The sequence below is a fragment of the Paramormyrops kingsleyae genome, chromosome 5, assembly GCF_048594095.1.
Source record: "Paramormyrops kingsleyae isolate MSU_618 chromosome 5, PKINGS_0.4, whole genome shotgun sequence".
Lineage (NCBI taxonomy): Eukaryota > Metazoa > Chordata > Actinopteri > Osteoglossiformes > Mormyridae > Paramormyrops > Paramormyrops kingsleyae.
In genome coordinates, this window is record NC_132801.1 from 34966663 (window position 1) to 35078216 (window position 111554).

Here is a 111554-nt window from a genome sequence, read left to right on the forward strand (position 1 = left end):
ATTTTACACTGTACTTTTACAGACTAGTTGCCTGTAATTTCCCCCAAAATACTTCACTCCCAGTGTTCTATATCAGTACCTATCAGTATTACTTCCTCAAGCTTGCTGTGACTTTTAATTAATTTGGTCAAATTAAAAAGCCACCTTTGTTCCACTTCTGCAAATAAGGGGTATTCATTTCAGGGTATATCTGGACTGCTACTTCTCTTCTTGCAGAAACTTGAGTGTCAGTCACTTGGCCATAGTGGATTCTTCTGTGCATGTCTGAGTTCTGAAAGATTACTACATCAGACATCTGGTGTATAAAACAAGGACTACACATTTCAGCTTCTTCTTGCAGTCGGGATCTGTTTGTTGAGCTGTGTCAAAACTCCCTTTTCAAATGCCTATGGGCAGTGTTTAAAATATAACCCCCCTATTCCTCTTAACAGTGTGTGTGCTCAAAAGGAAGCTGCCCTAGATTCTCAAAGACAATCCATTTCTGCTGTGGTCTCAGTCGTTAGCCCAATTTTACTCTCCTTCTGCTTTTAATGGAGACACTAATCAAAACAGTGCAGAAGAGCCCTGGTGTTGTTTTATTCAGGTGCTACAGATGACGTGGAACTGTGTTTTTACTCTTTATTGTGATTATTTTTGTCCATGATGCCATTTTCACAGAAATAACTATTTGACATCAAGGGATACAAGTCTAGTTCACACTATCTTAGCATAATATCTATGACTATGAAAACTATATATGCATTTCTGTATTTTTTATTCAATCTCTTTATTATTTAATAATAATGAAAACAACTTCGCAAATCGGTCCATGTCTCTGCTGACCCCCAGTCATGTCGCTGCTGACTCCCAATCACGGTGAGTAAACACCCACAATAGAATTTTATATTTTCGCTGATACAGAGGACCTTTCAAAATGCAATAGTTCACGAGGTCTTGACATACGTCTGTTTATTATTTATGCTTATGCGACATCTCAGATGATGACGCCGATTAATATTGATTAGTTATTTCTGAATTTTTTTCACGTCTTTAGATAAGTCGTCCTGCTTACAGTCTAATGGTTTTTTGCCGTCTTCAGCTTACCTTCTGGTAGTTTAGTATATAAATAACAGTAATTTCGCAGTTAAAATGCAATTACAATACGCATTCACTTTTATGAGATGCAGCTGATGACAGACACTGCATAATCCAGGCAGCGTCGTCGAGCGCTATCCGATTATAATATCGGTGTGAATTACGTTTTCATGTTCGATTTATTCTGCATCGTGTACTTTTAATACTGGTGCGTGGTTATAAGGCAATGCAATGCTTTGTTTTTAGATTTCTAGCTCTTATTTGATGGTCACTTTGTTGCATGCTGCCAGTCCTGGTGGGTGTGCTGTGTCTCAGTGTCGCTCAGCGGCTCAGCGACGGCGGCGGCGAGAAGCTGCAGTTTATGTTCAAGCGACTCTTTTTATCTTTTTTTTTCTCCTCCGACAGCGTTCGCATCTTCTTCACACACGTCTTTTGCTATCGTTTGTGGATATATTGCTGTTTTATTTGTCACCTTAGTTTGCATTCGGAGGGAGGTGGAAAAAACCGGCACGTCTTTTTTCGCATCATCCTTGTTCTTATCATCTATAGATTACTTATTTGACCGGTCCGTTTTCACGATGCCTTTTTCCGATACAGCGGACGACGAGAAAAAGCCCTGTGGTCCATGCATTGCCGTAGAGTAGATCAATCTGAGAGCGAGAGAGGACGGAAAACTAAAGAGTGCGACTTAGAAAGCGAGGGAGAGGAGACATTAACTTCACGTCGCTTTCGTTGAAGGAAAAGACGGGGGAAAGAGGTAGGATAAATAGGAGATGGCGACAGACAATAAGAGCTACGTCTTAATTTGTACAATGGCCTGCATGTTGACGGTAACAATGCAGTTTGCTCATTAGCAAAATACATACGAAATCAATACATGATTACTTACAGTGTATCCTCATTAATTAGATTGCAGTATGTATTCATGTGCGGGCATCAATCATTATAACAAATTTAATGCGGCATCCTGTGATGTGTAAACGTGTTGATGTATCTAATGAATATTTGTCAATGCTGTACACGGTCGTCTTAACATATGAGGGTAACCTTTAAAAAGGGCAAAAAATCTCTTCTCTAAAGATGCACATACGCAAAGAGAAATGCATTTAGTAGAAATTATGGGAATTAGAATATATGTAGGCTATATATACCCTATTTAAACCCACGCAGCTATGTATATGATCATTATTATATGACATTTAAAAAATTCGCAGTTAGGTTTTATAGCGACCAAGTCAACCATAACTTAAATGTATTTCTGCGCTGGTGGTGTGTGTAGGCTATACATAGTGTGCTATCACCGTTGTTCATTATGTGACAAAATGCTCCAAGCTACCACAACACATGTGTTCTGGAGGAAGCCTATTCTTCCATATTCTGGTGAAGTTACCAGCGATGGTTACTTCTTGGCTGCTTTATTGCGTTGTGTCTGCAGAACACCGGTTTAATACTTTATGGTGGAAGAATGTGGGAGAATTTAAAAGCATGCATATTTATACGCACACAAAGGACGGCGCCGGCAGCCTGCGCCAGTGTGCGGCGGTCAGCACCATTGCTTTGGCTTGTTTAGGTATTTGATCTAATTGGAAACGACGCATCCTGCCTCCACCGCCGAAATGCGGAGAAACGACATAAGCATCGCGGCCTGCACCCATCTCTTAAAGCGCAAAACTCAGTTTCCAGAGTTGACGGAGAAGGAGGTGGTCGTTTTTAGTTAGGTCATAAAAAAACATCTTTCATTTTTCGTCCTCAATCCAAAAAATATATTCTATGTTGAACACACCGTCATTTATCTCACTATAGCACACATTTAGCATGTTGAAGAACCGGCACATGCTATGCATTGCAAAATGGTGCATTTTTCATCAAGGGCTTCGAGTCGTTTCTTCTTGACGTTACACAATTTATGGGAAGTTATGAAAGAATTTTAATCAGAAAGGCATGTGCCTGTTTGATGCATATGGAAATGTACCATGTTTCTTGGGTGGACATTGTGGTTGCGCCCGTTATGGATGGCATACTCATCGTGGTTATTTTATTATAATCTTATGATCTGATGTGAGTAGTAGGCTACTATTGGATTTGAACATGATTAAAATGAGATTGTTCATCTGGTCGGTTAAGATAAAGTTGAAGGATGTAGGTAAGCACTGAATAGGTGACGCTGCATGGCAGATAACGGCTACGAGACTGATGCCTCGTTGTAATGTTAAGCTGGAAATCCAGCAGGTGATCACCAGTCTTGATAGCGTACTGCTTAAGCATACGATCATACGTGTTAATAATGTCACTGGCTGTTTTTAAAATAGCTGCATACTTTTGCGGTTCACAAGTATTTTTAGATCACTGACAAACTTTAACGAGCCTTGACGTTTTAACACTATATTATGTTATTGTGTCTATAAGGCAAGAGAAGTTCATTAACGTTTTATGTGTCCGTGTGTGTGAATATATCAATGTTAAAAAGCACTTAAATGCAATGCGCTGATATACCGAAATGAAAATTGTTACAGTACTCTCAGTTCTCTCTGCTATAATGACTGATATGAAAAATTAATCCTTATCTTGCTGTAGTTTAAAAGTACTTTGTAATGATAATTTATTGCTTATATTTTGGGAAGGCATCCATGAATTTTAAATCTAAATAAATTAACGGCTTTGAAATTTATTTGGCAGTTCAGCATTGATGCTAATAAACATTTGTGCAATAAATGAATCATTTGTAATAGAATAAACAGGCACAACAGGATCTGACCATTTTTTGAGAGCTAGTTTCGTATAATTTTATTTAAATACCTATTCTTGTAACCAGATATTTTCAGGTATTTGGAGTATGAAATCCTGCTTCATGCTTTGTAAAAATCACATTAGGTGAGATCCTTTCCAAAGACACATGGAAAGGTTAATATGGAATGTAATGTAGTCTAAACAATTTTATTTATCGAATGTGGCCAGAGGTCAACAGATCTCCAAAGTATTTAAATAGACTTATTCAAATATAATGATGAAAAAAGCTATATATATACAGTATATATATATATATATATATACACACACACACACACACACACACACACACACACACATTTGGCATGATGACACAAGGTACCCGTTAAATGCATTTACTGTAACTTTAGTGTGTCTGTGATTCTTGGTATGGGATCTTTGAATTATTATAATAATAAGAAGAGTAAGAATAATAGTAATAATATCAACACCAATAATGGAACACAAATGCTCTCTCAGAATTGATCATGTACATTACTGTGTGTAATTGCCATCAGTTGTCCAAAGCTCAACAAATGCAGCATTCACTTGTTACCAATGTAGATTCATAGCTCTTTGTCTTTATGAGTTACTTGTCCTTTGAATTAGTGCTGGTGAAATGACATTAATATTCAGCCCTTAACTGAAATGTCACTCTGTATCTCAGCTGTCTGGAGTCGTGTGCTGGTGACTGGGAATCAGTGTAGACTGGATATACGTATCTGCCTTATTTGGATACCTGCCATGCTTCTCATGAAATGGGAAGTTCTTTAAGGTTGCATACTTAATAAATAGCATCTTCATACTGCTTGACTTATTTTACACTATATTCTCATGTAAATATTTGTTATTAGTATATTAGCAGGATTTATTTGGGCATATTTTGCGTAACAGTAAGTTTGCGTAAGTTACAGACATCTTATTTTAATCAGTCGGTTCAACTAACATGTAGAACTTGACTATAAGGCCCATACCGTAATATTTTTACAGTGTATACAGAACTGACATATTCAACAAATAGATGGCACAATACTAGTGGTGTCATTGCATCAGAAAAGTAGCACCAGACATATCTTGTGGCATTTTTTCAGCTTTGTGGTATTCTAAGTGGATTATGATATGCATTGAATGCTTCCTTCTTTAACCATCAATGGGTCAAATGCCCCCCCTCCCCCCATTCAGTCATTGCCTGATGCACAGATTTTAAAATTTGTTTCCCCATACAAATAAACTGTAAAATCAATCACAGGGAAGTTAGCTAACTGAAATATTATACATCATTGTTATTAGAAAGCATTACTTCTTTCACGGTAGTAAGTAATGGTAAATCAGCATAGTAGTATTCATAGCATATAATTTTGAATTCCAGAATTCTTGCATAGAGCAGTAATTTACAGTCTCTGAAACCTCCTTGCACAGTTACATGGCCCAAAAGTGACCTAAAAGCTGAATGTAAGCTGATCATCTCGAGCACAGGAGAGCTGATTTCTGCTTCTGACATTCTTTACTGTAAGCGGCCTGCTGACATCAACGGACACCTGAGATGCCTGAAGGAGCTTGTGTGAAGACAAATTAAGCTGTCTGAAGGCAATGCAATGTGCATGGGAAGCCATTTCTCAAAATTTAATGTGACTGTTTTGTTTGTGCTGTTTTAACCTTAAAGGAACTTTGCTGATCTAGAAATGTCATTGTTGTACTCTTATGCTTTGGGGCAAGATGTATTCATAATCTCTCCTCTTGAGTCTTGAGCTGAATACATGTGTTATTCATCTGGATGCTGGATTTTAGTTTAAGCTTTAATCCACTGCTTGAAACATTAGATGAAAATGTGTGCAACACAATGCCATCCATAGTAAGGCTTGCAAAGAAACACAGGCTCTCTTCACAGCAGAAAAGCTAAATTTGGCAAAAAAGAGATTGCTCCTTAGTAATCTAAATCTAGCAAGTGTGTATACACACACACATGCACGCACAGGGAGAAGCGTATGTTAAAAAGATTCTTTTCAGGAAAAAAGTGTAAGGAATCAAGAAGAATCAGACTCTGGAGAAGAAAACAAAGTTTTAGTTTGTCATGTCATGTATGTCACCAAATATATTTTTGTAATGCAGTCACAAACAGCCTTCAGATTACATATGGGTGTATGCACTTTGATTTGCTTCAATTTGCGCTAGCAGAACAACCTAAAATAGAGTAGAGAGGTATATGAAGAGGATGTGAGATCCTGGTATGAAAAACTTTGCAAGGGTAAGGAAATTTCTGGGCAGCTATTTTGCAACCTCTTGGCTAGTTAATGAGCGAGTGTGGGTGTCAGCCGAAGAAGTGTGAAAAGTTCTGTTTCCTACATTAAGACTTGGAAGCAAATTAAGACAGGAATTATATTTGATCAAGTGGATGATTGCTCTAATCATTTCCAAACGACAGCTTTTAGCTCTCGACCAAGTTGGAAAACAAAACTTATTTTCTGGTAGTGTTGGATGTGTTTTGTTCAGTTCGCACATTCTCTCATACGTTGCCTTTGCCATGGTACATGGTGAAGATCCAACATTAGACTGGTACAAGGACACTTGGTAGCTTTTCAGAAGAGGGGGATAGTATAGGGATCCTAGATCCACGCGAAGAAAAGAAGGAACCGGAGCGGTAGACTGTTATAGCCCTAGTGTATACTCTGAAGGCTGCTTATGTATGTTGGAAGGGCTAGAGGAATGTACTTCAGGTAAAAATGGGGAGTTTGGCTGTTTCTATAATTTTGAGCACTGAGACAGTTCTTTTTCAGCTGCAGTCAAAACACGTTGGTCTCGACAGGCTTAAAATGGAATAGTGCAGAACCGGTAAGCTGAAGAAGAGTGTGCCTTGTTAAAAAGAAAGTGAGGACAAGGAAGGAGGATAGACTTGTGAGTCAGGTCTGTAGTGAAGAATGGTTCTCACGGTATTCATTAAAGGTGACCTTATTAAGAGGGAGGTTGAGGTAGGCCAGTATTTAGTTGTAAAAATGATTTGCATATATGGTGGGGTGCAAACCGGTGTATTGTGTGTATTCTTTGGTATTCTTTGGAGAGTGCAGCGGAGAGGTTGGCGTGTTGGGGAGCAGAGTGGCCAGCCAAAAAAATAAAAATAATCACCTTCATGAATAAATTAAACTACCACTAACCCACATTTATATGAGATATTTCTTGGCCATAATGTTCTTTTTTTTTCCCAATGATAAACAATCAAGTTGGGGTGGCATGGTGACTCAGTGGGCGGCGCTGTCGCCTAACACCTCCAGGGTTGGGGTTCAGACCTCGTATACTCAGTTCTGGGCATCTTCTGAATGCTCTCCCTGTGTCACATAGGTTTCCACCTGCAGTTAGGTGAATTGGTGTCTCTGCATTGCCTGTAGAGTATGACTGTGGGTGCCCGGTGATGGACTGGCATCCTGTCCAGCGTGTTCTCCAGCCCTGTGCCCAGTGCTGCCTGGGACACGCTCCAGACCTTGCAACCCTGATCAGCACAAGAGAATAGATAAACAACCAAAAGCTATATATATATTCAGATAGCAATCATCTGATAATAACGCTTATGCTGAATTTATTCTTTTAAGTTTCTGACCAATCAACAATGAATGCATCTCTCTCTGCTATCTTCTTTACTGACAAAGTAGGTCTCAGCCTAATTCTTTTTGTATGGCTGCATATAATGTCAAGTAATTGTGAGGTGTGCAGAACAGGTTAATGAGAAAGGGAAAGGACTTCCAGGAAAGGGTCACGGTTATGCAGTATCCATATTAAGGCTCATTAGGTGGCCGATTGAGCCTGCAGAATGTTATAAATCCCGAAGAATGAAACAAGAGTAGACAGAAGCTGGATGTGCACTATGCACCAGTCTCTGGGCGTTACTGCAGCCAGTGCTGTCCCTGCTTAACACCAATAAATTATATCTTGTTGAAGTACCACACTTGAGTAACGTCATCATGTTTTACTTTATTTACTTATTGCCCCCATGGGGAAAATGGGTTATTACCAGGCATGGAAGCAACAGATAACGAGTGATCAAAGTGAGACGACTGGGCTCTGGAACTTAATTAGCTCTATGGAAGCTGTCACTAAATTATAAGTCTTTAATACTGATTATGACACATCTAGCTACTTGATTAGCAACTCGATGTTAATCTTGATTTGTGCTGCTCTCTAGTGTAGGTCACTCACCCGTCTGTCCATTTTCCACGCAGCACTTATGCAATGAGGGGTCAAGCCGAGAGCCTGTGCCAGGAATCACTGGGCAGCGTGTACCCGAGCAAGGATGCCAGATCATTCGAGGGCACGGGCGCAGCGGGCAATTCGAACGCACCAGTTCACCTAAACTGCCTATCTTTGGACTGTGGGAGGCAACCCACACAAGCACATGTAGAACATAGCATGGCGCCAAGGCAAGAATCAAACACCTAACTATGGAGGGGTTAGGCCTCAGTGCTAACCACTTAGCCTCCACACTACATTGTAGTACTGCTGAAATTTAAATTTAATATATATGCAGGGATGGAAACGCAAATACGCATTCACCTTTAAAAACGATACGTGCAACAATCAATTGTGGTAACAGAGTAAATGCATACTTATTTTATGTGCATTTGCACTGATATGAAAACAAAATGTAATGGATTTTAATCTTTATATGCTAACTCAACTTCATTTGCGGTATACGGGTTAAAATGCAAGGTATTTTCTTGTCATAGCAGCGCAAATGCACATAAAATAAATACGCATTTGAGCTTTTACATACAATCGATTGTCACGCATATTGTTTTTAAAGGTGAATGCCTGGTGTGTGTTTGTGGATTAGGTTAAAAAAAACCCTGTTTTTGACATTGTGGGGACCACTTTTCAGGTCCCCACAAAGATCTGTGAACGCAATCAAAAAACTATATTGTTAAAGTCCCATATTTTGTTTGGTTACATATGGTTAAGGTTAGGGCTGGGTAGGGGTTAAGGTTGTCATGTTACGATTAGAATTTTCCCCATAGAAATGAATGGAGAGTCCCCACAAAGATAATTATAAATGTGTGTGTGTGTGTGTGTGTGTGTGCGTGTGTGTGTGAGCGGGTTTACCTATCCTTATGGGGACACAATGTCCCCATAACGTGATAAATATCCGTTTTTTTCCCTTATGGGGACCGGTTTCCTGGTCCCCATAAGAGAAAACTCTGTTTTATAAAAATCGGTGACTGCTATGAAAAAACAAAAAATGCAAAAACTCTTGCATTTTGTTTGGTTACTTATGGTTATGATTAGGGCAGGGTAGGGGTTAAGGTTGTCATAGTTAGCGTTAGCATTTTTCCCATTGAAATGAATGAGCGGTCCCCATAAGGATATGTTTACCCTACATGTGTGTGTGTGTGTGTGTGTGCAAAACCCAAAGGAAAACATATTTCAAACTATTTATTCTTGGAATAAGAATATATTTGAAATTCCAGTTTTCTCTAACTACTTATTAAGTATCTGTTGGATGACTATAAGAACACAGCTTTGGTTCCCAGATCTCTCCTCTGAGGCACCCCAGCCATTCCAGATTTCACCTCCACCTCGCTTAATGAGTGAACTTAATTAGTAAATTAACTTCATGACATGCTGGTTATGCAAACAAGGTGTGCCAGTAGGCGAGTTAAACAAATACATACACATATCGAATGGTTACTGCAAATAGTGAGGTTCATTTAGGCTTTGAAATGGCTAACATGCTTCTACAGACATATAATCATAGATTACACCAGCATAAACATAATTTCAACATAATGTCCTTTTGCTGCCTAAGATTTTTTCATAGTACTGTGTATGTACATATAGATAGTTTTTAGTATTTAAATAGTAATAATAATTTAAGCTTTTAACACAAATACAGGCACTGTATGTAGTATGTGCCCTATTAGTGCACCCACCTTACAGTGCTTCTAACAGTTTATGTTTACAGCTAGTCATCCAGTTTGTGTTTACAGTGGTCATTCATTCTGCGAAAACAATAGGTGGTAAATCAGGAAGTGAGAGGGAACATAGTGTTCTTGCTCTCGTTAGCAGCACACCGTGCTTTTCCACGGAAGAACAAAGAATGCTGATCAATCTGCATCTTACTAGTGTATACATTCGCTCATTTGTCTGAGATAGCAACATGGTTCACGAGGTCAAACGGAAGGCTGTACAATTAATATTAAACGCCTGACCGAGTGCCCGGTTCCAAATAGCTAGTCAGGTATTAGCGTCTAACCCCCTGCCATGGGAGCTCGTCATTTCTTGTTATCTCGTTAAGGCCTCTAGTCCTGCCGCATATCTGATGGTTCTCACGCTCATTTTAACTGACAAGCCTCAGTACTGAGAGGGTAGGCTGAGTAAATTCAATTACGGACACAATTAAGGTTATTAAGTGCTCAGGTGCTCAGACTGATCACAAAAAACGACAGCTACCATTGCCCCCAGGATCAAAGTGGGACACTAATACAGCATTATTTATTCATTTTTTAGGCTATACTCAGCCTCTCAATAATGTATCTTGTTGCCCAATATTTAATTCATTAGAACAACAGCTACAAAAGACAATTCTCCAACCTTTTAATGCATGTAGTCTTAATTGTATCTATTTATTTTTCAGTTTATTTTAAATAAGAATTAGGATTAGCGTGGCTTGAGAACATGAATTCTTTTTTTTTTTGGTCTTATTATTGTTGCTTTTTTATGCTTTACTGCTGCAGGCAAGCTGGTCAAAGTTGTTAATTAATAACAATAAGGAATAGAACAGTAATATTTGATTACATTCGGTCTGGTCAAACTAACTATTATACATTTGATTCTTTGGTGCTGAAAGTTTCACCGGGTGGTACAGTATGTGTATCAGAAAGACTCAGGAAAATCTTTTTTTTTTTAATAGTAATTCCAAGTTTTATTTGTATTGATTGACTAAAATCTAAAAACAATGCATAGTGCCCTTGCATTTTATATGCTCCTAAAAGTGAAATCTCTACAGCAAATGAAACGTGAAATCCGATTATGGCTGGGGGTTGAAAATAAAATCAACCCTTCTGCACCAGCAACCACTGGAACATAAAGCCTCTTTATTTGTTGTTGAGTTTTTTGTGCAGCTATTCTTCCACCAAGCTGTGTATAATATTCTCTGGTTAGAGTGTCATTGCATTGAAAATCTAACTATTTCTGGTTAGAATCCATGCATTTTAAGTGTAGAACCTGAAGGCTGATGGATGTGGAACAAGAACCACTATCACTATTCTTCCTGCTACAGAAACACAGCTCAGTGTCATACAAAAGAAAGTTTATTTTTCAAGAAGCAATTTTTGATAAATAGTATGTTTTTGATATACAACAAATATGAAAGTCAGCAAAAATATTTTCCTGAAAGCAGGGAATTTTGTTTTCTCTACACATTCATGGACAATGCCAGCTGAACATGATAAATGATTTACCTGCTTGTCTAGCTTGTTGAATTTGAGCGGAATATTTTGCCATCATTCCGCTGCATTTGATAACGAATTACCGTAAATTACCTGTAAATGAAACACAAGATGAAATTACAGTGCTATTAGTCATGGTTCTCACGGTGTGAAAACTCTGCCATTGTGCGTTCATCGAGCGATTTTTCTGAAGAAGACGGGGGCCTCGGGGGCTGAGCATTTTGCTTATTATCTCACTCTCACAGTGAATGCTAAGCTTTGTCCGGAGAAGCCGCGAGGAAGGTCCCAAACCATGCAGCGTACGTCCTTTGTTGCTCATCTGATTTCGCAATGCCCAGAAGCCCACAGAAGAAGCGCTGTCCAGCCTGCATGTTGTTTTCAACGTCACTTCACCGGTGAGAGGAGTAAAGCATCAACACAGCTAGCATTGGCATCAACACGTCCAATGATGCCAACTAAGGCTAATAGCCCCTTAGCTTATTTTTTGTTTTACGATTGACCAAACTCTGCCTGTCTGTACGAATGTGTGACCTTTGTTCACTATTCCTTCGTGGTCCACTAAAGGTAAAGGCACCGTATTTTTGTTAAGAAGGATGGGAGGAGGGTGGCAGTGTGGGAGGGATGCAGTTAGAGGCAGAGAGTTTGGCGTAAATGTAGCCATGGTAACTGTCTTAGCAAAGATTTACATAGGGGAAAGTGAGAGGGAACTATGAAGATCACAGTGTGGTAGAAATATACGAGAACATTATTTATTTAGCCAGTGTTCATCTGCAATTTGTCACCAGACAGATCAATCTATTTGTTATTTATGTAATGCCGTATGGAACAGGCAGGCTGTCTCACTGAGTATTCACTTAGAGAAATTGAGGCTGTGTAACACTATCATTTTTTAACTGTATATAATAACCACCACTTGTAAATACAGCATACATCATGTCGGGTTTCTTTGTGTTAAGATCAGTGATCCGGCCGGAAGGATGCCACATAGAGACCACAAGATCTCATTATGTGGGTTTTATCTTCTTAAGAATTGTTTGGCTATTTTTGCTTCTCCACTAATGTTTTTTGGCCCCATTTGAGGGTGAACGTTGTGAAAAAGCAGGTGCCCATTTACAAACTGCCACACATGTGCCGGAAGCTGCCGCATGTGAGGCAAATTGCGCCCCTCCCCCTTTAGGCAGATGTTCATTAAGTTAATGCAATTTAAAGTTGTGCCGTTTGATTGGTTATTAAGTATGTTTGAGTCCTGTAGCATTTTTTTAATTACACATGTGGTGGTGGAGTTGATTGCCTTCATAATTTCAGTCCCCTCTTTCTCACTTTGGTCTGAAGTTGGTGCCCTGTGAATTAAACATAAGGAGCCAGAATGAAAAGAAGTGGTGCAGGTATATGTAAGAGGAAGGGAAGGGCTTTATGTTCGTCTCGCCGTTACGCAAAGCAGGTGGCTGTACCCATGGGGGGAATGAAAACTCTGCATCTGCGGCAGGCTGGGGAGAAAGCTGAGGTTCTGGAACAATAAGCACATCACCTAGATTTGGGAAATATCCATTACGGTAATGTAATACTACAACATCCATTTAATAAGCATTATTTAGTGCACAGTGGCTCAGTGGGTAGCGCTGTCACCTCCCACATCTGGACCTGTGGGTTTGAATTTGTTATTCTTTCCATTTTTGTGCAAGTTTCTATATGTGCACTGGTTTCCACCTGCATTCAAAGACAGGCACATTGGTGTCTTGATACATTACTGGGCTACTTCTCAATATGCTGCACAGTGTTACGGCACATTTTCTTTGCTACAATTAATCCGCCAAATATCGCAGCCAAACTAGACCACACTCCTATGCCTTGCAGTCACGTTTCCCTTCACACCTGGAGCCACTGCTTTTATAAACATGACGTTGGGGTTAAAACACAGCTGATGTCCTGCCCCTGGTAAGCTGTCATTAGCCAAAGAGCTGGGTGACTCACGAGGCTGGAGGTCAGTGCTGGTGTGCCGAAGGGCCCTGGTTCATGCCAGGTCAGTGCTTTGGGTGGTGTTTGCCTCTGCAGGTTGGGTCTCTGTGGCCGTGATTGGAAGGTCGCTGCTTTTAATCCCATGCTCAGCAGAGTGTTACCACTGCTGGGCTCTTAAGTAAGACCCATCACCCCAATTGCCTTAAGGGCACTGCCAGGCACTGGGCTCTGACCCCAGACTTGCTCTCACCTGTCTGTGCATTGAATCAAGAGCACGAGTGGATAGGTGGAAAGGCAATTTTCCCATAGGGATGATCTAAGGTGACATTCGGTCTTGTTCACGGTAATATTTGTACATGAATTTAATTTGTGAGTTAAATTGCGAAACCTCTTAGCCCATTTCTGAACCATTTGGAATAAAGGTAACACTTGTTTGCTGAATATATGCTTTTTTTAAATCAGGCATCTAAGTTTAGAGAAAACCACCAATATCCAACAATATCTGGCATCAGCAATGATGCATAGCCATGTAAATGATATCATGCTAACTGTGCTTATTGTCAGGCTTGTAGAATGGTCTAAAATGGGTACCTTTTACAATCGAAATAATGTGAAAATGATGCTAGCAATTAGAAAATGAGATACATAAAGGCAGAATAAGCCCCTGATACAACTAGAGATTTTGTTAGCTTTTAGCGTGTGGCTAAGCGTTGCTCACTTCCTCTTTTATGTAATGTGCTAATGTAAAGGTCACCATATGCATCGGTCACTCTTATCTGTGCTGCTGTTTAGCTGCTTTGCAGGGGAAAAGACATTTTTGATCACAATGTCATCGAGCATTAACTAAAATCTGTTAAATTGGCCTTTTGTGTATATATTCAGGAATTAATAGTTTAGTTCTAATTTTAAAGTGTTTCATAGATGCTACCAGTCTCTGAGGCATCATGTAAGGCATATCAATCCCACTACTAAATAACATAACCAAAACTAATACCAGATATTAACTATGCATAAGATACATGTAAACATATTGTCTCTGTGCTGAGAAGTGAACGAAACTAAATATAAAGTCAGATCCTTCTTCATGGAACAAGAATTCTTAAGACTTCTGATCATTACAGGAAAACTAAGTACAGTCGTCCATTGACTTATGTCCTGTCCAGTAATGTCCAATCGTACCTACGTCCTGTCCAGTAACGTCCAATTGTACTTACAGTATGTCCTGTCCAGTAACATCCAATCGTACCTACGTCCTGTCCAGTAACGTCCAATCGTACTTACAGTACGTCCTGACCAGTAACATCCAATTGTACCTACGTCCTGTCCAGTAACGTCCAATTGTACTTACAGTACGTCCTGACCAGTAACATCCAATTGTACCTACGTCCTGTCCAGTAACGTCCAATTGTACTTACAGTACGTCCTGACCAGTAACATCCAATTGTACCTACGTCCTGTCCAGTAACGTCCAATTGTACTTACAGTACGTCCTGACCAGTAACATCCAATTGTACCTACGTCCTGTCCAGTAACGTCCAATTGTACTTACGTTCCATAAGAGCTTTTATAAAATTTATATCCTAAGTAGACATGGTGGACTATAGGGGACGTATTTTACCGTGTGTGGTGTACACTAAGGAACAAAACAAGCCAATTGTGCTGCCACTATAGGGGTTTAGTTAAATGTATGTGGTGTTGTATCTTATTGTTATTCAGTATCTTTGACCTTTTCCTTGTAATGATGGAGATATGTCCAGATTGACGTACGTCCTCATTTTTGGGATGAAATCTGGACATAGACCTGTGCTTGAAACTTGTACTGCTTGCTGCAAAGCATACACATTTTAATAGGGAGAGTAATATAAGTACACTGTATTCCTTAACATTGTATCATATTGCTTTCTATTGCATCAATATAGCTGCTGTTTAACTTCTAATAACTACTGAATGTTACTCGGTTGTTTCTCACCCTTCTCTTCTACATAACCTTCCTTGACATTTTTATTAAACATGCAGCCTTCCTTTGCGATTTATCAGCATAACACAAACCTCCAAATGCAGCCGTTACCTGTTATCGCAGCTCTCCTGTGTGAAAGATTTGAAGGCTTTTGTCTTGGCCTCCCTTAATGTATCGGGCACTCTCCAGATTTCTTTGTTAATCTAAGAGTGTTATCCAGCCTCGACTGTCCCTGGAGTTGTTTCTGTTCCTTGTCCGTTCTTTTTATAGCATCATTGTCAATGCATGAGGTGACCAATCAGTCACCGTGTCAGTATTTTATTAGTGGCTATAATGTAGTAATAATGGTTGATGCCCATGTCAATGATTAATTCACTATAAATAATCTGGAACCAAATTCTTCACTTAGTTTTGTGTTAATCTCCATCATTGTTCATGCTCTGCAGTGCCCAGTCTGCCAGTCAGCAGATAACAATAGATTTTGCTTGTCACAGAAAAATATGCTGTAGTGTCTGTATTTTGTGTGTATAGACTAGCCCCTGTCTCCTCTTTTTACAGTGTCAAGTCGTATTCAGGAACGCTTTCCCCAAATACCGACGAAGGAAGACATTCAACAAATACAGCAGCTATCAATACGCATTCTTTGAATGTGTAACATACAAGTAATTTTAACGGAGCAATGAACATTTCTTGCTGAAGGAAGACATCTAAGGACATTGGGAACCAAAAAGGGAACGTTTTGCGACGTAAAAAACGAAGATACAATGAAGCTTTTTAAAAGGAAACATTAGGAAATACATAAAAACCAACTGCTTTAACGTTTCCGGGACAGAAGAAGGAGGCGAGTTTATGACTTAATAAAGAGTGGAGAGAAAGAAATATCTACCGCCTGGAGTTGGCCAGTCATCACAGTGAGCAAAGGGGAGGGTCATGACCAAGTTGCCATGCGTGTCGCCACGGTGACCAACATTTGCAGCCCCTCCCCCCTCCTTCTTGTGCTAGTCCAGCTGCTCTTGCAGCTCCTCCCTCCTGGACCGGAGCTGGCTGTAGCCAGCTCTTCCTGTCCTGCTCCCTGCAGCTGTTCCAATCAGGCCAGCCGAGTGATCTGTACAAGGAGGAATTTGGAGGAGGTGCCTGAAAGTATATCTGTCAACACGCGATACCTCAACCTACAGGAGAACTCAATACAGGTAAATGCCATGTTTGTGTTGCTGCAACTGTGTGCATCAATCCATTTTTGGTTGTTTTTGAGATAGACCACCGTTGACCTAAAGTCAGACTTCTCTATCATATGTTACAGTACTGGGAACCAAAACTCACTCAGTCTTCATGCAGTCCAAAGTTCTTTCCTCAAAACCCATGAAAATGGTAATTACAAACCGGACTGAGTGAATTTTGGAATTTTCCTCTTTGGTTTAAATTTGCAGGTTGTCCATGACTATTCTGCTTAATTGTTGGGAGTTCATGTGAAAATATAAGAATCTTTCAACAGTTGAAAGTCCAGTTAGCTGGAATCGAAAGCTGACCATAAATGAATATGATGCTGATTACATATTGATGATACACATTTCAATAGGAGACTAAATCTGAAACATAGGAATGCATGGTCAGGTTTGTAGGGGTATGGCAATGGGACAATGGGGCCTTTAGATGTGTTGGACCTCTGTAGGCGTGTGTGGGTTGCCAGTGAGTCCAACACTCTGTGGCATAGTGTGGATACTGTGTGTTTATGTTGTACTGGGATACTGTAATGTTTTGACATCATAAAGAGGCAATTAGTGGCTACATTTTTAATCAAGCTTAAAAAAGCTAATTTATGGCAACTTAGAGTGATGATCATGTTAAGAGATAATTTAAAATTTCAGTACATTTTATAAGTGCGTCAGTATAAATAATCTCTATGCACAACTCGACTAAGTCCAAAGTCAAGGAAGAGATAATCCACCAAAGAAGACTTCAGTAATTGAAAAAAAGGAACAAATATATTTATAAATATATTCATTTAAATATCATTTGAACACTGTATTAAAAGTGTACATCACATTCTGATTGTTACCCCAGCACCTGTGGTTTTATAGTTTATAGGTATAATTTGAGAGGATGAAATTTGCTGGTAAATATCCTCCAGCTGTATATATGTATATACTTTAAATTCTAAGGTCTCAAAAAAAATCATGCTCTGCATAACGTCGTTTCAATCAATGATGGACCACATATATGACAGTGGTCCCGTAGGATTATAATGGAGCTAAAAAATTCCTATCGCCTGGTGACACTGTAGCACAGCGCCTTTCTCACGTGTTTGTGGTGATGCTGGTGTAAACAAACCCACTGCTGTCAGTCATGTAAAAGTATAGCACATATTAAATAAATATTACATTAAGTGCATGATACTTGATAATGATAAACATGTTACTTGTATATTTTCTATACTCCACTATTTATTGTTATTTTAAAGTGTACACTTATGCTTGTAATCTGCTTATATATATACAGTGGTACCTCAGAACTCGAAATTAATCCGTTCAGAACTCCGGACCAAATCCTAAAAAGTTTGAGTTCTGATCGAATTTTCCCCATAAGAAATAATGGAAAACCAATGAATTGGTTCCCGGCCCCAAAAAATTACACCGAAATGTTTTTTTTTTTTAGCATTTAAACAGAAAATGAACCGGACAAAACAAGAAAAGCATATACTGTACTAAAGACATCTAAGCACATTTATCAAAACAGTAATTTGTAAAGTAAGAAAATAAATGTATCCAAACAATGTGTCATGCCCCGATCATCCGCTCCTTCCGTGTGCCACACCCCCTCGTTAACCCCGTGTGGAATCCCCAAGTGATCAGCTGTTTCTGGTTGTTGTCATTAGTCCTCTGTATTTCGTCCGCGTTTCAGTTTGTTTCCCTAGTCCGGTCATTGTATTGTCCATCTGTGTTTTGCCTGCCTTACCTGTAATTAAACCCCGTATTCCCCGATACCCTGACGTCTGCGCCTTTGTCTCCGTTCCGTCCCCGCTCGGCACAACAATATTATTATAATTAAATGTATTAATGGTTTATTATTAATATTAAAATTATTAATAAGAAATCTTTATTTTTAAATTTATTTTATTATATAATAATAATTACTGTTACTGTCTATCATTGTCTAAATGTATTTTTACTGTCTAAATATATGTATTCAGCTAGTGTAAACATGCAGGATGCTATCACAGCTAATGCGAGGCTGAGGCTGAAGCTTTACCCTTTGTTTCCGCTGAGAGACGTGCCGCGTGACTCATTTCCCCACGCATACAAGTTATCTGAGGTCGGCGTTCACGGTTTGACTTCTGAGATTCAGATTGAGTTCTAGGTACACTTTTTTCTAACTGGTTGGTTCGACTTTTAAGGAATTCGAGTTCTAATGAGTTCGAGAACTGAGGTACCACTGTGTGTGTGTGTGTGTGTGTGTGTGTGTATATATATATATATATATATATATATATTTATTATCATTTATTTTTTATTTGTATTTTCTTACTTTAGTCTAGGTGTATACTAGGCTCTGCCATCTAGTCATCTAGGTTTGTGCAAGTATGCTGCATGAAGTTTGCACGACAACAAAATCACCCAACGACGCATTTCTTAAAATGTATCCCCGTCATTAAGCAACGCATGACTGTAAAGAGGGTGTTTTAACTGAGAGAATATCCCCTCTTAGAGTAACAATAATCTTGCTAATGTCAATAATTATTTTTATTCAGATATTTGGAGGTTGGACTAAAAATGTGACACACTATTATTATTGCAGGACACTTTCTGAACTGCCAGTTTACTGTATTGTTTCATGGTCTTGGAATATTTATCATATATCACAACTGTCAAACTTGAAGAATATATGAGTAATAAAGGGAGGATTCGGTTGCGGAAGCACAAGGTTTAAGTCGTAGTCCTGGAGTGGTGATCTGAGACACAGGTACCATATTGTGGAACAGGTAATATGAAGGAAAACCAAATGCCCAGTCCAAATCATTAACCAAAAATCCATAGTCAAACACAGGCAGGAGGCTGTAGTTCTGCTCTGAGCTAAACAGGGAAAGTTACCAAATAAAAGATGCAAAACCGAGAACAAGAAGATCAAGGTGATCAGGGTGGAAGTTACACACACAAACAGGGTAGAGAAGAAATGAATGCTCAGGATGGTGGAGACATGCAATACCTTGCAAAGAATTGAGTAAAAACAAGGTCCTAAAATACCCCACCAGTAAACGAGTTCATGAGCCGCAAGTGCAGCAAAACTCTGGAGGCGGAGTGTGGCAAAGCAGAGGTTTGGTTGGGTGCGCAACTCTTCATAAAAGGGCTCATTTGGTCCACTGTATTTCTAGAAAATTAGGTATACCTATAAAGTGAAGACCAAAATGCCTCTCCATTTGTTTACTGTCGATAGATACACATTTACTGTAGGTACAGATGAATTTTATTTATTTTGTGGAGAATGATGCATGTATTCATTTATATGTGCATTATAACAAATTATAGACGATGATCTTCCATAGCACAATTTCCATATTGAAAAAGATGTTGGTAAGCATATTGTTGAACAGGCATATGTACTTCACATAAATGTAAATGATGCATATTTAAGGTCAGATTTATTGCATCCAGAAGAAATAATTGTCATACTGCGAATAATGTAAGAGAGCCTTAAGGGGATTGTGATTAGCTGGCTTATTTAGCAGAATGCCCTGTGAGTATCCTCTGCATAAATGTCACTCTCCTGTGCCTGTTATTCCCCAGTCTTGCTTATTCATGCCTTTGGGGTGTTATTTGATGTGTTAGGTCAAGTCAGCCACAGTGAAGTTCTCATTCATCAATGACCAATCAGGGTCATTTGGCCAGAAGGTAGTGTGGCACGACGTGGGTGAAATTATATGTTGCTTGCTAAACATTATCTAATATAGTTAAAAAATAATGGTAATGGTGTTATGAGATTCCTAAACAGCTGTGGATGTAATTGAAGCATGGATTAAATTCATTTATATTAAAATGCTATATACTGCACACTGCCCAGGTAGAGTTTCGAGGTCAACAGCAAATACAACAGCTTGTGTTGCATTGTAAAGCTCAAAGACAGAAATGGTGATCAAACAGGATGGAAAAAATACATTGTGCCATAGTGACAACATAGGAGTCAGAATCTTTAGAGAGGAATGTTGTGTAATTTTTCCATGAGAGATTGCTTCAGTGGTGATTTACTGAGCGAGAAAAGTCTGGTGAAATGGCTCTGCAGAAGAGACATCCCAGCAATTCTGCAAGGGATTCACATCCAGCGATCAAAGCAGTCAGAGAAACCGGGCAACCTTCTGTTTTTGCTTCTTAAGCAGCCCAGTGACAACATGCACTTTTAGGATCAAGGATCCTTACCCGAGAATTTCTCATCAGGGGCGAAATGCTGCATAATGATATGCAAATGATCAGTTATCATGCGCCTGCAACACACTGCATGCAGCCCTGAGCTGAAACGAGCCCAGCCGTGGCTGTATATGGAAAAATGGATTTCACATCATTATGAAACAGCCTCGGCACACCTGCACACATCCCTCTTTGCATGCACAGGGTAAGATGATGTGTCAGATCGCACCACATTCTTCCTCTGTGACATCCCAAGCTACAGATTCATGGCAATAAAAGTGCACAGTCCCTATTGCTGTCCTGTTAGAGGTTAATGTACTGCCTCTTAAATATTCTCCCAGTGAATATTGAAATTGGTCGTTTTTTCTTCTTTTCCCATCTTGACAAAGCCTGTGCCAGAGATTTTTATAACCATTGTGACTAAATGCCCACTAAATGTGCAGTAACAATGACATGCTGCTCAGAATTATTGAAGCCTTATTATGTGTCATCTCTGTCCTATTTTTTAGAGTTAAGATATTGACATCAGGATTCCTACATCATAGTAGAAATGTGCTTACACTCTTGCTGAAACAAATTTATAAGTATAAACCACGCAGCTAAAGGTTGATCTGACATTGACAACAAATGTAAAGGAAAGATAGTACTTTTCTGGCTATCCACTTTAAAAACAAATCTACAGATCATTGATGAATGCAAGAAGTAGTTTTCTGGCTCAATATCTAAGTGCCCAATTATATTTATATCAAAATCTCGCATGTGTTTGCAAAAAAAATGTTTTAATTTAATAAATGTTATAAAGCCAGTCAAGCTGAATAATGACCATATGGTAAAAATATGGTAGAAGACACATTCAAGTCAAAATTGATCGCACATCAGTCTAGAGAACGAAACAAAAGTAAAAAGAGTCTATCCAAGTAATTCGTAGCATGTCTGAATGTGAACTTATGGAATAAAAGACATAAAAAATTAATAGATTCATAAAAGGGAGGTCATGCCCTTAACATAGATTTCCCTTACGATAATGAATTTCTGTTCTTATTCCAGTGAGTAAAAGGAGTACATACTAGGTACCTAACTGATCATAGATTGCCAGCAAGGCTTTGAATTTCAATTGGTAGGAACCAACACATAAATCCAAAATAATACTATGTAGATTCTGCTGCATGTCGTCCAAGCTTTTTAAGAGATCTTTATATGCTTACAAATGTTTTTGTCTGCTTATGTAGTTATGATTTAACAAACATTGTAGAATTTTTTTTAATTGAATTAGAATTTTTGAAATCCTTGCTTAAAATTTTAATGCTATTTATAACATTGGTAGAACTACAAAATACAGTAGCGAGATGTATATATGGTACATAAACGTCTCATTTAAGTACTATTTCAGTGTAGTGTACAAAGGTGCGCCTTAGATAAAGTAGTGTGTTAATGGATACGGTATACGAGTATGTTGTAACATCCACTCTTTGCCTTTTTGTTTGTTTTTACAGGTGATAAAGTCTGACACGTTCAAGCACCTGCGGCATCTGGAGATTCTGCAGCTCTCTAAAAACCAGATACGTCAAATTGAGGTAGGGGCCTTCAATGGCCTCCCTAACCTCAACACTCTTGAGCTGTTTGACAACCGCCTCACGCTAGTCCCCTCCCAGGCATTTGAGTACCTCAGCAAGCTGAGGGAACTGTGGCTGCGGAATAATCCCATTGAGACCCTGCCTGCGTATGCGTTCCACCGCGTGCCCTCCTTGAGGCGGCTGGACTTAGGGGAACTGAAAAAGTTGGACTACATCTCCGAAGCTGCCTTTGAGGGACTCATCAACCTGCGTTACCTGAATCTGGGCATGTGTGGACTTAAGGACATACCTAACCTCACACCATTGGAGCGCCTTGAGGAGCTGGAGCTTTCGGGGAACCGGCTGGAAATCATCCGGCCAGGTTCCTTCCAAGGGCTCGTGTCACTGCGCAAGCTTTGGCTCATGCACTCTCAAGTGTCGGTCATCGAGCGGAATGCCTTTGACGACCTCAAAAACCTCGAAGAGTTGAATCTTTCTCACAATTCTCTTCACTCTCTTCCCCATGACCTCTTCACCCCACTTCACCAACTGGAACGGGTGCATCTTAATCACAACCCCTGGGTTTGCAACTGTGACGTTCTATGGTTGAGCTGGTGGCTGAAGGAGACGGTACCCAGCAACACTACCTGTTGTGCCCGCTGTCATGCTCCACCAGGGCTAAAGGGCAGGTATATTGGGGAGCTAGACCAAAGCCACTTCACCTGCTACGCCCCTGTTATTGTTGAGCCCCCGACAGACCTGAATGTCACTGAGGGGATGGCAGCGGAGTTGAAGTGCAGAACCGGTACATCCATGACCTCAGTCAACTGGCTTACCCCCAACGGCACCCTCATGACCCATGGGTCTTACAGGGTTCGAATCTCAGTGCTGCATGATGGCACATTGAATTTCACCAACGTCACAGTCCAAGATACAGGCCAATACACTTGCATGGTGACCAACTCTGCGGGCAACACCACAGCAACAGCGGTGCTAAACGTGTCCGCCTCAGACGCCAGCAACAGTTACAGTTATTTCACCACTGTCACAGTGGAAACGACGGAGAACGGTCAAGAGGAACATTCCGCCCGCCAGTACATCAACGAAACCTTTGTTGGAATTCCTGGTCCCACAATGCCAGGGGAAGTTTGGGGTATGACCACAACCCTATCCACCACCTCTTCTGTTTCGTCGCCCTCGAGGTCCTCATCCCAAGCCACCGTGTCAACCGAAAAGGCTTTTACAGTGCCAATAACTGATGTCACTCATATATCTGGTCTGGATGATGTGATGAAGACCACAAAAATCATCATCGGCTGTTTTGTTGCCATTACGTTCATGGCAGCGGTCATGTTGGTCGTCTTCTACAAGCTGAGAAAGCAGCACCAGCTTCACAAACACCACGGGCCTGCACGGGCCATTGAGATTATCAATGTCGAGGATGAAATTGCAACCGGAGGAGGAAACGGAGTTGGTGCTGGCAGTGGGATTTCCGGGGGCTCTACTGTACATGGAGGTGGTGGAAGCAGTGGAGGAGGGCAGAGTTTAAGATTGCACCATCCAGAAATTGTCAACCTTCCCAATTTAGTGAGAGCAGAGCATCTTAACCATTACTACAAGGCACATCATTTTAACAATAATGTCATGGGAATGGGAATTGGGACAGGGACTGGTGGCGGAGTTTCTGGGCCTGTGGGAATTCTCAACAATAATAACAATCCTCCGTCTCTTTCTTTGCCTTCTCAGACCCCAATTTCCTGTACACAAGTCCCGATCTCCTCAGCTAATTTGCAGACCACATCTGGGAGCAACATTAACCCTAATTCCAACACCATATCATCCCCCCTCCCTCTGCCCCTCTCCCTTCCACCTTTGAGTTTACATGCATCTCTAAAGGGTTTAATGGGTCAGAGCCAAAACCCGCAAATTGAACCACTTCTGTTTAAGAATAGCTCCAAGGAAAATGTACAAGAGACTCAAATATGAGTAGTATGTGCAGAAAGAGAGAAAGGATTTTAAGGGCCGTGTTTGTTTTAAACCCTAGGTTGCATTCTGAAAAACAGAAAGCACACACAAATGATTAGACAACATTGTCAATTACATTTAATTACATGATACTAAGAATAAGACAGTTGTCAAGGGAAAAAAAACTACAAAGGGGAGTGAACAAAGGATGCAGACATTAAGTGGACAGTTCCATACACATTAAACTGTACCAAGCCAAGAATTATCACAGATACACTTAATGTATTAAGTGTTTCTGTTTTGATTAATGGCAATGGAAGTGAAGTGAAGTATGTAATGGGAACTGCTACAGCAAAATCTGTGCCAAAGCAAAACCTTCCTTTCATTAATTTTGTATGGATATCCAAACATACAGATTATAGATATTGATATTAAGTTTACTCCACTGTGTTTTTGCCACAGTTAAGATGTGCAGAGTACACAACAGTAGTACCAATACAGTATTTATTTTCTTAACTGATGCAGGAGCAAATAAGAATTTACAAAGCAATTGAAGGTTACTTTTCTCAAGTGCATAATAGCAGGCCCTCTCCTGGGATTTACACAGTGTAGGGTTTTGGGGTTACATTTGTTGTAGGATCCCAGCATCTTAAAGGCTATACAAACTGCGGGCCAGCATCATTAAGAGCCATGGTTTGGCACTGCTATACAGTGCAGGTATTGTATAATCTAGAAATCTTATTGTACAGTGCAAATAAAAACTGTGCAGTGAGACTATAGATATCTTTCATATTTTTCGAGGGAAGATTTGCTTCAAGTGTAACATCTCCCTTTTTTTTTCATGAAGGACAGATGGAAAAAATAAGCGAAACAGTAGAGGATCTTATGAAAATACATAAGATGTATAATATATTTTATTTGTAGGAAGAATTTGATAATACAGTGCAATCACTGAATGATGTTAGATACACTATGTTTAGTTAATATTATTATGGTCATGATGGACAGAAACAGAATCTTGACAAATTTCTCTTTATTGTTGTTGTTGGGACAACAGATGAGAGATGGGGAAGTTGACTGGACCATGGGGGGCAAAGGAATCATATACAGGAAAAAGAAAAAATATTCAAGTTATGTTGACTTTAATACAGGGCATTTGTTAACAGTGGTCAGTCATTACCCAGTTCCCTAACATAACAGCCAACAGTATTTATATTTGGGGCCATTGCATTGGAGTTGGCAGTGTGAACATGCTGCTTAGTTGTTCTCCTCTGAATTCTACAAGTTTTAAAGTAGCCATCTACCTATATACAATTTGTGCATTTGTAATAATAATAATAATAATAATAATAATAATTGTCATCATCATCGGCAATGCTTTTTATTATTGTCTTTGTGACATACTAATATGTTTGACTTGCCACTCCCTTGAGCTTGTATGTGCATGTCATTACAAGCTATCCATTGTGGACCTGCTGGAGCTCATATTTTACAATTGATTTAAATAATTACACTTGCAGTAATTCTGTGAGAATCGCAGATAAACTTACATGAAGTGCAGTGAGTATATTTAAATCATCCTATGCATCAATAGCTTGACAGTAACTACACAGTTGCTTTCATGTCACCAGTATCCATTAGATGGTCCATGGGTTTTGTTTTATTTTTTTAATAAAACATTCTGTGTTAACCATCCAACTAACATTATATATTTTTAAAAGCAAAAAATTATATTTGTACCTTAAATGATTGGTCTGTACATTTTCTCAGATCATAAAAGTCTGATGTTAGGTTCACATTTGCATTTTATTTCAAACAATGATGCAAATATTATTATTTTTTGCTTCATGTACTTATATTGTGCAATATGCTTATGTATTGTCTATGTTGCAATTATGATTGTATATTAATATGTTTAGCTTTGGTTATGAATAATAATATCCACAGCAGTTCTGTGCATTATTTTCCATCTGACAGACACTTTGAGCCTCTACTTGAGCCGGTTATAAGGGCTACCTCTCTCACCACCTATTCCATTAAAACTTTGTTTGATTAATATATCCACTAATTAGCTAACCATTATGAAATTCAGGAGATATACTTCATTTTGTGAAAACCTGTTTTCATATTAATTCTCTATTGATTCTTTAGTATTTTGCTTCTGTCTGCAACAAATTACAAAGAACAGTGCATCAACACTGCATATACGTACACAGGCCTATTTCCCCCCGAAAGCCTTTTGTGAACTTCGTTTAGTAGCTGGAACTCTTATATACCATCACCGACATCACTGATCCACACATTACACATGCAGATTGAAAACAGTCTGCATTATTATTATTATTATTATTATTATTATTACTATTATTATAATTATTATTATTATTATTATTATATAAAATGCCCTAAACTAACTTTTGTAGTTGAATAAGGTGGAAATGTGTGTTTAAATGAATATTAAGACAAAACACAGCAGAAATGGCATAACATCTGATGTGTCATATATGTCAACAACAGAAAAGTGAAAAAAAAAACAAGATTGACAGAAGCTACAATGAAAGCAAGAAGAATCATCAAACGGAGGAAAAGGTCCTTGTATTGACAGGAAGGAAATGGAGCGTGCTATCAAAACGGACACCCCCTCCTTGTACGTCCCTCCCCTGTTTTGTACGACACAGAACTCAGCCTGTCAAGACACTTTTCCTGCTTGTTTAAAACAAAATAAACTTGATGGATTATAGTGGATTATGACAAAACTTTAATGCCACGTTAGTATGAAAGACGCCGTGAACAGAAAAAGGGGGACAGCTTTTTCACATTTTAAAAGGTAAGCGAATCCATTTAATAGAAGAGACAGAGACTGGATTAAAATGATGTTTGTTGAGTTTTTTAATGAAAAAGGACAAATAAATGAAAAATCTAGAAAGTTATAGATAAAATAAGTGTTTCTTTGTGTTTATTCAGTTTTATTTTTTCCTTTTTTAAAATCAAGTGTTGTTATCTCAATTGTAATATTGTTAATGTTATTATTATAATTATGGTTATTGTTACAAAAATGTTCTGTTAGCAGAAGTCACGTCAAAATTAAAAACTTGGCACATAAAATGGTGAGCGTACTCTAAAACAAGTGGCAATTAGATTTTTTTTTTCTTTTTCTGAATTAATGTTGAGCTTGACACTGTGTACTGTGTATGTGTGGATATGCGTGTGTGTCCAATGACCAAACACAATCCTACAAAGATCATGACATTCAATCAAGCTATAATTCTCTTCCACTTCCAACCGTCTCATTTCTTAATGTTACAGCTCTGTTCCTTAAGTGGCACCACAATGTCAACATCATTGCCCTGTTTCCATGGAAATATCTTGCCCAAATATTTCAACATCTAGCACTGAATAATCCAGTGTCAACCGATGAAAATCCAGTCTAGCGCCTTCCAAAAAGCCCAATCAATTTATGTCAATACAAATATACAACATAAAATGAAAAAGGAACCTTGGTCTTTAGTCAAACATATGTGTTGGCTTTATTCTGTCTGTTTTAAACAAGCCTAATACTTAATACATAATTAATGTTACTGTGCAAATGGCTTGTTTTTTTGTGAGTAGTTGAGGGAAGTGACAGACAACAATCAAAACAATCAAATAATCAGATAATTTAGTGAACTTCTTGCTCAACAACCTCACGAACTTTTATTGTTGCTACTGTAATTTGAATTATTTATAAATGTACTAATACATAAATCCAGCCAGTTGTACTGTACTGTAAAAACATATCCATACTCATTAATTAAAGCACCCGTGGAATAGTGTTCAGTCATGCAGAAATAAAGAGAAAGAAACACATGGGTTTTATTTAAATTATGACTTTGAAGGATACAAAAATCCTCAAAAAAAAACTGTTATTTTTCTGCACAAATATTATCAGTTGCATTTTGCAATCTATAAGACTTTTACAGATGATACAAGACAAAAGTAGGAGCCTCTGTAGATGATATGCTAGTTTTGTGCCAGTTTATTATGGCCCTTTTTAAAATAAAACTAAAGAAATCATTTTTAGTTTGACCTGTCACCCATTTGAGCTCAGAATGTACTCTTAGGCAATTTTTTTCAGTATAATATATGTGCCTCAACTTAAACATGTTCTTTTGGGTATTCCTATATTGCCTTTTATTGTTTAATGGTAGAATCAACTATTACAAATTAATTTAATTACCAGAGTAATAAGAGTTTACAAAAGTGGCAAACGTGCATTTTTGCTTAAGATTTGGTAAATTATTTATTTGTAAAAAATGTGTCATATTGTAATGATTATATGGGGATATAAGTGCAGGAGCAACAGCTTTAGTTCTGGAATCTTACAAAAAAAAGCAAATGAAATCTGATCGTTTGCCAAATCTGCAGTCCAAGCAAAGCCAGACAGTCACAAAATAGTTCCAAACCACAAGATGAACAGCAAGAAGATCAGGAGGGCAAGAGGAAGTCAAAGTCAAACACCGGAAAACAAAGCAAACACTCAGAATGGCAGGACACTCGATTCTTTGGAAGGTATTAAACTCAGGCCTTTTAATCCATGCCAATTAACCAGGTTGATGAGCTTCAGGTGAGCCTGGTATTCAGGTAAGGCAGAGCTGCAACCAACTACTGTAGGTGTGGCCAGATGGACGTTCTGCTGGGTGCTCGCATGTTACAGTTTGTCTTTTGCCAATAGCTGCTGATGCGCTGTAGCATGTTCCTAAGCATTATAGTTATTTTAAAAATCCACATATCTTTGATCAGATAGGCAATAAAACAAAAGGAAAATGTGCTGCTCTAAATTGACTGAGTCACCCCAGGCAGAGTACCTCACTTAAAGTAAAATTTGAATTAGAATAAAATCGCATAATTCTGATTTGGTTATCAGTAGAGAGTGATTTAAGTGCATAACTGATGTTCTCTTGATCTACTGATTCCTCCTGAATCCATGAGCTTTGAGGCATATCCTCCTTTGCTCAGTGTTGTGTTAACTTAACTTGTTGTTAAAATCCTTACAAATAATAAATTATCAATGGTAAATTATTCTGTAATCTTCTCCAGGTAAATAACTGAATGAATAACATATCTGCAGATCAGTTACATGAAGAAGTGGGTAAATGCATAGCATGTTAACCAAAGATATATTCTTAGAATGATGAACAAATCACGTTTTCCCCACTGTTTACCATTATGCAATGAACCCAAGTTCAAATGTTATAAAGAACTACAAACACATGAGTTAAGGACATTGGTTGTGGTCATTTATGTCTTTCACAGGTCTGGGAAATTGTGCGGCAATGAGAAAACTATATACAATGCAATTATCTATCTTGTTATATTATTCCTTTGTTTTTCCATATTCTAAAAATATTCAAATATCTGTAAAAATGTTGAGTTCTTGGTATCATCATTACACTGTTGCAGAAATCCTCCAAACTGGTTTTCCATGCATGTGACATCAACTATTAGGAATAATGGATTATATTAAGAATATTCAGCCAAACACAATCCTTAACAATGAACAATTATGGAAAACATAAAAGGCAGTTCTTGTTTCAACATTGAACATATCTTTAAAAAAAACCCTCTTTGCTGAAATGAAAGCACAGAATTGCTAAATCTGAATAAAATGGATCTACCATTACAGTAATTACCTGTATGAGGTAACTGGAAAGTGAACAAATGCAGTAAAATCTAAAGGTGAGGGCCGAACTGCATTATAACTTCATTAGTTAAAAGAAAATACACTGCCAACATGGCGAAACAGTAATAAGACACATTAGCCCATGTTTTATCTTTAAATATAATGATATGTTTCAGCAATTTTACATTTGCTACATTGTATAATATGTGGGGTGACCATTGATATATGATACACTCTGTCCCTTAAGTGCTCCATTCCTTGAGACTCCTCAGCCTCTTTCATGTATCGCTCTTCACTTACTGTCACACTCTTCTTGCCATTAGCACCCTGTTCACCTAGTTAACAGAGTGCACAATGGCGCTGTCTGTTCAGACTCTAACAGGGTGCATGCTCTATTTGACGCCTGCTTTGTGGGTCTGCCAAGACGAGAATGGCCCCAGCACAGAGTATCTCACAGTCTGCAAACGTTAGATAGTAGAACTTTAGATGAAGAAAGGATCCGGGAAGCTTAATCAGCCCCCCGTGTATATAACAGTTCTGTGACCAGGCACAGCACTGCCTGTGGAATTTACTTGCATTTGTTTCCGGGCATTTTAAAATTAATTGCTAATAGCAAATTTTGGCTCCTAATCTTCATTCATTTTTTTGCCCCTCCTCTGTATTTGGTAATGTACATATGCTAAAAATGTATATTATTTGAATGGAATTAATTAATAAGTAACTGATTCGCAGAGGGGAAGAAGAGGGTAGAACTGAGATAAAATAATTCTTTTTTTCATTTCATACTGAAGAGAAACATTTTGATTTATATTTTTAGAATAAAGACTATATTTGTATATTAAAGTAGCCCAATATATATAGAAAGTATATGTATAAATCATCTATTTAGAGAGAAATGTAAGTATATTGTTATATAGTACTTTTGTTGAGTTTTAGCCAGTATAAGATGCATTTACATTTCTCTACACATATATGATTATATTGTTTCTGTATCTATTCAGCTCATTTAAATTGCCTTCTTTCTAAAATATATTCCAGTATTAGGTATATAATCTATGTGTTTTCCCCCAGCTTAAGTTTGAAGACATATAATGGTGGAACAAACGTGTTGTTGCCCTTCAGAGTTCCATGTGCTGTTCTTCTTGGTCGTTAGCATCCACCTAATTGCATGACGCTCCCCGGATCATTACCTCCATCTGCTGCTTTAAGGTATTTGTTTGCAATGATTTAAAAAACTGCTGTTACTGTAACTGGGTTTCAAATGAATGTTAATGTTAATATGCGTATATATGTATATGCTTATACATATATATTTGTATAAATCAGAAGCCGAAGGACATGTGCCAATTTTTTGATAACCAAATTTGTTCTGATAATGAGCTGTCTGGGATAATAAAAACATTCAAAAAGGTGTCTGTTTCTACATAACAGTCCTGTGTTTTCCTAAATATAAAAACGGTGTAAGCATATGTCTACTGGAAGAAGCACTAATCCCAAAACCAGCCTTCTGGGTCTTAAATAACCCAATCAGCCTAATAATTCTGCACCTACAGTATAATATGCAGCCAGAAACGGTGGTGGTGGGAGAATGAATCCATTTAATTAATCTTGTGCCAGGCTTTTCTCAGAGCACCGTGACAGCCCAGAAATTGTTAACATGAAGACTTTGAGAGAAGAGAAATGATGCTGACCATTAGTCATATAGAATGCGTATACACAGTCAACATAGATTTCATTGTTTTGCTCCATAGGGTGAATGTTTTGCCTGTGGTCGAAATTTCACCATGCGAGTGTGTGTGGGTTATCCCCCAGTTGCAAAAGTGTCAGTTTCTCTTTCTTCTGTTTCCTCTGACTGTGTATGCTTGAAATTGTATTTGTATATGCATTTCAGAACCACACAGTGAATTAAAACTGACAATTTATGCTATTCAACTAATATGTGCAGTACTGTGCAATGAAAAAAGTCTATCTATCTATCTATCTATCTATCTATCTATCTATCTAATAATTCCTAGACACGAATGGCAAGACAGATCTGGAATAAAAAGAGGACAGTAAGAGATCTGTCATCCTATTTCACTGTACAGTACTATATCATGTTCCACTGTAGTTACACTGTAATTATGTGGTTGTCACTAATCAGTGACTCTAGTTCAGTCCCCAATCCGATCCATCTTTCAGTATCATTTAATGTTGATGTGCAGTGATGTCACCATTCATGCCTTCCTGCTCGGCTGTGATTCAGTCATTAAGAATAACCGTTGACCTGGGGGTTAATCAATCACCTCGTAATAATGCTCTTAGACTCCACTCACTCTCTCCTACCTTCTCCTCTGTTCTTACACTCCATTTACACCTCCTTTCTCACCTTTGTCCTCATATTTCTTTCTGTTCGGAAGAAAGGCATTTGTTTTCCTTAGGAGGAAAAAGCAAAGTGACATTATGAGATGAGCTATTGATCTCAAAGCTGAGAAAATGGCAGATTGTGATGACCTGCATATTCCTAAACACACGGCATTGGCCAATTTATTAATATGTTTGCTTGAAAAGATGACAGTTGTCCACACTTTTAACCAACGTGTTACCGCAATGAGTAAAGTATCGCAATCGAGAACGTTTGATGTCTTCTGTCTTTTGCTGTTGTTGATGTGATCAGTGTGGGTTTCAAAGCAATCAGAAAAAAATGGGTATCCTTCATCATTGTGTCTTCATAAATGATGATTTTGTAAAAATGCTCACAAAATATAATTTTTGGAAAACACACTCTGGAATGTGCCTTTGGTGTTTGTAGAAAGCTAGATTTTTTAGTTCCTTATTACACGATTTTATCAGAGGGTGCTGCATGATTGCAAAGTCCCTTCATTTATAACAATTAGTAGCCATTAATTCAAATGAATTTTTTACTAAGGCAATTCAGGTCAAGCCCTTGCCAAAGAACTTTTGAAAGATAACTAGGCATTTCCTGGTAAATGAACCTGTGCCCATTTTGACTGTAAATCCAGTTCAACATAAATCAGCTCAGACTACAATATCTCACGTTCTGAGTTTGATGTACCACATTATTCCAAAGTCGACATTCCAAGCTGTATAACTAGATGAATATACCATGTGAGATAGACACAATTTCATTGGGTGGGGCCCAATTAATAAAGGCTACATCTGCAATACATGAATTCATTACTTCACATGGAAAACACAAATGCAGGTAGTCAAGGCGATATCAAAATGTGTCACAGCGCTGCATGATTGAAACTAAATTACAAGTTAACTGCTGTCATCCACTAGGTGGTGATGTGAGCTATGAAAAAAGATGTTTAAACATTGCAAAATGTTTCATTGCTCTACTAAAAAAAACTGAAAATAGAAAATCTAATTAGCTGTGCAAACTCAAATGTAACCTCGCTAAAAATGTAAGTTCAAGAATAAAGGTCTGCCACAGAAAGATCAAACAGCAGTGAGATAAATAGTCCAGCAACAGCCTAAATAAACAATTGATGATGTTTGGTGAGTGACATTAGCATTGTTCACAGATCCCTTTGCTTCCTCCCCCACCCCCTTTTGCTTGTGCCCTGCTTCTTACTGAAGCATTGCCATGGCGACTGAGAAATGTGGGAATACCTCTGTCCTTCAGAAAGCGAGAGAAGGAGGCAACTAATGGTGATAATTAAAATACATAGGCCGACTTACTGACTCAAAAAAGCACTATGACATTTCAGCTGTGACACTGCATTGAAGGAAAGTATTTATATATTGAATATGCAGACAAAAAATGTTATCAATCACACCAAGATGAGAATAGGTATCATTTGCCAGTCAGAATAGTTATATATGTATGAATTCTAGTAATTGGTTTATTAGTCTATCAATGTGTTTTCAGAATTTCCAATCTGTAGACAGACTGCAGTCACCATGACAACCTGCAGCTTAAAATAGCCCTCACTCTTCTTGCCTCTCTCCTTCCTTTGCCCAATATTTTCACTCAATCCCCTTATCACCTACACCCAAAAGTAGCGCAGTGGATGTGTGCTGTTATGTTCAATTACTCTGTGTTTCCACAAGTACTCTCTACCCTGTTCCTCCATGTAAAAATTATGTTCAAATATATTTCATTGGTTGCTTGTGTTTCCATGGAAACCATCTTGAAACCATGGCAACTGTTTGAACTGAGCCAAACGTTTTCTCTAAACTGCTGCATTCATCCTCTCTCCCCCCCTTGTTTTTTCTCATTGCAGTGTTGGTGTAAGACTACGGACTGTCTGCGGCTCTGTCCACGTGCTCGCCAATTGATAGGAGTTCCCCCTTCTAGAATGAAACATTTGGAAAATATAGTGATACCTACACCTGTTCATTTGTCGATGTTAGTGCCAGAGATGTGACTGTGCTTTCTGCTGTTGTATCACGGTTGTTCCTCTATTGCCAGTAACGGTATTGAAATACAACTGCAGTTGGTAATCCTTCGACAAAAATTGCACTATGTATGCATAAGAATCACAGCAACTGTGGGAAGAAAAAAATAAAAGGAAAAAAGGTTTTGTAAGCTGGCAGTAAAGCGAAATAAAAAAACACAGAAATTGTCAAATTAACAATTAATGTGGTAAAGGGCCTTGTTAAATAAGGTAAAAATTTCACTGTCTGCAGTGTGAAAAGTACCTTTGTTTTTCACAGGTGCTTTGTGATCAACTTACCTAACTGTTAGGCCTATTTATAATGTAAGATGCTTTATTTTAGCTTACCTACAACTTCAGGACACTGATAGCTGAACCTGCATATTCTCATTCTGAATTAATAAGGATCTTGAATCTATAGAACAGAAAATCATGTTATAAGTAACCATTTACACCTTTTCCAAACGGGCTCACAATGGTTTATCTGTAAAAGTGGGAATATCGGCGAGCAACTAACTATATTTTTGTATTAAAGAAATTCAGATCATTTCACAGAGGATTTTTTACCCTGTTAAGTAGAAAGAATAGCATGCTAATGTCTAGCCTCAGGTTAGAGGGCAAATTATTTCCATGGCCAAATAGTTAGGGCTAGCAAACTTTTTTGTAACACAGAGATATAAAAGATTGTTATCTGAAAATGCCCAATCCTCACACACCCAGAATCCAGACAGGGTTAGTTATGTGACAGACACAAACAAGCTAAGGTCAAGCACAATTTGAAGCTTATTTTAAATCTGATGTCATCCAAACACAGTAATGTAATTCATACTTGTTTCATGTTTTTCTTTTTCCTTCAGATGTCGAATATTCATTACACAGGTTCTCTCAAAGTCCCTTGCTACAAACAGCACTCTAACTGTTCTTAAAAAGCACTATAATTGCCAGAAAAGGTAATAAGCGTTTGTGATACGCAGGTGATGAAAGGCGGGATCTTCAGGTAAATGTGATATAAGGCAGTATCTGCAGTACAGGATTTAGCACTGTGTCACAGAAAAAGAGACTGCAGAGGTGCATTTGTGGTACACAAAGTGTTTAAAGGTAAATGCGCTTAAAGGGATGGGATAAGGGAGATACAGTAGAAGGACTCATCAATTTAGTAGAAAAGTTAATAAAGCAGGAAGGCTATTGAATTTATTTTTTCTGTTTTTCTATTTATTTATTTAACCAAACTGAGTACAAATGTTAGATTTTAGAATTTATTCAGATCAGCAAAAATAATTTGGGTCGAAAAACAAAGGTAGATGATAATTCAAGTCATATATGTATTTTTAAGTACATTAAAGTTCAATGGTAGACTTGCATATCACCTGAATGAGAACTAAAAAATAACTAATTATTGTACAGTAGGTGACATTGAATAATGGGGTAATTTTCAAGACAATGGTCACCTCAACGCATTCATTTGGTTACAAAGGAAGGACATTGATCACTTATTGTAATCATTTCCTATACCCTGTCGATAGAGACAGAAAGCAGACAGGAATGTGGAGCTGTCTCTGGTGTCTGGGATGCATCTTCGTCCTCTCCTGGGCCTCCTCGGAATCTCGTGTCTTAAAGTTTGTGGCAGTTGTAAGTCTGCAAACAGTCTCTGTTGGCACACTGGTTCCTGACACACTGTGAGTCAGTATTAATGTGCGCCTTTTTCCAGGTGTTTCGCCACGGGGATCGCTCTCCTATTGAGTCATTTCCCAGCGATCCTCACAAAGAGGAAATATGGGCACAAGGATTCGGGCAGCTGACAGAGGTACAGCCTGGGTCACTGACTCTGACTGAAGCTCTATGCGGGAAGTAATCAATGTAAAATCTGAGCATCGTTTAATCTCAAAAACTGTACATTCACTCTCTGTAGAACGCACATTCCTATAATGGTATGCTGTCATGCATTTGTTTGCTCAACAAAATGCATTGTATTATAGTACTCAGAAAAATAATAGACTTTTCACTGAGTGCATTAAAAACAGAAAGGAAGGCGGGGGGAGCTTGCAAATAATCACACATTTACATTGAGTAACTGTTGTGAATTTGTAAAGCAGCCCGGAGGCTTTTTATACCTCCCCTAAAATGAGAAAGCAATAATGGAATCATGCTTTACCCTATATTTTAAATGGCTTTTAAAATAGAAAATAAAGAAATAGAACTTCTTTCCGAAAATGCAGAGCTATATTTATCTGCAAACTTTACAAAATGGAAAAACTAGTTTTCCTAAGAGGTTCCAGACAAATTAGGTTGGTCACATAATCATTTGAATCACCAGCCCACCTTAAAAAAAAGTCTGTTCTGTGTCATTTTTTGTTAAGGCCTGTTATTGCCCATGACGCTATACAATGACATGATGCATTTCTATTTACAGTTAGGCATGAGGCAGCAGTATGAACTAGGGCGGTTTTTAAGGAAGCGCTACGCCGGCTTCCTTGGCGACGACTATGACGCCCGAGAGGTGAGTGTGCGCACCCCTGACAGATGTTCTTGTGAGTGACGGTGTCTGTGGCCAGAATTACATGTCATGTATGATGACACTTTGGCCCTCCTCACTGTGTCCCACAAGGTGTCTATACTATAATTACACAGATCAGATTCTGCACACTGTCTCTGACCTCTCTGTTCTCTTTCTGCGAAGCAACATGTAATTACCACTGTAATTATAATTCTCTCCATCCCACTGTTGCTGACACTCTGTCTCTGTCTCTTTAACTCCGTATTTGTCTCTTTCTATGGTTTCTCCTCCTCACTCCTTGTCTCCCTCCTCCCTTCCCGTGTTTTTTTTTTTACTGTACTGTCTAAACATTCTCTGTCCTCCACTTATCCTTCACTCTTTTCCTGCTCCACTTTTAATTTTGATTGTAAGAATAGAAAAATTAAATTTGATGAGCAGTCTGCATGCCGGCAAGATGTTTGTCAGAATTCCCATTGATGTTGGTACAGTAGGTTGCAAGTGATCTAGCAGGAGGTCTGGTTCTGTCCTGAGCCCGGCCGGTAGATGACACTAATCCTCCTCCTCTTAGGTCTATGTACAAAGCACCGACTACGACCGTACTTTGATGAGCGCCCAAGCTAACCTGGCCGGGCTCTTCCCCCCAAATCGGCACCCCCCCCCCATTAGCCCCCAACTGCCTTGGCGCCCCATTCCTGTGCACACCACTCCCAAGTCCCAGGACAAGGTGAGGGGCACCGGGACTCTAAGTGGAATTATAGCATCTTCTCGGACTGTCCAGCCAGCCATGGCAGGCTGATAATTATGTAATTCCTGGCAAAACTGGTTGTGTTGGTGTCTGTAGGGAACTTTGGGTCGTTTTTATAAGAATGCTGAGTGTGTGATGTCTGGTCCTACATGCTGGAATGTAAGAAATCCTCCTCTTTTTTGTCACCGTGGGAATATTTAGTTATTTTAATGAGCAATATTTACATGCAAACCTAGAATTTGTGTTTTATCTTTAAGGCCTATGCATTCCCACAACCCTTACAAATTAGCAACATTTAATCACATCTTTCCAGTTTATCCTTCAGTAGTACCATTACCTTGAGTGCTCATCACGTTCACTGCAGTTTTCACACAGGCACAGAAAGTCAGCATGTGTTCACCATTCCAGCCTCACCCTCCTCATAAGGCTCCAACAAACAGTGCTGCACGAAGTAATAGGCATTTTCATGGAATCTTCTCCTACAAAACACATTTGCTAAATCTGTGGTATAAATTTGTGGCCTGGGTAAACATACTAATGCAGACAGTCCCCAGGTTATGAACGAGATCCGTTCCCTAAGTCGGTCTTTAAGTTGAATTTGTAGGTAAGTCGGAAAAAGAATAATACAGCATAATAATAATAATTATAGGGTAATAATAAAAGTGACTACATACAGTACTGTACTGTGCCTGGAGCTGACAAACCGCTGAAGCTGCACAATGTGTTCACGAGCGTCACAAAGTAGTGCGTGCATTCATTATTACCAACCATTGTGTCTAACTTGGATTTTTAATGTAATGGGCTTTATGGCAGTCTGTTCTTTCTGTAAGTATGTGTTGCCTTAAACTCGTTCTTAAACTCGGCACTGCCTGTAGGTCTATATAAAAATTGTTTGGATTGTTAGATTATTTTAAGGATGTCGTCCATTCTTTGAAACCCTCCGTGATAGGGTATAAATGCTGGTGCACTATTAATTTTTAATGAGTGCAAATATTCATTTGGAAGTTGAAAATTGGTAAAGATGGGTGAATACTCTTTTATTACAACTGGCAGACTTTCATTGTGTCAAGTTAACTTAAACCATGTTTTACAATTGTGTTCAAGTAAACTATATTTAGCCATTTGACAGAACCTGGACAGGAACTGTAATATTTATAAAAAATCTTAATTATCCTGTCGCTCTACTGAAGCCTTTTAGCAATCATTTCAAGAACAATTAATTCATAAGACATTAACATACAGTCTGCTTTTCTCTCAGCTGTTAAAAACACCTGCCAAACATTGTCCCAGATTCAGAGAGCTGATGACAGAAACATTTTCCAGTGCAGAGTATCAGAGAGCACTGAAGACTTATAAGGTCGGCAAAGAAACCTTCAAATGTTATTCTTGTTCCTTTGAGTCTGTCACTTGACCTAATGTCCCTTTCCTTTCCTTTATGTCTGTGTCAGACTTTGTTATTCTGTTTCCTTACCGGTTTGTTTCTGTCATTCTGTCCCAAATTTTCCGCTGCTATTATTGATATTTTCTTTTGCCAAAATTAATTTTAAATTCTTACCTTCTTTTATATTTAAAATTAAACAAGAGATTAAATTACAGGGAAAAAATTAATGTGAAAAACTTTAATTAAACAGACTATCATGAGTCTCATTAAACAAGTAAATGGATTCTTGAGAGCCCTGTACCTCAATCAGATAGATTCTGTGAAAGTCATTGCCCTCTTGTGGCAGATCTGAAAAATTGCAGTTTTAATACCTCCGTGTCACATCTTCACTGTGCTGTGTTGCTCATGATTGTCCGTTCCCTATGTTCTTATACTGTAATAAGTTAGACTAAGTTTGGAAAGAGTTAAAAATGCCCAGCGTCCTGCAGTGTAACCTTTCTGTTCAGCAATTAACTTAGAGCTAAACCAGCTTAGTTAATTTGAATTGCTTCCGAGTGATATGTGTACAAACTTGTACAATTGGAAAGTGTGAAGCTGAAACCCGTTTAACATGCATTGTGTGAAAGACTCGCCGAAGTATCTGAATATTAAGTAGCTATTTATACTGTATAGTTCAGCTAACATCGGTATTATCTTCCCTGTATAATTTCAGTGTAATGGGTGGTATTTTCTAAAGGCTCTTCTGATTCTTTCCTCTCTTTTGCATAAATGCATTCTGTAACAGGACTTCATCCAGGAAATTTCAAATCACACTGGTTACCCGGTAGACAGGCTGGTTATGCGGAAAATCTGGAGGGTGTATGACACACTGAACTGTCAGGTAATTACTTTTAAATGGGAGAGGCATACAAATTGTTAAATTAAATTCTAATTTAGAATGCAATCATTTAAAATTTAATTGATAACTGATTTCATTGACTAATACATAATGCTTATTAAATTAACTGCACATCGACCTAACAAATTAAATAACAAAAAAAAGCTGTAATGACTTATAATGCATTAGCAATCAGATGCTTTAATTATGATTGAAAAAACTGAAATAAGTTAATGTACCTCAGCAACATTGCTACTTAAAGTGTTACTCCAATATCCCAATTGCAATGAATTAATGTATTTTTATTTATTTATTACATAGAGAATTCATAACCTCACCCTGCCCGGCTGGGCAACCCAGCACGTGTTTAATACCTTGGAGGAAATCGCTTCTTTTGAGGTCATGTACAGTGTGTTCACCTACAAGCGGAAAGACAAGGCCAGACTGGCTGGGGGTGAGTTGCCAGTCACAGCGGACGACTCCTTTCTTTCCATCTTTCTGTTATTGCTGCAGATTTTGATTTTGTTCTGACACAGCTGCTGACTGACTCTACTTAGTGTTTTATACTTTCTAATTGCACTCTTATCAGCGCAAATCCTCTGTGCTCTACCATGTTTGTAAATAGAAAATACAGCCAAAAATAGGTAATACATCAGCAATGTAGCCAAAGGCCTTGTACTTGTTGGTGGATTGGTTGATTCTGAATTATAAAGTGATGATCCCCAAAGATTCAGCCATGACCATGTTACTCAAACAAAATGAATGAAAATAAACCAAAATGCATTAAACTTCTGATAGCTAAGGTGCATTGCAGTTGCAAGTTCTTTCTGAGGAGTAAGACTCTGTTTTTAAGGAGTATGGCACATGGTGACTATGACTGAAAGTGTTCGCTGAACACAGTTGGAATGATACGCTCGTGTAATGTTAAGGGATTTAATAAGCTTGGGCTCCAACGGGGTAGATCGAGTCTTGGTGATGTTGTGGAACCGAGGTTCCACAATTAAACGAATGGGAAAATTTAAAAAGCCTTATATTTTAGCATTATAGCTTGTATCTTATTTGCATAGTAGCAACCATTAAGCAAAGGCATACACTTTCGGCTTACACTTTTGTAGCAAATTCAATTTGCAAATCCAAGCGCAGGGGAGTCTTCTGTTTGCTGCTACTTTTGCGTGAATCGGAGCCTGCTCTCGAAAATGTATGAACAAGTTTTAAATGTGACCCGGCACCTTTTCAGACTGAAACCAAAGCCTTCACATGAAGGTTGCTAAATCACACCATTTTTTCTTGGCAATCAAGCATATATAAAGTATGCTGTTTGTCCTCTGGCACAAGTAGGCGAAGATTGGTGTAAGGTAAGAGATACACAGACACCTCTTGTGTGTGAATCAAGGGAAAAGCATCTTGGAATCAGGTGCGTCTTTAAGCAGGTAAAAATGAGGCTGAACAGCATCTCATGTTAGATTACGAATAAGTGTACTACTGTTATTCAAAATTAAGTTTTTTTAAAAAGTATTTTCAAGCTTCTTCTACGAATATAGATTTTTAAACAAATTGTTGATTTCAGGGTTTATTGTTTATTTAATCAGTAAGTATGATAAATTCATAAAAACTACAAATTACAGTTTTAAAATTATTATTATATTTTATTTTTCACCACATGTGTTTCGTTTTTCCTGAGAAACACATTTGGTTTAAAATGATCATGACCTTACAAGACATCTTTAGAAAATTAATGGAATTTAAACCATGTGGCTCATGTAATCAACAGTTCAATCAATGTTATGTAATTAAGGGTTTATTTGGAATATAAAACAGTGTACACAGGAGTTCACAGGAATTACAGGGGGAGCTGAGTGTTTTAACGCAATGTTCTTAAGGGTTATGCAACAATTAAATGGACTTAAGCAACCTAATATTCACATCTAAGAAAAATGAACATTTTTGTTCACTTTCTGTATATTAACTAAATATTTGGCTCCCTTTCCTCATATGAAATCACAGTTTCAAGGCAGCAATGTCTCATCATGAAAGATTCTGCTAAACTCAAATTTCATATGTATATCATTCTAACATGTTATTTCTGTTTGACTTCTAATTTACAGTCTCAGGACTTTGAAAGGTCAAAGGTACAAGCTTACTGGGAGATGGTTGCTTTTCTTAATTTAATTAAAATGTTAAAGTGCTCATTAGAATATAAGTTTTACATTCGGGAGATGAAAGTGTCTAAAGCAAATTTCATTCTTGTTTTATTTTCTGATTGGAAAATTCTGATTTGAGGCATTAGACAATTTTTATCACTCTTTTCAGAAGTAATACGTTTTATGAAGCCTGACATACATACAGCAAGATACAGTCGGCAACACATAAAAAGATTATGTTTGTATATGGTTAAAATGGAAGAGTACTGCAAAGGTTATCGTTATGTTTCATATTATTCAATTGATTGCCCAGACAAAAGTTGCCATAACCCAGGGCACAGGGTTTGAGTGTCACGATGTTTCTGGAGATGCAGTCGTCGCTGCCTCGTTACAGGGAAGCCTGGCCCTGCAGACTTCATTGCGACTGCATGTCCATGGGAAGCAGTAACAATGCAACAATGCTCACACTTAATTCCCTTCTAAGCCCTAAAGTCTTGCTGTCTTTGGCTCCTGATCCTTGCCTGTTCCCTTTCTGCCATGTAGAAGTATGATTCTGACTTGCTTGTCTTACTAACCACGGCTGCATGTCCTTGATGTCGAATCCTGGTTCCCTTGCTTGTTCCCTGCTCCTCCAGGTCCTGATTCCTGGTTCCTTAACTTGTCAGACTGGCCCTTCACTTTTTCTCCTAATGTCCTTCTCAGAACACAGATAAGACAATCCTGGGAGGCAGACCGTCCTCTATAGCAAAGCTGCAGTGCCCATTAAGCACTTTGGTGTTTGTCCAAACAGAAGGCTAAGCTTCAGCAACAATTACAGAATTACCAATTAGATTACAACATTTTCATAATTTTACAACAATAACAGTTTTACAGTTTTAATATTACATAACTGGAAGCCAAAAGGGGTGTTTGTTTGAACGAGGGGTGAATCCAACTAAATACACTCATCGTGGAAACCACTCAAAAATGTAAAATTAAGCATTTAAAATGACATTTAACAAGAATAATGCATCATTAATTTCAGGAGTATTGTTGAATGCCATCCTTGGGAACTTCACGAGCGCTGTGAAGAGGGACAACGAATTGAAGCTTGTTATGTATTCTGCGGTAGGTGGAGCCTGTCTCCCAATGCTAACGTGCTAATGTGCCTGGTGCCGTTAGCCAGCTTGCCTGCTGATGGTTCCCTTTCTGCCCTTCAGCATGACTCCACGCTCATCACCCTCCAGGCTGCCCTCGACATCTACAGCGGCCGCCTGCCGCCTTACGCTGCCTGTCAGCTCTTTGAGTTTTACCAGGAGAAAAATGGGTTCGTAACGTCGCAAGAAAACATAAATACAGTACTGGAGTTATGGGTGCATGTGTAGCTTTATTATTTAATACATTATCCATCAATCCTCTGTAACCACTTATCCAGTACAGGGTTGTCTTGAGCTTAGTGCCAACGTTGGGCAATTTAGAACGTGGGACAGAAACACTTTATATTACCTGCTATGTTTTATCAGTCTCTGTTTCAGTGTATTTCGGGAAACTTTCTACTCGCTCTTCACACAAAGCTTGTGGTATTGTGCAATCACTGCAAACCACATAGCTGCTCATGGTATCACAGTGTGGCTCGCTTTAGAACTCCATCTCAGCCTTTGCTTACGTGATGCTGGTGGAGGAAAACGTTTCCTGACTCGCTCTTGCAAAATATCCCAAAGTGGCTCAATAATATTCAGATCTGGTGACCGTGCAGACTCTGGGAGATGTTCAACTTGAATTTCATATTCATCATACTACTCTGTCACCAGGTAAGCTGTGTTTATTGGTGCATTGTCATCGTCATACATGGCAACACCTTCGGGGTACAATGTTTGAACCATTGGGTGAACATGGTCCACCAGAATGGTTCGGTAGCCCTTTGTAGTGTCTATCTAGAAGAATTATTTGGCCTCGGAAATGCCATGATATTGCAGCCCATACCATCACTGATCCATGTCTTTGCTGCACACTGGTTACACACCAGTCCAGTTGGTAAGCAATTCTGGGGCATCCCCACACCATAACTCTCACTGATATGGGAAAGACAGTGAAGGTGGACTCATCAGAGAACAATGTGTGCTTCACATTGTCCACAACCCAAGATTTGCACTGCTGGCACTATTGAAATGAACGTTTAGCACTGGCACGAGTGACCAAAGTTTTGGCTATAGCAGCCCGACCATGCACTTTGAGCCTGTGGAGCTCCCGACGAACAGTTTTGGTGGAAACAGGAGAGTAGAGGAGCGCATTTAATTCTGCAATGAATTAATTTGATTTTATGTTTCTTGGATACAATCCGGGTTAATACCCGGACGTCCCTTTCAGACAGCTTCCTCTTGCTTCCACAGTTACTCCTGTTGGATGTGGTCCGTCCTTTGTAGTGGTATGCTGACATTACCCTGGATACCGTAGCTCTTTATACACCAGAAAGACTTGCTGATCACAGTTGCACCAGTGAGATGCACACCAACAATTTGTCCTCTTTTTAACTGTTATGCTGTATGGATTGTAATACTTTATGTACAGCTCTGTTATTGCTCTGCTAATTCAACTTTCACACTTTGCTCTTACTGATGGAATGTGCAACTGGTGCAGATTCGCCACCAAGCTGCGCATATATAGGTGTGAAACCTCAAACACCAGTTTGGCCATTGTCTCAGTTTAATTGTCCAACCCCTATATTTGTTGCATTTTTACAAAATACCTACTGTGTCTCCTCTGTTACTAGGATGTATTCCATCTCCTTGTTTTACCGAAATGACTCAGCCCATGACCCCTACCCAACCCCTGTGCCCGGCTGTCCTGTAAACCCATGTCCGCTCATCAGCTTCACTGAGGTTACCAACGATGTCATTGCCCCAGACTGGGATGCAGAATGTGGACTGAAACAGACTGATTCTCACTCCGGTGAGACATAAATTGTGAATAACGTTTTAAGTAAACAGAGTTACATTAATATCTATTGTGTTTTTTTTTTTTTTTTTTTTTAACAAAGGTGGCTTTATTTCAAACACTCACAAATATAATTTTTTTTTCAGGAATTCTTGCAGTTCTGTCAGCTGTGGTGGCTGTCCTCATCATGGCACTGCTAGCTACCATAGTTTTTTCTATCTACAGGAGAAGATGTTGAGGTTCTAAGTGATCAGCTACCAACTGGTATCTTCTTTTGTGTTGCCATAACACTGTAACTTTTGATTGTATCATTACAGATTAAAGGCAATGTTGTGCAAATAATTCTGCTGACCAATACCATCCGATTGTGAGCTATTAGTGGAGGAATGAGCCAGGGTCAGGGAAAAAAATAGATGTTATCACTGTGAATGTAGAGTCTTCTGTACTACTTATAATCAGAAATTTAACATTGAGGTGTGACTTGATTTTGCACCCCTTTATCCATATATATATATATATATATATATATATATATATATATATATATATATATATATATATATATATATATCTTGCTTACATAAGAAAACTGTTTGCTACACATTTAGCAACAAAAACCTTATTGTTAAGAGAACGTTTTAGACAAATGGTGCTTATGAGACTTCATTTTAATGAACGTGTTACACAAGACAAAAAGAAAGGTACATGCTCAGCGATGGTCAACCTGCCCTTGTGTTCATGGCAAGATGTTCCGATTGAGGAAAGAAAATGATGCCCGCTACTTTTTTAAAATACCACGTGTAGTAAAAATTGCATTTTGATCAAAATGTCCATCAGGTTGTACCATGGGCTTGATCCCTGTCCAGGCTTTGGGAATCAGTGGGTTCTACTTTGTGATACATGGTTGCTTATATCACTAATACATAGGTATATGTGATTTATTTAGACCAGTGTTTCTCAATCTGGTTCTCGGGGACCAGCAAAAATGTGGACTGTATGGCAGGGAGCTGGGAGGGAGGAAAAACGTGGTCTGTGGGGCCCCCAGGACTGGATTAGGAAACACTGCCTCAGTCTATTTTATTGCTATTAACCAATCTGACCTCATGTGAAAAAAATAAGATGTTAATGGTTGCTGCTTGTTTAACCTGACTTATTTGCTTAAACAGGAATTTAAGTCAGAAAAAACCTTTGCAGTGATTATATTTTCTGGAAATAAGTAACAACATTTTTATTGCTCCTACAGTCCAGACTCATATTTACTTCTCACCCTCCATAGCACTGCCTTCTGTGTCACTTTGATACTTAAACACTTGATTCAGTTATTTATACCAGCTGAAGATATAGTATATAGTGTATAGTATAGTGTAGGGCTGGGCAATATGGCCAAAATTAGGTCACCGTATCAATATTCGATATGTATCGATATTATTAAAATATCTCTAAAATACTTTTTAAAAGTCAGGACAGAAAGTCAGAATGAATTATGGTTTTATTTATTCACAGCAATGTTTCCCAACTAAAAAACATAAGAAGTACAAAACAATATCACATAAGAAAAAAACTCTTAATTCTTAGAAAAAAATCAAATTGTCTAAATACCCAAGGTGCCTATAATGTACGCAAATTCACTCAGTGACAAAAAAAGTGGAGCGCCCAGAAGTAATGGTCCGATTTGGATGTAATTTGGTACACGTGCAGACCAGCAATGGCTATGTAAATGATTCGATTTGCAAGGAGCTAACAGGTCTAGTCACCAGACACAGAGGACGCCTCATAGACGCATTAGACAGCATTACCAGCACTTGACGGAGTTTGAAAGGGGTCACATTGTGGGTTTGCGTGAGGCCGGGTGGTCGTAACGTGCAATTGCCCGGCATGTGGGGCATGCAGATGTCACAGTCGGCTGATGTTGGAACCAATGAACATGTGAGGGCACCCACATACATCGTGAAGGTTATGGTCACCCAAGACAGACCACATCAAGGGAGGAATGTGGATATTGTGCGCCAAGCATTACAGAACCCCATGACATCTGCGCCTGCCATCCGGACACAGGTATTGGACTCTCTACAACACCCCATATCATCCCACACTGTGTCTTGATGACTGGCATGAGCCAGACTATCAGTTCACCGTCCCATGCATAGGCTGCTGTTAACACCACACAGAGACAGCTGCGTTTGGAGTGGTGCTGTAACTGGGAGGCATGGACTGATGACAAGTGGCATCGCACCATGATCAGCGATGAATCTTGGCTCTGCATTGCTATGGATGACCCTTGTATGGGTATGGCGGCGCCTGAGGAGAGAGGACCAATCCTAACAATGTTGTGGAGAGACACACTGGCGTTACTCCTAGAATCATGGTGTGGGGAGCCATAGGGTATGACTTCAGGTCATCTCTGGTAGTGATTCCGGGGACCCTGACGGCACAGCGCTACGTCAGTGACATCCTGCGTCCACATGTCTTACCCCTCCTGAGACAGCACCCTGGTGCAGTCTTTCAATAAGACAACGCCCGTCCACACGTGTCTATGGGCTGCGTGCGTCGTGTTGAGGTCCTCCTGTGGCCAGCCAGGTCCCCCGATCTTTCCCCAATCGAACATGTGTCATCAACTCGGACGTCAACTTGGATGTTGACTCAGACCCAGTGCCAATCTGCAGGATCTCGAGGGCCAGTTAAAACAGCTGTGAGCCAACTTGCCGCAGAAGAGGATAGAAGGGCTGTACAACTCCCTTCCGCACCATATTGCCGCATATATGCAGGCCGGGGGGGTTAGGGTGGGTGCCACACCCTACTGACATGGGACCATCAGTGTGCTCGTACTACCAACTCTGTTGTCCACTTCATCTGATATTATAATCATTGCGATACAGTCACATGACCTTTCACCATGTGCAGATTCAGTATATTTCCACCACTCTGTCTGGGTGCTTAACTTTTTTTGTCACTGAGTGTATTTCAAGTATTTAACAATTAAGTTAAGTGCTTATATTCAAAATAAGACATAACATCATTTTTTCAGTTCTGATTTGTTCCTCTGCTGAACTGTTTCACATGAACCAAAAAAGAATTAAAAACTGCCTGAAATGTAAAAAGTATTTGTTGTTATTGCTGTTCAAACATTAAATGTATGGAACCAAATTACAGACAGCACTGCAAAGAAGCATGTGTACTGTAAACAAAATCACATATGTATTACAAACAAAACTGATGTATTTTCTTTGCCAAATTTTGTAATAGTTATTTTTTCTTTACATTTCACTTTTTTGGTGCTCATTATTCCATACGGTGTACATGTTGCATTTTACAATACTTTTTTTTCTCTTTGCGCTGTATTTTCCCTTGTGTTTCACTATCTGGCCTCTTTTTGACCATGATATGGGTGGCTGGGTGGGGCTTTGTGGGGGTGTCTGTCACTACCCGATCTGTGCCACCTGCCTGATTTGTGCCATGCGCATCTGCACATGCCATCATGCACATACCACATTACATTTTCTGGCAGTGCCCGATCTGTTCGTCCTGCCATTTTAGAGCGAAATTGTCTACATTCATTTACAATAAATAAAGTCTATATAACGATACATTATCACGATATGTCATATGTAAAAATGCATGAGATATAGGATTAGAAATTGAAATAGCCCAGCCCTAGTATAGTATTGTACGGTGTAACTGACTGTTTATTGTGATTATAACAATAAAGTCTTGAATCCACTGCTAGCTGAAATACTTTTGGATGACAATCTGAATATCGGTCTTTAAGGATGGGAGAACAATTAATTTGATATAACCAATTAAAGGAAATGGTCACTTGATGTATTTCATTGATTTGACTTTGATCTTGGTCTGTGTGTTTGACTCCCACGCTGGCTCTGAGCATGCAGATCCTCCATGTTCACCCCATAGTCATGTGGACCAGATACCATGGTTAACTCCCACAGCTTAAATACAGGGGTGTTCTGGCAAAGAGACACCTCTAAATTGCCCATAGTGTGTGGATTGGCATCCAGGACAAACCTGGCCCTGTGATGCCTGGGAAGGGCTCCAAGCTCGCCGTGACCCTCTGCTGGATAAATATTTAGGGGAAATGGATGGATTTCTTATTGTGGAAATGTTTTATTCCTAATGGTGCTAACTTTTTAATCTATTTGCCTGCATGTGTACTCTGGTAGCAAGGGATTAAAAGAGCTTACTGAAAATAATACAAACACAAAAAGTTAAGATTTGAATAACAATTTATTTAATTATTTATTTTTCGTGTTGTAAATTAGCATTTAAAGTGAAGTCCGCCTTGTGTTTCCTTCATCTTTTTCTCCGGGTTTATCTTTCGTATTTTCTTTCACTTTTTCTCTATGGGGATAGCTGGAGATAAAAGAGAAAAATAAATACTTATTTAATATTGCAACATCTGATTTAGCAGAATTTGTTTGCTCATTAGACCTGGTTTTCATGCAGCTGTACTATAAAACATCAAATATCACGGCAACCATAACAACTGATAAATTAATGTCAAAAAATATTATTCTGTATCAGTTTTGTAACTGTTGTGTATTTAGTCATACTGAGGCTCACTCTTACTGTGCTAACTGTGTATCAAGATGTTTCATATGCAGATTTTCCTTTTATAAATTTTATTAAGCCTTTACGTATCAATTTAGGCCGAGCAGCAAGTCAAAGCCGAAAAGCCAAGAAACAAATAAAAGTTGCTTATTTAAGGAATAAACCATGATGAGGTCTGTGGTTATATGAAAATAATCAAAGACAACTTGCCATAATGCTAACCAAGTTGATTATTTTCGTATAACCGCACACCTTCCCAGTGGATTATCTTGCTTATAGCATGGGTAACAAACAGAAAATACAATAGAATAAACCAGTCAGTTAATTTTCAGAATGAAATGATCAAAGTTAGCATTTAAATAATGTTCAATGTGCTCAGTGTAACAATATTCCACTGATAAGCGCTGGGAAGTTCCACTGCCGCACCAGCAATATGGGGCAGAAGTATATCGCTTATTGATTGAAGTTTCTGAAGCAAAAATATGGAGATGAAAGCAAAAAGGGTGTTCATTAATGTATTAAATGTAAATAAGGTACAAAAATAATTCCATCTGCTCAGTTTTTGCTCTTTTCCCCACACGTCCACATACTGTAACTGGTATTCTCTGAGGAATCCATGTTGTTAGTGTCGTAATCACATGATCAGAGACTAGTTGACATCAAGTTTAAAGTGGCATCGCAGAGCAGTAAAGTTGACTTGTCAACTAGTCAGTGCAACCCCTAATGGGTCGAACATCTGGTCAGGCTACTCACTGGAAGCGGCAAGTCTATTAAGTTACCATAGAAACAGTCAACAGTACTTCCATTTAGAAGACCAAGGAATATTATGCTGATACGAATGACTGCTTATTTATGAGTAAAAAGTCATACTGTATTTTATATTAATGTGTGCATAGTACATATTAAGATAGAACATTTAAATAACAATCCCATCATGAAGGTCACGGGCGGTACCTCGGATCTCCAGCTTGCACTCCACCTCATCCTGGCCGAGCTCATTGATAGCCCTGCAGCTGTACCTCCCCCCATCGAATGTGCTCGGCTTCCTGATGTTGAGGGTCAGCACGCCCTGGTTGTTCTGCATGATATATTTGGGGTCTTCTCCAATGATCATGTTATTCTTCATCCACATGATCTTAGGCTGGGAGAGGATAAAGATTGCGGATGCAACATCTGTTTTATTCAGTGCTTTGCGGTTTAGAGTGAGCCAGTGGCCAAGCCGGAACATTAACTCTAGTCCCCTGCGTCATGGGTTTTTAGTTTTCATGAAGAATTAAATAAATACAGGTTATTTAATATGTTAGTCTGGTGTGTTTTTGACAGAATTCAGGAATTAGCATCTATTACTCCAAGACACATGTAAATGATTCCCTCAAACTGAAAAATCCACAGTGGGCCACATTAATTTATGCCAATTCCAAATGGTTTAGGCCATTCAGTGATTTACGGTATAGTTGACCCTGCCCACTATAGTTGATAAAGTTAATTCAGTACTATTCAACCGGAGAATTTTACGTGATTGTGAAGCCACTAACTCAGGTTAGTATAAAGGCCACTACTGGTTAAGACTTTATGCCTGAAATTGGAAGGTTGCAAATTATATGCCATAGCAGACTGACACTTTGGACTGAAGCATCTGCTAAGCAATTAAATGTAAGTTAAAAGACTTGTAATATCAGTAATGCGCTGGAGACAGATTTGTTTAATAAATAAAAGCGAACAGATGCACTGCAGGCGATTCCTACCTTGGGGTATCCACGCACAGAGCAGCTGATGGCAGTGCTGTAGCCTGCAATGACGGATCGATCCATAAGGGGCTGTGTAAACTTAGGCGAGCAGTTCATGTCTTTTTCCTTGAAGGAGACTGGGTTATATTCCAAACCTAAAAAAGAAGCCAGGATGGTCAACTGCAAATCAGTGCGATGGTTCCTTAAAAATATTACCCAAAACAATACTTGCATATAAATCAGCTGCGTACCTGTCTTAGCAATGATGGCAGTGCCCTTGCTTATTCCGGCTGATTCGCTAAGTCCACAGAGGTTCTCGCTAAAGACACGGAACATGTACTCATTTCCCATGACGAGGTCAGACACGGTGCAGTTGGGGCGTCGGTTATGCTCATAGACGGTGAACCACTCCTGGAGATGAGGGAATTAAAACGAAGTGAACGACATACTTCCAGGCTTAAGGTCACCTGACACGTCCCTTATGCACTCACATACGGAATACCCATCAATGTTTTATTACTCTTTATTTAATTTATGTCTCCGAATTAGCTTCATTATGGTCACATTCTCTTTTCATTATCAGGAAACTGTTAGCAGTAGCAGGCTTCTACAATTAAGAAAAAAAGGATGAAAGAAGATGAGTTTTTCAGAAGCAAACAGACACGTGGATGTGACTTTATTCCCTCCCATGCCCCCCCAATCTGAACGAGGTGGGGGGGGGGGGGCACAAGGGGCCATGGGATGGAATAAAGTCACATCCACGTGTCTATTTGCTTCTGAAAAACTCATCTTCTTTCATCCTTTTTTTCTTAATTGTAGAAGCCTGCTCAACTCACCATACACTTTTATGTATTATGTAGATATAAAACTGCCCATAGTGTATCTAAAGTTTTTTGCGTCACCTAAAAATCACATTTTTGCTTTAAAAACATGGATATAATTCAGGTTTTTATTAAGGAATTTTATTGGTTTGCATTACAACTTACTTACTTATAATTTACCTTTCTAGGTAATTTTTGTCATGATTTTTCATCACTGCATTCTAAATGCTGCTCTGAAAGTTACCTGAACATAGGTGCCCCCCCCCTACTATAACAATATATTATAACATACACTCACCTAAAGGATTATTAGGAACACCATACTAATACGGTGTTTGACCCCCTTTCGCCTTCAGAACTGCCTTAATTCTACGTGGCATTGATTCAACAAGGTGCTGAAAGCATTCTTTAGAAATGTTGGCCCATATTGATAGGATAGCATCTTGCAGTTGATGGAGATTTGTGGGATGCACATCCAGGGCACGAAGCTCCCGTTCCACCACATCCCAAAGATGCTCTATTGGGTTGAGATCTGGTGACTGTGGGGGCCATTTTAGTACAGTGAACTCATTGTCATGTTCAAGAAACCAATTTGAAATGATTCGAGCTTTGTGACATGGTGCATTATCCTGCTGAAAGTAGCCATCAGAGGATGGGTACATGGTGGTCATAAAGGGATGGACATGGTCAGAAAAAATGCTCAGGTAGGCCGTGGCATTTAAACTATGCCCAATTGGCACTAAGGGGCCTAAAGTGTGCCAAGAAAACATCCCCCACACCATTACACCACCACCACCAGCCTGCACAGTGGTAACAAGGTATGATGGATCCATGTTCTCATTCTGTTTACGCCAAATTCTGACTCTACCATTTGAATGTCTCAACAGAAATTGAGATTCATCAGACCAGGCAACATTTTTCCAGTCTTCAACTGTCCAATTTTGGTGAGCTCATGCAAATTGTAGCCTCTTTTTCCTATTTGTAGTGGAGATGAGTGGTACCCGGTGGGGTCTTCTGCTGTTGTAGCCCATCCGCCTCAAGGTTGTGCGTGTTGTGACTTCACAAATGCTTTGCTGCATACCTCGGTTGTAGCGAGTGGTTATTTCAGTCAAAGTTGCTCTTCTATCAGCTTGAGTCAGTCGGCCCATTCTCCTCTGACCTCTAGCATCAACAAGGCATTTTCGCCCACAGGACTGCCGCATACTGGATGTTTTTCCCTTTGCACACCATTCTTTGTAAACCCTAGAAATGGTTGTGCGTGAAAATCCCAGTAACTGAGCAGATTGTGAAATACTCAGACCGGCCCGTCTGGCACCAACAACCATGCCACGCTCAAAATTGCTTAAATCACCTTTCTTTCCCATTCTGACATTCAGTTTGGAGTTCAGGAGATTGTCTTGACCAGGACCACACCCCTAAATGCATTGAAGCAACTGCCATGTGATTGGTTGATTAGATAATTGCATTAATGAGAAATTGAACAGGTGTTCCTAATAATCCTTTAGGTGAGTGTATTATATTATATTATAACAATGCTGAGATCTCACCATAGTCTTTTTGTCAGCTTTCTGTATCGTGTAGCCAGTGATCTCACAGTTGCCATTATCTTTGGGGGGCTGCCATTCCAGTGCAGCGTTAAAGCCCCAAACATCCAAGATCTTCACTGCAATGGGTGGACCAGGCTTGTCTGAGGGGTAATGGTGAGCACAGCGTATGAGTTACTGCTTAGACTCACAGCGTCACGACGAGTCCATACCTCTGCTGTGTCTTTGCTTCCCCCATTAACCGTTCAGGCATTCGCAAATGCAGGGACGTCCTATGAGCTCGTGTTCGCAGAGACACTAACCTACTATCTGTATGTCAATACTGGCCGAGTCCTGCATGTTCTCAATCTGCAGGCAGAGCGTGTATCTCCCCGTGTGATCCCGCTCAGCGGCGCGGATGAAGAGGATAGAGTCAACAAAGGAATTGCGGACGCTGACCTTCTTCACATCTATGGGTTGACCATCTTTAGTCCATACTGCCACTGGGCGAGGCTTCCCCTGGAATGGGAACACAGAGCACAGCACAGAGGCAGTGACCGTCTGAAAGGCTGCACTGGCCGGTCTCTATTATTACTCACCAGTGAAGCCACTGACCTGGAAGGGAATCACTAGGTTGATAGTTTCACCCACTTTACGAATGTACTTGGTTCTCAGCTGACGTGGGAGCCGGATCCTGGGATGCTCTGCGACAGAGAATGATACCTGATGATTTACATTTTTAATGAGATTAAGCTTTATTTGTCATTTGCAAGTACATTAGAATGCTTATTATGTGCTTATTAGGATGCAAGTAGCTAAAGTTTTGAGACAAACACACACGCACAAATACAGGTGAGAGCGACACTCCAACCACAGGGTCAGGCCACGTGTCCCTGGGTCATTTTAGTGGGGGGGGGGGGGGGGTAAGGGTCTGAAGGAGATGACTATACTGCCAGGGCTCGAACCTGCAACTTTACAATCAAAGTCACAGAGGCCTCATCAGCAGAGTCACCACCACTGCCACCCATGACACAATGTGAGCAAACAATACTGTAATACACAAAATTATGTGCCTGAAAAAATTCACCCATAATCTCTCGGATGGTGACAGGCTGATCGAGCAGTGCAGGTGGGCTCTGGCCTGCCATGTTAACAGCCACCACCCTGAAGTTCATCCTTTCTCCTGTTGTCAGGTCCCGCACTGTGTAGCTGTTCTTCACCACTAGGTCCTTATTGGCTCGCACCCACTCTGTTTCTAAGAGACCAGGCGGGCAGACATGAGACAGGTGATTTGACACCATGGAAACAGAGGATACAGTAGCAACTGCTGAATAAAGGCATGGAATAGAGAACTGAGAGTCACCTGTGAAAGTAACAGACCGTACAGTTTGAAAACAGCCATATCTGTACTAGAGCAGCACCTTCATGACACAAATGCACCTTTGGTTGATCATACTGTACCATAGTAAACACTGGAGGGGACTGTATTCATGCGTTAATGCTGAATAATCTTATTTCCTAGAGCTCAATATAAACTCACAGTAAATCTCAAAAACACAAAGATTTCTTGCCATTTTTGACATTTCATCCATCTGTTCATCTTACATTATATGTCTTTGGGCCACATTGGTTTTTAACCATAAAGTCTCAATATTTGAACTAACATAAGAACATAAGAACATAAGAACTATACAAATGAGAGGAGGCCATTCGGCCCATCGAGCTCACTTGCATTCTCAAGGATCAACATGACAGTATCAACTACAATATGTCCATAGTACAATATGTTACAATACACTCGGAACATATTGGGACCTGAATCCTGAATTACATACTAATCCTGTTCCATATATATAGCAACAATCAATTTGTCGCACACTAGGTATGGGGGCATTATAAATCAGTTTCTTTTCTTGAGAAATTCTGTGGAATGGCTATAATGACCAGGGTAAAAATACTTCATTTTGCTGCATTTTGGACTCACATTTCATTCAGAGCACAGTTATTGCCGTGATTTTTCAAACCTGCCAGCCACTTACCATAATAAATGTGTTTTCTGAAACAACACGCACTGGGAACACAAATAGTAAAACTAGCTCATATTATGAATGCTTCCAAATGGCGATGAAATGCATTAAATATCAAAAGAAATCTATAAAAAGGTATGGCAATATCACAGGAATGGTAGAATATTTTTTATAAATGGTACATGTTTGAATATGGAATAGAACTGGAAATGTTTCACTTTCAAATGAAAACCTGGAAATGTCACATAGCTCAAAACAGCAGGAAGTGTCTCATTCTACACCATGCAGCCATAAAATACATACAGTATTTTCTAGTATAGTACAAGCTGAATGTTGATTTAATACAAATCTGAACAGTTCTTTAAACTGAATAATTGTAAAATTTATTATCAGCGATTATTTAAATGTGTCCCTTGCCAGTGATGATGTGCGTAAACTAATGGTCAAAAGAACTGCATATTTTCACTGAACAAGTCAGGCTCTCATCAGGCACTTGGGATTGAAAAGTTAACGTTGTTTGCAGTCATACTTGTTTCTCTGTTTTGTGGTATTGGCTGGTTTGTTCTCTCTCTCTCTATCTGTCTTCCCTTCTCCCAAGATTTTGAGCAGTGCTGTGTTTGAGGGGACTGTGTACTGTCCACAGGAGGTGCATTAATGGGTGGTTACCTTCTGCGCTAGTGCCCTCCCTCATTGTGCATAATAATGTGTAGTAGGGTGGTCTGTGCTAATGTATTCTATACTGTATCGGGGTGCTTGGTTTTATGTATTGTGAGCTCACTGCCAGGAGGAAAGCACCATTTTCTGCCGATCTCCTCTATCTCCCCTCTTAGCCAGTGTTTGTGATTGGTGTTGATGCTGGATACTGGTTATTGCATTGGCCTGACTTGCCTTTGAAAAATGGCGTATTTGACCTCACCTGCATCTGTGTATACATATACATAATGTAAATAATTCTTTAAATATTCCACTAAGTGATAATAAACTAGGAGAGAAACTGGATGACTGGAGTTTCCTTCCCAGACTGTAAACAACGTGCTATGAATCATACAAAGTGGAATCTTTCACCATTCCACCAAAGAAACCAGCACCCAGAATCTCAGTTTCAGTTTCTCAGTTTACTGATGCAAACTGTCTTCATTTAAATAGGATGAGTTTGTTCAGTCCTGCCCAATGTATCACCTTGCGTCTTGTTGTAAGTCCTGGCCAGTCTGTTCAGTGCTGCAAATGGCATATTTACTCATGACAGCGATTGCCAAAACAAAGTGCTGATTATTAGCTATCCATGGAAGCTAATAGAACCTCTGATGCTGTCTGCAGATGTTTGCTTAGTATGAAGAACGTATCTTGCAGACTTCTTGTTTAGCATTCGGTTCAGATTTGTTCAAAGAGATTTATTCATTTGCAAAGTGCACACCATTAACAGAGCTAGAAGACAGATCAAACATGGAGGATGTGATTAAACCCATCACTGAAAGTTAGGAACACATCTGCATGCAAAGGAGAAGGAAATGTTGGTTTTCATGGCTACTTGACCTTAACAACTATTAACTAGTACAAAAAAAACTGATATTCACATATTTAACTTTTGAATTCCTCTAGTGGAGATAAAAATGATGTTCCTATGGCTCTCGTACTTTAAACACTCAGTTACACGCACCATGAATTTTATCAATTTATATTTTACTGTCCCCTGTTTTGTGCTTCGTGCGATGGCTCTGGGCTCATTGTGATTCTGTTCTGCATAAGCAGTTATGGAAGATGAATGGATATTTGCCTGTCTATATTTATTACTCACAACTGTGCGTCCTAGCACCAAGCAATGTGCTTGAAGATGAACAAATCACATGCATGGAAACTAATCATTGATTTGCCTTTGTAATAAATGAATCAACCAGCTTGTCCAATCCCATGACAGCTGTCCTCCTTACCTCCTTCCTTGCAGTACTCGATGATGTATCCGTCAAGACCGCCTGCTCCAATTCTCTCTGGAGGAAGCCACTTCAAAGTGCAGGTACTGTCTGCAACATCGTCCACTAAAAGGCGAGTGGGCTCACTGGTGGGAGCTGAGGTAGGGAAAGAGAAGCTGGCACCTCATATGAAACTGAAATCCAATGATCACCTGTGTTTCTACGTAACTGGCATAGATGAACATGGAGGAATGGCAGAGGCACCCCCGTACCGATGGGCATGAAGGGCTTGGAGTTGAGACTTGGTGGAGACATGCCGATCTCATTGATAGCAAACACTCTCATTTCATACAGCACTCCCTCAATCATCCTCTTGGCCTCAAATGTAGTAGATGTGTAGATGTCGAAATTCAGCTTTGTCCATCTTGACGACCCTTTCTTCTTCCTCTCCATCAAATAGCCTTAACAAAAATGCAAACATGACACAAAGACAGATGAAAAGCACATGATGCAGAGAGACTACTTCAGTTAGCGTGACTGGCATTCATTCCCCTATAACTCCTCTGAGATTGTGGTCCCATGAGCAGAGGTCTGATAAGAGTGCTGACCTCAGCCATGTTACTCTGGCTTTTTGCTGGTAACTATATATATATATATGTGTGTGTGTGTATATATATATATATATATACTGTATATATATGTATATATGTATATACATATATGACTGGCTTTAAACTTGTATGAGCCTGCTGGAGTTCATTGGATTCCTCATGACTGATGGAGGATATGTGATGGAAGACTCTCATAAAATACACATACTTAATAGAAGTGTGATTTATTGGCAATGACTAGAAATTATGTCTTTAAATATAGGAGCCCTGCTGCTCAAATTAGCTGATGTGGATTGCTGCAGGAAAGGCTGCGCAGTTTAATGTGGTTTTTATTAGGCATTAACATCAATCATGACACTTTCTTTATAACTCTGCCAATATCGCCATATGCGATACACAAAACCTTAGTGCTTTTAATGAAGGGAATAGACTATATTGACATATGCAAGTTAAAAAAATGTATATTGTTTATGTCTTAATCTGAGAGGAGAGTGTGGAAAATTTCTTTGTTTTCTTATGTAAATTAATAATTGCCATCTTTGTCAAAATTTCTTTCACCCAAGCAATGATGTGTGTAGAATTTAACAATACACAGAATGTTGCCTTAGTCACAGTCTACCAGCTAAGTGCAATGCTGAAGGAAATAACTTTTACCTTTAATGGGGACGCCTCCATCAAATTTGGGTGGCTCCCAGGTAACAGTGGCACAGTCCTCTCCTACTGATAAACACTTCACACCTTCTGGGGGGTCCGGCACATCTGGAGGTGGGAACGGTGTCACAACATTAGGCACTGATGTGTGTAAAACAGGCACAGCCGGGGGCACAGCACATTGAAAAGGGGTGGCAGTTTACGTTTTGAAAGGTCTTCTAATGACAGACAACTTCAGCAAGGGGTTTAGAACAGTGTTTCCCAATCCGGTCCTCCGGGAACCCCTAGACAGTCCATATTTTTGCTCCCTCCCAAGAAGCAAAAAATTTGGACTGTCTGGCAGGGAGCTTGGAGGGATCAAAGATGTAGACCGTCTGTGGGTCCCCCAAAGACCAGGGTGAGAAATACTGGTTTAGAGACCTGATACAGACCCACAATGCGGATGTTGAGTGAGGCTTTGTCCTCTCCAGCTGGGTTGGTGACAGTGATGGTGTAGGTTCCCGCATCTTCCCTCTCAGCTCCCTCTATCACGAAGCTGCTGAGGTTTGTCCTGCTCTCCACTCTTACCCTTCCTTCAGTTGCTGTGATAGGCTAAGACACCATTACACCAAATCATAAATTCAATGTACCGAACACATCGGTGCACTTATCACATACTGTTGCTGATCATGTGTCTCTTTCGGTCAATGGCTACTTCCATAGTATGGATAGTAAAGCCAGCTTTTCACTGTACAGATTGACATTGATCGTTATTGCAGTTCCTTCCTCACATTGTCTCCTTTCATCCAGCAGACCGTGGGAGCAGGTTCCCCAGTTATTTCCACATCCAGGCGAAGCTTGTTACCAGCCACAACAATAATGGTGTTTTGAGAAACTACGTTCCCAGTGGTATCCAGGTGGATTTTTGGAGGGTCTGAGCAAAAAGAGGGGAGAGAGTGAATATAACAATATTCATATTTTATACATGCACACACACACACACACACATAGACACACACACTTGTGTAATCATATATTTTTGGGGACTGTTCATTCTTTTTTATGGGAGAAATGCTAATGCTAACTATGACAACCGTAAGCCCTACCCAGCCCTAACCAAAATCATAAGTAACCAAAGAAAATACAAGAGGTTTTTACATTTTTAGTTTTTTCATTGCAGTCACAGATTTTTATTAAATAGAGTTTTCCCATATCCCCACCCATTCATTTATGTCCATTGCAGTGGACATTTTGTTTTTGCATCTATCTTTTCACTGATGTAAGGAAACGTATTTATTCCTGTTGTACACTAAAGAGGACATGCTGTGAGATTAAAAATAAAAATAAATTTGAAAAAAGATGTCTTATTTCCTCCAAAGACATAGAAAATCACAATTAACCTAAAACTGAAGGCCACTTTTTTCCTTGGGTCTCAGGAGGATATGGGGACCAGGAAACTGGTTCCCATAAGGTAAAAAAATGAGTATTCATCACACTGTAGGGACATTTGGTCCCCAAAAGGTAAGGTATATCTGGACCACACACAGCCCTAACCTTAACCACAAGTAACCAAAAAAAATATGAGAAAACTGGTCCCCACAATGTAAAAAAATAGGTTTGTAAAAAAATAGGTTTTTACTACAGTACATTGTGGGGGAGATTTTGTCCCCACAATGTAATATAAACTTAATCCACACACATACACACACACACACACACAAACACACAGGGCCAGGTTATTTGGTTCACCTGCTAATTAACACAAACTGCCTGCTCTTCCAAAGAACAAATCATATGTCTGCACCCGAATACATGCAGCACACAGACAGGGGCAAAAGGTTCAGCTGCTGTTTGGAATAAGAATGACTAAGGTGCCATGCATAAGTGATTCTGAATACGGTGTTTTCATGGGTAGCAGATCGGCTGGCTCAGGCATCTCCAGAAGCGGCAGCTCCCTGTGAATGTCAACACGCTGCAGTGTGCAGAGCTCACAGAGAATCATACGCCGAATGGAAAACACCCAGTCAATGGCATTTCTGTGGCCGGAAGCACTTTGTTAATGAGAAAGATCAGAGGAGAATGGCCAAGCTCGTTAACAAAAATGACAAACAAGGGCGGTGTGAAGAGAGGGCTTTCTGAATGCACAATTCATCTACCCTTCAAAGAGTTCTGGGTAAAAAGCAGTTCCTAATGAGGTGACCACTGACTATATACAGCATGCCTGTCGAGGATATTTAGCAACACTGACCTTGACGGGGTACGTAGTCAATCTTGATTTCTGAACAAAGAGAAACACAAAATTCATAGCTTGCATTTTGTTTGTTTTTATATTTAGTTGCTTTTTTCATGTATAATATGACTGATATATGAAGTGATTTAAATATGAACTGAAAATAATACTTTATGTTTAGCATGTCAAGAACGCACTATGATGGGAAACCAGTTATGGATAGATGGATACTGAATCTTCTTTATTACAGTATTAATTTAAGCTTACTACTGTACAACCTGTTTATGATGATAATTAGTGTAGCAGTTTTAAATCAAAATACTTCTTAGTTTCTGCAGCTCACTCACCAAGGAAATTGAGCTTGGCAGAGAGGGAGAGGGCATAGCCATCGGGGACAAAAGTATAATCGCCAGCATCCTCTGCCTTTACATTATCGATGGTCAGCTTGTGGATTCTGAAAAAAAGAGAAGAGTAGAGTTATAAGTTAAAACACACACACATTTGTATTCATATCTTTATAATCTCTTAAACTTAGAGGACAGAATTTGGAGAAAAAAAGATATCAAGTCATCCCAATAACATCATTATTCAAAATTTCAAAGCTTTATTTGTCACATACACAATTACATTTAGTACAATGTGCAGTGAAATGCATTGCCTAGCTTTAGAATATGGGTAAAAAGGGACATAAGTTTGAGACACAAAACAGAGACAAAACATCAGGTGTTACAGACATTAGATATTGAATATCCCTTACCAAAAAAAGTATACTTAAATTTAATTTTATTAAGTATACTTCTTGGGACTAAATTGCCCCACTTTTAGTTTATTAAAGTATATATTTTAAGTGAATTTATTTAAAACTATAAAGATAGGACAGTGATTTTTGAGGCATAAATGAGCACTAATGCAGCACTAACAAACTGCTCATATGTGCTGCACAAATCAATGTTCTATCTCTTTTACTTTATGAGATATTAAAGGTTTTTTGTAAAGGTCAAAAGTTCAGCCAGCCCCCATACAAAGGCGTTCAGACCTGAAACCGGGCTTGTTCATTAGTGCTGCGTTTGTGCTAGTTTGTACTGCAAAAATCGCTGTCCTATCTTGTATAGTTTTAAATAAATACATTTAAATAAATAAGATAGTGTGACAGAGCTGTGATCATTCAGACAGTGTGTGGCGTCTTCGGTGCAGGTACTTACGCTCCAATGTGTGTCATTCAGACAGTGTGTGGCGTCTTCGGTGCAGGTACTTACGTTCCAATGTGTGTCATTCAGACAGTGTGTGGCGTCTTCGGTGCAGGTACTTACGTTCCAATGTGTGTCATTCAGACAGTGTGTGGCGTCTTCGGTGCAGGTACTTACGTTCCAATGTGTGTCATTCAGACAGTGTGTGGCGTCTTCGGTGCAGGTACTTACGTTCCAATGTGTGTCATTCAGACAGTGTGTGGCGTCTTCGGTGCAGGTACTTACGCTCCAATGTGTGTCATTCAGACAGTGTGTGGCGTCTTCGGTGCAGGTACTTACGTTCCAATGTGTGTCATTCAGACAGTGTGTGGCGTCTTCGGTGCAGGTACTTACGTTCCAATGTGTGTCATTCAGACAGTGTGTGGCGTCTTCGGTGCTGGTACTTACGTTCCAATGTGTGTCATTCAGACAGTGTGTGGCGTCTTCGGTGCAGGTACTTACGTTCCAATGTGTGTCATTCAGACAGTGTGTGGCGTCTTCGGTGCAGGTACTTACGTTCCAATGTGTGTCATTCAGACAGTGTGTGGCGTCTTCGGTGCAGGTACTTACGTTCCAATGTGTGTCATTCAGACAGTGTGTGGCGTCTTCGGTGCAGGTACTTACGTTCCAATGTGTGTCATTCAGACAGTGTGTGGCGTCTTCGGTGCAGGTACTTACGGTCCAATGTGTGTCATTCAGACAGATTGTGGCGTCTTCGGTGCAGGTACTTACGTTCCAATGTGTGTCATTCAGACAGATTGTGGCGTCTTCGGTGCAGGTACTTACGTTCCAATGTGTGTCATTTTGATGCGGTCGCTGGCTTGGACCTCCACTCCATCCTTAAACCACTTTCCCGTCACCTTCTCATCGGACACCTCACACTTGAAGATGGCCTGCTCTGCCGACCTCACTGTCAGGTCTGCGATGTTCTGCAGCACCTCCAGCTCTTTTTCTAGGGGATTGGGAAAGAGGGACCATGAGGCTGCAATTCAAACTAACCCCCAAAATGCAAGCATTACAGGCAATATATTTGCAAACTTGAGATAAGTGGCAGATAGCTGTAGACCTAGTGGTACCCTGAGGAGTATTTGGAACTACACTAAGGGAAACAATGCAGAGCAGCTGTTCTCAAAATGTTTGCTCAAAAGTGCGCATCAGATTTTTGCTCAAAGTCAGTGACCCAGAACAATTTTCAATAACAAAACAGAACTATAATGAATTAACAATAGCCTTCAATATAGATATCAACAAATAGTAAAAATGGGAACTTTTTTGAGGCTCGTTGATTGTTTCAACTCTCTGCAAATGGGGTGAGATTTTTATGTTAACAATATTAAGGTGCATTTTTGGCTGGGTCCAGATTAACTTGCGGTTCAGGCTGCATTCGGACTATGGTCTGGACTTTGAGAACCCATGCTATAGAGACTTTAAATACTGTACAGTATTTAAAATACTCAACAAACTTCGTGGTAGCATTCAAAAGAAGGAAACACTTAATGTAACAAATCATAATAAGCATTGTTTATTTCAAGGATTATTATTGACAATGATTAATGAGTAACTGTCACATTGTGTCATGATCATCTCACATAGGAGTTTTGGATTGGCACATGGTAATTTTCATCTAATAAGTGGCACAGAAGGAGCGACAGTGACACGCCTCACTAGCTATGACTGCCATAGCCTTCACTGATGTTTGGTTTAACATTCATTTGCTTCCTGTATGCTTGGTAGTACCCGGCCTGCATTAAAATGTATTTATATCTCATTCTTGCATTCTCAAGGATCAACACAATATGACCAAGTATAATTTCTGCCTCAAAACCTAAATTGGCATTTAAAGGTATGCCTTTTGGATATATAGTGTACTTTACAGATATCAATAAATCTATAAATTATTTCACAATCTCTAAATTTAATTAATTATCTGAAATGCAGGGATATCTTGACGTTAACATACAAAATGTGGCAGTGTTTTATTTTTTCACTTCCAAGCCATATCAAGGTATATTTAATCCTCTTAAAATATTAAACACCTCTGCATTTTTAAAGTATCCTACTTTTTATCAAGTAAATTCATGTCTCACTGTTTCCTGTCTTCAATCAGAAGTAAGTCAGGTTCCTTTGAAGTAGCAGACCACCACATAAAGCAGTAACTAAGTTTGAAATATTTTGTATTACTTTCATTTCATATCTACAGTAACCTGAAGATGAGGTAGCATCACAGGAAAGGAGAGAACATAATGATGAAAAGAAACATGGGATGGAGATTAAATCTTGGCCACTGAAACAATACCTTCCACTTCCAGTTCTCCCTTGGAATGTCCACCATTGGTGTAGACGTGATACATTCCTGCATCTTCCAGTGTTGCCTCATTAATGATTAACCAGTGCTTCTTCCCATCTTTCTTGAAGCGATATTTTTGAGTATTATCTCTTGATAATTCCTCGTCTTCCTTTGTCCTGGGATGAAGAGAATTAGAAAAAGTCAACTGAGAAACAGTCAATATCAGGTGCTGCTATCTATGTGTTTAATAATCATCACGCATATTTAGTGCTTTTGGCTGCCATGTCCTGCGGACTGCTGCATTATTTTAATAGATGTTGACCATCAAGCTTCACAGTAAAGCAGTAGAGGTGTGCAGGTGAAGCTGGTTGCACTGACCATTTAACGTGGGCACCTTCTTCTGACACCTCCACCTCAAATTCCACCCTTTCTCCAACCACAACATGATAATCATCCAGTAGCTTGATGATGGTCACAGGAGGTTCTTAGGAACAAGGTTTGACAACGGAGGCACATGTCAGTCTTACACAGCATTCAGACTGACAGTCAGCATGCAAATGATTGTCAGTGGCTCACTGGGTTTTTAATCAGAAGGTTGCTGGTTTGACAGGATGAAAAGAACCATTCCGATGTACTTGTGCAAATGAAAAAAATACATTGTTTTATAATAAACTCTTGTTGTTTTTAATAATAAGTGATTTCACACCATAGTAGTCACCTTTTTAAATTAGCCATAATCCACAATGAAATGTTGGGACAAATACTTATCTCTGAAAAACCAAAGTTAATACAAACTCTTTTTTTTTATCAACTTTGGGTAAGTGGGAAGCACATATTATTTCATGGTCTTGGTGCACAATGATAATCTGTGCTTGTTTTCTTATTTATGCTTGGTGTAGAGTTACAAAAAGTCAGTGACTGATCTGCATGTCATTCGTAGAAGCAGATCAGTTTGCATTAGTTGAAAGCAACGTCAAACAAGCATTACTTATAACGTGATTCAGCGAGAAGAAGGAATTTGGGAAATTCTTAATATATTAAACTATTTATGTCAACAAGCACTCTGTGCTGTCAAAGACCAAACATGTTGCATGAGTATTTCATGTGTGGATTATTTACATCCATACTGGTATTTTGCTCTTTTGTAATTTACTGTCATGTACTGAAGTTCTTAAAGTACAGTGCATTGCCTATAAATGCGTTCCTAGCAAAAGTGTCTGTGCACACTTTGTTTCTTTGGAATCTCAGTGATTGTGAACACGTCTAACCATGCCAGTGAATGAAAATGTGATTGTATAATACTCTAGATTATGAATCTAAATCTCAAACCATTTATCAGTTGAAGTACACAGTGTTCTTGATTGAATCCCACTCTGGGTTTCAAATTAAAAATATAGTTCTAATGTTCTGTGCATATTTCAGCTATCATACCTTCCACTAATGTGCTTTCTGATGATTCATAATTTGCTAAATAATCTAACATTCTTATGATTATGTTGTAGTGTTTCTATGTAGTTCTGACAAAACCTCAAGGTACAATATAGTCATGCATACACACACACACACACACACACACACACACATATACGTATATATACAGTATTAGCCTTTTCTGTTTTCTTTTTAGACATATTTTCTTAAAAATGGCTGTGGAGTAAAAGAATGATTGTTATATTCATGCTTTCTCTGAACAGTCCATCAATTCAGCTATGGGATTTTGCAAAGGAGTATTTTAAAGTGTTTTGCATATTTCAATTTAAGGATGTCTAATGATGGGGGTGCAGCTCAGCAGGTTATTATGCTTCAGATCCCGCGGCTGGCAGAGTGATTGCAGCCTTGGGCCCTGAGTAAGCCCCTTAACCCCCAATTGCTCCAGGGATTGTCTGACCCTGCTTTCTCTTTGGATAAAAACCATCTGCTACATAAATAAAATGTAAGGAACTGCACAGGATGTGGGCATTTTTCTTAGTATTTGAAGAGCATCAGGAAACACAGATAAGCTACATATGTCATTTTCACCGCTCTGTGTTGTTTTCATTTAGTGCCATGTTTCCCTGCCCGGGTCTCAGGGACACACAGACAGCCCATACCCCGGTAGGGAGCTGGAAGGAAGCGAGAATGTGGACAGCCTGGCAAGGAGCTCAGAGGGAGAAAAACGTGGACCGACTGTCGGTCCCCGAGGAGCGAATTTTAAACAGTGATTTAGCGTAATTACCCTTAACAAAGACCTCAGTGAAGCACTTGTCCTCCCCAATGACGCACTCATAAGCCGCATCGTCTGCAAGGGTACACTTGTTGATGATGAGCGTTCTTTTGTTCCCCACACTTTCAAACACATATCTGATGAGCAGAAAAGTCACAAAACAAATAAGATACAGAACCCAGCTGCATGCAAGCGAAAAGTAAAAATTATTAAATGACTTTACCCGATGGGGTACAAATAATGTAATATTATACTATTACTTATGTATTTACTAAACACAAACTAAGTCTTAGTTACATATTGACGTCATGTTAATTCATATATAATGAATAATGAAGCATGTTCTACCTCAAGCAGTTACTATATTTAGTACTATATCTGTTAATTCTGTAAACCTTTGTGAACTACTGAAGGAACAAATCATGCATAATGAATAACAAGTGAAATACTGATCTCATGTTTGTTCAGCATTAATGAATCATGACACATCTTTTATGTCAAATAACAATTAGGTTTGTTCATGACTCGTTGATAATTTGTACATCAGTTGTACACCAGTATTTGTGCCCATCTGGTAAAGTGCTGCTGTTGTTGCCACCAAACACGGCTGCACTGGTCCATTTCAACCATCCATCCCTCCATACTTGGCTGATGGTTTGATCTCCTGTCCATTCTTTAGCCACTTGACTTGCGCATTCGGGTCGACCACTTCCACCTCCAGAACAATCTTCTTGTCCTTGTCCACTGAATATGCAGGTTCCAGCTTTTTCAGGAAGGCTGCAAATTAGAGATTGAATGTTGTGTACATCCTGCACTATGTGTGCTACTCTAAGCGTACAGACCAGTCAACATTGTCAAATATTTGAATATTGGAGAATGTGCAGAAATTTAAGAAATCTTAAAATTGAATAATAAATTAGCTATTCTACACATTATTTAACAGCAATGTAAATGCTTGAGAGTGATCCATTCTCCAATAAGTTGCAGTTTATTCATTTTTAAGTTTACATCTGTTTTTTGGGAGCTCTGCATGTGCCATACAAGCCAACCATAATCATCTTTGTCCTTTCTCACTCAGAGTGCAGTGCCCATAGAGACAAACTTCAGCAAAAGCAAGTGATTTTTCAGATCGGCTTTGTGTCTGACGGCACAACTCAGTGCAGCAAGTGTAAGAGAATCTGCTAATACTGCTGCCGTCAATGTTATGCGTATGTTTAGATTGGCATGGTTGTCACTAGAAACATCATTCAGATTCTGTGAAATTTGTTAACAATAAAATTAGAGTGAATTTTCAGTGTACCAGTAGACTTCCTTGAAAGTTACCCAGATTGTGAATTACTGCCTTGTCTGTCCCAGTAAATACAGACTCTCTTGGGTAATAACAAGTTCAATTTGGCTATAGTTTATTTTGGGTAATTTTTTATAAGTATCGTAAGTTCAAATATTGCAATGTGAATTTTTCCATTATTGTTCAGCCCTAGTTTCAATCTTTTAAGTTGTCCTTCTGCAGCAAAAACTGATGTCTCATTTTGTATGGAAATATATTAATGGAGCAGCCTGTAAGCTACAGACGTATTGTTAGGATTGTGATGTTAAAAATAAAGAAATCACTGTTCCCCATCACTGCCCAGTGCACAGGCTATTCAATGTTACTGCATACAACTGCATTTGAACTGTTTAAGTTTAACTTAATTGCAGCTTCATTTTAATTAATTCAAGCCACTTTTCAAGAGTTTCTGTTATCCTTGCAGCAATAAGTAATATATCAGTTTGAATGGTAAGAAATCCATACTCCATAAACATTTCTCTGTGTGTATGTGGGGGGGGGGGGGGGGGGCAGAGTTATCAGAATATTATCTGAATAACGTCGGAGAAATCTGACTATTAATTCTGCCTGCAACTCCCATCCTAGTACAGACATCAATTTGTTGGAAAACTGTTACCACTGAGATTTTTCAGTAAGTGGTATTGTCGATTTATGAAAAAGTTGTACTTTGTCACAGATTCATTTGTGAGCCAAAGTGAACAACACCTATTTGCTGCTGTCCTACTATTACTCTCACCATCACTTGACGTGGGTTCTGCTGCTTTCATCTTCTTGAGACGTTTCAGCATGCCCCGCAGATCTGTAATACCGTACTGGAAGGCGATCTTCTCGTATTCACTGGGGTGCGCGTTTTTCAGAATGGCCCAAACATCAATTTCCTCTTTCACCTCTCCCTTCTTCTTCCTAAGAGTAGGAGGAAATCGGGAGAGAAAGAGATTAACTATAATTATACAGGGAAACTTCACATCTAGAACAATGTTTCCCAACCCAGTCCTCAGGAACCCCCCAGACAGTCCACGGTTTTGCTCCTCCCAGCTCCTGGTATGTGGACTGTCTGGCAGGGAGCTGGGAGGGAGCAAAAATGTGGACAGCTGGGGGTCCCAATGGACCGGGTTGGGAAACACTGATCTAGAACATGGAAAGTCAAACTGTGGCTAATAATAAAAGGAATATATGAGCCAGTCTTGGAAAATTACACAGTCAGGAACCAGTTTTGGAAAATGACACAATGAGATATACAAAAATAGTACACCAGACCTAAAATCTTTTTTGGTAGCTCTTTTAGCTATTATGCACTTATGTATGATTTGAGTCTAAATCAGCATTGTTAATCTTTACTGCAATGGAAAGCAACCGTGCAATATGGCAGTGAAACATCAGTTTTATTTAATGAAACATGCCAGCTATCATGATTGTATAAGACAAAGTAGCACTTACATACAGTAGCACTTGTCATTCAATTTGTCCATTTGTAGTGCTCTACTACATGTGCCTTGGAAATAGCTTTTAAATGACTGGCTGCAGCATTTTTCCTGATTTGTTATAACTTTGCATTTGAACTCTAAGACTATAAAGGCTTGATCCTTCAATGAATGTTCCCTGTTTAGTAGGCACTTGCCATATATAACCAAATAAGGTATCTCTTACTTTTTGGTAGCTTTTAGGAGAGCACTGAAATCTAGTTCACCTTCATCTTCCCCTGCATCCCTGGAGAAATGAGATTGACGCAAAGAAATTAACGTGCTTTAGAAAAGTTGTGCAGATGGATTGTCCAACACATAAAATCATACCTGTGTAAACATGTTTAGACTTTACACACAGATATACACACACTTACGCTCTTTTAAATGCTTCAAGAATGTTTTTTTGTCCCTCCTGTTGTGCAGCTGAAAAAAGAAAATATATGTTAGCATATTTGAGATGCTCAAATTTTTTTTGACATTTTTCCTGATCACAGGTATGACTTTCAGCCAATCCTCTTTTGTACCAATGCTGTTTCTTCAAGTGGGCTCTTCTATTATAGCCACAAGATAATCTTAGACTACGTTTAATTTCACTAGATTAAAATTTCTTTTCAGCATAAATCTGTTAATTTTCTTATGTGCTGCAGTCAAGTTAAAGTACTGTAATCTGTAATGTTCATAGTCAGATCTGGCCAAGCATAGGAAAAGAAAGAATGAGACTATGATAAAGATGGAGAATTCAGAATACATACACAGATACAGCGTTACCTACAGTACATGGATACTGCATTACCTACATGGATACAATGTTACCTACATGGATACAGCGTTACCTATATGGATACAACGTTACCTACATGGATACAGTGTTACCTACATGGATACAATGTTACCTACATGGATACAGCGTTACCTACATGGATACAATGTTACCTACATGGTTACAGCGTTACCTACATGGATACAGCGTTACCTACAGTACATGGATACATCGTTACCTACACGGATACTGCGTTACCTACACGGATACAGCGTTATCTACATGGATACAGCGTTACCTACATGGATACAGCATTACCCATATGGATACAGCATTACCTACGTATATGGATACAGCGTTGCCTACACGGATACTGCGTTACCTACATGGATACAACGTTACCTACATGGATACAGCATTACCTATATGGATACAGCATTACCTATATGGATACAGCGTTGCCTATATGGATACTGCGTTACCTACATGGATACAGCGTTATCTACACGGATACAGTGTTACCTACATGGATACAGCATTACCTATATGGATACAGCATTACCTATATGGATACAGCGTTGCCTATATGGATACTGCGTTACCTACATGGATACAGCGTTATCTACACGGATACAGTGTTACCTACATGGATACAGCATTACCTATATGGATACAGCATTACCTATATGGATACAGCGTTGCCTATATGGATACTGCGTTACCTACATGGATACAGCGTTATCTACACGGATACAGTGTTACCTACATGGATACAGCATTACCTATATGGATACAGCATTACCTATATGGATACAGCGTTGCCTATATGGATACTGCGTTACCTACATGGATACAGCATTACCTACACGGATACAGCATTACCTCTCTGATAATGGACTTACTTCATGGATAGAGCGTAACCTACACAATATGGAATTTCCTACATAGATAAAGAGTTACATTCTGACCATCAGCCATTTTCTAGATGATTAACATGATACGTAACATGGGGGGAACCTGGACTCTATACCAGGCAGCACTGGGCCAGCTTGGTGCACAGTCCGGTCCAGGAATAGGGATGTGTTGTGGTTCTCATCTCTCCAGGGAGACTTTTTTTTACTGTAGGTTATGAGCACATACACTTGTAACTGACGGATGCCCAGGATGGGTTTCTATAATATCTATGACATGTTCTATAACAGCATTTGTCAATCCGACTCTTGGGGACCCCCACATGGTCCAAGTTTTTGCTCCTTCCCAATTCCCTGCCAAACACTCTACATTTTTAATCCCTACCAGGAGCTGGGTGGGAGCAAAAACATGAACCGGCTGGGAGTCTCTGAGGACCGGATTGAGAAACACTGTTCTATAGCAGCTATAACATGTTTCTACCTGTAATACCTTTGTGCTGTGGACAGAAATCAACCCAGTAAGGGTCCAAGGGAAGCCCTAGAAGAGAAGGCACTTCCTGGGAGAGTTAGGGAGAGCACCGGTGACTCCCATTACTGAAAGACATCAATACCTTGTTGCACACCAGCCAGTTCATACCCCAACAAAAGGGGATGAAAGGAAAAGGCAGTAACTCTGTACCCCAAAACCAGTAAAATATGACACAAATGTATTAAACACACTTGGAAGGCATACTGTATATCATCATTAGCACACACTACCACTCATGCGCATGCACTAATGCACAAACAAGACTGCTCAATTCACCTTGCAACTTTGTTGAATTTGTGATGTCAAATGGTCATTTGAACACATTTTTCCTCTCTTTTCTTTGTAGATAAAATTTATCGGCAGTTTTCACACAACAAAAATAAGTATGTGGCACCTCTGCAAATACAAAAATCTTGGCTAAATTCTGACACATAACAGTCTTTGATAATCACGCCCCCCACCCCATCCTCCACAGGCTGCACTGTAGTGTAATAACACAGAGATTTGCTTATTATACTCAAAATTCGTGAACATGAAATTTCAAAAAGTGAAAACTTTTGCTGCTATGTAGGAAGGTTGTGGGTTAAACAATATAGCGAGAACAACAATAGGTGGTAAAATGTGTTTTATGATTGCTTTAATCAGCCACCCAATTTTAGACATGAATTTCAAACATGGAAATCTGTGTCTTACATAGTTTGAGAGTAATCTGCTGAAAATAATTAGTCTATAAATTGACTGACTAAAGCACAGCAAACCTGTCCATCCATTTCCCTTAACTGCTGCTCACATTCAGTGTCACAGGGGGTCTGGAGTCTATCCCAGAGGCTACAGGTGCAAGGCAGAGAAGAGCCCAGGATGGAGCACAGATCCATTACAGGGCTTGATCATACACACCAATGGGCAATTTGGCAGCTACAATTAAGCTTGGCATGTTTTTGGACTGTGGGGGACAAGACTAACCAAAAGACACCAGAGAGAACATGCAAACTTCACACATATGGAACCTTGACAGAGACTTGAACCCTAGCCGCAGAGGTATAAGGCAACATTGCTAACTGCTACACCACCATGTCACCCACATAGTAAGCCATACAATTATTAACTTGTTTGCTAGTCTTGATGACTTGATAACTGCATTACTGCCTGTTTTATTAGTTATTGTTTTTACTCTCTAAAATGACACCTAGCTGATTGTCCATGGTAACTTGACCTTGACATTTGTCGAACTTTTCATAGAGTGTGAGGTCGTTTTGAGCAAATTTATCTTACCTTCCACAGTGATCTCAAATGTACTGCTATCGCACTTGTCTTTGGCACTGATCTCACACCTGTAACCACCAGCATCGCCAGGCACCACTTTGATGATCTTCATCTCATATGTGTAGATCTGAGGGCAGCAGAAGCTTTGCAGCAGTTTTCCTCCCAATGCACAGGCAGTCACTCAATGTAATGACGTTGCTATTAAACCGTATTGCGGGAAGAGGACATTGTAAATGTCACATAACTTCTGCTTAATGACCTACGTCCCAGTGAAGGAGTATGTGATGGAAAGCCACACGTGCTTCAGTCCAGGGGTAACTGCATAATCATATTGAATATTAATTTCCAGCATGTCATTTATGTGGCTCAGTTTACATGCATTTAAAATGTTATTGGTCAATAAGAGGTTACCTTAGTGCTGTTTATAAAATGTAGCTGGAATATCACTACAGTGTATGAGAAGAATATTCAGTAACACTTTCTATGAATGCCATGTCAATAACAACCTATGAACACATTCATAATACATTATAATACATCCATAAAGTATTATAAACATGACTATAAATACAGAAAAATATATATCTATAAATATAAAAACAATAACATATTATAACCTTGTTTATTATGCGTTATTGAATGTTTTATGAAGCTGACATCCATAATGCACTACAGATACCTTCATAATGCAGTACAAAGCATCCTGAATTCTTATACCAACCATTATAATGCATTATGAAGGTATCTATAATGCATTATAAATGACAGTGTACCGACCGGTATTTCTATTTCTATTCTAAGCGGTATGACCCGCATCCCCGTTAGTACTGTGTTCCTTGGGCAGTGATTGGTTGAGGAACATCACACACAGCTCTGAGCTACATTGATTGGTTGTGGTGAATGAGATCTGGGTTGCCACGTCAAACTGTCAAATGTCATGTGAAATGGCATCTGGCTGTATTCTGTTCACTTAATTGTGGCCAGACCTTGGTGTTCCTATCGTAGGTCTCCTTGAACTGTAGGTGCTTGCCGGCCTTGCTGCCCAGGTCCATCCACTTTCCCTTCATCCACTTCAGCACGGGCTTCCTCTGCAGGCTGGAGGAGTCCACCTTCGCCGTGAACATAATGTCGCTCCCTGGCAGTACAGCCACTTGTTAATAGCTCATACGACAAACAGTCCATCCTGAATTGGCTGATTAGAAATATAAACTCTAGGATGGTAATTGGGTGGGACTGGTTACCGACCTGCAACTGCGCAGACCGTCTCTGGCTTCTGCACAAAGAGCCCAGACAGTTCTGTTGCCTCCTGGGCAGGTGCTGCAGGGGAAGAGTGACGGCCAGCAGTGTTACTCACTATGACAGGGTTATTAGGAAAGAGAGGCCAGACATCCAGTGACTCCTATTTCTGCAAGAACTTATATATCCAGCTAAAAATGAAGTGGAGAAACGAATGTATATCACCAGATCTGTGAATACAGAATGTACAATGATGAGTTCGGCTCTCCATATCCAAATTAGACACCATGTGATCACTTCATGTGGAGCAAAATACATTCACTTTAACAAAAAATGCACTATGCCAAAACTGAAACAGGACAGTATATAATAGTAATAAAAAGCATTATTGTGTACCTTCAATACTGTTCAGTCATGATTCTGTAGACCTTACAATAATGTGTTTATATCATACTTACCCTTTCTCTCATCTGTTATTTCAGATCGCAGTCAAATTGGAGAAAATACTGTATAATCTTGTATAATCTAGGGAATTGGGCAGAATTATAGCTCATTTTACCTGGGGCAGCCATTTAGTGCAGCCTGAGGCATAAGGGCAAAGTATTTACATGTCTGACATTTTGATCAGCTGAGAGGGCAGAAAAGCTTTTTTTGGTTCAGTAACTGATTCTAGTGCCAAATGCAACAAAAAATGAAAATAAAAACTGGGGCAGCATGCAGCTGAACAGGTTAGGGAGGCTGACGGAACAGGCCTATCAGTGGAGGCGGGGCCCTTAGTCCCAAGGCCGTTCACCTCGGCTGCCCCGAGGAAACTCGCTGAGCCTAGATGTCATCGCTGCTTCGTCACTCTGCACGAAGCCATCAACTAAACAAATGCAACTGAATGTTTTATCACCGACTATAAAAAAAGTGTCAATTACACCTTAAAATACCATTACACATCTAATGAATAGTTATTTCAGTAAGAGACAATTGTGCGTTTTGACTTTAAAATTAAAAAAGTTCCCCCTGAGCCGGTTTATTTTAAGCTGATGGATGTTGTGGTGTACCTGTTAGTGTATGACCTGACCTCATTATGTCTCCACTACTCTCCTGGCATTCCTGCTCATTTGTTGACACTTTTATTTTTCTGTAACAATCATTTTGTTTAATTTTTTTCTGAAGGCTTTAGCCACAATGCTAATGTATAAGTTCTGTAGAGCTGCAATCCATCGCCCAAACACATACTATGCAGATACGCACACCGATTCAGACACAGACAAGTGTGTGCATAACAACCGCTGTGCAGAGAGCCCTATTTCTCCTGTCACCGCATGTTTCGATTCTGACATGTGTAACAATGCAGTACGCAGCAGGTAGATCGCAGTGATGAGCTCACAGATATAAGCAGGAATGCAGACGCATACATGCATACTATGTCTTTCTGAGCCTGCAGAAACTGCTTATAGATGCAGTGCAGTGGCAGGCATGGTGATTCAGACATTTTTTGTCAGTTTGTGTCACTCTGGAGGACAAGCAACCTTCAGGAAAATGCACACAAATGGCGTGAGGGGAAGTGTATGTGGAGAGGAAGATAGTCTCATGCATTAATGGTCCCTCAGCTGAAAGGTCATGCAGAGTTCAATTCCAAAACATAACCTGAGACTACAGAAGCTCATGACCTCTGATCATTACAGCTTTCCCACATACTGGTGATTCCAGGCCCAAACATTGTCCACATACTGTGGCTCAGCCCAAAAACATAGATTTCTCTAGAGTTATAGAAGATGACTCGTGGTCCCTGACCACAGGGTTGCAACTGGTAAGGGCCACTGAGCTTTGGGTTCCCACAGTGTCAGGCTAGAGGTCGAGGTAAATAGACTGTGAAGCTCACTCTGGACTACTTTCACATACAGGTAGTTACACAGAGTCTTACACAGTTATACCATATCTTACTTGTCTTATTAGGAGGACTAGATAATCCATGTCAGGGAGGACACTTTGAGCTACCTAGTTACATTAACATTAGTAACACGTATGATTATAGGAGACTGACCAATCAGCCCACAGCAAGGACTCAGTGCTTAAGCGAAATTCAGGTCCTTTTGATTGAAATGGCAGTTTATATATCCTGTCCTGGCTCAAAGTGTCCTCCCTGACATGGATTATCTGGTCACCCCATGTCTTTTCACCCTCTGACAATGAAGGGAGCCTGCTTTTAGGAAAGGAGTGGATACAGTACAAGTGTGGAGGTTAAATGGACATGCTGGCAAGAAAACACATAAAACCTTCAAGTGCAATACAAAGCAAAAAGCATTTCCATTTGTGTCAAGACACAGATATCGTATTTGACGCACATTATGAGAAGACCCAGTGCACTGGAAAAGACGATAATGCATGGAAAAATTTAAGGTAAAAGAGGAAGAGGATGACCAACAAAAAATGGATGGACTCTATCATCACAACAATGATCATGCAGTGGGGAAGGCTGACGACCCAGCAGAAGGCAGGGCATTCTGCACGAGGCAACATTAAAGTGACAGACACCAAATAAAAATTTGGGGCATCTAACATTAGTGTTATAGATGCAATTAAAAACATTCAACGCACTCCCAAAACACCCATGTAATAAAAAAGTAAGACCCCATTGGTAAGGATCTTATTTTCACGGTGCCTGATGGAATGCTTTCATAAGCCATAAATAAAAAAATCTCAGCATTCACACACATACAAACAAATGCCCCAAAGAGCTCATGTAAAGGATTATGTCATCCTTCTCCTCTGTAAATTCTGTAAGATCCACACAAACTTCCATTCCAAATATGAAGGGCTGGTAGGCTACTTGCATTAGTTAATACTGTATCTCTTCACACGCCAACAGACTTTATTGCTATTTGTGTGTATTGTTTTGCCTCAATGACACTATAAAAAACACTAATAAGCAAATATATTTTTACAATGCACTTTGGCATGTATTGCATGGAGAAAGCTTGTCCAGCAATCACTATTATAGTCATAATGGCTTTATTTACAATTATTCACATTCACATGTTCTTTCTTCTTCTTCACCGTCTTATACATTCACTCGGCCCTTCAGTTTGCTTCCAGTCATTAATAAAACTGAACAGACTTGTATCCAAAGAGTTAGGGGATACCACAGCATATTGCAATATGTGTAGAAATTAAATATCACCGTGTTTGAGAGTAAAGCATGAATGTGAAAGTAGTGACAAGCAGAGGCTGCACACAGATGCCTTCAGCAATGTGAAATCATGGCCTGTAGGACAGTTTTAAAAATAAAGACCACCGTGTGTTGACTTACCAGGCACACAGACACAGAAACCCTGTAAAATATAGACAGACAGCCATGCCCTCTCTCATCTGACTTACCATCACCCTCTGGTGCATTATCTGAAAAAGAAAGCAAAAAATAATGATCACTCTAAAATGCAAAAGATAATGTTGCAATCTTAATTATAAGTGTAATCGTCAGTGTACATTCATACTCTCTCTCTTCATAACCACGTACTTAAATATTCTGTTATATAACGCTTGGTACACCCCGAGTTCATTAAGGCCGATTCACAGTCCCTGGGTTAATCAGCTGCATGTCTTTGACCTGAAAAAGACCTGAAGGAATTCATGCCAGAGTGGCCCACATACATAGGAAGGCATGACCCTGGGAATAGAGTATCCCCAACAGCCATCTAACATAAGTACCATAATGCACCACTGCATTTTACAGAGATGACTATTCATTGTACAATATGCAAATATGTGCAATAGCCTATGATATATTGCCACTTATCACCCCTGCACTTTACGTTATGTCATTGTTACATAGTCTGTCTCTTTATAATTTATTTCAATCGGGATATATTGTTTGTTTCTGTACACTGCTTACCTTTTGCATTTATTGTTTGCTTTGTATTCTTGATTGCATCGGCTTTGAAAGTCACTACCATAATCTTATTGTGCGGAACACAATGACAGTGACATCTTTGAATATGAATCTTTGAATCTGGAGTCTGGGCCACTAAGCTACCCTATTCTTCCTGAAAGGATCGGAAATGAGGTTAAGTAGTATAGACAGGTAAATAGGAATCCAGCTGAGATGTGAAGTGATGGAGCAAAAACTCATTTTGTTTTTTTTTTTTAAATGTAATTATTCATATAATACCCCAAATATGCAATGTTTCACTAGCAGAGTTATTGCGCTTATTAGCCAATTTCAAAAATTAATTGTAATTGTGGTTACTAGCCAATGTCTGTTTTATTTAATGTGTTATACCCACCTAAAAACTGAATGCATTCCTAACACTTCTCACAACATCTATCCTATGGATGCTAGAAGGGGTTTGGTTGTCTATTCATCCACTATATTTCATCCACTATATTGTCCTTCTGGTATTTACTTGGGTGTTTTCATATTAATCATGAAAAAGAAACTTGCCTTTCTAGTGTCACCTTCAATATCTTGGGTTTACCTCAGCATACTATTTTATAATTTTATGACACATTTTTAATACATTTCAATCAATTGTATAAGTAAAATTTAAAGGTTAGTAAATACAGCACAAATGATGATTGTGGAGACAAAGAACTGAATATAAATTTTAAAAATAGCAATTTAGCAACCAGGTTATTTAATTGTTCATTTAGATCTTTGGAAATGGAAAAATCGCCAAATGTACGGTATTATTTGGAACTGTCCTCCATAACAACAGAAGCATCAGTTTTTTCAAAGCATCGTTTTCTCCTTCAGCCCTCATATTCTCTCTTGAGCTCACAGAACAGGACCCCTGCTGGACAGGGTGATGCACATACTGTACTGTATGTATGAGCTAACATCAGCATGCAAGAATCGTGATGATGACGAACACTAAACCTTCTGCAAATGCAACATATAAATATAAAATTGATCATTTAAATGTAAATATGACATTGAAATACTATTTTAATGAAATGTAATATTACAGGTAAGAAATAAGTAATCATTTGAAAAATAATAATAATAAAAAAATAATTTGCTTCATTCTGAGACTCTTCTGTATACCTATTTTGACAATATTAAAAATAAAGGACCATCTGTGCCCCACAACTATTTTCAACTCCTTTAATAACAACTAAATAAACAAAATGTCTTCAGAAGGGCATTGTTGAGAATCACAATGCATATACAGGTAGATTTATTCACGTGAAACCGTGGCTGTATATTACCATTATTTCGTAAACATGCATGTGTGTCTGTGCTGTAATGTACTTATGTGCCCTCCGAGGCCCCTGTTGGCTGTAATCCCAGCCCAATAAAGAGATCAATGGAAATGTAAACGCGAAGTAAAGTTAAAAATGGGAGTCACACCCGACTACTCTGACACAATGCAATACAGTCAGGGGATGAAGCCTAATTTAGCACTGCATGTCTCGGTGTTCTGCGGGGGGGGGAACCTAATGGCACTCGCTGAGGACACCGCTGTCCCAATGCTCTGACGGTGTTCCGCGGGGGACGGGGAACCTAATGGCACTCGCTCAGGACACCGCTGTCCCAATGCTCTGACGGTGTTCTGCGGGGGACGGGGAACCTAATGGCACTCGCTCAGGACACCGCTGTCCCAATGCTCTGACGGTGTTCTGCGGGGGACGGGGAACCTAATGGCACTCGCTCAGGACACCGCTGTCCCAATGCTCTGACGGTGTTCTGCGGGGGACGGGGAACCTAATGGCACTCGCTGAGGACACCGCTGTCCCAATGCTCTGACGGTGTTCTGCGGGGGACGGGGAACCTAATGGCACTCGCTGAGGACACCGCTGTCCCAATGCTCTGACGGTGTTCCGCGGGGGACAAGGGAACCTAATGGCACTGGCTCAGGACACCGCTGTCCCAATGCTCTAACGGTGTTCCACGGGGGACGGGGAACCTAATGGCACTCGCTGAGGACACCGCTGTCCCAATGCTCTGACGGTGTTCCGCGGGGGACGGGGAACCTAATGGCACTCGCTCAGGACACCGCTGTCCCAATGCTCTGACACAGGCCTCTGAAACTGATGCAGTCAGCTGTGAAATTTTGTTGATACCAGACAATCTGCCTCAGGACAAATTCCGCTTGGCTGGCATACGTACGCTTTTCACGGATTTACACTCATGTAAGGAGAAGATTGCGGCTAATTTGTCGTGCTACGATCATGCAGTCTTTTGCTATGGTGAAAATCTGTGATTCCACAATCAAAGCTTGAAGGTATAAGAGCAGAAAAACACTTTGGGCAAACCAGTAATAAACTAAATAGTATTAATTAAACAGCAAAAAAAAATTGCAAGAAACCTTAGAGCTTAAAAACGTAATATATGGATAACCTATATTTCAAAATAATATAATCTATTGATTGGTATTGTTATATATGTTATTTAGCATTATTTATTATTAAATTTAACATTTGAATAGGACCTTTTCAGAATCAGGTTGATCAGAAATTGGTATGAGGGTAAAAAAAAAACACTTATTTGATGTAGCTGTGCAATTGTGACAAAGCATGTAAATGAAAACCCAAGTTCATGTCATTGCAAATAGCAGAAAAGCTGCCGGCCAAATGTCAGTGCTGACTCTGCAGTGAGGGATAAGGGCAGGAGGGCAGCACATTAGCTGGCCTCCTCTCAGTGTTCTGCACGCCGTTATAAGACACCATTCCTAGACTGTTATTTATATTTAGCCCCTAATGACACCTCTAATTATGAGGGGCTTTACAACTAACTTTGCATTTTTCAGCTAATCTAAAACCCTTGGTTCTCCTGAACATCTTTTTAAATCTGGCATTTACTGCGAGGTAAATCCTCCAATTCAGTGTCATAAGAACTTTTGCAGAAAACACCAGTGACCACGTGGTTTATTCCTCAGGGCTCAAGAACTATCTGTGTGCAAAGTGATAATCTCTGGAGATTGGATCATATTCCGTGGTGTTGCACTTCTGTCATGTTAGGGTTATCTACACAAATATATATTTTTGGAAGTAAGAAAACTCTTCCTTATGTGTAGAGAGTGACCAATATTTGGAAGTTGTATTAAATTCCCATTTGCTGTTGTTTCATCCTTATGAACTCATGTCATTAAGACTTCACTGGAAGCTCAGGATGAAGAAGCATAAGAACTTCAATACAGCAAGTTGCAGAAACTAAGCCAGGAATATGTGTGAGAAGACACAATGAACTGTATCATTGTTTTAAGCATCATTTTATCATTTTCTGGCATGCTGAGTGGTCTCAGTTTTTCCCCTCTATCTTTGTGGTTAGTTTCTTAAATGGCCTACAGTCACATGACTGAGCAGTACATGAATGAAAGCCATTAAAAACACAATAGTCCTGTGCGCATCATCTGAATTCAAACCAGCATTTTTACATCCACTCTGTCTGAAATGTTAAAATTCAGAATAATATAGAAAAATGCTGTTAGAGCAAGTTTTTTTTAGTTTTCCCAAACTTCACAAGATAGATCTTCTGCATCGACCTTCATTTATTAAGCAAACTCTCACATAGCCCTATGCTGCATGGCCAGCCAGAAGCTCGTATCATGAGTGATGTGTTAATTAACTGTCCGGTGTCCAATTTCAAGATATTGGCATATATCACCCACATTTAGCCAACTCAGAATCAGTCACAAATAGTTTTAACCTTTTATATTATTCTGTGAAGCAGAACCATGTGTTTCACTCAAATTACTGTGGAACTTCTGTAAAAAAATATCTGAAAAAAGTTCAATATTTGTAGAAGTTTATGCTGTCATACACAAACACACACATATATTTTTAACATTTTCCTTTTTAGAATTTTGGATTTTTGAATTTTCGGACTGCGGATGAAATACATTACTATGTGAATACTTTGCTATATATGCAATGAGGTCATTTTTTATCCATGCAACATGAGTTTGCATGATTCTGACAGGTCTTGACAGGTGTCTATGAACGAGCAATACTTGGACAGTGATTCCATGGGTGTGTTTTGGCAGCACTACATGGGACGGTTAAGCTTTCCATTAAATCACTAGATGGATTTACAGTCGTGCTGATAAGATTTACAAGGCTAATGTAAAGCAATCCAGGCAGACTTTGAAAACAGTCTAAAAAGGAGAAAGGAATGAGAGCAATTGTAAAGATCCACAGTACGGATATGTGCAAAGTAAAAGAGATCAAGGCAGTTGTTATGTTCATTCCCAATGAAAGGTAATTAATAATAGTGAAAGACACCTAATTAAATAAATAGGAGTTAAGACTGAAATTTCAGCAGAGACAGAAATGTAACATGAGACACTGGTGAGGTGCAGACTGTCACCTTGTTATTTCAGATTGTCGAAATGATGATAAAGGTTATGACCGGGAGACATTTCTCCTTAACAGCTACCAATGCTTAGAGGAAGGTGGAGAGATGCTGCAAATTGGGCAGAATGCTCAAGGTGACAAGCTGAGCATCAGAGGTCATGTTTTGTTGTGAAATGTTATTCTCCATATCCAAACTGCGGCTAAAAGTGGAGAGTGCAGGAATGAATTATTACCATTATTAAATAAGGAAAACAGATAGACAAGCGACGGACCTGGACTAAATATACTAGCCGGAGCAGAGATGTTTCTAATTTATTACTGATGAGGATGCATGTGATATTGGAATAAAACCTGATATCCTAGGATATAAAATTACATCAGGCGAGGGCCCTGGATGTGACACCAAGGAAATATGTGAGGTGAGTGAGAAGGGTTAGAGGGCAAAGGTCAAAGGAGCAGATGGACGCCAAAAAAGTTCCTTTGAAACGGAAAGCAAGGAAAGGGCAAAGCAGGGGGAAATTAATGGAGGTCAGGCTGCTGGCAAATACCATGAAAACGAGAAGATGTGAATGGGGAGAGTCAGGTGCTATCATTAGCTTACGAGGCTAACTGTGTTATGTTCTTTGCCATACATACATGGAAATAATAAAATAGCATAGCACATACTTTAACATGCAATGTGTTAAATATATAGGTTCATTTAAAATGTCGAGATGCTTTCAGCTTAGAGTATTATTCAGCAGCCCCAATGTACAGTAAGAAAGACTTGTATTATGCTAATGAGTCATTTGGCATTGGACCACAGTGCTACACGAGTGCTATGTGCCACTTCAGGCTAAGGTTAGCGTGAGCTTGAAGGTCATAGCAGGAACGTGATGGGTGGGTGTGGTGGAACAGTATGGTAATGTAATAGCTAGGAGGACGAAGTGGAGAAGACACGCGGTCATTTGGCTGTCAAGGGTTGAGGAGGACAAAGAAATTAGCTTGCAAAGTTTTATTCAGGGATTGAGAGAACGACTTTGGTAACCGTTAGGCAGTATAAAGGTATGCAATGGCAATTTAGAAGAGAGTTCTGTTATGCTTAACTATTATTACGTTTAACTATTCCTGGTATTAAAGTCGAGAGCACTGTTAGATAACTTTTGTATTATAGTGTCACATGAATGTGTGTTTGTGACAATCAGGTGCATGATGGGAAAAGGTAGGGCATAGAGAAAAGGCAGTCCCAATGCTGCAGGAAAAAACAGAGCGAGGGATGGTCACACCCAGTGCGGTAGGGCCCTTGTTTAATGGACAGCCGCCTCATTCCTTCCATATGCCCTCACATTCGCTCCGCCCGCCGTTCTCGGGTTTCCGTCAGTGTGCTGATTTACAGTGACATCAGATCTCTGCAGTTAAAAAGGAGCAGATGGCTCATCGGGGGAGGAAGCCAGTCATATTTTTCCCTTTCTGATGTAAACATTTCTATAAAAAGCCACTCAACTTGTATTAAACGTTACGTCATTTTCGTCACAGGTTTTAGTGAATGTATTACGCTGAATATGCTGTCAATGTACATTGAAATATGGATCTCGGAATGTATGCTTTTAATATTTAACACTGAAAAACAATTAAATAAAAAAACCTCAAAATACTTCATCTAAAAGTATTCACCCCTTAATATTAGCACTGGTAAAGGAATCTCTACTTCAAGTACTTGCACATCAGTCACCTTCAGAATTTGTATCATTTTGATTGAAATCCACCTGTTTGTACCACCTGGTTAAAGTTTCAGTTAAAGGGTCATTCATACTGAATACACTTGTCTATGTTGAATAATACACATGTCTATGTGAAGGTCCCCTCACTGAGCATTGCATACGCTGTCATGTGAAACAAAAAAGCCTTTCCAATATGAGTGTGAGTGGACAAACACTCACTGCTCCGCAGCCATCAAATATCAAGACATAGAAGGCACATAAATCTACCCAGAATCTACACCAAACAAATCCTTCAAAGTACTAAGCAAAATCAGCATCCATTAGAAAAAGCCAAACCTCCAACATCTACATGTATCTATCTAATGACTCACATGGATGAAATTGTGAAAAACCCAATTAAATTCAAGTTCAGATACCATATATGCCTAACCATTAATTAAAAGTTCCCTGGAGGACACTGTGTTTGACAAAAATTAATTTGAATTTATCTGTCATTATAATGCAAAACGTTATGTAGGAGACTCTCAAACAATGTGGGAAAAGACTGTAGGCTGATCAAACACATAATAGAGTTCTATTTTTTTTTACCAAATGCTACATCCAGCAAGATCATTCTAATATGTAGTGGTGGCAGCATCATGAGCAAGAGCTGCTTGAATGGAAGGAATTGAAGGATTAGTGGATGGAGCACACAATTAACACACTACCAATAGACCATTAAGGAAACAAGGTCAAAGTGGAACAATCTTCAAAGGTCTTATGGGAACAGAGATTTGCTTGCAGCAGGACAATGACACCATAGAGTTTGGAAAGGCCAAGACAATGGCCAGAATTGAGTGCCAGGAATTTAATTGCTGCAGAACCTTTAAAACAAAACTTACATTTTTGTGAATCACTCTATCCACGGTAATGCTAACCCTTTAACCCCTTTGATGAAGGTCAAGGCTTGCATGGGGAGAGGTTGCAGACCATCCCCAGCAGCACAGGCAGGTCAGTACATCGTGGATCACACATAATCACAGGCAAATCGTAGATATCAATTAGCCTAACTGCATGCCTTTGGACTGCAGGAAGAAACCAGCAAACCTGGAGAAAACCCACATGACACGGGGAGAGCATGCAGGCTCCACCCACTCAGAGAGAAGGCACAATTCATACCCCAACCCTCATTTAAGATAACACAATATTACAATTTCCAGCAGTAGGACATGATGACTTGTTAGGAAGTAATCTAATACTGCCTGTGATTCAAGATGTTTTATTGACCGTGTGCAAAAAGTGCATTGGGGTGCTTATTTGTTCAATCACATCCAACACATTGAAAAACTAACAGTCTGCAAATAAAAAATATAAACAGACAATAGGTGTAATAGCACAGTGAGAACATGTGAACTAGTAAGAACTTCATTGCTGCTATTTGTCTAAGCTTATGTGTAAAAGTGGCTTTTGGGTGATGTACAATGTACAAGCTCTAAGCAATGAAAGTCCCAAGAATAGTGCATTGCCTCTGGTGTAAGTGAAACTGTTGAAATGCCGCAGTGAGTGACACCCCGACCCGCCAGTGCTGGGTGCTGATAGTGCATTCCAGTGCCAGCCAGGAGCCTCAATGTGTTTGCAGTCTACCCAAATGAACCAGACAATTCAAATTAGCACTTGACAGAACGTATTGATTTTCTGTTGCTTTTCAGTCAATTGTTGTTATATTGAACAACTAAGTACCTAAAGACTTCTTCAAATTAAATTCAATTTATATACGTGTTTTCTAAATAACTGAAGAAAACCATGTGTTCTAACACAATTTTAACTATATGCCTTTTTTAAGTGCATGTATAGTCTAAGTGTTATTTTAGCCATGTTCCACCACATTGTAACTTAGCCAAAACATCATGTTATAACAGTATATTCCTTCAGCTGTAATATAATTCTGCCAAAACATAGCAACCGTCACCAGGCTGCAAAAAATATTCACACCCTCGAAATGAATGAAATATGAACCAATCATGCGGCAGCTGCAGATTAGAACAGACTTCTACTGTGATTTCTCACAGAATGTTTTCCGGAACTGTCCTCTTTTGATACTAATGGAAAGATGGAATGAAACTCTTCCCCTACATGACGCCGAGTAAGTCAGATTTGTCACAGCATCATAATTCTATTAACCCTGTCATGCTATTAAGTTTTGCAGCAACCATTTATGAATTCTAGCAAAATACAAAGACCACACCTGAAAATACAGCTTGGTAGGTGTTGTGTTTTAGCACAGATACAGTATGCTATTTTGTTAAGTGTCTATAATTGCTCTTGAAGCTGTAAATATATTTCCCTTCCAACACCTTGCAGCGGGTTGTAAAACGTTGTGATACTTCCCACCTACAGTACCAGTATTTCCTTGCTTAGCACAGCTTGCTTTGCAGTAAGTAAGTAGACTTTGCACCATCCCAAATATTTCACTGACTGAAGCCCCACCAACCAGAAAGTTCTCCTACAAGTAACAGCATTTCTCCCTGATTTTCTAAATACTTCATAGTTAGAGGAGAAGTGGGTGAGCACTTTGATATCCTGTACTGTCAAGTGATGTGGATTTAACACATAATTTGCTTAGACATTTTTATTGCTCATCTCCTGTGTTTGATCTAATATAGATCAGAATACCATACTGATTGACTATTAGGGAAGGCAGTCTACTGTATTTTTTTCAGAAAACCCACACAAATGGTGTATAGACACATAGAAACAGCATATTAACATTCACTATTCTCTCCACCCTCAATATATAAGACTGATTCATTTGCCAACCCACAGCTGATTAATGGGTTTGCTGTCGCTGGAACTCTGCCCATCACACCTTAGAATGATACACTCCAGAAAACTGGCAAAAATGGTCGTAGGAGTTTGGAAATTTATTAATTTCTCTGAAAAGTACTAACAGTACTTTTTCTAGTATATTCCATTGCTGTAAATGAAACCTCTGTATTGCTGCTCTTGCTATCGTCACATTTCATGAGTTGGCATACAGTGAAGGCTCCTATACAATTGAGATTACTGCAAAGTATAAAAAAACTAATTCTAGCATGAATGATTATGTTTTAGGAGCTTTTACTAAAAAAAAAGATCGCTATGCAGTTCTTGAGGCGAAAGTGAAAAAGCTACAGTACCCAGTGAACAGGAAGTAGAAAGCGGATGTATTATCAAACTCACAAATACCAAAACTGATATGCACTGCAAATTCATGGGTGTAGTAGTATCCATTTTCAAAATGCAGCAGGTATTGTCAACAAGTCTTTTGCCAGTCATTTCAAAGAAATTAATCTTATTTTTCTAAGTGATGCTTCTGTATTCTTATCAAAACAATGTTCTGTACTTATTTCAGTTATATAAATGTTTCCTAACAAAAAGAAATGTATTTTTTTCCCATTTTTATCAGTAAAAAACACATTGGTTTATTATTATTTAAGTTAGGAAGTCGCTTAGAGTATGGAATAGTCTTCCTGCTAGTGTAGCGGAAGCTAAAACCCTGGGTTCCTTTAAATCAGAGCTAGATAGGATTTTAACAACTCTGAGCTATTACTGTAGTTGAGTTCTCCCCAGATGAGCTTGTGGGGCCAAATGGCCTCCTCCCATTTGTAAATTTCTAATGTTCCTATGTTCTTGAATTTAAACAATTTAAAAAATCGAATAGAATTACAAGTATTTCAAAACTTTAAGAATAATACATCTTTACACATAACAGTATGTGAGAACACGTCAGCACAGTTTAATAGCTGTCATAACTTATGTGCTGTATAATAATGAAATGACATGCAACAAATGTGATTTTCGCAGTCTCCTGCCGTACAGCAGCTTATGACAGTTGTCACAAGTGTCACGACAGCTGCCACTATCTCTGCTAAGACAAACAAACAATAAGCTTATTGAAATGGGTTGGGACCAGAATAATGCAAAAATAACTTTTTGAACAAAGTCTGAATGGTCGCATGATTATTATTATCATTTTTATTATTGCGAGATTCGTCTATGTGTTTGTAAATGATTTGACAGCCTAAGTATGTACCCTACCTGCTTTGTACAGTAAGTATGTACCCTACCTGCTTTGTAAGTATGTACCCTACCTGCTTTGTAAGTATGTACCCTACCTGCTTTGTAAGTATGTACCCTGCCTGCTTTGTAAGTATGTACCCTACCTGCTTTGTAAGTATGTACCCTACCTGCTTTCTTAGCTTCCGGCATGGCTGCTTATGTCTCTCCTTCGCTTCCCCCTCTCCTCTGTGTATCTGGGCTTCCTTCACTTTTTCCTTTTATTACTGTCACTTGTTTCCCCCTCGACACCCACCCTTCCCTCCCTCCCTCCCTCACTCACCCCCCCCTCCCTCACTCACCCCCCCCCCAAAAACTTTTGGTTTCCTTCCCCCCTAAGGCATGGTGGAAGGTGTCACTTGAAACTCATGCAGGCTTTCCAAAAAAAGAGGGAAAGAGGCAGGATTGTGCGATGGCGAAAGAGCGAGGGAGTGGGTGAATGAGAGCATCACTGTCATATGGAGAGGAGCAGACTGCCAAACACTGGTGAATAGCCTGACTGTAAATTTTGGGATTTGATCCCACATAATGACACTGAATCACAGAAAGCTGTTTTTTCCATGAGGACCTTTACTCAGTTTTAAAATGCTTTAAAACATGCATAAAAATATTAAAAATCTCAAGCCATTAAGTCATCTTGAGATGGAACATGGATCACTTGGAAATAATGTCTCTCTCACAAGACCTCACCTCAGCCTGCTGGGCATGACATGTGATACACATATGCGAGTAGGACCCCTACCGGTTTGCCTGGAGTCGCTGCCGTTGTATCAGATTCATGCGCAAGGATTTAAAGAGCCACTTAGTCTTGGCAACATATTTGCTTGAATACAATTGAAGTGATAAACATCTCTCAATAATGGAATCGAGCCTCTAAAAATAGAGCAGAGTGGAACCAAAATTAACCTCCTCAGTCTATAAATAAATCTGATGGGCTCCTGCTGTTTTACCAGCTGGCTGCCTTTGCTCAGACTGTGTATTTATTCAGATGCAGTGCAGCCCTTAAGGGGCACTTTGGCAAGAGCGGCTATCTCTTACTGCACATTAATTAATTGGCATGTCCGCAAGGTTCACGGATTTACACGTTCAGAGAATAGCAGGGGGATATTTTAACATGGAGAGTCACAGTCTGATCGCTCAGGGAGATGGCGACAACCTGGGGGGTGGGGTGAGGGGGTCCACGGGGTCACATTTTTCAAACTCTGCACTATCACAAAGTTTCAAAGCTGCTCACATGGTTTAATTCTTTTTTTAAGTCCAGTAGCTATTTTAAATATAGCCAGACACTTTATGCAAATTCTTTATATATATGAACATAGTAAATTCCCGATTGTAAGGGAATACTCATCATAAGTTCTAATTTAAGAAACATTTACATTTACTTTATTTAGCAAATACATTTGTCCAAAGCGGTGTACAATTGAGGCAAACTGTACATTACAAATATACGTGTTGTCAAGGAGTTGCTAAGGCATAAGTGCAGTCAGACTGAACTTCCAATGAATTCCCAGGTAATAAACAGTTGTCACGCCTGGCTCGTCCGATCGTTGTGTGTGCCACGCCCCCCTCGTTACCTCGTGTTACTTCCTGATTGTGATCACCTGTTGCCTGTTATTTTCGGCCTGTCCTGTGTATTTAGTCCGCGTCTGAGTCCATTTTCCCCAGATCGGTCATTGATGTTCGTTGCCGTCTGCCCTGTCTTTCCCTAATAAAACCCCATTTCCTGCATTCTCACCTACCTGCCTCGTCCTTCCCCGTTTCCCGCCTGCCCGTTCACCACGAACGTTACAACAGTATTGGAGAAAGAGCTGCACAACATTTTCATAACAAAGCAAGAACTTAATAAGACTACTACTCAATCAGCAAAAAGTGCAACATTAAAGAAACATGGAATTGTGTAAGTTTGGATAGGTATTCCTGGATCAGATGGGCCTTGAGATGTTTCTTGAAGGGGTAGAGGTAATCTGATTTGGTTGGGCAGCTCTTTCCACATTCAGGGAACCATGCATGAGAAATGTCTGGAGTGAGACTTCACATATGGTGGAGGGATCTCCAGGTGGTGTTGGTTTGCTGACCGAAGAGGGCCAGATGGGATGCAGGTCTTAAGAAACCTCTTGATGGAGATAGATGCTTATCCATTAATGACTCTGAAAGCCAGCAGAAAGGGCTTCACCTTCATATGAGCTACTATAGGGAGCCAATGAAGAGAGACAGAGAAACAATACTAATGAAAGGCAAAGGAGGGGAGGGCAAGAAAAAAAGGAACATTTGCTATTTGTCATATTGGATTAATTGGTTTGTCAGATTTCTTGAAAGACCAATTAAAGTTAATATCCAATTACAACTAATTGCATAGTTGTTCCTTAATATCATCTATAGTTTGAGTTTTGGATCAGCTATAATTCCACGAGGTGGGTAATGATTAGTGTTGTCAAGGTTGTCATGTCTACCTATTATGATTTTCCCATTGTGTTACCCTGTTGTGTATAGTAATGACCAGTTATCCTGCCCTGAATGCCCTCATGTGTTGCACGTGTGTTTGTCTGGTCCTGCAGCCCTATGCCCCCCTCAGTCCTGTGTTCCCCATACTCCTGGGTTGTCTTTAGATCCTGTCCTGTTCCCAGAGACTTATCTCCTGCCTGCAGCAGTCATATTCCCTTAAGTACAATTTTCAATCAAGTCCTGTCATCCGGTTCGGCTCTGTTCAGTCCTGTTCCCAGTCTCGGCGTGAGTGCACGGTGCCAACCGTCAGTCTAGTCATGTAGTCAAGACCACCTATACTGAGACCAAGTCATTATCAAGGCCAGAGTGTTTCAAGACCAAGACACGACCAAGACAAAGGCAGGGTGAAACCAAGACACGACCAAGACAAAGGCAGGGTGAAACCAAGACAAGACCAAGATCAAGGCAGGGCTAGACCAAGTCAAGATCAGAAACAGACTACATCGAACAACACGCCATAAAATGTGGAGCATAGGCACCGTCTTGGGGCTAGGCAGTATGGCCTAAAATTTGTGTCACAGTATAATTTGTACCATGGACATTTTTTCTTAATATTTCAATATAAATGCTTCTGTACAAGTGTAATACTTCTTCAAATAAGACATACCTTATTGCTGCATTTGAACTTTGAAGCAGAATGTTTTACACCGAATCATAGTACTGTGTTAACCCTTTGAACCCTGTCCATTTTTGAGCATTTTTCTATCCCTTTGATTTTAGGCTTAATACATTGCTTGTACATGAGTTAGCCACATATGGTTTATGGTTTTGTTTTCAGGACATTCTGGGCTACTCAGATATGTCATAATTTGATGTGCAAATGCTGACAGTCTTAATATCATTCTTCTTATGAGGAAAAACTACTTTTAACTAAATTTCTCACTTTTTAGTCTAATCTAATATAAATATTTACAGTATAGGCACTACAAATATAATCATATAAATGCTAATATTGGGTTTCATTGGGGTCCATTCTAAGATTTAGTATTGTGAAGGAATACATGGTCAGTGCCAGGTGGAAATTAATATTCTTGATTTTGCATCCATTTGGTAAATTGTTGGAGTTATCTGATAGACAGCAATCCATGGGTATATTGCTTAGCTTATGATCCACTGAATAATCAGACATAACAGATGGTTTTAAAGTCTAATGTTGAATGTTTATCGCTATTGTTTTTCTGCCTATATGCAGTATGGTTGGTAAAGTGAAATTTGAGAATGAAGCTTTTTAGACTCAAACAACAAATCAACGCTGCAGCACATTGTGTTTACATGTAGGAGGTGTTCCAGTTCTATTTCAACTGTTTTGACAGAGCTCGACATCAAACATACACATACTAACTGTTGTGAATATATATTGTGAAAATATAATTGTCTTCCTATATATTCCAATATGTTCTGATGGCAGAACAAAAAATGATTGGTTTCAGAGAGATAACCAATCAGATTGTAGAGGAGGTAAATCCAAGCAACTAAAGGTGGGACCAAGACATGTGATTGTTTGGTCCCCCTGCCTCTAGTTGCTTTGACACGCCTCACTCTGCAATCTGATTGGTAAACTCTTTGAACCAATAATTTTTTGTTCTGCCCTCAGAACATTTGCAAGTGGTGCAAAATGAAATAAGTTTTCATATCTGTAAAGATTAAATGTCAATAGTGGTTATTTTTAAATATCTGTTACAAAAGGGATTGTTATTGAAGTTTTATTTCACTTGAAAATTGGGTGTCTCAGCTTGCTTTTTGACAAACAATGTTTTTATAGAAAAGGAAAATGGTGGGTTTATTTCTGTCTGTTTCTGATGTTTTTGATATGGGAGGGGGCAGGACCACCATCTGTCATAGGAAGCTGAGTCAAGTGACAGCCTCAGTTCGGTTAGATTTACGCCACCTGTACCTTGTTTTTGCACTTAAGCATTTGGCATTAAGCCAAACCAGAGTGAAAGATGGAACCTGGGAGAGAAAGAAGGAGTGATGAAAGCCGGCAGTGATATTACATATTACTTTTTTGAACACTGAAATAGTGGGAGTCCCGCCCCTTTTTAAGTTTCATTTAATCCCTTAAAAAGAGGAGCATAAAACAGACTCATTGCTTGAAGATCCATGTAAAGTGCTTTTCCTGTTCCCTGATGAGCTAAGCTTCCAATAATGATTATCTGACTCAAAATATATTGAGGTTAAGAGGTAAATATATGGTTACATAGATGATTAGGTGGTTAAATGATTTTGTCAAATTTAAGGACTAAATTATAATAAATAATTTAATTGTTCATTTGGTTTTTGGGAAATTACTCTAAGATAAAAAGGTTAATGCACTTTGTAATAAATAAGGTTACGTGGCCATACAACAGAGTAAGCATATTCTTGTAGAACTCCAAATTTAATAATGACTCATATCCCGTTTTATATAATCTATTTATACATTATTTTCCTTGGTGTGGCAGCATAAATTACACGTCTACATTAAATATTTAACGCTGAACTTTAGGTTATATTGCTGTTGTTGTTGTTACTTTCGGTCTTCTATAAAAAATTGCTTTAATGTAGAGGTTACAAATTAATGCATTAGTGTATTATTTGTCATTTAATATAGTATTAGATATTCAATGTAATTAATCTAATTTAGCTGTCTGTTTGGTTAAATGATCTGTAGGAATATGTTCAGTTTGGTTTTTAATCGTAGACAGTATAAAAGTTGTTTTTTTTTTTAAGACACATGATAAAAGCCTCCACCCAGGCTCTGCAGAATGTAAGCAGATAGCACCCCCTTATGAATAGCTCAGATATTGCAAACACACATGTAGACTCACATACTGTTTTTTTTTTTGTGTATGTGTGTGTGTGTGTGTGTGTATGTGTGTGTGTCTGTCTGTCTGTCTGTAATATTGTTCATTTTTCAGATTAAAATCTGGATAATGTTAAGAGGCAAGTGGTTAAACAACGACATCATGGGGAGTAAATTATTAAAGTGGTACCTCAGAACTCGAACTTAATCCATTCAGGTTAGAATCCTAAAAAGTTTTAGTTCTGATCAAATTTTCCCCATATGAAATAATGGAAAACCAATTAATTGGTTCCCGGCCCCCAAAAATTACACCTAAATATGTTTTTTTTTTTTAGCATTTAAACACAAAATGAAAAGGATAAAACAAGAAGAGCATATACTGTACTAAACACATCTAAGCACAATTATCAAAAAAAGTAATTTGTAAAGTAAGAAAATAAATATATACAATGTGTAAAGTTAAAAAAAAAACCAATGTGTCATGCCCTGATCATTCGCTCCTTCCGTGTGCCACACCCCCTCGTTAAGCTTGTGTGGAATCCCCATGTGATCAGCTGTTTCTGGTTGTCATTAGTCCTCTGTATTTCATCCGCGTTTCAGTTTGTTTCCCCAGTCCGGTCATTGTATTGTTCGTCTGCGTTTTGCCTGCCTTACCTGTAATTAAACCCCGTATTCCTCAATACCCTGATGTCTGCACCTTTGTCCCCGCTCGGCACGACAATATTATTATAAATGTATTAATGGTTTATTGTTAATGATATTAAAATAATTAATAAGAAATCTTTATTTTTAAATGTATTTTTATATAATAATAATTACTGTTGCTGCATTCTATCATTGTCTAAATGTATTTTTGCTGTCTAAATATATGTATTCAGCTAGTGTAAACATGCATGATGCTATCACGGTGAATGCGAGGCAGAGACTGAAGCATTACCCTTTGTTTCTGCTGATAAACGTGGCGCGGGACTCATTTCCCCGCGCGTACAAGTTATCTTCACTTGTCAAACCGGTTTTGGCGTTCACGGTTTGACTTCTGAGATTCAGATCGAGTTCTAGGTAATTTCTTTTCGAACTGGTTGGTTCGACTTTTAAGAAATTTGAGTTCTAATGAGTTTGAAAACTGAGGTATCACTGTATAATATAAAGGGGACATGGATGAAACCTGTACTGGCCAGATGATTAGAGAAACAGGACCCAGGACAGCTTCTGAAAAGACAGATCCCTAAACTGGTCATAATTGATGTCAGATCCCGAGAGAGTTCATGGTCACAGGTGGTAGTGGTTAGCAGAGCACCTGATCAGTGGGTGATAATGTTAATGATAAATGAATCCCTGAAATTAAATCCAAATGCCTAAATATAAATTTGAAATAATCTTGTTGGTAAACTGGGAAATAAAGAAACTCATTGAGAAACATGATAATTTACTTTAGCCAATATAAGGATCTAGAGAGTTCTTGTTAAATATGAACTTACAAAACTAGAGGATTTGAAATAATAATACATAATTGGCTCAGGTATTCTCTGAAGAGGAGGCAGATAATGCCAGATTAATGTGTTGTATGGGGTCCATTTCTGATGTCAATGTGTTGCAGCTTTATCTAATATTAAATTCAATAAATAGCACCTGACTCATTGTTTTCTGCAGCAGTATAAAATGAGTTATTTAGAAGTAGCTCTTTTCCAGAAATCACTCAACACAGGAACATGAGCCACAGGACCTAAATACATTCCAAAAGTGGTACTTTAAAGGGGAGGGACACAGATGCTGCCAGATATTTACCAGTTAGCATTAAGTGAATTGCAGGTAAAACGACTTGGGCTGTATTGCAATCCAAAGCAGTGTCATTTGTTGGCATAGATTCATGAAAGATGGATCTCCATCCATTCATCCATTTTCTGAAACTGCTTGTCTATTTCATTTAGACATTTGTGTAAGTTCAACATGGACGGTATTATTATGTTCAAGATGTTTTAGGTGATGTGGAAGTGTTTCTTAAACCTTTTATATGCACAGAAAGGTAAAATACATGATGACCCTTTAAATTAACTGTACCTTCTAAATGCATTCGTAGAACATTCATAAGCAGCATGTAAGTATACTTTAACATCCTAACATACCTTAGCATCTTTAACATACTTTAAAAACAATGTATTGTATGTTATCATAATATAATGACTAACCAATGCTAAATAAGGACCATATGTACCTGTAAATCTACCTATAAATTTGAATTAAAGACTTAGGAAATGGATCATGTTTGGAACCTGGTGACTGTCTGTACTGCAATCCAAAGACCTGCGACCTGCAATTAAGTGAAATTGAGTCTCAAAATTTAATATCGTTTTTGATGTTTGTGCCCTGTGATGGACTGGCGTCCTATCCAGGGTGTACCTCAGCCTTCAGCCCTATAATGGATTGGCATCCTGTCCAGGGTGTACCCCAGCCTTGTGCCCTGTGATGGACTGGCATCCCATACAGGGTGTACCCCAGCCTTGTGCCCTGTGATGGACTGGCATCCAATCCAGGGTGTACCCCAGCCTCGTGCCCTGTGATGGACTGGCATCCCATACAGGGTGTACCCCAGCCTTGTGCCCTGTGATGGACTGGCATCCCATCCAGGGTGTACCCCAGCCTTCAGCCCTATAATAGACTGGCATCCCATCCAGGGTGTACCTAGTCTTATGCTCTACGCTGCCCAGAAGGCTCCCAGCCACCCCCAAATGCCTGCTTAGGAACTGCCATATTATTAATAGGAATGCTAAATGTGCACTCTATGCTGACAATACTGTCCGTACTTGGAATATACAGTAGAACCTTGGAACTCGAACGCTTCTTAACTCAACCAACTCTGACATCGAATGGGTCTGTTTAATTTTTTTTGACTTGCACCTCGACAGAAATCATGGAACCCGCTAAAACGTAATTGTATGGGTCGAGACACGTTCAGTTCCTCTACCAAAACAACCAACTCAATCAAAAACTCGAAACTCGTAATAAGAATACCTTAATGTGGCGATGTAATACCAGACGGCTCTATTTGCTACTTGTTAAATACCAATTATCCTTTTCTCCCCCACCAAAAATGAGAGGTAACATGCCCGATTACGCCACCCTAGGAATTTCATCCGAGGACATAACTGATCCTCCTCAACCCCCAATAAGGCACCCAGGTTCGGTATATGCCCAGGCAAGAGACACGGTATCCTTTAAAATTCTTTTATTACACCAAACCCTAAAAAACACAGCGAAGCACAAACACTTCGTCCCGATGACACCAACTGGGAACTAGGAGCCAGGTACAAGAGGGAATGGGCGGTCAGCATAGGAGCTCTGTAAAGCAAAAATCAAACAGAACACGCCAATAAAAGAAACCCACACAGCGAATACGCACGGACAATAATCAGACGAACAACCAACAATTAAACAAAACCACCAATAAACTTAACCTCATACATAAGATACAACCACTTCACGCAAAATATATATAAAACAGATCCAACAGAGCAGCAATATCCCCCTCATGTTCTTGCAGCTGGTAACTTGTCCAGACGCCATCTAGTAGGAAGGCAGATACAGTTTATGTGCTACAGCCAAACAAGAGGGAAAAACCAATGGCTTAGTCAGGCATACATACTGTTCGGGCAACACTTTCAGTCACACACGAGGGGGGAAACAGACACACCATACCGATGTCATGCTGAAGAAGCAGTCCTGCTATGAAGTGATGTATACGCTGCCTTCAAGCAGAATTACGGTGTCACACTGCTATCAAACGCCAAAAACAAGTAATGGCAAAACTTAATTAATTGGGAACAAAACATCTACCTTACTCACACTGCTTTACCATGAGTCGGAGGGGATAGAGCAACCCAGAAACGAACAGAATCAAACGCCGATAAGTCAGGGAATCCCCCCCACTGGGCACCAAAGCCTTATATTATGTGCCCTCAAGTGGATAATTGACAAATCACCACGCCTCCCGCGTGATCAACGCAGCTCCACCTGCTACATTCCACCACCCCCCCCTCCCCCAAATGCATCGTCGTCCCGACAATGAACCCATTCGCAACTAGTCCCAAGGTCTAAAATAATGGAATAGGTAGACCAGAACCCCATGAATTTCCAACCACCTGGGCCATACCTTGTACAGACCGTAGGAGATGGTGAACGTTGGAATGGTGACCGGCTGTCAACCGTGAGGTCCATCGCATTACCACTTCACTAGGGCCAGGATGAGCAACAGCTGGAGGAGAAGATGGTACCTCCCTTATTAACACTGCCGGGGCCTCTACTGAACCCAGCCCCCCAGAGGTCAATTCAGATTGTGAGGGCTATGAAGATGGGATAGTCCGATTTACCACCACCCCTTGAGTATCAGCCCTCTGGGGACCCTCATACTGCAAAACCCACAAGTCCCCTCCGCCTTCTGACACACTCTTGACTTGAGACTCCCCCGCCACAGAAGCAGGGGACCTCAAAACACATCTTGGAGCCCTATCCCCAACTACATCTTTTAGTAAGGAACAGTGCACCTGTCTGGTCATCTACAGGGGCAATGCTGTACACAGCACCACCATCTCTTGGTGCCCGTACCACTCTGTACAGCAGCGACCCCCACCAATCCTGGATCTTATGACGCCCTCTTACACTGAAATCCTGCAACCTCACCAACTGACCTTGCTTCAAAGGAGCCCCTCGGACATGCCGATCATGCTTTTCCTTTCGGCGCTCTGCTGCCACTCGCAACCTGTCTCAGGCACCTTCAAAAGCAATCTGCAACCAGGTCTGATGTTTCTGAATCCAGTCACGGACAGTACCCTTAACTGGTTCCTGGACTCGACCCAGCAGAAAATCCACTGGGAGCCGTGGCTCCTGCCCGAACATTAAAAAGAAGAGGGACTCCCCAACAGTTGGGTGAGGTGTGGTGTTATACAAATACAAAAGTTGTAGGAAACAGGAACTCCAATCCCGCTTCTGAGAATTCGGAAGGGTGCGCAGTAGATTGTGGAGGGTCTGGTTGAACCGCTCACATTGGCCATTTCCAGCCGGATGATATGGTGTAGTACATGATTTCTCAATGCCATAAAGAACATACAACTCCTGGATAAGAGAACTCTCAAAATTCCGGCCCTGATCTGAATGTAGCCGAGCAGTGACACCAAACTTCGAGAACCACTTGGTCACTAACACCTGAGCCACGGTAACAGCACGTTGGTCCAAAGTGGCCACAGCCAACGTGTATTTACTGAAGACATCAGTCATAACTAAGACATTCTCAACCCCATCACAAGTTGGCTCCAACACCGTAAAATCTATCGCAAGGACCTCGTTAGGGCAAGAAGCCAACAAATGCCCCATATAACTACGAGCAGGGTTCGAAATGAACTTTTTTGATCACCAGCCAAAGTGGCTGGTAAATTTCTGAAGTTAACAGCCAATCAGAATTTCCATTAGACAAGTTTTTACGTGGTGAAAATAAGAGATTATGAATGCCACTGAATGAAAATTTGATCATTTTATTAACAGTGCATGAAAAACGCACAGAAAGTGCAATACACACAACAAACTATACAGTTATAAACTGTTATAAACTTAACTATACATCTTCATCATTTCCAAGTTGGATGGAAACATCTCAAATATCTTCAGAGCTCTCTGAACTCATTTCTTCCTCTGAATCTGAAGTTTCTTTTGTTATGTTTTTGCGCACAAACTCAGGCCTGCGTCTGCGCAAACTGTCAGCATGCCAGATGCTAATGGCTTTGGTTGGATCAAAGTCTTTGATGTCAGGAGAGCACAACTGGGTTTTCAGGAGGTCAGAGAGGGACTCAACAATTAATTATCATGTGAATAACACCAATGTTACTGCCTACAGAGTATATTTACTTTTTAGTGAGGTTTTTAAAAAAAATAAAATAATCAAACCTAACATTTCCTCTGTCATAGCATGTACGTCACTCTATCATTTTAAATGCACTGATTCTGAACATGTAAATAAAATGGTCGATTCACTTACACATCCATGCGAAGTCGGTAAAAGGTCTGCCCTTTTTTGCGATGGCATGGGCATTTCTAAAAAGAAGCTGCATCTTCTCCAACTCCAAAGTCTTCAGTGAAGTGAGGCTTCTCCCCGCAACACTGTCTTCAACGGGAACCGTCTTAGCGGTTTTTATTTGAAGGCTCTCCTGGTGACTTCGAGCTTTCTCGTGGTCCTTTACTGCCTCGATTTTAAAATTACTGGTCCCCACCACGAAACTGTTAGTTTTATTTTTTTCTTTCGCGTACTCACGGCAAATCTGACAAAACATGACCGCATTTTTACTATCAAACACTAGCCAATGACGACCTGTCTGCCATTTACAATTAAACTTCCTTCTCTTTGTTTCGCACGCTCTGTCAACATTTTCATCTTCTGCCTCCTTCCTCTTCTCACCTCTTCCTGATCCTGACGTCTGTCCTAACCACCGCAGCATTTTGATTTTAGCTTATTTCGCTGTCCAGCTCAGTCCTCTTTGCTGATCCGATATTTCCTATTTCTTGTTTGTATTTTCGTGCTCTCGTTGTTGATTGGACCCGCAAACCGAAGCGTACAGTATCTGCGAGCTGCTGCCAAAGGTATCTAAAAGTCACCCGTAGTGTAGTGTTCATGTGAAATGTAGGACGGAGGGGACAAACGACCCAGAGCGTCTCTGATTGGTTCATGCATCACCGGCCAAACTGGCTGGTAATTTTTTATCAATACCCGCCAAAATGATTTTTAACCCGCACGGGTTGGCGGGTGTTAATTTCGAACCCTGACTACAAGCCATGGGTTGGGTGTCCTTGGCAACCTTTCACAAGCCTGACACCAGTTGAACACGTCAGAAGACATTCCTGGCCAATAGCATCGCTGACGCAACAAATCTAACGTCTGTTCCACCCCCTGGTGTCCATTCCTCTGATGCACCTCCATCAAAACATCCTCCCTTAAGGCCTGGGGTAACAGCAATTGCAACATGGCCTCCACGCCATCAGGACGGAAGACCTGGCAAAATAAAATGGCATCCTGCTCTACCAAGCGGTCCCACTGCTGGAGACATGCTAAAACCGAAGAACACAACTGCTTACGCTCCTCGCTATTCGGACGTCGCCCTTGCTGCCAGAAGGCCAAGACCTTCTGGATCACCGGATCAACTTCCTGCAGCGCCTGAAAATCAGGTGAACAATACAGCAAGGCTACAACAGCCACTTGCACTACTTCAGCCATTACTGGCTACAAAACTTGCTCCAAAGGCTTTGGGAGTGGGATGCCAGGTAGCATGGCCTTCAAATCTTGTACACCAGGAGAGTGCTGTTGGGACAATGCATCAGCATTCCTATTACTCTTCCCAGAACGATACTTTATTTCAAAATCGAAATAGGCAAGCTGTGCTGCCCACCGTTGTTCGGTAGCACTCAACTTGGCAGTGGACAGATGACTGAGAGGGTTGTTGTCAGTATAAACAATACACTTATGACCCAACAGGTACTCCCTGAACTTCTCAGCCATTGCCCACTTAACCCTTTGGGGTCTAGGGGTAGGAAACACACTTTCACTGACTGGGGCATGATCACACATTTCTTCAAATATCATAAACTTAATTCATGGCAAATAAATTATTTCTTATATATTTGTTTTGCCATTACACTCATCTTTATTTTAATATATATTGTAAATATGTCAGATTTTTGTTAAGTTTGAAATTTGACATCAAAGTATAGACATTGCAAAATGCAGTTTGGAACACTTGCAGAAACATTATAAAAGTACATAGTAAGTAATGCTGGCAGTTTGTTTTGATCCCAGATATCTGATCCCCAAAGTCTTGGCTACATGAAGATGACTAAATGGTGTAGATGCAACATTCATTTGGATAAATAAATAAGAAAAACCTAACTCATGTCACTATTTCTGGCTCCTTTCATTGAATATGTAGCAACTTTCATGTGTATGAATGAGCTATTGTCACCTGGCCACGTCCCCAACCCCCTTTTATGGCGCTGAAGGGGATGTATCTGGATCACGTTTCACCGTTGCACTGTTAATCAAATTACCATGCGAATGCGATTTGAATACGCGCTAATGCGGCTATTTAGAATGTGAATAGCGATCTTCGGGTGAGAACGGTACTACACGCCCCCGATTCAGGTAAAACAAAGTAAGATGACATGGTTTACTTTTTTGCCGATTTAACCTAATTAAAAAAACTTTAATACTTCCGACAATGGACGTTTTGAAAAGAAGACAGATTACGGATTTAGCCAGCGTTTTTTTCATGATTCTACATTAAGATTTCAGCGAGATATAAACTGAAATAGACGCGAAAAGTACACGATGTCGCCGACGACATACTGGACCCCAGAGAGTTAAGTGCCAAAAACTCCAACTTCATGGAGCTATAATTGCCCATGTTATGCTCCGCGGGGCGTAGGCGACCGGCCTCACCTTTCCTTCCTGCACCTGAGATAACACGGCTCCAAGGCCACCATGGCTGGCATCCACCTACAAAATGAAGGGCAGAGTGAAATCAGCAAAAGCAAGCACAGGTGTAGTGGTAAGCCTAGCCTTGAGTTCCTCAAAGCTATGGTGACATTCCTCACTCCAATGCCCGATGAGGCTGCACCCTGATCTCTTTGACTTCGCTCCATCCAACTTGGACGCCAACCTGACAAACCCCTCCACAAACCGACGGTAGTAACTGGCGAAGCCAAGGAACGATCACAATTTGGAAATAGTGGATGGACACGGCCAACGGGCTACTGCCTCAATCTTACCAGGATCGGTAGCAACACCCTCCCTGGAAATCACATGCCCCAAATAACACACCTCCTGCTGAAAAACGGCACATTTAGCCAATTTTACTTTAAGATTTTCCAGCTGTAGTCTGCACAATACCACCTCCAGCCTCTCCAAATGCTTATCTACCGTGGAGGAATAGACGACTATATCATCCAAATATAAAAGCAAAGACTGGTATTGTTCATCACCAAAAACCCTCTGCATCAGCCTCTGAAACGTACTAGAAGCATTGCAGAGGCCGAAGGGCATATGGTTCCATTCAAATAAACCAAAGGGGGTGCAAAACGCAGTCTTAGGTCGATCAGCCTCAGAAACCGAAACCTGATTGTACCCCCTGGCCAAATCCATAGTGGAAAACCAGCGGGCACCTGTCAAAGCATCGAGGGACTCCTCGATGCGAGGGAGCGGAAAGGCATCTTTCCGGGTCTTACTGTTCAACTGTCTATAATGAACACAGACGGAAACTGCCATCCTTCTTCCGCACCAATACGATAGGAGATGCGTAAGGACTTCTACTTTCCCGGACCACCTGCGCCTCCAACAACTGATTGATATGCTCCTTAACAACCTCATAATCAGAAACTGCATGGAATGCGCCTATAGTGCTGCCAAACAGGGATCTCGTCCAACAACGGGATCTCATGTTCAATCAGATCCGTGCAACCCAAGTCTCCCTCGTGAGCTGAAAAAACAGAAAAATACCTATGAAGGAGCGCCTTCACCTTGCTCTGTCCTTCAACAGACAAGAGGGACAGATCCACAGCATCTATCTGCTCTGGCACAAGGCCAGAAACAGACTGATCAGCCACCGTGGCCCTTGTAGATGGCACCTCCATAACCCCTGCGGGCAAACTGATGACCCTAACCTTGGCCAGAGTACCAACCACCGTACGGGGATAGAGAAGCACATCTATAGAGCCCACATTCACAATAGGGATGTAAGCAGTGCCTCTCTCCACTTGAACTAAAGCAGGAGAGGCAATCAATCCTGCTGGAAGGCCAGAGTCACAAGGCTCATACAGTACGATAGAATTCAAATACTGCTCTGAATATGTATCTGGAACAATCTTCATCGCCCCACCCGGGATTCAACAGGCCTTCCCACCACACACCTTAACCTTACCAGGTATACCCGACTCCATCTTCACACTGCCCTGATGACATTGTTGCAATGCCTGCGCAATGGGGCCTGGGGCTGCCACAACAGAGGGGAAATCAAACAGGGACAAACCATATTGCCCAAAAAGCTCGTGGTAACGCCTAGACATAATATTCATCCCCAAAACACCAGGAGCCTGAAGCACGGCACCACCAGGGGGATCCTTAACCACTAGCACCCCGCACCGAGGCATCACCTTCCCACAAAGCTCGACCTCCAACTCCTAATAACCAATATAAGGGATTGACAATCTGTTAGCTGCCCTCAACTATAGCCAATGACAAGACTGTAGCCTCTCTTGACCACTCGACTCAAAATAAGTTTGAAAGAAACCGCGGATCCGGTGTCTACTAAGCAACGGAGCCGGGGCTCTGCCTATCTTCACATCTAAATGTGGGCATGCTGAAACCAGAGTAGACAGGTCCTCCAACCTTCCAGAGCCTACGTTTGAGCGAACAACAGCACCCCCCGAACTATGGCTCCCAGGCTCGGCAGGCGCTAGTTTCCCGATGATGACGTGGGATGAGAATGCACAGCTGCTGATTGACTAGATACAGGCAATGGCTGGCGAGACGCCCGAACACCATCACAGTCCCTGGTGATATGACCAGCCTGTTGACATCGTCTACAAATAAGATCTTGTGGGAGGGGCAAGACTACGCTGATAAGAGCTCTGCAGACCAGAAATCCTTTGTGTAAGCTGACTAAGCTGCTCCTGTTGCAATCGCAACATCTCCTTCACTTCACCCAGCTCAGACACCTGTGGCGAGGCAACAGTCACACGCGGACTGCTGTTAACTCCATACTGATAACCCAGCACAGCTGGGACGGAATGACTCTGGCCCCTAATCCCTCTGGGCAACCTTTCACGCTCCCAGCGAATTGCCTTGTGTCTAACATCGAACAATGTAGTGGTAGGTTGTCGCCGCACAAACTGTTTCAGTTCATGTTGTAAAGCTCCATCCAGAACATACTCCACAAATTGGTCACGCAACAACCCCTCAGCTTTAGGCATCCCATCAGGGGCACACTGCCGTACCAACTCCATAAGACCCATCAAGGCAAGGGAAAACTCATGCAAAGTTTCCCCTTCCTGTTGCCGTCGGGAGAAAAAGGTCTCCTGTAAAGCCACATGGGAGTCTGAACAACCATACAGCTCCTGCAATATTGCAATATTGACATACCACCAAGCCTCCCGCACGATCAATGCAGCTCCACCTGCTACATTCATATATATATATGTTAAACTGCATTTTTACTGAGCAATTATACACTTACTGCCCATATAGATGGCTTTAAGCATAATTTTGTAGTATTAGAAACTAAAATTAATGGGTACATCAATTTTAAGTATTAATACATTTCATGTGGAGATAGCAGATAGCTTATCTGATGCTCATTCAAAAATTAAAGATGGACAAAAGACAGCTATTTTCTTATACAGTGGTACCTCAGAACTCGAAATTAATCCATTCAGAATTCCAGACCGAATCCTAAAAATTTCGAGTTCTGATCGATTTTTCCCCATAAGACAGGGGTGGCCAATCTTATCCGCAAAGGGTTGGTGTCTATGCAGGTTTTTGGAATAACCTGTAGGTCAGCTGTTCAAACCCAGGTGTGAGGACTCTTCAGCCAATCAGTCCTCTAATTAGTAATCTAATTAGGGAGTTGCAGCGAAAACCCGCATACACACCGGCCCTTTGGGGATAAGATTTGCAACCCCTGCCATAAGAAATAATGAAAAACCAATTAATTGGTTCCCCGGCTCCAAAAAATTACACCGAAATATGTTTTTTTTTTAGCATTTAAACACAAAATGAACCGGACAAAACAAGAAAAGCATATACTGTACTAAACACATCTAAGCACATTTATCAAAACAGTAATCTTTAAAGTAAGAAAATAAATGTATCCAAACAATGTGTAAAGTTAAAAAAAAAACAATGTGTCATGCCCCGATCATCCGGCCCTTCCGTGTGCCACACCCCCTCGTTAACCCCGTGTGGATTCCCCATGTGATCAGCTGTTTCTGGTTGTTGTCATTAGTCCTCTGTATTTAGTCTGCATTTCAGTTTGTTTCCCCAGTCCGGTCATTGTATTGTCCGTCTGCGTTTTGCCTGCCTTACCTGTAATTAAACCCCGTATTCCCCAATACCCTGACATCTGCGCCTTTATCTCCGTTCCGTCCCTGCTGGGCACAACAATATTATTATAATTAAATGTATTAATGGTTTATTATTAATGTTTAAATAATTAATAAGAAATCTTTATTTTTGAATTTATTTTATTATATAATTACTGTTACTGTCTAACATTGTCTAAATGTGTTTTTACTGTCTAAATATATTTATTCAGCTAGTGTAAACATGCACGATGCTATCACAGCGAATGCGAGGCTGAGACTGAAGCATTACCCTTTGTTTCCGCTGAGAGACGTGCCGCGTGACTCATTTCCCCGCGCGTACAAGTTATCTTAGGTCGCTATTCATGGTTTGACTTCTGAGAATCAGATCGAGTTCTACGTAATTTTTTTTCAAAGTGGTTGGTTTGACTTTTAAGAAATTTCACTTCTAATGAGTTAGAGAACTGAGGTACAGTACCACTGTATGTGTTTAGCTCCACTGCCAAGGAATAAGCGAACCCCGTAATGCAGGAGATTGATGTTTTATTAGAAAAGCCGGGTGCAAACAAAGCCAGAAGGGAAATCCAGAAGAGTAGTCGTGGCACAGGCGGAAGTCGATCATCGGGAGAGTCAATCCTACACAGACGGGACGGGGGGACGACGAGGGAGAAGGAGCAGGTTCGTCAGGGCAGGACGGAGCAGAAGGGCAAGTCAGGTGGGATCGGGCAGGTCAAGGAGCAGGCAGGGCAGGCGAAACAGCATTGCAGGACATGGCAGGCAGGACAAGCGGGGGAGACAGGAGACAGGCAAAACGCTCGGTAAGGTACATTCGAAAATGGCAACAATACTTCGCAACTATTGGGAAGTTGCGTCCGTCTAAGTAGTGCGCTGATTAGGCACCGATTGTTCGCCGCTGTGCTGCCCTGCCCCCGTGGGCATGACAGTACCCCCCCTCCCCCCTGACGGCCGCCTTCTGGAGGCCGAGAAGGGAGCCATGGGCGACCCCAGGGCCTTGGAGCCGGTTTGGATGGGTACTGACAATGGAAGTCCATAATCAGGTCCTGGTCTAGTATGTCTGATCTAGGCACCCAGGACCGTTCTTCCGGACCAAAGGCCTCCCAGTCCGCCAGATACTGTAGCATCCCTGCCCGGCGCCAAGAATCCAGGAGAGACTGGACCTGGTAGATCCGGGAGCCATCTTGAACCGTGGGGGGTGGTGGAACTGCAACTTCTGTTGGGGAATGAACCGGACTGTACCGCACAGGTTTAAGGAGAGAGGAATGGAACGTGGGGCAGACGCAATACATGCTAGGGAGCGATAAACGGAAGGAATTGGGTCCAACCTTTCGCACAATTTTGAAGGGTCCAATGAGCCGGGCGGACAACTTATGGCACGATGGCAACTTTAAGTTGCAGGTGGACAGCCAGACTTGTTGTTGTACACAATAAGGTGGTGCTGGTCATCATCGCTTATCGGCCTGGGCTTTCTGTCGGGTGGCTTAGTTGGAAAGGGCTTGTTGGGCACGTTGCCATGCTGCTTTGGCCCCACGGTACCATTCCTCCACCTGGGGCATGTCTCCAGCCACAGCCTTCCAGAGGAAGAGAGGTGGAGAATATCCCAAAACACACTGAAAGGGTGACATACCAGTGACAAGATTCAAATGGGAATTCAGAACATATTCGGCCCAGACGAGGTGTGTTGCCCAATCGGCGGGTTTGTCTTTGCAAAGAAGTCGGGGGGCTTTTGACACCTCCTGAGTAGTGCGTTCACCTAAGCTGTTGGACTCGGGGTGATAGGCTGAAGTGAAGCTGAGGGAAATGTTTAGTTTGGAACGCAAGGCTTTGAATACCCGGGAGGTGAACTGAGGGCCCCTATCGGAGACTCCTCCGGGAACCCATAGTACCGAAAGATCCAGGCAATGAGGATCTCGGCGAATTCTGCAGCATTTGGGAGCTTGGGGAGTGCGACAAGGCGACTCATCTAGGAGAAACGGTCGACGATGATTAGTACAATGGTGTTACCTTTAGAATTGGGAAAATCAGTGATGAAATCCATAGCCATGTGGGACCAAGGACACGAAGGTACTGGTAAGGGCTGGAGTAGACCGGCTGGAGGTTGATGGAACGACTTCAATTGGGAGCACTGGGGACAGGAGGTGACATAACTCTCAATTGCCATTCTCCAGCCCGGCCACCAATACCTCCGGGCCACCAATCGCTGTGTGGCTGAGACAGCAGGATGTCCAGAGCTGGGTGAAGTGTGTACCCATCTGAGTACAGCTGGGCGGTGAAGGCGGGGAACGTACAACCGTCTTGCTGGGCATTCCGGTGGAGGGACCGAGTGTTCATTGGTGGTCTGGATCATCTCTTCCAACGACCAGGTGACGGGCGCGGCAAAGGAGGTAGGTGACAATACGGGTTCAGTGTGGGAGTCAGCCTCTGGTGGATCAAACTGACGAGAGAGAGCATCTGCCTTTATGTTTTTCTTTCCCGGGAGGTAACTTACTGTAAAAACCGAGCAAAGAACTTAGTCCAACGTGCTTGGCGCAGGTTCAGCCGTTTAGCCTTCTGCAGGTACTCGAGGTTCCTGTGGTCTTTGAACACTTGAAAAGGATGATTTGCTCCCTCTAACTAGTGCCTCCATTCTTCCAACGCCAGTTTAATAGCTAACAATTCCCGATCTCCAACATAATTACGCTCAGCTGAGGTCAGTTTTTTCGATTGAAAGGTGCAGGGGTGTCGATGGCCGGTTACCGGGTTTCGCTGGATCAGAATGGCTCCTATCCCAGCTTCCGAGGCATCTACCTCCACCTCGAAGGGGTTCTCTGGACAGGATTGTTGGAGCACGGGGGTGGAGCAGAAGGCCTGTTTCAGAAGTCGGAAGGCGGCTTCAGCTTCTGACGTCCCCATCAGCTGGGTGCCTGAACCTCGGGTAAGCAAGGTGAGGGGTGCAGCGACCTGGCTGAAACTGCGAATAAATCGGCAGTAGAAATGAGCAAATCCTAAAAATCTCTGCAGTTCTTTGATGGTGCAAGGATGCGCCCATTGCTGGATAGTGGTCACTTTCTTCTCATCCATGGCTACCTCTCCAGGCCGGACGACGTACCCAAAAAACTGTACCTGGGTTTGGTGAAACTCGCACTTTTCTCCTTTAGCACAGAGGTTGTACTCGCGCAACCTCTAGAGTACCTGACGTACATGGATGATATGCTGAGAGATATGCTGAGGAGGAGTAAATCGGGATGTCGTCTATGTACACTACCACAAATCGGTCTATCATATCTCTAAAGATGGTGTTCATGAAGGACTGAAAGACGGAAGGACTATTAGCTAGCCCGTACGGCATTACCTGGTACTCATATTGGCCCGTGCCGGTGATGAAGGATGTTTTCCATTTGTCGTCCTTGCGTATCTGTACCAGATTGTAAGCACTACGGAGGTCTAGTTTGGTGAAGACCTGTGCTTTCCGGAGGGGCTATTGCTGTTTCACGGTGATGGCGTTAAGTGCTCTATAATCAATGCTTGGGCGGAGACCCCCATCCTTCTTCTTGACAAAAAAGAATCCTGCAGTAACTAGTGACGTGGAAGGACGGATAATACCTTGTTTGAGGGCCTCTTGTACGAACGTCTCCATGGCCTCCTCCTCCTTCACTGACAGGGAGTATAGGTGGCCCTTCGGAAGGTGCGCCCCTTGGAGGAGGTCAATGGCACAGTCACAGTGCCTGTGGGGGGGGTAATCTGAAGGAAAGTGCCTTACTGAAGACGTCTTTGTAGGTGGAGTACTCGGTCGGGATCTGGGTGAGGTCCTCGGGTTCGGGGCTCTTGACAGAAGAAGCATAGCAAGGCAATGCTATACATCGTGGAAAACACTGGGATGACAAGGCTGTCAGCTCACCTGTCCTCCAGTCGATGCGAGGATTGTGTTTCCGTAGCCAGGGGTGTCCGAGAATTATGGGATCCTTAGCCTTGGGAAGGACCAGGAAGTCGAGGGTCTCGACATGGAACATGCCCACTTGCAGAGTGATTGGGCCTGTATGGTGTGTCACTTGCCCTCCTGAGAGTGGTTCCCCACTCACCCCCAGCACCCAGGCGGGGTTAAAGAACACCAGTAAAGGAAGCACAAGTCGATGTGCTAGCTTGAGGTCCAAAAAGTTAACAGTAGCCCTGGAGTCTACCAATACACATGTGTGGTATCTCTCTCCTGGACCGCTAACTAGTATTGGAACCTGCACGAGTGAACTGCCAACATATGCCTGCCTTCATGTGGGCTTCAGGGCGAGATGGCCAGATGGGGCAGGTGCGCAGGACGTGTCCCGCCTCTCCACAATACAAGCACAGCCCCTGGTTCGTGCAGCGGTGTCATTCAGCAATGGAGAGTGGGGCGTGTCCTAGCTGCATAGGCTCCGGAGTCTCCTCTAGGACAGCTAGCGGGGTAGGCACGGCCGTCAGGCGGGGGCGTCGGTGTTCTCTGATGCTGTTATCGATTGTCACTGACAGCCCGATGTAGTCCTCAAAGGAGAGGGTGGAGCCACGTGAAGTCAGTTCATCTTGTACCTCTGGGTTTAACGCGCGACGGTATAAGATCCGAAGGACGTCCTCCGGCCAACAAAGCCCAGTTGCGATAGTCCGGAACTCCAACACAAATTCAGCAACTGTTCGAGGTCCCTGTTTTAAATCAATCTCTCACCCAAGCTGTGTCCGACGGCGGGATGATTAAATATGCCTTTAAACGCCTGCTGGAAATCACGCGCTGATTCCAGGAGGGGGCTGTCATCCATCCACAGCGTGGTAGCCCAGTGTTGCGCATGCCCGGTAAAGAGCGAGATGATGAATCGCACCCTTGCCGTCTCCTCTGTGAAGCGTTCCGGATATTCTTCTATGTACAAGCCGCATTGCATGGCGACTGGAACTGGGGCATGACGCTTGCGGCGGGGAAGCCAGTAAATCTACCTGACCAGTTTGTTCCTCCATGAGCTGGGAGACGAGCCACCTGCTATTGCAGCCTCTGGGTCTCCGCGGGGTCCATGGTTAGGCAAAGTATTATGTTAAGCTCCGCTGCCAAGGAATAGGTGAACCTTGTAATGCAGGAGACTGATGTTTTATTAGAAAAGCCGGGTGCAAACAAAGCCAGAAGGGAAATCCAGAAGAGTAGTCATGGCACGGGTGGAAGTCGATCACCAGGAGAGTCAAACCTACACAGATAGATGGGACGGGGGGATGACGAAGAGCAAGATCGTCAGGGCAGCAGAGCAGGATGGAGCAGGAGGGCAGGTCAGGTGGGATCGGGCAGGTCGAAGAGGGGCGAGGAGCAGGTAGGGCAGGCGAAACGGCAGGGCAGGACACGGCAGGCAGGACAAGCGGGGGAGACGGGAGACAGGCAAAACGCTCGGTAAGGCACATTCGAAAATGGCAACAATACTTCGCAACTATTGGGAAGTTGCGTCCGTCTAAGTAGTGCGCTGATTAGGTGCCGATTGTTCACCGCTGTGCTGCCCTGCCCCCGTGGGTGTGACAATATGAGACCATATATGATTTGCCAAGTGTGCTATCAAGGCGACACATAATGTGCCAGTCACTGACCTTTTGGCATACAGGGGTTTCTAGTCTGACAATGACTTCTCCACCAGACAATGAGTATTGATTAATGAAAATGCAGAGTTAAAACTAAAGAGTTAAATCTGTCCACTGCTGCAGATTTTTCATGATGACAAACAGGAAGGAGAGCTGTATCTGTCCCCCTACTCTGCACCATGTGAGGGTACTGTGCTGCTACTGAGTGTAGTCAGAGCATAATTTTATTCACATTTTTCCAATGGCCAAGTTGCCATATTAAGTTGATTATACTTTGACTTAATATTACTTGCTAATGATGGAACTTAAAAAAAATTAGTTTAGATTTTTTTATGAATGCAGTTTGTCACATGACCTTTAATTAACCTTTTTTTAAGGCAGAGGCATGCCCATACCTATCATTGAGGACACCAAGGTCAAGTCCTCTGTATTTTTTCTGCAACTCCAGTAACCACGATCCGTTACGGTGCACACCTAGGATGGACTAACACTTTTGACCTCAGTATTTTAAAAATCCTGGCTACGGCCCCATACAGAGAAATTTTTTGACCCTTGTATGTACTGTATATATCCTGTTAATGACATAGTACAAGTATTAACT

General features: G+C 40.4%; 3 protein-coding genes and 1 pseudogene across 6 annotated transcripts; 2 read left to right on the forward strand and 2 right to left on the reverse strand.

Annotated features, from left to right (window-relative positions):
* The first annotated feature begins 489 nt into the window (after positions 1-489).
* Positions 490-26834, forward strand: LOC111858257 (leucine-rich repeat-containing protein 4B-like). Of its 3 annotated transcripts, XM_023839865.2 has the most exons (4): positions 490-855; positions 1672-1831; positions 15742-16373; positions 22070-26834. In XM_023839865.2, the coding sequence occupies exons 3-4, from the start codon at positions 16128-16130 to the stop codon at positions 24113-24115; spliced, it is 2292 nt and encodes a 763-aa protein (XP_023695633.1). In that variant the 5' UTR covers positions 490-855; positions 1672-1831; positions 15742-16127; the 3' UTR covers positions 24116-26834. The 3 variants fall into 3 exon arrangements, with proteins under 3 accessions (XP_023695633.1, XP_023695634.1, XP_023695635.1); XM_023839866.2 differs by lacking the exon at positions 1672-1831; XM_023839867.2 differs by lacking the exons at positions 490-855; positions 1672-1831 and adding an exon at positions 11687-11834.
* A 154-nt stretch (positions 26835-26988) lies between these two features.
* On the forward strand, positions 26989-45031 carry LOC111858258 (testicular acid phosphatase homolog). 2 transcript variants are annotated; one of them, XM_023839870.2, is made up of 14 exons: positions 26989-28642; positions 30876-30962; positions 33986-35135; positions 35662-35767; positions 35847-35942; positions 36549-36635; positions 37201-37356; positions 38636-38734; positions 39543-39638; positions 39957-40089; positions 42801-42883; positions 42976-43082; positions 44526-44704; positions 44836-45031. In XM_023839870.2, exons 3-14 carry the CDS (start codon positions 35116-35118, stop codon positions 44925-44927), a joined length of 1254 nt encoding a protein of 417 aa, XP_023695638.1. In that variant the 5' UTR covers positions 26989-28642; positions 30876-30962; positions 33986-35115; the 3' UTR covers positions 44928-45031. The 2 variants fall into 2 exon arrangements, with proteins under 2 accessions (XP_023695638.1, XP_023695636.1); XM_023839868.2 differs by having other exon boundaries at positions 33986-35767.
* A 3878-nt stretch (positions 45032-48909) lies between these two features.
* On the reverse strand, positions 48910-88249 carry mybpc2b (myosin binding protein Cb). The gene is made up of 28 exons (XM_072712656.1): positions 88125-88249; positions 77303-77323; positions 73943-74014; positions 73684-73832; positions 72707-72824; positions 69609-69657; positions 69419-69478; positions 68508-68674; positions 67089-67221; positions 66457-66581; positions 64620-64725; positions 64251-64417; positions 62741-62906; positions 61076-61182; positions 60747-60776; positions 59290-59432; positions 58951-59110; positions 58523-58627; positions 57530-57718; positions 57279-57413; positions 54411-54578; positions 53939-54027; positions 53647-53842; positions 53348-53487; positions 51231-51390; positions 50998-51134; positions 50207-50393; positions 48910-49054 (listed from the first exon to the last, which is right to left on the reverse strand). Exons 1-28 carry the CDS (start codon positions 88144-88146, stop codon positions 49032-49034), a joined length of 3324 nt encoding a protein of 1107 aa, XP_072568757.1. The 5' UTR covers positions 88147-88249; the 3' UTR covers positions 48910-49031.
* Positions 88250-100168: 11919 nt separating this feature from the next.
* Positions 100169-107731, reverse strand: LOC111858246 (uncharacterized; annotated as a pseudogene).
* Positions 107732-111554: the final 3823 nt, after the last annotated feature.

What these genes read in the sequence shown, in the direction of transcription:
- LOC111858257 (XM_023839865.2), top strand. Translation starts at nt 16,128, where the DNA reads ATGCGTGTCGCCACGGTGACCAACATTTGCAGCCCCTCCCCCCTCCTT. An exon ending in TACAGGAGAACTCAATACAG is followed by an intron (nt 16,374 to 22,069) that starts GTAAATGCCATG and finishes TTGTTTTTACAG; the next exon opens with GTGATAAAGTCTGACACGTT.
- mybpc2b (XM_072712656.1), bottom strand. Translation starts at nt 88,146, where the DNA reads ATGCCGGAAGCTAAGAAAGCAG. An exon ending in CCTACGATAGGAACACCAAG is followed by an intron (nt 72,825 to 73,683) that starts GTCTGGCCACAA and finishes TGCTGCCCTCAG; the next exon opens with ATCTACACATATGAGATGAA. An exon ending in GTGCAAGCTGGAGATCCGAG is followed by an intron (nt 49,055 to 50,206) that starts GTACCGCCCGTG and finishes TTTTATCTCCAG; the next exon opens with CTATCCCCATAGAGAAAAAG.
- LOC111858258 (XM_023839868.2), top strand. Translation starts at nt 35,579, where the DNA reads ATGGTCACCTCAACGCATTCATTTGGTTACAAAGGAAGGACATTGATC. An exon ending in TCTTAAAGTTTGTGGCAGTT is followed by an intron (nt 35,768 to 35,846) that starts GTAAGTCTGCAA and finishes GCCTTTTTCCAG; the next exon opens with GTGTTTCGCCACGGGGATCG. An exon ending in GATTCGGGCAGCTGACAGAG is followed by an intron (nt 35,943 to 36,548) that starts GTACAGCCTGGG and finishes TTCTATTTACAG; the next exon opens with TTAGGCATGAGGCAGCAGTA.